The sequence below is a fragment of the Epinephelus fuscoguttatus genome, linkage group LG13 (assembly GCF_011397635.1).
Source record: "Epinephelus fuscoguttatus linkage group LG13, E.fuscoguttatus.final_Chr_v1".
Classification (NCBI taxonomy): domain Eukaryota; kingdom Metazoa; phylum Chordata; class Actinopteri; order Perciformes; family Serranidae; genus Epinephelus; species Epinephelus fuscoguttatus.
This window is the reverse complement of record NC_064764.1, coordinates 24,982,694-25,126,872: the sequence shown is the minus strand read 5'-3', so window position 1 is coordinate 25,126,872 and position 144,179 is coordinate 24,982,694. Positions and strand designations below refer to the sequence as shown.

At 42.8% G+C, this 144,179-nt stretch overlaps 2 protein-coding genes across 2 annotated transcripts; one reads left to right on the top strand and one right to left on the bottom strand.

The window, feature by feature from the left end:
- The first annotated feature begins 9,855 nt into the window (after nucleotides 1–9,855).
- rpe (ribulose-5-phosphate-3-epimerase) lies at nucleotides 9,856–18,438 on the top strand. The gene is made up of 8 exons (XM_049594721.1): nucleotides 9,856–9,957; nucleotides 12,786–12,826; nucleotides 14,866–15,029; nucleotides 15,398–15,477; nucleotides 15,589–15,728; nucleotides 15,819–15,953; nucleotides 17,570–17,656; nucleotides 17,754–18,438. The coding sequence occupies exons 1-8, from the start codon at nucleotides 9,927–9,929 to the stop codon at nucleotides 17,874–17,876; spliced, it is 801 nt and encodes a 266-aa protein (XP_049450678.1). The 5' UTR covers nucleotides 9,856–9,926; the 3' UTR covers nucleotides 17,877–18,438.
- A 9,605-nt stretch (nucleotides 18,439–28,043) lies between these two features.
- On the bottom strand, nucleotides 28,044–119,168 carry igsf3 (immunoglobulin superfamily, member 3). Its single transcript, XM_049595188.1, has 9 exons — nucleotides 118,145–119,168; nucleotides 93,998–94,378; nucleotides 63,576–63,995; nucleotides 58,250–58,636; nucleotides 55,351–55,758; nucleotides 50,403–50,828; nucleotides 38,173–38,583; nucleotides 34,706–35,146; nucleotides 28,044–34,057 (listed from the first exon to the last, which is right to left on the bottom strand). The coding sequence occupies exons 1-9, from the start codon at nucleotides 118,182–118,184 to the stop codon at nucleotides 33,807–33,809; spliced, it is 3,165 nt and encodes a 1,054-aa protein (XP_049451145.1). The 5' UTR covers nucleotides 118,185–119,168; the 3' UTR covers nucleotides 28,044–33,806.
- Nucleotides 119,169–144,179: the final 25,011 nt, after the last annotated feature.

Sequence of the window (144,179 nt, the reverse complement as noted above, 5' to 3'; positions counted from 1 at the left end):
GGTATGTTAAATGTGAGCTAACATGTCTGCTAATTTCCTGTTTATCACCTACTTGTTTATAAGAGGTAGATAATCTTCAAAGTGCACACATAGAGAACTAAATCATGTGTTGGAGTGTTTGTACCGGTCTAGCCTCAAATATTATTCCAGGGAAAGTGATAATTAGGGCTAGATGCTATCCATCACTAAGAAAGCGTGTGGAGCCACAATTAGCCTGAGGTAAACATGTAACATCACATGGCTAATATTAAATTGCTTTCCTGCGAGTTGTCTATGTCCATATCAACAGTACTTACACACTTTTAATTCCAACAGCACATGCTGACATTATGTAGAGTGATGTATAATGTAGGTTACCATGAAACTGCAATTAAACGCCAAATTCTCTATTGCTAGGCGGTGTGGATAAATAAATACATCTTAATTAGACACGGTTTTGGTGCAAAGCAGTTTATTTTCATAGAAATTATATGGATAGAAAACTGTGGGAACAAAGTATAATTCATTCAGATTTACTGGCATGATAGTGTTTGACAAGAAAGACAAAAAAAGTGGTAACTCTATACCTTTGAAGTGGTCATAAAGTCCAAATATGTGTCCATTCCGTGATTATTTATATTCCTTTAGTGAGCAAGGGTCTGCCGTTAAGGCCTATAAGGTAAACTTATGTAAAAGTATTCACTGTGAGCAATAACCTCAGGCTTCAGACTGTTCTGAAAACTGTGTTTCAAATGTTTTTTTCTACTTTAGAGACAAAATGACATCACACTACTGCAAGTGTTTACATTACATACATTGCTACAAGTAGCCACATGCTAATGCCATGGAAACCTGAATCTAGGTGCTTATGTTGTTAATTTCTTCCTGTTTTCAGATAATATTCTTGCTGGAACATGTCAGGTTGTGAAGATTTGGTTTAATAGCTTTTTCAGTGATTACGTTAGGGCAGAAAGTGACACTTTTTCCATTACAGTCATTCCCATGACTGCAATAGAAAAAGGAAATACCAGGATGGGGAAGACCCAGAAACACTGACTAATCGGAGAAGACAGGGTTTTTTGGGAGCAGGGCTTAAAAAACAGACCCTAAAACAGAGTGTTTCAGACAGAGAGTGCACAGTATGAGCAAAATAAAATGTTGTTTAAATATTTAAGCTTGTAAACATGTTATAGTAGAAACCACAATACAGATATGAACCTGAAAGTAAGCAAAATAAGCCTCAGTATTCATCTCTTAAGGACAATTCCAGTCATTTCACTTCAAACAAGGATAAATGTAATGTTAAGGCACTGTATTTTGTTGTGCATTTACAATTTTGACAAGTGACTAATCCTAATTATATGCAATTTTTTAAATGAAAGTACAGTGTTTTCTTTTTGACAGTGTTATTAACATTTTCTCTGCAGCTCACAGATTAAACTATAATTAATATATATATATATCTGTATAAATAATATAAACACAAGCTGTCATTGCAAAAATAAAACTTAATCATAGAGTAACATGGTTACTGTAATTAATGAGTTACCCACGGGACAGGTTATTTGACTCAAGGGAAATCAACCCTGATTAACCACTAACAGTCTTCGTTCTCCAGTGCTAGACCTTACATAACCCAGAGAGGGAACACCCTGTCACAGCCTGAAAAACAACATTGATTTGTAACATTACTGAAACTTCATTGCTGGGTGGATCTCCTCCAAAACTGCCAGTGTTTCTATTTGTCTCTCAGATTGTTTCTGCATTAGCGAGAAAAAGATCTGTCAAGGCTCGTGTAGATTTGTGGTTTGCTTTGTGCTGCACAACTCCCTACCGTGCCTCCATTCCTGTTGATGGAGTAGCTCGTGAAAACTGTTGGCAGAGGGCCCATTGATCCTTGCTCCTCAATTGTGATCCATATTTTCTGTATTCTGTTGTGCTCTCTCAATGCCAGAGGGATCTTTCCTTGCAAAAAAAAATATATAACTACCTACCTCCCTTTTTGGAGCTGCTCAGGCTTCAGTAAAGTAACAGCTAGGGGCCGGGTTAAATGCTCCATTAATCTCTGGAATCTATTAAACTCTTTTATTTGCCTTTCATGGATATCACTATGGATAACACCATAACTCCTAATATATTTTAATGCTGTACATATACACTAACCCAAATTACAGCAGCTTGTAACAATATAGTGGTTTCCTTCCACTCGTTCTTCTGTCATTTGATGAGCACAGCAGCGCCATACAGCAGAGTCCATTATTAGCTGCTATACATGCTGGCTATCTGCCAGGCTCCTCTGGTAAGCCACTCAAAGAGGCCAGCGCCAGCCAAAGCCTCAAGCGTTCCCATGCCAAACAAAAACACATCACTAAAGTCAATATTAGCCTTTTATGCAGCCAACCCGCAGCAGAAAAGGCTGAATACCAGGAGCAAAAATATCTCAAAGGATATCTAAAGGCTGAATGAAAGCACTCAGATAGTAGGAACGCTGCCACAATGAGACCTGGAGTTTGGTGAAGTACTCTCGTAGGTCTGTGAGTCTCCAGGGGGCTGTAACCCATCACACTCCTGCTCTCACTTCCGTCCGTTCTCTGTGTGAGGTTAATTGGACAGTGGGACAACACTTTGTCAGGATGTGTGTGTAAGTCTTTAGAGTCACTCACATGGGCATTTTTTTGTTAATGGAACAAGCACTTTTCCTCTGATAAGAGTGCTCACATGTTTCAGCACAGGGACTGCAGACTCAAAAAAGGATTGTAAAGTTAACATAAGTTATTTTTGACATTTGGAATAACTTTGGATGAACCTGAATGTACAGAGAGTGATATCAGTATAGATTGGTTGATAAGCAGCATGGAGAACACAATACCTTGGTGTATTGTATCACATGCAAGCTGTGGCTTTATTGCCTTACTAAAGTTTGAGGATTTTTGGCACGGTGTGTGCCTCTTGTCTGCTGAATTTCACCCTGTGTGGTTGTTAAACCGTGGCCTCTCTTGCAGAAGATATCTTGATCTCGGTGTGATTAGCTGACTAAATAAAGGTTATGATAAATTGAAACCCACTGCCCTTTCATTTAAAAAACCTGAGATTTAGCGCTGATGACTGAAGTGCTTGAGCATTAGATGCATCGGAAATACCCTGACATTACGTTTGGTGAGTCATCTGCCTTTCTAGGAAAAATAAACCACAACAGTACAAGAAAAAAGAAACATTATCAGCTACTTTAATAGCTAATTTGGGGGGATTTGGGGGGATTTTTCCATCAATCCATCCACCCATTTTAAAGCACGATCCAGGGATGGGTTGCAGGGGCAGCAGGTTGTGCAAGGTACTCCAGATGTCCCTTTCCCAGCAAGTCTTTTCATCTCCTCCTGGGGAATCCTGAGGCATTCCTAGGTAAGATGAGATATGAAATTCTTCCAGCATGTTCATGGTCTGCCCCGGGGCCTCCAACCAGTTGGACATGTCTGGAAAACCTTTAACGGGAGGTGTGCAGGAGGCATCCTGTTCAGATGCCCCAACAACCTTGACTGGCCCCTTTTGATGTGAAGGAGCAACGGCTCTACTTCGAGCTCCCTCTGAATGTCTGAGCTTCTCAACCCATCTCTAAGGCTGAGCCCAACCACTCTACGGATGACACTCATTTCTGCCTCTTGTATCTGCGATCTCATTCTTTTGGTTGCTACCCAAAAGCTGATGACTAAAGGTGAGTGCTGGTACGTAGACGGACTGTTATATCAAGAGCTTTGCCTTCCGGCTCAGCTCCCTCATCACTGCTGATGTCGCACCAAACTGCCTGTCCATCTCATGCTCCATTTCACCTTCACTTGTGAACAAAACCCCAAGATATTTGAATTGCTTTTCTTTGGCGCAGTAACGCTCTCCCAACCCATTGGGGGCAATTCACCATTTTCCAGTCGACAACCATGGCCTCATATTTGGAGTTGCTGACTCCCATCCCCACTGCAACACATCCCAGTGCGTGCTAAAAGTCACGGTCTGATGAAGTCAACAGAAACACATCATCTGCAAAGAACAGAGATGGAATTTTGAGGTCCCTAAACGGGGCACTTTCCACTTTTCTTCCCCAGGCTACACATTGAGATCCTGTCCATGAAAATCAGAAACACAATCAGTGGCAGGGGACAACCCTGGCAGAGGCCAACACTCACTAAAAACATGACTTTGTGCCAAGTATATGGACACAGTTCTCACTTTGGTTATACATGGATCACATGGCTCACACCCCGTATTCTCACAGAATCCCCCACAGGTCTCCCAGGAACTAACTAACTATTCCTTTGGTCTACTAAAAGTTGATTTTGTTTGCCACTGCTTTATTGTGAGGGATTATTTTTCCTTAATTAATTATTAGTTATATGATTTGTAACTACTCAAAATCTAAATGTTAAGCTTGTTTACAGGCAGAGGTTCACTGACTGCTTTCTTCCCCGTAGAGTTGTCCTGGTCAGATCCTAACAGAGGAGTGTTCTACCTCAAAGACCAAAAGAGAGAATGTCATGGAGAGTTAGTGTGTGTCTTAAACTTACATAACTGCATCTGGGTGCATCCCAGAATCCAATGTCCTGCAGTCAAAATCCCTAAACGACTCTTCGGTGAGTACAAGGATGGTGGAGAATTTCTTGATACAGCTCGATTCTTAAGCACTCTCCACGGTCGGTCCGACAGCTGTTTGAAACAGTAGATGGGGTCAGGATTCATACTCCCACACGAATCATGTGATAGTAATATTTCACACTTTTTTTTTTTTTTTTTTTACAATTAAGTTATTTTCTCAAAAAGGCAGTGGACTGAGTAATGCTCTGCAGCTGATGTTTGTTTGTGTTGTATTCTTAGCACCACCAGCATGTCAACTCTTCCCAGCAGATGAGAGATTCCTTGTGATTCATAGTGCAGCCTGCGCACAGATACAGACCAGCCTGCTCTCTGAGGAGTTTGGATAAATACTCTCATTTGTTGCCAGATTTGCTTTGTAATTCTTTAAGACTGTGTTCATAACGTGTGTGTATCGTATAGGTGTGTTTGAATATCAAAGCCAAGAAGCATCACAAAAAATTCAGATTTACCTTGACTGAGACAAGCTGTTTAAAAAAAAATATAGCTTAAAGCGCAAGATACCAAATACAGGAGTTTGAAGGGGGAAAAAAAGCGATGTATTTATAAAAAAATAAAATAAATAAAAATATCTCCGTCTAGTCCCAGAAAGCAATTTCATTAGAGCTGGATTTTCCGTTTTCATAAACCAAACCCCTGCACTCTAAAAGCACATGTTGTGAGGAAATATTAAAGCCTGCTGAGTTGTTTTTCAACAGCCTTCTTGCATCCACAATCTCCAAATATTAAAGATTAAATCAGGTGGATTAGATTTTTTATGAAGTCAGGAGTTAAGCTGTGCTCACATGAACCTACCAGGTGGGCCACTGTTATTAAATCACTGAAATAAATTCCGAATAAATCTGTGTTTTTATTCTTCCATAACCTCATACTGTCATTTTGAATTGCCACCGGCGCCCCTGTGGTCACATTTCTGGCTCTTTGAAGTGACGCTTTGTCCTCCGTGAAGCACTGAATTATGACTGGTGGAAGGGTCCATTTCTCCCTAGAGGGGGTTTCCACAGGCCATTACTGTTCTATGTTGGCCTCTAGTGCACTGAAGTGTGTTGTGGTCAGGGTACCATAAAGCTGAGGTCATGCCAGAGAATACGCACCATGACACAAATTGATTTAATGCTGTTTAATAGTTGACACAAAGCTAATTATCCCAATGACACCAACAGATTTGGACGTGCAGCAAGACAACATCTAACCACAAAAGGAGGCTATTTTTAGGGGACCACCAATTGTTTCGTTTTTATGTACTTCTAATGGTGTGACGTACTGTGTGATATACAACAGACAATAAAAAAAACCCACCCCAAATCCCACAGTCACAGGCCAAGCAGCACAAATAAAGTGCACAGATTTTGTTTTCCTGGTTCAAACGTCTCAGTTTAATGTGGTTAATGATTACAGGTCTGAGGGCCACAGTGGGTCTTTGCAGCTGCTGCAGCATTTCCAGTGAGTGCATCATCATAATAAAAAGCCTTTCTACAACATCCAGCGAGAGTTCACAGATAATTGAATTACACAGTGGATTGGGCCACTACTTCAACCTATAAAGTAGCACTTTACAAGATGTACAGACAGTCCAGCTGTGCTTGTTACTACTAATCCATCTTTCTCCATCTTTATTGATATTCTCAAAGGTGTCATTTACACTGGGGACACTGGGGACATGTCCCACCACTTTCTGAAAAGGTCAATTTTGTCCTCATCACTTTTTAAAGGCAAACTTTCTCAACATGCTCTGAAAAATTGCATAGACCAATAAAGGTTAACTGACAAATGAAAAGAACAAAGAAATGTGCATTGTTCACACGGCCTACTGACTCTAAAATAGCGTAGAAAATGTACAAATGCAGTAAGAAGATAAGAGCGAAGAATTAAAAATTACACAGTTACAAAAAATTCACATAAAATCTGATACATACACTAAGAACCAATCACTGCAACAGTCTGACCCACTAACCTGTACCTATCAGATGCTTAGTACATCACATGGAGTGAGTCCAAAATAAAAGTCTGTTGCCTCAGTCAAGTCACCGGCCAAAACTCCTGCTGCGCATTAAGACTTTTGGAGTGCTGTGTTCACCCACGCAAGGCAGCTGTGTTGATCATCTTGTGCAGTTTTGTAATTTCTTACAGTATCTGCTCAATGTCACATGGAGGACAGAGTATTCTTTGGGGACAGACTTTACTGTCTTTCTCTGCCTCGCCTGATCTGATGCAGATTTACGTACGTGAGCAAGCATACCCCTGTCATTTTTCTCAACAACTCTCCTGGCATGCTGATAAAAGGAGTAACACATGTAGATAAAATGTGTTTAGTTGTCACTGAGGTTGGTTTTAACACTTTTTTAAAAAGGTGTTACAACAATCTCTGCCAGCCACTGTTTAGGTAGCTGTAGTGGTGGTTTGAAATGAGTACGGATGAAATGCCTCACATTTTACCCAAGCAATTCTCTAACCTAATATACCTTATGCTAATTTGAACAGTATCAATACTAATCAAAGTATAGACTTAGTCCCCCAAAAATTATTTTAGATGTAAAAAGCATTATTTTGGTTGTAAACTCTGCACACCTTCTCACACAGCTATGAAATTTCACACGCAAGCTCAGTTAGGAAGTAGTCGTCTATCCTATATCAGCTAATTTGGGAGGATTTTTCCTGCAGTTGTTCCTTAAAGTTGTGGTTTTTAGTTGCACTACCACTTACTTACTTAATGACTCATTCACTGAGATCACGTGGTCCAGTTATGTCCCTCTTATCTCGATTCAATTTAATGTCGCTTTGAAGTAAAAGCACTTAAGTAAGATGAATTAGCTGATCCTGGATAGAAAGCCATGGGATGGATTTCCAAATGTGGATTATTCTGATCCAGATTAATTTTTTTGAACAACTGGGCCCAGAGGTTGATGCAGTTATTAAGATAAATGAATGTATCATAAATGTGAATAGGTTATTTGCACCTTTAAAGAGGTTACTTCCCCAAACAAAAGACACAAAAGAGGAGGGAAGAGTAAATCATGCCTACATGCACGATGACTCAGCAAGGATACCATGAAATGAGAAAAGTTGTTCTACAGAAGAAGAAATATTTGAAATCAATACAGAATGCCTGAGAGCCTTACAGCACTGTTTTCATTACATTTTTATATTTTGAAGTGTTACCTGACTCCTGAATATGTGTTCTCCTTTACAAAAGCTAAAGGAAGACATTTCCACCATAAAGTGGTGCTTAAAAAATCCCCAGAAAGCAGGATGGAGGACCCCCAGACACCAGACACATGTACCTCCCCCTGCTCATTTTGAAATGAAACCTACACCCTTAGTGTTGGCCTACTGGTGCCATTTTGATGTGCTGTTTTTTTCCCAGTCCTGCCATAATTATCTACGCTGACCCCCCTCCATCACAGTACCTAAAATCGCATATGGATGAATTACTGAAGTGTTAGGGGGCCCCCTGGCCTTCACTTGCAAAATGTCACTCAAATAAACAGGTACCGACGAGGAAATGACTCAAAATGACAACAAAGACATACAAAGGAACTACAAAGAGACACAAAATGACCACACAGAGATGCGAAACGACCACAAAGACACGCAATAATAGCCAACATAAACATACACAACGACTAAAAAGACATGCACAACAATGAAAAAAAATAAAGTCCTTGTGTCTGGCTCCTGTGGTAGAGAGGTGGTGGGGCCTCATGCATATCTATGCCCAAGGGCCCATTGTCTCATGATCCGCCCATGAAATCACATATTTTAAAAACCATCAAAAATGTTTTTTTCATCCAAGCCTTTATATTTCCACCACTTTTTAACACAACATGGCGCCTTGGACATCCTGACATCAATCAACGTTTGCGTGTAAGCATCCACACTGAAGGCCTGTGACACCCCACCAGCAGGAAAACAAACTTGATTGGTAGCATGAACCAGAGGGATTTATTTATAATTATCAGAGGGAGGTAGCACCCACCCCACCCTTCCCTTTCCACTTATGGACCCCAACCAGGACGACATAAAGCCCAGGAAGAGAGAGGCTTCAAGGACACATGTTCCACACTGTCCTCCTGGCCTTCACATGAAACTCCTTTATCGCTATCTGTTTGCTCAGGAGGCTAGAGTCAACTGCTGGCGGGAAGTGAGAGGAAGGTTTCAATCAAGATAATACATGAAAAGTTTGGAGTTGTACCAAGTCCTTAATAATCAACTACTGCAGAGGAAAAAGAAAAAAACAGAGCAGGACTATTCCCATTCCTGTTCCTGCCTTCTATACAGCAGAGGTTAAAGGTCACATTAACCTAACTTATCTAAGGTTACAGCTCACATAGGGCTCAATGTACACATCTTGAGGTGCACTTAAAGCACCCGCATGGGAATTCCATCCTATATGGAATCAACACACCATTTCCCCTGCAGATTAGCAGTTGTATAATACAAGAGGATGTTTTTCTGTACGTTGTTTTCAGGCGGTTCTGAAGTGGAACTGAACTCACCATTTATTTACAAGATAATTAATTCGTAGAGGGTAAATGATGCACTTCAAAAGACTGTTAAACAAGTTCAAACATGTATAAGGCACGCTGCTGTGTGGCTGTTAATTAGCCACCTGCAAACAGCTAAATCTAAACCTCTTGGGACACAGTTGAAAGTGCAGATGAAGCCATATGCCAACTTAGTGAAAATGTGCTTATATCTTGTGGGAACACTCTGAAAAATATAATTTAAAAGAATACTCTGAAAGAAAAATAAAAAAGTCACATTAATTAGTGGTTCAACATGCAGAACCTTGTAAAAATGGCAATGCCTGATACATTATGAAAATGAGCGCACACTTGTTTAGAAGACCGTGAATGGAATTGATTAGTCTTCAACTTTTCAACAAGAGACATGTTTTAATTGTCTTCACAGATGACTGAGATGCAGGAACGCATGTAACAAGAAATCTTTCATCCACAAGCTCATTAGGCCATAACATATGTACAGTGCATACACACACTTAAGGATTTTGATTATTCGAATAAATTCTTTAAGTCTCAGCCACCAAACCTAAAGGGGCCCATATACCTCTTGTAAATAACCTTTGTCATGCTCTATTACAGTCATACATTTGCTTTTATTGAGTTGAAGTCATAGACTGTGTAAAAAGGTTGAAGTGTAAAGACGTGCTCTTATTTTGAAAGGTAAAAGCCAGGAAGTGACATTACAAAAGCGGGTGCTCTTATTTTGAAAGGGATTGTTGCCGGAAGTGGGAGAAAAACCGAACAGGTGTTGTGTACAGCGTAAATACAGATTCACAACGACAGTAAATGTGTAGCACCTGGCTCATAAGGGCACAAGGTTTGTCTATATTTTATTTTTTAATGTGTTTGTGTCGCTTCATAATTCTATTTTAATAGTTTTCTATGAGTTTAAATGAGCATGTGTGGGGTGGAAAAATGCTACGTTGCTGTTAGCCCAGTGTGCATAAAGTTAGTTATGACAAGGACCATCAGTTAGAGAAGCATACAGTTAATCAGCTGGGGATGCTATGCCTCTAGTATGATGAGATGATATGAAACAGGCAAGACTTTAAAGGTCCAGTGTGAAGTATATAGGGGGATATATTGGCATAAAATATAATGTAATAATAAGTATGTTTTCGTTAGTGTATATTCGCCTGAAAATAAGAATCACTGTGTTTTCATTACCTTGAAATGAGCTGTTTGTAGTCCTTGGACTCCACCATGTTGCAGCACCATGTTTCTACAGTAGCCCAGGAGGGACAAACCAAACACTGGCTCTATTTAGGGCCTTTCAGGTTTTCCTCATTTTCACATCAGCCAGTGCAGTAAGCAGCCCCTCTAGGATGAGCTGCACAGCTTTGGAGAAACACTGACTTGTAATGTGAAACTGCTTTATTCAGTATTTTTTACAGTTCTTAATCACCAGAAGCCTGTACTAAGAAGCAGGATTTGGAGTTAGCGAGGTAATGTAAAGGTCAACTAAGGGTTCTCAGTACTACCAAGCTGGTTCTCCTTATACTGGGATAAATCACTGTGGTTACTTATGATGAACAGCTAACCTGCTCCAGAGTAAGTTAACTTCAGAATATCGGATCAAAACCTGTCAACACCTTGACCTCTGACCAATCAGATCACTGAGTATCCATGAAGAGAGTAACCTGTGTTGTTATTGGTCAGGAGAATCATGTCATTGTTCCAGGGCTCTATTTCCACTGGTTTTAAAACAGAGCTTCTAATAAACAGAGAGATCGTTTGCATCGCTAAGAACGTGATTTGAACTTGTGCAAAGTTTACTTCAGTCTGCAGCAATTGCTGACGGTGCTGCTACTTTTACACTCTGATTCATCACTGCAGCTCAAAATAACAAGACACCTACATGATGAGAACTACGATAAAACAGATAATATTTTACAAGTAAAATAATCCACATACTGTTAAGTGGCTCCCATTATTATAAATGCTACATTTCAGTCAGACAGAGCTCATCAGTTGTTAATGAGGCTACTTTTCTACCCTTTCCTTCAGTAGTAGAAACAGCCTGGCATTAAGGGTTCATGTGATATGTCCATTATCATATAACTAAACAGCAAAAAATACTCGATACTAATGTCACATATAGCTCAGTGACCCCTCTTAAAGCCGCTAACTTGTACATATTGCTCATTTAAGTCAATCCACAATTTACGGTTGGTGAATTAACTATACAACCGTAATGGCTTTATACATAAGGTGCAGCGACTCAAAATGTCAAAGGTTTTGTCTGAGATTAATGTTATTACTCATAGTCTTCTGATATTGTACATATAGTGTGCCATCAGGCAGCTATGTGAATATATGTGACAGGTCAGCAGTGGTACAACACTGGTTTGTCTGTCTTCTTAAACTGAGAATATGTCAACGTTGAGCAATAGAGAACAGCTTGACAGCATCCTGAAAAGTAGTGCGAGTCACATTCCTGAGCTGCACTAAACCAAAAAAGGTGTCTTTAATGGGGACCTCCTGTAAGCACAGGCCTTTGGTTGACTGAAATGATGTGCTGGGTGTTGGAGCTGTTTACAGTAAAGGTGAAGAATGTGCCTCAGTGTCAGCTGCCGGAGAAAGAATGACCCCTCTTAAAGCCAAAACACCAATGCATCAACCAGGCTGGTGCAGTGCATCAACCTTGAGTACAGCCTCTGTGGAAACATGGACTCTTTCAGCACTCAGAAATGTTTTGTTGTGCTCAAAATATTGTTTCAATTACTTTAGTTAAAAGATAGTTGTTTAATGAGCTGTAGTGAATCTTTCTCGGGCACCTCCATCAACTCTGCTCGCAAGAATCAGAGACACCATGAAGGACTTTACACTGACAGACTTATAAAACTCAGCAGCTATGGCAGAGGTCCACAAAACGACCGTCAAGCCTGAAGCTTTTTTTACTACCTTCCGCAGAGACTCTTGAGGCCCCGCTTCTTTGTGCAGCCAACTTACTCTGACTCAACCCCACTCAAAAATCCCATATATCAACCTCCTGTCTGCCTGAGTGCACCATGCCTCCGATGTTTCCGTCATTGCCGCAGTGAATGCGAAACGTGGGTAAAACTCGTAAATGTCAGATTCTGTTTAGCCAATCTGGGTACATGAGCGTGTGGCTCTTTGTGGGCTGAGCCTCGGCAGAGTGGCTTTTTTAAAAAACCTCTGCCATCTGCTTCTTATAAATCACGACAACGTATACACTCATCTGAAAAATATTCATACCATTTTGTTGGACTGTGCTCAAGATGATGAAGGTGACACACAAATCAGACAAGGAAGAATAACTATAACTAAAGTGCACTAAAGATACTGCGAATGTTATCCCTGAAGAGCTATCATAACACCAAATGTAAGAGATACAATGCCATAAAGTAGTAGAGGATTACATGATATTATGCAGATATTATGAGACATGTGGGACTAATTAAAACTATCATATATTATGTGGAAGCTGCACACACACTTGTGCTCACTAACCATACCTTAGACATCACGTTAAATTTGATGTATCAGGCAAGCAATGACGGGTGAAATAATTAATGTGATAAGTTATGTTGCATGTAATTGGATTATTAAGGATTAAAGTTTTTTATTACTAAATTCTGTCTTACTCAAAATCTATTTGCTTGTTTTTCTGTTTTGGTCAAGCCTCTATCAGGTCACATGGGACATTAAAGGCTTTTCCGATGGTAAGAGTCCTACTAATCTTTTTTATATTTCTGCAAGAGACTTTTTTTTCTTCTGAGGAATAGATTCATCACAGCTCTTTGGCAGACAATAGTAACCCTGCAGGCTAACCTGCTCTCCATCCATCCAGCTGCTTGAATCAATAAAAGCTCTTTTTCTAAAGCCCAGACAACTTCATATTATTAAGTACCTGTGTCCTCCAAGCACCGAGTGTGAAAAATATTTTCTACCACGGGGCTATTAAACTATCTATCTGGCCACACTGACAGAGACGCTACTTATATTATCAGCAGAGGCACAGCAGAATGACGGAGACAGATGGAGGGCTGACAAGAAGTCTGTGAAGTCTCAGAGAAATATTAAAATGTGAAACCAATAACCGGAGACAGAGAGAAAATGGAAGCAGAGAATGTGCTGAATAATTTGAGTTTAGAAAGGGTTTGAAAGGCTACCTTTTGCACCATTTAATAAACTCTGTCCCACATTGCTTCACAGTGTGTCCTAAATAATGCAATACACTAATTACAAAACTGTGTCCCATTTTACAAAACAAATTATCCTTAAAAAAAAGGCTGAAAGGAATCTGTGTTTTAGGCTGTATTCCCAGATTTTTTTGTTATGACTCCTCTGCCATTATTCTTTTTTAAATAAGAAATGCAGTTTGCAGGAATATGTTGCAGCTAATCATTGTATGCAGGGGATAAAAACGTTACAGTACAATAAAAGTCTAATAGGTTCTAACACCGTTTTTGCACAGAGGAGAGGCAAACTGAACGGAGATTTTATTACTATAATCTTCTCCTCAATCAACACCCAGCCATTCAAATTAAATCCGCTGTGACAGGCTGAGATGCAGGGTCATTACCCATATGAGCTTTGCGCCATCTAGCGTGAACAAGTAGGCATTGTTTTATTTTAAAGGCGGAAGTATGAGGCCAGAGTTAGAGTTGTGTGAAGTTACCAACAGGCACATAGACGGAGACCGGAAGTGAGGAAATCTCGTGTTAGTAAATGCAGTTTTGAGGCTGTAGGACTAAAAAAAAAAATTGGAAGTGTTTTCCAAAATTATTAACAAATTTTAATTGAAATGATTTGGTTGACCCAAAAGATAGTAGAAGCTGTTTTTATTGTTTTTTTTTGTCATCCTTAAAAATACGTGCATTGAGGATGGATGATTTTTCTAAATTGTAGACATTATTATTAATAATAATCAAAACGATAATTATAGTTGTTATCATTATGCCATATTTATATTATTTTACTTTAAAGCACTGCTATCATCAACATGACCATGTATAGATAGACAACTGCATGAAAAGACAGTTACATATTTATTAGTATTTTCCAAAGATGATATATTATGAAAGTAATAATCATGATTTATTATTATTATTAATTATATTATTATTATTATTATTATTATTATTATTGTTGTTGTTGTTGTTATATGGTCATTATTCTTGCCATAATTGTTTAATTTAAAATTTTTTTTACAGCAGTTATTGTAACATGTATATAAAGACAACTGCATGAAAAGACAGTTACATGTTTATTAATTTTTCCAAAGACTATAAATTATGAAATAATAATACTAATACTAATAATAATAATGATATATTTTATTATTAATTATATGATTAATATTATTATTCATAATTATTATTATTATCATTGATTTATTGTCATTATTATTGCCATGATTGTTTAATCTAATGTAATTTTTTATTTTATTTTAAAACATTGTTATAACATGACGACCATGTATATAAAGACAACTGCATGAAAAGACAGTCACACATTTATTAATTTATTCTAAATACTATATTACGAAAAATAAATCTTAAAATATCATGACCTCCCGTTGCCTTTATTGTAAACTTGGCATATTTTTAATAGCCACGTTAGCATTTGTATATTTTACGTGACTACACGTTTGTCGTTAGGAATTATATCGTGTTTTGTTGCTGCTTGCGGCTTTTATTTTGAAGGTCTCCAGCGGAAGTTGTACTCTCTGTTGTGGTTAACGTGTGTTACCTTCCAGCTGGCTTCCAAGCTGCATGCGGACAGTAGCAGCAGTGACAGCATGGCTTACAGTGCAAAGATCGGCCCGTCCATCCTGAGCAGCGACCTGTCCTGTCTGGGCAGCGAGTGTTTGCGGATGATGGAGTGCGGAGCGGACTACCTGCACCTGGACGTCATGGACGGGTCAGTTTAACGGTAACACTTAGTGAACACAAGCTAGCATGCTAACGGCTAGCAAGCCTATTGAAGTTCAGTGTGTGGAGGCTAAAGTTGGCTAACACCAACAAGCTAAGCTAGCTTGCCAGAAGTTAAGATGGGGAAGCCGGTGTTTGTGTAACTGGATTTATCTGGCTTAAGTGTCAGTGGGGAGGCTTTTAATACGTAAAGGTGTCAAACGTTAAAATGTCTTCCAAGTCTTAGCAACACACTTCCTCCTTCTGCCTGTTTGTTTAGCAACTGTTTACCTTCCTCTTGTGCAAGATGTTTGTTTGCAGCAAGACGAGATAATTTCATCACAGCTGCAAGTTAAATGTCTTTGTTTCCTCTTTCAGGCACTTTGTCCCCAACCTCACATTTGGACACCCCATGGTAGAGTGCCTGAGGAAGTCAGTAGGCCAGGACCCTTTTTTTGGTGAGTGAAGACCCATCCCTGAACATATGCTACACTTGTGCAGTTATCCTGTTATACTGAATCATGAATGCCTCTGCTGTGTGCAGTAATGAGACAGTGTCTATGTTGCAGACATGCACATGATGGTGTCTCGGCCGGAGCAGTGGGTGAAGCCCATGGCTGCAGCAGGTGCCAACCAGTACACATTCCACATAGAGTCCACCACCAACCCTGGAAACCTCATCAAGGAGATTAGAGAGAGTGGGATGAAGGTGAGGAAGTAATGCCAGCAGTAGCAACACACATATGCTCTGTAGCGACTGTATTTTCTTTTCTCTGTATACTAACACTGAGTTTTGCAGGTGGGTTTGGCCATTAAGCCTGGCACTACTGTTGAAGAGCTCGCTCCCTGGGCTAACCAGATTGACATGGCGCTGGTTATGACTGTCGAACCTGGCTTTGGAGGGCAGAAGTTCATGGAGGACATGATGCCCAAGGTAAGGACAAACTGCAGGAAGAGGAAGAAAACTGTAGGAGCCTTACACTTGACACCAACTAGGCTTCAAAGTTTATCTCACAGTTTGATTCAGTGGTGTTGATGGGGCGTTCGTTTTGTACTCGGAGGTCAGAAGTCGGAAGTGGGAATGACGTCACCTCCGAGTTGACAACATTTTTTGCATTCTAGTTGACAACGGTCGGAATAAAACATGGATGCCTGCAAGAAAACCTTTGTTGCCCTTGCCCTACAGCTTCAAAACCATCATGCACTCCGACTGATGAACGCTGCAGATGAGGCTGACCTAATGTAAAACAAATAAGATAAAATTGCTATAAACAGTACTTTAGCAGAGTGTTTACTCACTATGTATGTGACCGGCAGCCATCTTGAATTCGTAAGTCGGGGTTGATGCAGTTGCTCCGAGTTTCTGAGTTGGAAATCCAATCTCAGGGTGCGTTTGAGTTTAAACTTCCGACTGGGAACCAAGAATTTCCAACATCCGAGTACAAATTGAACGCACCATGAGACATGAGATACACACCAGGGTGTCTGCAGGTCAAAGTCAAATAGTCACAAACAGTTTTATCTCATTTAATTTATCCATCTTTTAATTTCTTTGTGTCAAAATGATTCAATCTCCTCGGTGTTAAAGTTCACATTTCTGATGTTACAAACCCGCCCTGAACCTACACTTTATTTTTACCTCATACTTGCACCTACCTGTTGGCAAACTGTAGTTTAGCTCAACTCACTGGAATAACCACATTCCTTCATAAAACCACATATCTATTACTTACCTTTATACTGTCAAAGCTTCAACAAGGAAAAGATAATCTCTAAAAAAAACAGTCTTAAATTTGGTTAAAGAATATCTTAAATTTTTTATATACCATTAAAGTTAAGTGTCTTCAGTGTAGACACACACTTTTAAAGTTAGATAAATCAAGTATGGCAATATTTTGCTTTTCTGTAATAAACACCATATCACAAACAATGGTAACAGAAGAGCATGGACCAAATGTGCAACGCATTGACAAAAATACAAGAGTTTGTGCACTGTGCAAAAAATTTGTGCCTTGTGTTAACTGGGAACATAACAAGCAGTCTATCACAGTGGTGCAGAAAACATAAACAAGTTGACCTTTGTGAGAAAAAGAAATTACTGGCCGATTCTCTTTGAGCTGCCACAGATCTGTGCTCTATTCATTAAATCTTAAACAGTTGTTGTCGGGGGAGGGAGGTTACGCAAGCACTAGGTGAAGTTTTGACTTTCTCAGTGATGTGAGGCTCAAGTTTCACACAAGTTTCTGCTAAACCACAGAAGCAGACGCAATTTTGTACCAAATAAGGCCGAGTTCAGTTTAAGCGCTCTGTTCTCTGCATGTCTCTTTTTAGCACAAGTCTGTTAGATGTCATTTAAATTTCTGTAACAGCCCTTGTTCACCAAAGCGTTATAATTTTGTCTGACTGGCATCTGAATTTAGTCCAAGATGTTTCTGATATAACCTGCAGCAGTGTGTTTCTTTTTGCAGTCCTGCTATTATTTGAAAAGTGTGTCATAGATAAGGTCGTCTGCAGGTTTCGATCTCTCTTTATTTCTGTGCATGTGTCCAGGTGAGCTGGTTGAGGAGTCAGTTCCCATCATTAGACATCGAAGTCGACGGAGGAGTCGGCCCTGACACCATTCACAAATGTGCAGAGGTAAGGAATACGTACACAAACATCACTGTAGTTAAACACCTTAAATCCAGTTTTGCGAGTTGCTTTGACAGTTAGTGTGTGTTTGTGTTTGCTGCAGGCAGGAGCCAACATGATCGTGTCAGGTAGCGCTGTGATAGGCAGCGACGACCCCCGCTCAGTCATCGCTCTCCTGCGCACTGTGGTGGCCGAAGCAATCCAGAAACGCTCGCTGGACCGCTGAGACGTCCTCTCTGTGACGCCCTCTCTGTGACGCCCTCTCTGTGACGCCCTACCCGCCCGTCCCAGCAACATAGCAGCCAGCGGAACAGACTCAATATGGACATTTCTGGGGTCAAGGTCATGGGTCACGGTGAGAGCAGAAGGCTGATTGCCAAATCCAAATCACTTTGACGTGAGTGAAGCTGCACCGTGCCTCTACAAAAGTTTCAGAACCTCATCCTGTCCTGCCACACTCTCCGAACATTTAACTCGCAGTGAGTCTCATCTCCACACAGCAACAACCCCGTCAAGACTGGAGCTGAGGTCCTGCTGATTTCACATCTGTAAACATTCCTGAATTTTGTTTGACACTGTAACCAACACTACGAGTTAAGTATGAATTAAATGTCTTGTAAGTCATTTTCTGACTTCCATTTGAAATCCTGTCTCATCAGATCTGTTTCGGCTTTTTACTGTTTCGTTGAAATGAACCGTTCACAACCTGCTGCCGCACCAAGCATAAGTAATGGACACTTCTAAATTCCAGAGGATTTGGTTTTGCAGAATAAAAAGACTCCAGTTAATTTAAGTGTGGATTCTTCAGTTTGCCCTTGAGAGTGGTTCATAGCACCAAACTGGGGAAAAAAGACTTGGCAGACCTATTAATTAAACTTACTGCGTTAAACCCAATTCTGGCAAAGGCAGTACACTCTCCTGCAGATTCTTACAGATGTGGTGGTGCACTTACCATTCAGTCTTTTTATATTAGGGGCAAAAAATATATCAATACTAAAATCTATCCTTTGTAATGATAGCTTTTTGAAAGGGAGGCATGAAATATTTTGTGATAATGAAATACATCTGCATGATTTTAAGCATTTCTAAACCATTAAAAACAATCATTAAATTTTTAAAACATAACCGTAAGTGAAACCATATGTAAGTATAAAGTAAACATAATTAATATTTAATCTCCAAGTATATAAAATGCAGTGGTGGAATGTACACCTACTCATTAAACTTAATTACAATTTTTAGGTACTTGTATGAAGCATTTAGTATTTCCATTTTTCAGGGAAAATAGTGTACTTTCACACCATTACATTTATTTGACAGCTGCTACTTAGCAGAATAAGATTGTACATTGCAACTAGTATTTAGAAAATGATGCATTGTTGTATTAAATTACCCTTGGGCTTGAGGCGCCCAGTAGCTCAGTGGGTAGAATGGGCGTCCCACGTCCTGTTGAGTAAAGTCAAAAAAGACCCTGGTTTGGCAGCAGCTCAGTCTGTGGGGATTTGGCTTTGTACCCCTGGAGGGTCACCGGATCAAATCCCTATACAGACCAGGAAAGGAGTGTGAGCTGGCAGCTGGGAAGGTGTCAGTTCACCCCCTTGGCACTTACGACGTATCCTTGAGCAAGGCACCAAACCCCCAAAGTGCTCCAGGGGCGCCATATTATGGATGAATCTGCACTACCCCTCTGCCAAATTGCATGTGTGTGTCGTGTGTAATAAAAGGGATATGCAAAAGTCACATTTAAACTGCCAACTGCCTTGTGTGGTTTGACAAAGAAATTAAATTTAATTAATTAAATTACCCAGCAGTACATAAAGCGTTAAAATTAGCTTCACTTTGACAGAACACGACAGTAAGAGGCTACTTAACACATAATCAGTGATAACACTCCAATAATATAATCTATAACAGAACACTACCAGGGGCTTTTTTTCAGTTTGAATTAATTCTTACTTTTACTTTTAATGTTGAACTTTACGTAAAATATACATACATGCTTTTTTTTTTATACACTAGATGGTGAGTCTGGACAAAAATCCCTTATATCTAGTGGGATTCCATGTCAGTGTAAAAAAATTATATAATTAAATTTTAAGCATATATTCTTTAATTTCTAAGCGTGAACAAACACTTCACACAGCTCCAGATTAGATGCTGTAATCTATAATGCATTCAATTCCGGCGTGTGAACAGCGCCACTAACAGCGCAGCAGAGGATTGACTACAGAATGAGCAGAGACCACTGCAGAGCGAGAAAATCTCTGCTGAGGAAATGCTTTTGGCAGAATTATTTGAAACATAAGTGTGCTGTCTGTAAACAGCACTGTTGCCCTTCTCTCAGAAACTCACCATCTGGCCAATTTAAATAAATGCATTAATAAAAGTTTTTTGTTAATCATGTGAATCGAGTGCAGTTGTGGCGCCACTGACCATTTAATTGGAAAAGAAAGAAACGCAGGTTTGTGAGCAGGATGTGTTTCAGGGACGAGCTACGTGATATTGCTGTAAGTGCCTCATGAGACATATTTTATCGGGATGTTTATTTTATATGTTCCCTGTCATAAATTCATGATTATTTTACTTTGTACAGCCATTAAAAAATGAATAAATGAGATGTTAAAAGGGTAACATTAGTTTTAAAAAAGTCCTAAATGGCTTAAAGATGTAGTGCTCTCAATGTAAGGTTTAGTCTAATGGCTCACATGACTGAAGTCTGGCTAAGGGCATAACTGTGGCATTATGGGTAAGAATCAATGTGCAGTGGAAAGACATATGGCCCTCAAATAACCTTATTCTGCACATGGTCCAAGAGGCGCACACGGTGTATCATGCAGGGCTGTAGTCAACCAAAAAAAATCTTGATCGACTGAAATTTGACCCACTCTGAACCAATTGATTGACTGATGACAAAAAAATAATGTGCACGTCATCACTAGATTAACGAAATTAACCAAATTAACCAAATTAATGAAATTAGCCACTGTTCGTTTTCAGATGAGCACCCAGAGTATTCAGCTGGGAAAAATACTTTGGTGGACTAATGGCCGTATGAAAGTAACCCTAGTGACTGTCTGACCAATGAAACTTTGGTTGGGCAAGAGCATATCGACCAACCAGTCGTCCAAGCAACTTCATTTCACAATGTCTGCTGACGTAAGAGACAGAGAGAGACACACACAAACTAAACCTTCAAAAGACATTTGTATGACGCGTGTCCATTATTTCGTAAGACATTTGTTGAGCCGCTGTGATGCAGAACGCGTTTCCTGTGGACACCCAGAAAGACTAAAGACACGTCTGCAGCATCTCTCATCTCTTTGTGTGCTGAAAGAATTCCTCCTGTCAATGAGAATCACCCATGACATACTTCCAACTGCAAGCAGCTCGCTCTTAATAATGCAGCATATGTCTTGGAGGCAATTCGCAGACCGGTTGAAATATTGATGCCTAAAATCTGTATTTTCACTTCAATGTCATATATAATGGCAGATAATGTCATCATCTTTGTTCATCCCCTCATTGTATACGTGTTGGAGAGGTCCATATAGAGCGTGCGCATGTGACAAGGGAGTTTGAGTATAATGCATGCGTTTGTACATCATGAGGGAATCTCCTGTTACAGATTTGTGTTCTAATAGATGGTGACAGGCGTTTTGTATGCCAGTGTCACTGCCGCCTCGCAAAGACAGGGACACGATTCAGTGTGAGGGAACAGTCAGCACCTACACATGCTCCACACTCCTTAAGCCATGTCGCAGTCTCATTATCGGTTAATTGACAGCTTCTCTCTCCAGATTACCTTGCACTGTTTACACACTCTTTGTTGATTTATGATGAAACTATAAATGCAGACAGAGAAATATGAGCAGCAGCGGTCGCGACAGTGAAAGAGTAAGCGTAGAGGGAACGCTCATACAGCAAGAGACAGACATGTCTCACATGCTGGGCCCTTACTTATACATCAAAGTCACTCATGAGAGACTTTCTGCTCTGGTGCCATGACAACCATATCCACAGGTACCGTCATTTGCGGTTAAAAGCAGTAATAGATTGGGGGTGGCAGGGACAGGGAGTATTGAATGGTCAGGTAACCATCAGCACTTGGCCATTGCTTCTGATCACGTGTGTTAATCGCCTGCACACACACACACACACACACACACACACACACACACACACACACACACACACACACACACACACACACACAGGGAAAGGCAGAAAGATGGAGAGAAAGTGAAAGCAGATATTGAAAGCGCAGAAAAGATTTTACACCAAAAATGAGTCAGCCATCACGTAGAGCTTTTGATCTTCACTGCACTGCCATGAGGGAATGTCTCAGTCCAACTCAACTGCCAGAATAAATGTTGGTATTGTAGACTTCTGCAAACCATGGTTATGTAACATTTGTTATGTCCTGGATATGGTGCAACTTGACGTTTCCTTACATTTCAACAGTGCTGTGGTTAACATGACAATGTTTAGGAACAAAAAAACACTTGATTATGGTCAGAAAAAGATATCTGGGCTTAAAATACCTGGTGCTGGTGACACAGCCACTGCTGGAAATGCTGCCAATGTCTCACTAAAAAACGCACACTTTTAGTGCACAATTGCTGCTGGAAATACTGCTGATGTCTGGCAAAAATACCCAGTTTGGTAGCACAATCATGGCCAGAAATGCTGTAGGTGTCTTGCTAATAAACAATCATTTCTGGTGTCACAGTCGTTGCTGGAAATGCTGCCAATGTCTCACTACAAAAATGCCCGTTTTGGTGGCAAAATCAAAGCTGGAAATGCTGCTGATGTCACACTATAAAACGCCCACTGTCAGTGGTGTAACTATCGCTGGAAATGCTGCAGATGTCTCACTAAAAAAACAACCACTTTTCGTAACACAATCATCACTGGAAATGACGTATGTCTTGCTAGAAAACGACTGATTTTGGTGTCACGATCACTGCTAAAAATGTCACCAATGTCTTGCTTCAAAACACCCAATTTTAGCAGCACAATCATGGCTGGAAATGCTGCTGATGTCTTGCTAAAAAACGTCTGCTGTTGGTGGTATAATCGCAGCTGGAATGCAGCTGATGTCTCACAAAAAAAAAAAAAAAAAAACCCCCAACTTGATTGTCGCTGGAAATGATGCAGATGTCTCTCTAAAAAATGGTTTTGGTGTCACTATAGTGGATAGAAATGCCACCAATGTCCTGCTAAAAACACCTGCTTTTGGTGGCACAATTGCTGCTGGAAATGCCACCTTTGTCTCACTAAAAAACAACCACTTTTGGTAGCACAACTGCAGCTGGATATGCCGCCAATATCTCGCAACAAAAATAGTCGTTTTTAGTGCACAATTGCTGCTGTGAATGCCACCAATGTCTTGCTAAAAATACCCGATTTTATTAGCACAATTATTACTGGAAATGCTGCCAATGCCTCGCTAAAAAAACATCTGCTGTTGGTTGTCTAATTCCCTTGGAAGTGCCCCTGTTGTCTCACTAAAAAAACAACCACTTTTGGTGGCAGGATTGTTGCTGGAAATGATGTAGATGTCTCCCTAAAAAAATGGTTTTGGTGTCACAATCGTAGCTAGAATTGGGGCCGATTTCACATTAAGAAACAACCTGTTTTGTTGTTTATTGGTTTAGAACAGTGGTCTGCAGCTTGCCAGTTGTCTCGCTAAGGTGTCACACCATCCACCATTCCCTCGTCTAGACGACAAACTGGGCTCATATACATGTAATCAGACCTATGTTGCTTTAGAAACATTGACATGATGTGAAATGTACAAATGTATGGTATCCTTGGTTTCCGGAAACATACAGTACCAACATTTTCTTGTGGCGACTGAGCTGTTGAGTCCCACGCAGAGGTGGTATGCAGACTTCAATAGACTGTACAACCACACATGAAGGCGGTCAGATCATCAAAGCGTAGGTCCCTCCAAAGGCCATTTTGATGGTCTGCGGGGCTACTACTCACCTACAGGAGCATACACTGCTGCATGGAGCAGCTGTCTGATAGGTGTAAAATCCACCTCTAGATAATTTACACCTGGGGCTCAAGAATTCTGGTACCAGTATCTTTAACCAGATCCATGATCATGAGGGATAAATCACTGAATAAGGAACCCTTGTATATTACACGCTGTCAAATATTCAACAGGCTCATCCTACGATACTGTTTGAAGTAGCTGTTTGTCCCTGGGGAACATGGTTTTTACATTTCCTTTTTCTCTCTGTCTCTCTTTCTCTCTCTCTCTCCTGCACTTTCTGCTGCCATTCATTTTGTTCCATCTACTCCCTCCTGCTTTCTCGTTGCCTCCGTGACTCACCCCCCCCCCCCCCCCCCCCCTTTCTGGGATCATTATATAGTAGAATTATATCTTTCTACTTCTCTCCTCATCTTGAGCACTAAAGGCACATTAGTGAACTCGCATTGCCTTCTGCTGCTCATTCATAATTACTTGGCTTCCCACAGGAGAACAAGATGCACATCGCTGATTAGCTTGCTGTTGTTACCACCTTTACTTATGCATAAAGACCTCATCTGATTGAGTGTGCATAGTCTTAATAATAATAATTAAAAAAAAAAAACTCGCTTAGAATAATAATACAAAACATCTCTTTGCTTTGCCCTGCAGAAGGTGGGCGACTGCACAGTATATACTGGACCTACGATGGATAACTGAGCTGTGATCACAGAAGAGGGCGCAGTGTGAAATGTCAGCTAACTGCCCTGCTGCTTCTCAGCACCCGTTTACTATACTGCTGTCTAAAATCCCCAAAGGCAACTGTGGTGCTTATAATATGAGCTTATATTTTCCTACAGATGGTAATTATTCATTTGCTTGTGTGGATCACTCACTATATAGCCACAGCGTTGCATGCTTAGCAGCTGAAGGATGGATTCAAGGAAAAGAAAGCCACTACTCCATCCTCTTACACCATATCAAAGCCATGTTTTTAACAATGTGGCTCTAGGGATGTAAATGTTGGGCGGTCCACCACTTGGGTCCAGGCTAAAATATCTCAACATCTGTTGGATGGATTGCAAGTAATTTGTTGCAGAGACATTAAAGCTACAGCTGCTAGCTGAGACTGTTGGTGGCATTAGCTAGAATTAGACAGTGGCATGGCAGCAACTACCAATCACAGCCGAGGATTCCATAAAGCCATGTTCACATTACACAATTTTCACTGCGATTCTGACATCGCAGAAGATCTTGAGAGCCACCTTGGGTCGGAGGTGAGTCGGCAGATAGTCTGCCACGACGAGTCCTCATGTGTGAACAAGCCTACGAGCAAGTCGCCCCCTTGTCTGCGACTGGGACTGGATCTGGATATCTGGCATGCTAGAAAACTGGAGAAGGCTGACACGACTGACAAAGAGCATCAGCCAATGCTTATTTGGGCTTGCTCTCTAAATGTCACCTTTCTCTATATATATCCATCTAATAAGTTATTTAAAAGCATGATAGTCGCTTCTTTTGGGCTCGTTTCCACAGCCCTGGTTGGTTGTTTCTCTCCCAAGATCTGGCAACACTGACAAGCCGACCGGCAAGCAACAACAACAATGGCGGCATCCACAGGATCACAGAGAACGCGTTGTGTTTGGACCTAGGATGATAAAGAATATCCATGCCTTTACGATGTGTTGTCTCCAAGTTTGGTGACATCATTGCGTTATCTGGGGCTCTGTCAGCGAGGGCTCGGTGGAGAAACCTTGTGGTGTGCACACAGAGGTCGTAACGCAGTTGGCGAGACTCCCACTGACAGAAACACACGTTGCCAGGTAAGAACACTCAAAAGATTACGATAGTCTCCGCGACGCAAAATCAGGGTGAAAATCGTGTAATGTGAACTAGGCTGAACTGCCTACAAACCGTCAAACTTGGCAGCTGGATTAAATACGACACTGCATTGCCTATATCTAGCCTCAAATGTTTTCAGTAACATATTTAAGTGTACTATTTATCTGTAAAATGAGAAACTTTGTGAGCTGAAAGCCATGTTGAAAACATTCACTAAAGCTCCCTCTGGTAAACCCACACTTGGATAATGCAAAGTGGAGACAAGCTTTAGTAGGAAAGGTCAAGACAAAATGGCCTTGGCAAAATTTCCCTAATAAATTATACATTTCCGCATGCCCTTCCCACCTATCAGGTATTTAAATGCCCATTTAAATTCTCACTAAAACAAATAAAACAATGAAGGCTCAGAACAGTTAATGAGCTCTGCATTTGAATCTCCAGGCTTTCACAGGGCCTCCGAGAATAGAGAGACTAAATGCAGAGGTCCCAGGGGAGCATTGCCTCAGTTGCAACCTTAGCATCAGTTTACTTCATCGTAGGCAGAGCCAGTGGAAGTACACACACGATTTTAGTGTTTATCAATTATGGATGAAGTGAGAATATTCCGGCGTGCGTGTCAGTTTGTGTGTTGGTACATTTGTGCATGTTTTTAATCCATAATGAATGATGTGGGACCATCAGTGTTTTTGTTGTTTTTATGTCAGGAGGTGTCTTGTGTGTTTTGTGCTCCATGTGAATCATGTGATTCAGTTTCCATGATAATCAACAGCATACTCCTATTTTTTTTTTCAATGAACAGCCTTAACTAACAGGCCCATAATACAGCCATTGATTCTGTTTTTCCCTGCATAATTTACACAGATCACGCTGCCCTCACGATTACCGACTGCTGCTTGTACGTCAATAGCCAATTGCGGTGCCATTTTCAGCAGTACAGGTGGTACATCTGTTCTTCTTCTTTTATTACTCACTTTTATTTCCCCTTCAAACAACAGAGGCAAACCAGTGCTCTGCTCGAGATGTGAATGTTACAGTTCGTGTGCTAAAAAGATTTCTCCCCCAATCTTATTGACTCACAGTTACATTGCAGTGAGTCACGCCACACAAAGCAACGTGGTGTCATACAAAAGTGAGTGCAACAAGCTGTGCACAAGCCTCAGCAGACCAGTCACACTCCACACAAGCTGTTAATTCTGTAACTCCACCTCCCTTATGCCTTCACCCCCAAGAACAGAACATGCCCTGCTTACACTGCTGAGCATTGTGTGTTGGTGAGTCGACATGTTCTTGCATAAGGGCCATTCACACCTGTATGCTGTTAGCCTGTACCGATCTTCATGGATTTTTCTCTCTGTCTTCGTTATGATGCATCCAAGCTCGCCAAAGTGAAAGAAGGAAAAGGCATGTCCTGTCCTTGCATTCTCGTCAGCGCTGCCTCTCTCGCTGGCAATAAATCATAATCTATTTGCCTGACTGCTGCCCTGCTGCTCTGGATCGTTAAGTACTGTCTGCCCATGTGTGCCCTCTGGTGTCTGTACCCGTGTCAGCGAGGACTATGGATTTGTGAGTGTTGCTTACTTTTATGCAAAACAGATCTTCCCTCATAGCTTGAGAAAATGGGAGACGGAGAACAAAAAAAATCAGGGGGAAAGTGGGACAGGAAGATAGCACTCAAAGGGGGATTCAGTACTTTTTGCATCCTGTGAAGTTGTTACAGAGCTGGCTGACAATAACATCAGCAGTATCAGTGTGCCTGCTATCAGCGCTAGCAGCATCAATAGCTCTTTGAATGTGGGGGCTCTTTCAGTCAAGACAGATTGTTTTGTCAAGAGTCGACCAAAAGCTCTTTCAGGGGGAACCTACATGCATCACAACCCAGAAAACAATCCAGTAACTCCACAAGCAAACACCAAACTATGATTTTTCTTCCAGTGAATGCTGTTTTCCCTTTGTGTCACCGTGATTTATGGAATGGGTGGCAGCATTTGTTCTCGGCTTCATTGGGTATGCGTGCATCAATATGAGTTAATATGAATTCATGGAAGGAGAAGGAGTTGGAGAGAAGTTTATGAATGCCATGGACTGATGGAAGTTTACTGCTGGGGAGTTGTGTGTGTTTAAGAGAGAGAGAGAGGAAGAGCAAGCGAGTCCATCCGCATTGGATGAGTTATGAATGGTAGGATGTGATTTGCTGAGGCTGTCAAAAAAGTGCCTGGTTAACTTGCAGAAGGCCCTATAAGCATCATTTATCCTCTGACATGCTGACCCAATCCTTCTCTAACCCCCTGACAAAAACACACACATACACGTACAGACCCAACTGCACATACGGAGTAAATAAACCCTCATGTTGTTGCTGGGCTCAGAGGTCAAAATGCAACGCAGATTCAACCAGACCCTGATGCCTGCAGGGCATTAACCTTGAGTTTACGGTTAAAGCAGAACTACATGGCTGGGAGAGGTGCTGGCAGGATTTTAGTACATGATGGTTGTTGTGAGAAAACGGATCAATATGTTGTTTTAATCTCCAAATACTGCAAAATGCATATGGTTGGAAGGAAAACAGGAAGATGCACTGAATGTATTTTATTGCAATAAACTGACAATAGCAAAGTGCCTTTTTCATGGTCACGATGGCAACTATTTATAACAAATGGAAAAATCAAACCATGGTCATATAAAAATACATCACTGAAAATAAAGCATCACTGGCTGAACTGAAAACATCACCACAAACTATTTTACACCTAAATCTGGAGCCAGCACACAGCCAATACATGCAGCCCTCGAAACGCAGCTACAACACTGTCAGAACATTCGGAGGAATCTTGGGAGGCAGCTAGGGATGGTATTAATATTATTAGTAGAAAAGGAAAGAAAAACACCATTCAGAGTTTGACTGTACACCTCCAGTCATGGCGGCGGCAATGTGACATCACACACCACACGCAACCTGCACCTCCTGACTCAAGTCTAGAAAGATGAAATGAATTTTGCATGAATTTAGTGTGGGATTATGTGATTTACACACTGAAGCTGAAGCAGCTGTTCAGTGGCACCATTTATACAACTTGCATCTCTGGGAATGTTCAAGATTTATAAAAGACAATCATTCAGCCAACAAACACTCTCCTGCAGTTTTTTTTTCCTTTTTTTTTCTTTGCTTATGAAAAACTGAAATCATCTTCCTATTAGAATTTACTGCCAATGCAAATGCAAGTCAATAGCATATGCAGCCATTACTGTCAAATCACACGAGAGCTTTCCAACAGCTCCATCAATTATTTCTGGTGATGCTGGGGCCAGGAAAAGCACAGAATGGCTTTCCTGCAGTTTTGATATACAGTATACATTTATACGTTGACTTGCACTGGCATCACATCAAAAAGCAACAGGAGGCTAAAGAGTGTCTATAATGGAAAAAGAGAGGTAGTCCACACACTGAAAATTGTGATTCAATGAGGCAACATTTCGACCACTGAGGTCTTTGTTAAGCAAACACCCATGTGTAAGAAAAACAGGTGATATATACAAAGGAAACGACAGCTCCAATGAGATCAAAATATTGTCACAAACTCATTTTCCTCATGCACAATCACAGTATTGTACATATGTCTGTCATTGTACATGTGTAAAAAAATGTATTTATACAGTTTCTATGTATTTATACCCTGCATATGCTATTAGCAAGCCTTAGTGTAGTTGCCACTTGAGTTTATGCATATAGTGGATAATATTCCTTATATGTATCATGTGCTCTTGTAACAGTAGTTGGAGATGTCATTTTCTGTTTTTCTCTGGATGTTTGCCTGACAAAGACTTTGATGGTTGAAATGTTGCCTCATTAATAGGGTGGGTATTGTTGAAAAATGACAATACCAGTACCTTTAACATGGCAGAGATACAAATTAAGTACTTCATTTCATAGCAGTCATGTGAATGGAAACATTCAGTAGCGTAAAACACTACCAAACACCACAGGTGTGTAGTATAGCCATACTTTGGAACAGTGGTTCCGATCTGGTCCAGCCACAGGGTCGAGATTTCTCCTTAGTCATTAATTCAAGGTCCACACAGTTTAATATATTCAGTGTCATACTTGAGTTTGGCCGTGCCGTCGAGCTAGTGTCCTGTCTCTGTAGCTGTCCGTTAGTCACTCGCTCTACAACAGGAAAGGGCACTTTGAAATAAAAACCGTATGCCGGAAATTCACTGTACTACTTCTTGTGTTGTTTAAGAATCTTGACACATTCACGAGTCACTTGTGGTCCATTCAGAATGGACCCACGACAAACTTTTGGACCACGACCCACCAGTTGGGAACCACTGCTTTAGAATAGGCTCGGCGGTCGACGCACAGTGCATGCTGGTTAGTTTTGTGCCCGACTTCATCCCGACTTGCTCTGACGTATTACAAAAGTGGACGGCGATAAAACCGCGAGAGCAAGGCGGCCGCAGTTTTTACAGCCAGGCGCTGCAGTTGCTCTCCACCGACTGCACCCCCTGGCTCTCACCTGATCTAACAGCTGATTGGTTTAGATGTTGACTCAACAATATGACGTTTTGGATAAACTATTCATTTTTGTTAGAGATTAAGACTGTATTTGTCTAATTTGAAGGTTTATTTTAATAAATTAATCTATCATAATTAAAACAACTGGAGACTGAAAACAAACTGATATATGGGTTTGATCACTTTTTTTAATGAATTGACATCATTCCAGACAGGATGTGAGTGTGTCTGTGACTTTCTGTACAGACTGAAGGCTGCTGGAAACTGTCAGGAAACTGTCCGACTTCACTGCAGCTTTTTGTCACCGCCCCCTGCTGCGGCCGCCTGCTCTTGTCTACTTTTCAGGCGAGGCGCAGTTCATCTCGAACAAGCCTAAAGTTTAGGTGGCACCACAGATCCCCTTTTCCACCAAGTTAACTCTGCTTCTTGAAACCTTGGAGCTACCTAGTGAGCCAGCTCACGTTTCCACCTGTTTTAAATAGAACTACTGTAATCAAGCATGCGTCATCAACAGAGGGTGTCGCACAATGCACAAGGGAAGTTAACAGTAGTAGCAAGATAGCAGATCGCACCTGCCATCTGTCAACCAGTGAGCTATTACAAATATTTGTTTTTATCTAAAAAACAGGCAGGGACCAGCTATTAATAAAACCACTGCATTATTTTTTATTCTGATGATTTCTTACTTAATGTCTCTATTGTTGCCTTCTCCAACCTCTCTTCCCAATCTATATAATATGACACTGATGTCATCATGGTTAGCACCTCAGATCAAGGAAAACCTTCTTATTTTGGTTTCAACTGGGATCCAACTCTGCAAGTTCTGAACCAATTAATTTTTGGTCAAAATGCTCCGAACGGCTCAAAATCAGGTGTGGGTACTGGAACACAACCTGTTCCATGTTGGTGGAGAAGGGGTTGTAGCTGCAGCAGTGGGCCGATCACATGTCATATTAAATCGAAGAACGTTTTTTCTAGATCTGGGTACAAAAAACAATTGAATGCAGTTCTCATTTGATTGGATGAGTTTCAGTACGACTTGATATTGGTGCATTTCAGTAGATACCTTCAAGTTATCAAGCACAGACACCCAGTTCAGCTCATGAACTATTTGGAAGGTTACAATATCAAGTGTGTGTACTACTTGTCTTTTTCCATTGTGTGCTGCTTTTGTCTGGCACCTTGTTCCCCTTGAAAACACCTGTAAACACATGCTGAATAATGAGTAGACTGGCAGCTAATCAATGGACCTTTTCTTTGAAGACGCTGATTAATCTAGTTGTAGCTGACTTTGCTGCATGTGCATCACATCTAGCTCCTTCCAACTCCCCTGACTTTACAGCACCAGCCCTGTTCCACATGGAATAGGGTGGCCTACTTAAAATGGACTGGTAACCTTGAAAAACAGTGAAGGAAGTTGAAATATCAGACCTCAGTGACTTGTGTCAGTATCAGCTACTGTAAGTACTGTTTCTTTTGGACATAAATCTGTTTAATGAAGTGCTGCATAAAAGCAAAGCATTAAAAAGACAAATATGAGCTATAATATCAAACACAATCTCCACAACACCCATTCTTGAAATAGATTACTTCACAGGTTTCAAAGGGCATCTGGAATTGGCAGTCAAATATCATAGATGACAAGGGACTGGGCTTTGTGTTGACTCTTGGCTCAGGACGTCGGTAGGAGGAGGGGGAGGGGGCACTGCTCTGTCACACAAACACAATGCTCAAAGAGTTCAAAGTTTACAAAACATCAAAATTCCTCCCGCAGTATTGTCATGCAATATACATGTTGACACGATTGAGACAACAATGTCAAGTTTTTCAAGAGTTCTCATGTCCGGTCTGGCAGTGAAAGGGTTAGGCCCAGGTCGGGGTAGAGGATTTCACACCTCTCCTGGCTGTTGCATTCCAGGGAAGGTGACACAGATTCTCAACCCTTCTGCCTTGCATCAGGGGAGCCGAGGATGACGCCTTTCAGCTAGAATCCGTGATTAGAAGACATCTTAACAGTTCGGTTTCAGCTGTCTTTGATCAAACATCCTACCTAGGTGTTACATCACATTTTCACTAAATAAACGCGACTCAAGCAAAAAGCATTAAGTGAATTCGTTTTTGTGACTTGTCGGTTCTGACTACTGTACATGTAGAAGCCACAATAATTTTCATTATAGGTATAGATATACAGTGTTTTGACACTGACCAAACTTGACAATCTGGTATGAAATGCTACAGACTGCAATGCGCAGGACAAATCTAGCATTTCTACATCTACCACATTGCCAACACACAGGCTATTGACATAATCTGCTTGGTGCAGTTGCCTGGCAACACAAGCAGCACAGTTCTTAGAGAATTTCAAAGCAAAAAGAAAAAAAAATCTTACAAAGCTATGCAAAGTAGTAAAAAAACAATAAATAGAAAAATCTTTAAAATAAACACAAAAGTCAAACATTTGTCCCCGCTCATCATTTTGTTTTCTTATAATGTGCAGAGAACATTTGAAGTGTTTTACTACACATCTACACATTAGTAATCTTCAGTGTGGCTCTTAGCAAATCAAAAGTCTTTTTTTTTTTATTCTCATCTGCCTCTTTTGAGCTGATATCTTTTAAAGACTGGACGGAGTGGTCATACTGGGCAACATAAAGAAATGTGCAAGATTTTAATTTCAGTCAATAACCCCCACTGTGTAATTTAAACAGGACAATTCAACTGATTTAACACGAGTGTAAAAATTGCCCTTTTGCCCTCAAGGCCCATAAACCCACAGCAGTAGGTAAGCAGACATATTTACAATCTGCTTCAAAACCAATCAGCTTCGCGACTCTCTTTAAAACTTCAAACATCAGCTGCGGAGAGCAGCGTGGAAATAAGGAGGTCTTGGCACTGAAAAAAAAAATCCTTTATGTGAGAGTACATATATCCTCAGCAGGAGAGCGCTGTTCATTTACTCCCCATCATCACCGACATTCCTCCGTCTCCTTCTCCCCGTCTCTTTTTCGGAGGATAGAGGCAAAGAGCGGAGCAGTCTCTCGCTAAGGCCAGAGTGTCTGGCAGTGTTTAAGTGGTGCATGAGGACCTGTTTCTGTCTGCCAAGGCAAATTCATTGTGGAGGCAGGTGGGCCAACACACATACACACATCCTCACTTAGGACACAGACTTGTGTGTCCTTGCCTTTGTCTCTATGCAGGCTGGCAACCAAGTCATCAGCTACGGAGTCAGTGGGCGCAGAGAATCACTATGGCAACCAACATAGTGGGCCAGGCTGTGGCTGCTCTTGGATCAGTGCGGAGACTTTTTTGGCATCCACTGAGTGCCGGAGTCGGTTATAGAGTTCCTTCTCTTAAATGTTCTTCCCGGATTGGCCGATGATCTCATGTGCGCAGTATTTTTTTTTTACTTTTTTTTTGAAAAATAGACAGATATTCAGAGTAATAAAAATCAAAATGCAGCTATGAGTTTCACAGAAAACAAAAAAAAACGAGAGAGGCTTGTGATACTCTCTTGTCCTTCAATTCGCACTTGCACAATTGACCATGCTGACATGGCACACCCATACTAGTCCCCACACGCAAGCACACACACACGCTTGCACACATACATACATACATACATACATACATACATACATACAGTTGTTAACATAAAACAGGCAGCCACCAGGGTAGGGGTTTTTAAACTGATCAACTGATTGACTAACTCAACACAGCAGTGAACGACAGTAAGGTCTGAAGGTGGAGTCCAGATCTGCTCCCTGGCATTGTGTTGGCTGGATTCGCGATGCGCGTGAGTCAGGAGGGGGGAGCACCCTCGCTTAGTCGACAGAGCCGGGGTGTAGGCTGAGCGCAGGCGGGTCCAGACAGGTGGGAGAGTAACTGAGGTGAGGTTCTTTAATCCACAGGAGGGGGGCGCCGTTTTTACCTTCTTGGCTCTTGCTGTTGTTGCGGCTCTTGTAGCGCACCAGCAGCACGGCGATGAGGAGGATGCCAAAGATGGGGAAGGGGTAAAAGAAGACGAAGTAGAAGAGAGAGTCGTTGGAGCACACCACGGACTGGAGAGTGGACACTGTTGACAGAGAAAGTACAAATCAAACTTTTCGTTAAGTCCTGAAGAAACTAATCTCTGCAAATCCTGAAAAAACTACAGACTGAAATGGACTTTGAAATTGTATTCTGATTTCATGACTCATTTAGCATGCTGAATGTACCTCTTACTGTTATAAATGATTTTCATCCAGTTGTTGACACTGGCGAATGAATCTATTTGACTGCTTTACATCCAAGCACAGCTTTTGACACCATTAATCACTCAGCTTTAATGCTTAACAGTGGGTGGCCATCTCGGCTCGGCTTTTAACTGAGCTTGTTCCTATCTTTAAAATAAATGCTGCCAGTGGGGAAGCCAGATCATCCACAGATGACATATAGAGTACCTGAGAGCTCCTTAATTGGCCCATAATATTCTCTAGTTACATATACTGTAACACAGAGGACCTATTATGATTGGGCAATATGGCACTATATATTGTGAGATGAAAGATCCAAAGAAGCAGCAGTTAATTAAATCTTGTGCTATCTGTGAAGAAGCTCCCTGGTCTTAAATTGCCAGTGTAATAATAGGAAACAGCCATTGATACAAGTACGGTTTTGTCACCGTGTTCATTTCCACCTGCATTCAGAGGAGCTTAAAGGATTTAGTTAATTAAGGACTTACCTTGTTGCATTACATTGACAATTGTGAACCCAGAGTTGTTGGTGGCCAGGCGGTACCACGCATTGCGGGGGTTGAGCAGCCACTCCTCCACATGGCAGTAGTATCGGCCGGCGTCTGATGGCCGTGCTCCTTGTATGGTCAGGCTGTACTGGTCAGAGGTCATCCTCTCAAACTGCAGGCGGGAATTAGGCCCCGGCTCTTCTCTGGGGCTGCAGTTTCCGTTTCCAAAAACAGCGTCGTGGCCGATGGAGAACACGCACTCTCTCTCCTCCTCGCCCAACTGTTCCTCGTCGTCTTCATCGTCGGAGCGCTCCACATACCAGGACACGGAGAAGCGGGAGTCTCGGGACGACTGGGAGGGAATGCTACAGCCCAGTCGGATAGAGGCGGACTCTTCCACTGTCATGTTTGACTCTGATTCCTCCACCTGCAGTCGAACCTCTGCGGAGGCAGGAAGAAAGAGAAGGAGAAACAAATGAGGAGAAAAAGTGGAGATGTATTAAAATGCACAGTATTTGTTGGGCCTAGCAACAGAGCCTCAAATCACAAATTACAATAGGTAGGTCTATATTGCAATCATAGGTTGCAATAATGAGGCTCTTATTCCAGTGAGCTATGCACGAAGTTAAGCATTGTAGCAAAAAAATGTAGCATGGAATATGCACTGGAATACCTTTGTGTTTACACATAGAGTAGACACACAGCAGTAAAATTATCGGCCCGTCTATAGCAGGTGTGATACATGTACAGATGCTGGCACTCTGCTGAGCGAGCCGTCAGATGGCTGACCACAGCCACTTCTCCCATGTTACCAGCATCAAACCTTTTGGTACAGAGCCTTTATCCAGCATGGCTACAAACAACCTCTCTCTAGAGCCATGTTTTATAATGTATAAAAGCCATACATTTTTAAACACACTTCCGCAGCATTTGCAAATAGCCAAACTGCTAGTGCATGCTAAGTTAACTCGCTCATTAGACCTTCCCGCCATCAACCAGTCCCCCAGGAAAGCTGCTCAGCCTTGCAGCAAATTTTTCCCAGTGGCCACTCGCTGCATTGCATTAAAAATAAAATAAAAAAATAAAAAATCCCCTGTGGCCCAAAAAGCATTTTCCCCATGGACCGCCACTGTAAGGGAGATCTCTCTATTTTGAAATTTGATCCACGGAGACTTTAGGCAAAACTTGTAAGACTTTCGTCAAGCCAAGAAAAATGATTGATGAGCTGAGTGGGAACTCGCATGTGGGGCCAGCGGGAGAAACACTACTTCACATATTCAGTGGGCCTCATTCCGCAGAAGTAAACCGACAAGCTAAAACTTTTTTGGCGTATGCTCCAGGCGAGCAAGTCCATTGGAATGAATAGGTGCCATCTTGGTGTCCGGTATCTAGTTATTATTAAAATCTATGCCACCCACTGGCTGCATACGCCAATGTATATCACGTGATACGAGAAATGCAGCACTAGAATTTTAAATTAGTAATACAATGAATTTATTTTGTATAACGTTGGAAGTGTTTTAGGATTTTTATGAACATCTTTAAATATTTTCTTAATTTCATAACTTTTCCAGGAATTTTATGACTGTGGGAATCCTGTTGCTGCAGCTTTTTTCTGTTTGAGCTAGTCAAGATGATTCATCAATTCATGGATAAATGGATCAGAGCAAAATTAATTAACTATCTAGTTCAATGATTGACTACTCGTTAAAGTCCTTTTGTCAAGCAAAAACATTTGCTGCTTAAAACTTCTAAAATGTGAGGTCTTCCTACGTTTTTTTGACTTGTATGATAAACATCTGAACATCTCTGTGTTTTGGACTGTTGATCAGACTAAACAAGTGATTTCAAGATGTCAACTTGGCCTCTGGGAAATTGTGGAAGGCATTTCAGCTTCAATTTAACACTACAAAACGGCAAATAGTTCTGCAAACAGGGACACCAAACTTTTCAATATGTGCCAACAAAAGATAAAAATAAATAAATCCCACAGTGCTGCCCACAGCTATCACCGGTCTTTCAGCTTTCCAGCAAGGTTAGATCCCACCCCACGGCTAACGTGTCTGTCTGTCTGTCTGTCTGTCTGTCTGTCTATCTGTCTGTATGGGTATGCTACAACCCTTCAGGGCTGGTACAATGACCCAGTTTTACTGCAGCTAAAAAAAAAGATGGCAGTGGAGACCTGGCTTGCTTGGGCCCCTCTCACACACAGTTTGGAATGGTCTCCTTGTTAAAGCAAAACGGGAAGCAGAAAGGACAGCAGGAGAGCAGAAAAAACAGGCAAATGCTGGCACTCATCTCCCATCATCTCTCCTCCCGACAGACTGATTTCTGGATGGCTTCCTGAGTGAATGCATTTTTTAGCACCTTAATGAATATCCATGGTGTTTATACAGCATATTCTGTTTGTCGTATGTAGATCTGTATGTATAATTTAGAAACCTATATGGTTATGTATAACCTTGTACCTACCTTCCTCAGTAAATGTTAAATATTAACCAGCCACTGATGAGTTTCCACAAACAACCATATGTTAACTTTTAGCTGAAAATAAAGCATGAAAGAAATCAGAGCCTTACACAATAAAAAGCCTCATATAAGGTGCACATATTCCCAGATCTCTGCATTTGTATGGGCGCTGTAGCTCGATTAATTGTTAGAGCAGCGTCAGCTCCTTCGTCGAGATAAAACACAAGCCTTCTCCTTGCCCCGCTGGCTCGTGACCAGACGTTTTGATCCTCACGTTTTAGTTGGACAGATGCCATATCAGGGATTTCACTCTGCATTATAAACAGCGCACCTGGCGGATGAGACGTCTGAGAAAAGTCACCTTCAGCTGGTGTGTGGAATAGATACACACAAAAAAGGGTATGTCAAGGATGGGTTCATTGGGTTGTTATTATTTATTTGCATTCAGGGGGGCATGGAGTTTGATTGTAAAGGAGGGGAAACAAGTTTATGGTAAGAGAATGTGGGCCAAGGGAATATTCAATCAAGGACAGGAAAGGAAATGAGATGTGTGTGAGTGTACTTAAGATTACTATCATTTAGTAAGATGTCAGGGCTTGGGTGGCAGTCAGTACATCATGGGTGTGAGCGCTCTGGAAGTTTTTGAGTACTGGACAAGAGGATTATGTTCTCCGTCTGAGCCAGGCTCTTCCCTCTGGCGTGGCATATGACAGCTGGCATGACTTCAACCCATTTTTTACCACCTGAGCTCTGCCCAGGGCAGGTGTAAGGTCATCAGAGCGAGACGGCCTTGAGGCCTTGAGCAGAGCATGTGGGAGTGAGAGGCAAGGCGAGGGCAGAGCAATATGAAATGGGGTGGGTCAGGGGGATGTTTAACAATGGTCAACCGCTCTAAAGCAGGACAGCATGTGGGGCTAAAGTGACAGCTGCTGCTTCCCTGCAGTGGGAATAAATAAGCATTTTGCTGAAGACAACAGCAGCTCAGACCGCTTGCTCACCTGGCTGTCTGACCAGAACCTGCGTGAACCCCGATGACTCCCGGGAGAGGCGATACCAGGCTCCATCTGGGTCACTCAGCCACTCTTCCACCAGGCAGTAGTATGTCCCAGAATCGCTGTTCTCTGCCCTGTTCAGCGTCAGCACGTAGAGACGGGGTGACAGCCTCTCAGCTTGCACTCGGCGTCGCAATCTCTCCTCGTCTGCGTAGGCGCCATATTCAAAGGCCCCCGTGCGTTCGATTCTCAGCAGGAGCTCATCAGCTTCTGACCCGGACGCGCGCCTAACATACCACAGCACAGCGTGCTGGGAGTCCTGGCTGGTCTGGGAGCTGATGGAGCAATTGATCCTGACACGACTGTCCTCCAGGTACACCTGAGACTGGTTGGTCTTTTGCACTCGCAGCTTGCTCTCTGCAAAAGAATTAGAAAAGAGAGAGGGGGTTCATGAGGGAAGGAAAAAGAGCAGACAGTCATTCCTTTGGGTGCAGGAGAATGTGAGCACTGGTGACAGGTACACAATGCAATTTCTGTTTTGTGACAGACGACCTGTAGCTGGGTTTATTTCTGGTGCCAGCAGGGCAAGAAAAGATAGTAGTGCGTGGGTGGGTGAAGCAGGTGACAAAGAGAAAGAAAGAAATACGAGGGAAGGGGAAAGGAGGAGGAAATGTCAGGCAAATCAAAGCTGAGGGGATGGGAGGTCTGTTGGTATCAAAGTAGAAATGTAAGATAAGATGCAGAACAGCAGAAGAGACGGGGGTGAAGGAGAAAGGGGGGTGGATTGGGAAGCTGGGCTATGGATATTATTAGGTAACACACAAGACAAAAGCGGGGCAGGGGGTCTGACAGTCTGCCAAAAGTAGGAGGAAGGAGAAAGAAGAAGGAACGCATTTATAAAAAGTCAAACCGGGATGGGAAGAGAGCAGATAGGAGAGGGAGGAGATGATAGAGAGGTGTGACTGAGATGTCACGAAGGAGCTGAGGCTGCCCTGAGTGCTGTGACAGGATTGGTTACAGTGACATCGGTTGTGGGATAGGATTAGCTGCAGGTACATCAGGTGTGACCGTGGCCAGGGCCCCGCTGTCAAATGCTTGGGGGGAGGATTAGTTCGGCACAGAGCATGTAGAAAATACACACTCACACACACACATAGCCCTAACATGAGATGTATAAAAACATAGGATCACAAAGCAAAAAAGAATTCACAACATACAACTCTCGAGCATGACATGAGTATATATTTTTTCATGAATAGTTAAGATTGGTCTCCAACAGTCATAATCTCAGGGGTATTTACCTGCACTCAAACAAACACCACGCCGCTTGAATAAATGTCAAACAATTCCACACGCGTGCATTCCTAGAGGGCATCTCTATCAGCAACATTAACAATCTTTGACCTGAACAATAACAATTTGATTGGTAACACTTTCCAGCTTTGGCACACTGACAGCGAACCAAGAGTTGTTTGTTGGCAGAGCCCAATTTGGGGAAACAAATTCCCTTAATTGATCTCAGCGGCAGACGAGCAACTGCAGAATGTCATTTTGCCACCCTCTTCCCACCAAAATGAGGGAGGAATGCCTATTTTCGGATCAGAGCGCTGCGGTGGTTTGTGAATGCAAACAACAACCAATAAATACGAAGACTCAAATGCGGATTTTAATGCAATTTATTCTTTCTAAATTAGCAAAAAGTGAACATACTTTAGAAATTTCAAGATCCAAAAGCTTTCACCTGTTTCTAATCACATTTTCACCAATGTGGAGATGTGAATGCATAAACTACTACCACTACTGCTATTATTATAAGTCATAGTTCTACTATTATTACACATGTATGATTATTATTAGATACTTATGCACATGAATAAATACATATATTGTTATTAGTCATATTTCTATTATTGTCATAGTTAGGGCGAGGACCTCATTGAGATTTTTATTCCTCTTCCTCCAAATGAATCACATTTTTGAGGGGCTTAACATGCTCAAAAACTCATGAAACTTTGCACACACATCACATCTGGTGAAAAATTTGACATTTGGGGGTCTTGTGCTCGGCTGCCAAAAAATGGCTCAGTAGTGCCCCCTATAAAATTTCAACGAAGCAGCCCCCGAAGCTGGGTTCGCCGACATGTACGAAACTCAGTAGGCACATGCAAGACCCTGAGACGTACAAAAAAGTCTCTTGGAGCCATACTCTAAACCCAACAGGAAGTCAGCCATTTTGAATGTACTGTGCAATTTTTGTGCATTTTTGGCCATTTCCAAGGGTCGTACTTTAACAAACACCTCCGACAGATTTGATCCAATTGGCTTGAAATCTTGTCTGTACCATCTTAAGACCTTGTACATAAAAAGTTGATTAAAGCTTGAGTTTTTGTCAAACCGTGTGACCGTGGAGAGGTGTCAAATTTCCATGTTTTGCCACCAAAGAGGAAGTGGTTTGTAACTCCAGCATTCATGGTCCAATCTGCCCCAAACTTCACTTGTTTCATAAGGCTCCAGGCCTGAAGCAAACTACATGCACATTAGGTGTCATGGTGATTGCGTCACCTACTGGCACCAGGAAGTAAGACTTTTCAGACAGTTGTGTTTTTTTTATTTACAGCAACATGACGTATAATTACTGTTTTCACCACTACCACATGTGAACACAGAAATTAGTACAAAATGTGGAATAAGTCATTCTAACACCTACACTCTATGAAGGATATACCATCTCACTCCTGCATGCAGGGTCTGACTTTCACAGAAATGAACAGTGGCATCAGCCAGCATCCTGCTAGCACCCTCAAGTTGTGTGAAGGTGCGAGGGCCCAATCATTGCTGCTTGCAGCTTTAATTGTAATTGTTATAATTGCTGTGCATGTCTCACTCTTTCTCCCTCTCTCTGTCTTTCTTATGTATCATTTTGCCATATGAATCATCTGTATTGTACTTTAATTATGTTAATCTGTTCTGTACACAACATCTATTGCACATCTGTCCGCCCTGGAAGAGGGATCCCTCCTCAGTTGCTGTTCCTGAGGTTTCGTCCATTTTATTCCCTGTTAAATGGTGTTTTTGGGGGAATTTTTCCTTATCCGCTGTCAAGGTCCAAGGACAGAGGGATGTCATATGTTGTAAAGCCCTCTGAAGCAAATTGTGATTCGTGATATGGTGCTATATGAAAAAATGAATTGAAATAAATAAATCGAATTGAATATATTTGGGCAAGCTTCTTGTTCTGTTGCAGTTTAGACGACAATGGCTTCTTTTGTCAAATGAAAAAGGGTTTTTGTAGTAAAAATGTGTCTATATTCCACATTGTAAGGTATAAAAAAAAAAAGTATTTTCTTGGCACTGGAACAAAAACTCAGTTACTGTATTGGCACAACACATTTCAAACAATATCAAGCCTTGATGGGGAATATGTATTTGTAAAAATTGTTTTTTGATAGATTTACTGACACGAATATGACCCAATATAAAACCCTACATTTAATTTTTCTCTCTACGCTTCTCCTGCATTCCGCATCTCCAATTTCATGTCCCCTCTCAGCTCACGATAAGCTTTGCTATGACTGACTGACTGATTGACTGCCTAGGGTCACAGCCATCTGCCCTGAAAACCTCACCCTCACAGATTGCTGTGCGTGCTCAAATGATCACTGTTGGTGATTCTGCACAGTTGCTCTATACATACAGTACGTACACATTCGGTTGAAATCAAAGGATGCATGGCTGCAAGGCACCACTGGACCACCCTGTTGTGCCACGGCATTTCAAGCTAGCATTTGAAATGAGTCATTATCATTGCCTGGGTACCCACTAGAGACTTGGTAGGAAGCCTGACAATCTCCCCATCCGGAATTACTGCCGAGCCCTGCGGAATCCTGGCAATCTTTTTTTTTTTTCTGTGCAGGAGAATTACCTCCGAACCTCCTGAAGTGGAACCATGCAGGATTGGATTGGCACAGGACAAAGCAATTCTCTGCCGCTCACCATTTGAAGTTTGAATCTGCAGCCAGGAGAAAAACTGGGGGCTGAAAGCCTGTTGCCTTACATCAGTGTTTACAGAAATGCCTTTTCAAAGCTAAAATAGGCTAATTATTCAAGCCCTATTAGGTAGCATCATGAGCTATTACAAGTTATCATAACTTAGCACTGACTCAAGCAGAGACAGACGGACAAATAAAATCGAAGCGCACTGGGGTGGAAGAGAAATAACAGGAAGATAAATATGGTCTGTCTATGTCCCAAAACAACCTTAAAGTCTCCACTCCATCCTGAATCCTTTCGCTGTGCAATGCTCCAGTAAGAGAACAGCGGCTTCACAGACCAGCCTGTCACATCCTCTGACACGTGTCCCTTCCCTCTGAGAGTGAGGTTTCTTCCTTCAGCTACAGCACAGCCATCTTTCCCAGTTACATCAATGCATCTGCTGACACAAGCTGCAGAAAAAAATCTATATGATGTATATAATTTTGTATGTGAGGCACTGATGAGGGCAGATTGAGGGAAGAAGACCCAGCGTAGGGAGCCACTTCAATCATATGTCATTCACAAGCCTGCTCATCATATATGTGCATTCCTTCAGCAGCAGGAGTAGTGCTGTGTTGTTGTCTGTCAGAGAGGCTGTCAATAACTATTTTAAGTGTGATTACATGTTCTCTGCTACTGTATTTCATTAATGAGCCTCAAGGGTGCATCCACAAAGTAAGACAAATCCGTAATTGGAATCACTTGTTCTCACTGATTTGCATTAGTTCATGTGCCAGACAAACCTGGCCTCGGATAGGATCAAAGTGCATTTTATATCTGCAGCCTTCAATCTCTCTTTTTTATGATGGCCAGTTCATTTTCTCCACAGGAAAAAAAAAACAGCAAAGTTGTGTCGCTGTGTAATCAAGAAGAAGAGAAAAACTCATAATCATTTTTTTAAGTTAACCTTGAGCATAATTGTTGACAGCTCCTCATACACGTCACCTGCCTCTGTGGTTTCCAGGGCAACCTTGTCTCCATGAACAACGTGCCATGGTTAAGATAACATTTAAGGACCTTGCTGGTCTTTGTTTTCCTGAAAGAAAAGGCAGACTCAATTAAACAAGGCCAGTGCTTTTTTTGTTTACATCACTAGGCGTGATTAAACAAAATTTAATTAAAAGTCCAATTCTTGCTCTGCGAAATGCGTGAAAAATATTACATTGGGTGGAACGCAGATGTAATGATATGAGCTGCATCCAGGCAGGCTGCCTCTTACCCCCTTAACTATCCCAGCTCCACTGGAGGTACTTGCGTTTCAGCAGTTTGCCGGGCATGTAGTGTCATTACGGCGCACACAAACACACACACAGTTCCACACAGTACAGTCGCTAATTGGCTCATTGAACCCTTGTCTCACCCCCTTCCCATGTGTGCCCAATTTGTCTCGTTTAATAGCTACAGGAACTGCAGAGTTGAGACAAAGCTGTCTTTATTCCTTTTATTTATCGGTGGAGGTAAGTACACAAAGGCTACAAACAGCAGCCCAGTTTTGATAAGGAAGACAGATAACAAAGTGCACCCCAAACCCCAAAAGCTGCGCCACGCAACTGTTGTTTATGAAGCAGAGCAGATGAAAACAAGTTGGAGTCCGCGGGGAGGAGAAGTGTACAGCTACAGTAAAGATGCTACTGTGGAATGTCAGCGTGCACAAACCACAGCTCGCACACAAGACTGAAACAAAATTTTAGGATGACTTCAAAGGAGGTAAGAAACTGCTTGGCCGAATGTTCAGAGGAGGAGAGTACAGCCAGAGATTGTAAATCAAAGAATGTTATCCTTTATTCTTTGTATAAGGAGGAAATTGAATTCATTTTCCATCTCTGTTTCATGCTGCTGCTGCTCCAGGTGAAGTCTTTTAATACAAGACTGGCTCTAAACGTTGGGGTTGAAATGTCCGCCTCATCCCTCTCATTTCCCCTTCATCACAGTCTATGTTTTAACCAATCATCACCTCTTTCCTCCCTTCTGCGTTCCTGTGATCTATGTTTCTCCCGATCACATTCTGTCTAATCGCTTGACACTTACATGAATATTCAGCAGCCTCACCTGTGGGTTCATGAATATTAATGAGGCCTAAATGAAGTGCGAACACTAGAGGTGCTGGCGGGGTCTCTGCCTAACATTTTGGCTCTTTTTAAATATGGTCTAATATGTACTTAATGACCACTGAGCTGACATTCTATCCACTGGTCCATAGATGTAATGCTTCCACTTAGTTAAAGGAGACCAAAGTGGGCAGAAGGCAGAGGAGAGAGACATAAAGAGATGAGAGGGATGAATAAACGCAGAAAGGTAGACACAGGAAAAGGGATGAGTTTTTTTCTAAAAGAAGACAGCATGAGAGAAAAGCAGGAGAGTTAAGGGATATATCACCAAACTGAACGGATATTCACAAGCACCTACCAACAGAGAAGCTGAGGAGTGAGAGAGAGAGAGAGAGAGAGAGAGAGAGAGGGAGAGAGAGAGTGTGCAGAGGGAGGGAAAGAGCCTGGAAAAGATGAGAGAGATGTAAAAGACAGAAAGTGAGAACATGCTCCTGGGGGGATTTCGGAAAGCAGCAGGCAGTCTCTCCGGCTCCACTCCAGAGGACTTATAGTCTTAATGGCTGCCTGCTCCGCCTTTAGCGTTAGCATTAGCACAGCCATGGGCTAATCCATGGCCAGGACCCCAAGCATGTCAGGACTGAGGGCTTTAGACACGCCCTGATCCCCTGCAGAACAGCTTACTTTGGCTTGCTGCTCCTTGCCAACATCTGCAACTACACACACAAACACAGAAACATGCACACAAGATGCCGCACACGCTCCGGCCCGTCTGGACCTCTGTCACAGGGGGCATAGATCAGAGCGGGTTGCTAGTCAGAGGCAATGAAGGATGGGGTTCCCCTGACTGAAAAGTGGCTCCTCTGCTGAGTTGGGAGCCTAATTTCTATGCTAATGACTGCGATGTATCTATGATCCCATTGTGTCAGAGGGATATTACCACTCCTCATTCCTCCCCTTTCCAACTCCCACTACAATATCATTAAGACTGGGCTAATTATGGGGATCTGTGCACGTAACGGCAGCCTTGAACACACCCAGACAGAGCCACACGCACACACACACATGCATTCAACCTCCACCCATGTAATTCCTATTCTCTACCATCAGTGCGAACACACTGATGCACTGACTGCACTTTCCTTTTTCCTGCCTGCCTGTCTAAGAGAGTGATTGCTGGACGCAGGCTGGCCCAACGGGAAAACGGATGCACAAGAGAGGGGTGAGACAGGAGGTCAGGGCAGGGGAACTCTGGGAGATTAATGGCCCAGAAGAAGCTGGCACGGAGGGGAGTGCATAAAGACATATCAGATCGAGCCATGCGCCTGTGTGCGTGCCTGTGTGTGTGTGTGTGTGTGTGTGTGTTTGAAAGGGGGGTCTGCCAATAAGAATAAAACACATTATGCTCATTAAACCACAGAGAACAGTGGTCATTCAGTTAGTGCAGGCTAGAGGCTGGTGTGTGTGTGTGTGTGTGTGTGTGTGTGTGTGTGTGTGTATGTATTCAGGAGGCATCCTCTCCGGCTCTGCTCCTACTATTAGCCACTGATTTACATGGGGAGCAGCAGCACTGTAGCTAGCTCTGAGTTACGACTTCAATTACCGCGGCAGCAGGACACACAAGCGTGTGTGTGCACACACATGCACGCACGCACCCACACACACAAAGGTGCTTAAAAGAGATGGAGAGACACAACACAGAGAATCTCATTGTGTCTTCAGATTGGGCTGAACAAGGAAATGAGGCCTAGATTGGATTGGATTTGACAGAAATATATGCCGGTGTTCTTGCATCTCAAACAGAGTGTGTTAGGGTTTGTCCTTGTGAGGAAGAAGACACAAGGAAGGAGCCTGACCTTGAATGTCTGAAACGGGCATTATTAATCAAAAATCTTTTATGAAATTATTTTCTGTTCCAGTGCATCCCTCAAAGGCTCTTCATTTATCACCCATTATGACCCTGCACGCTCGTGTGTGTGTGTGTGTGTGTGTGTGTGTGTGTGTGTGTGTGACGGACAAAAACACAAGTGATTATTTGTATATGCACGTGCAAACTGTACATAACAGAGTCAAGTTGTTCGTTGTAGACGTACAGGCAGCCCGTGCACAGAGTGCTGCCTCAAGTGAGCTTGAGGGCAAACCCAAACTATATCCTCTGCAGCTGAAAACAGGGCACAGAAAAAGATTTACAACCCTGACACGAACAATACAATACTACGATAAAGCCGCTATTGTGTGCAAACAAGCGCAGCTGCCATATCCTTATTATTTATGAAATACTGACAATGGTGAAGAAGCTATTTGAAGAAAAATGTAAACATAATGGAGAGAATTATGAGGAGGAGGAGGAGGTGGAGAAGGAGGGAGGCAGGGAATTATAAAATATTGAAAAATCACAAGAGTGAGAGAGAAGCTGGGGGCGTGCGTGGAGGGAAACATGCAGCTAAGTGAGAGTGAAGGGGAAAGAAGACATTAAAAGAGACTTATGGGGAGAGTGAGAACAAAATGTAGAAAGACAGAGACGGAGCGGGAGCGAGAAAGGAGGACATGAGGGTGATAGGACGGGCCTTAATGAAGATAGACAACTCCTATCCTTGCCCTGATAAGCAGGAATCTCCAATCACCGCAGTGACGCCAACGCTATCAATAATGGCTGGGTGGCAAGTACTTCACTGGCATGAAAAGAGAGCACATGCGGCATCTGCTAGTGCCAGCCCATATTAAATGGGAAGATACCCTCAAGAACTATCAGAGAGAGAGAGAGACAGAGCACATGAGGCAGGACAAGATAAAGTGGGAGAAAGTAGGAGGCATATATTCTCTAACTCAAAGGCGCAACCACAGGAGAGCAAAACAAGAGAGGAGGATAAGAATAAGCAAAAAAGGCATCCATCCCTGCGTCGTGATGTTTGATCATGTGAGTGAAAGGTAGCCAGGCAAGCGTAGGTGTGCGAGGAGAGATGAGGAGAAACTCTAAGTGGGACACCCCCCCTCCCCTCCATCATCACCATCATCATTCTAGCTCAGCCAATAACCAGACGGTCTTAATATCCCAGTCCTCATGCCAGACATACGCGCACAAATGTGCACATGCACACACTCAAATGATGAGAAAAATGTCTTGAACTCCCAAAACCATCATTAATCTAAACTCTGGTTCCATTAGGGAAGATTCAGCATAATTAGTTTTGCGTGTTTTCAATGTGTGCGTGCGTGTGTGCTTATGTGTGTGTGTATCTTGAAGAAATGAAAAGTGTGGTTTAGTGCGTGTGTAGCTTGAGTTATGAGTAGATGATATTAGATTGTGTTGTAGAGACTGAGGCTTCCCCTGGTGATCTGCCATGCTGAACATGTGTTTGCCATTATTGCGTTTCAGACAGAGACAAAGAGAAAACTCAATCAGGTGAAATCTAATATCACTGCCACTGTATGTGGAAACTGTATACGGTGTGTTTATGTTTTTGCTGTGTGTGTTTGTGGAGGTCCTCCACTGTGAAGGCTAATATTGATTCGTGTTGTACCATAAGATAATTACACTTTTGCTCTGGGAGGTAAACCCCCCCTGTGTGTATGTACTGCATATTTGTGTGTACATGGCGGTATTTGTGCTCCTGTGTGTGCACTCGCTCTCTGCATGAAGTCTGTGGTGGATTAATTCAAGCACAGGGTTGCCCTTACAATGATCATAAAAATATTGTATGTGCATGTGTGTGTGTGTGTGTGTCTGTGTGGAGATATGGTGGTGAACTCCCCTAATATGACCCATGGGACTTGGACACAGGCAGCGTGCTACTAATGCGGTCTGAAATAGGAAGTAGGCCTTGCCCGGGCTGCAGGCACCTCGCTAGTTTGACGGAACGTCACGCCGACCGACCGACTGCCTCTGTGTGGGTTTGGTCCTGCTTTTATCTATATCCAACTTTTCGCTTCTGCTGATCTAAGATGCATGGATGTTGGATCAAGGGTGCTATTTCTGATGCTACTTTTCACTCTCCGCTTTTGAAGTTCTCCAATAATTTAATGAGGAGCGTCACTCCGCATTTGCAAGCCTTCTTATGTGAGGCACGCGTCTGTCTTCTGAATATAAGATGGTGGTGTAATGGGCCGTCGGAAAGTTGAGAGAAACACTCCCACTGTTGTGTTGCTGGGTGTCAGAAGTTAGGTAAGCCTCTGCATATGTGCATGGTAAGCATATGGAAGCTCTCAGAGGAACACCGGAAGAAACACGGATGCAGGAGCATTCATGCAAGAACTTGTACATGCACATAAGTATGTGCGCACATAATGCTGGTGAGGCTGCTCATACATATTGAGCAGGTACCTCTGGAAGCATGACTTAAAGTCTCTCAATTATGAATCTGGTCAGATGCTGTGTTTGCTCACACCTCATTACACACAGTCCCCTTTATCCCACTTCTTTAAGAGAGGAGCCGAACATGCCACTGCCACTCATTTAGCCAGGAGTGGTTAAAATTTAGGAAAACAGAGAGGAGGAAAGCAGATGGGGAGGAGAGGCATGAGGCAGAGAGAGAGAGAGAGAGAGAGAGAGAGAGAGAGAGAGACACGTCCTACATGCTGACAAATGAATCATCAGTCTAAATGAAGGTCTGACTGCACAACTAAAAAAAACCACACAGGAGGTGGAGGAGACGAACGCAGCATGACCGGGATTGAGCCGGGTCTCGGCAACCAATGAGATAAAGGAATTACTCATGCGCCCTCCCCTGTGAGATAGTGCCCTTACACACAGAATGATCGCACGGTTATGGTTACTGATTGGCTTTCAGTTGGCAACTGATCACATCGTCACGGTTACTGATGGCATTACCAAGGTAACTGATCACTTTGTCATGGAGATGCTGCTAGAAAAAGAAGCGGGAGGAGGACTCATTATTTATTTCCTTGCAAAATGTGTGTGTGTGTCCCTTTTTCCAGGTTAAGGATACACAATGTAAACTGCACATGGGGGGGGGTAAATGAGCATTCAGGATGATAAGTCGGTTTCCAAATAAGTCCTGAAGGGCCCGGGGATGCTGGGTGTTCTGCCTGACTGGTTAAGGTCAGAGCACAGTCAGTTAAGAAGGTGTCTCTGAACTGGGAGTGTGTGCGTGTTTACATCGGTTTGCATTCATGTGCGAATCTGAATCAATAGCAGCAAGGAATGAGAGGCTATCTGGCTATACTGCACATGTGACTACATTCCTCTGCCTCACTTTGAAAGTGATATTGATCGCCATGGTCTCTCCCTGTGAACTCAATACAGCATCTTACTTATCCACACCTGAGCATGGGAGGCAAAAGACACAAGCTCGCACATAGGTATTGACGCATTGCTCATGGTCACAAATAAAACGCTACACAAACATCTGGGATTTCAGAAGTTGAAAACCTTCTCCTCATCCTACCTGTGCACCTTGCTCACATACCTCTCGCAAAATCCAACAAATGTGGACCCCATTGCTACTTCAGGTACCATAATGCTTTGCTGGACTGCTTTGAAAGCCAGACTGCAATAGCATTTTTTTTCTCAGTATGCCTCAGGCACATTCACCTAAATAAATGAAGTATCATACTGTTGAGGCACACCAGACTGGGCTAAATTGGGCCAGTGTGTGTTAGTGTGTCTGTGTGTGTTTGTTGTTTGTGTTCAGCCGCTAATTGGGCTGTGTCTGAATGGGTTTTTCTCTGTGCATGCGTGGAGCACAGAGGGCCAATGAGGGCGGTGTAGACAGTTTAATGCCTCCGCTGAGAAAAGAGGTTCAAGGACAGATCACTCACTCTCTTCATCACTTTTTCTCACTCTCTCCGTCTCCGTCCTTTGCGTCCCTCTCTTTTCTACCTCTTTCGCGCCTTTTTTCTCTTTTCTACCCCTTCCTGTGGGATATTTAGCAATCCATTCACTGCGATCCATTAGGAGACTCCACCCTGCCCTGCACGCACACACACACACACACGTCCACACACACTCCAATTAGTGGCTAAACCAGAGACTAAGAGCAATTAGAGCAAGCAGACATCCTCTAAGCTCTGCTGAATTCACTCAATGTGTATGTGTGTGCGAGTGTGTGTCTGAATCTGTGTTTATCCCTGTTTGTGTGCTGGTCTGTGTCTGTTCCAATTAGGTGTGTGTCTGCCTGGCAAGAAGCCATGCAGCTTTACCTGGCTGTAGGACACTGATGCCGAGCAGGTTGGAAGTGCGGTTGGCCACTCTGCTCCAGCTGTTGTCGTAGTTCCTCCTCCACAGCACGGCGGTGCACTGGTACTTGCCCGCCTCGCGACGCCCTGCGCGGGTCACCGACAACCGGAAGTTGGTGTTGGAGTGGGAGCGGTCCACTGTGGTGCGGGTGCCCAACCCAAGCAGCTGCTCCCCCCACTGCAGCGTGCCCTCGCGGGTGAAAGTCACAAGGTCTTTGAACTCTCCCTGATCCTCGTTGCCAGCTTCTGTGCCAGCTGGCATGAAGCGCCAGGTGACGGAGGTGGGGACACGAGGGTTGTGACGAGGTTTCACCAGGCACAAGAGGTCAAAGGAGTCGCCGAATGTAACGGATGGTGTCCGTGACGAAGCAGACACCATGAAGGAAGATTCTAGATGGTGGAGAAAGTGGAAAGAATGTTAGAAAGTGTAAAAAATGTCCTTTAAATGCAACTAATGATAAACCCTCTAAAAACAGAGCACAGCTGATTGCATGTAATAATAGCACAATGCAGCCAAGGTGTGTGATTGAGCCTGTTCTCTGAAAGCTTAGCGAATGATGTGGGGGTTTATAATCGTTTCAAGGAAGGAACCTTCCTTGTAAGCATGGCTACCAAAAGGAACAAAGCCCCCTGCTGGAACAAATACAGACATTATTTCCTTAAAGTGCACCGCCTCACCGGTAAAGCAGTTCTAAATCTCCACAAGCATTTTCCTCTATCATTAAGCGGCTAAAGGCTGCCATTTAGCTTATGCATGTATATGTATGTACCACTCTGCGCTTGTGTCTAACTATGAGTTTGAGTGCTTGACTGTGTGAGCGCGCCTCAAAATTAATGGGTGATGCAACAAAGAAAGCCCAGGGGAGAGATTTCCTCTAAGCGCCGATGTTCGATCTACGCCCAAGTCCTTGCCAAGTCTAAACTATCCTCATTAAACTAAAAACGTTCACCCAACTCCATATGTTATTGCCAAGATACATCCACACTGGAGTGCCAGGGAGTCGAGAGAGAGAGAGAAAGAGAGATAAAGATACCGTGGCCCTTTAACAACCTGGCCCTGCTGTACTTATTTCAGGGCATTTCAGGGCATTGCAGAGAATGCTTGAGGTTGAATATGAGAAAGATGGCGATACACAGAAGAAAAAAAGACCAGGGAGGCAGGATAGAAAGATGCTGATTAAAGAAACAGTGTGAAAGATTTAGGGGGATTTAGTGGCATATAGAGGTGAAGACTGCAGCCGACACTTGCTGTGGTTGGAATTCCCTCAGTGTTTATTGTTCAGACAGTTTTTACGAGGAGCCAGATTATCCGCAGAGGTCTTTTTCTCCCCAAAACAAATGCTCCAATGATTAAACCAGTAAAAACACTGAATAAAGCAGTTTCATGTTACAAATCGGTGTTTCTCCAATGCAGTTTGGTTTGTCAGAGAGGGGCCGCTAGCCCAACACCTGCTCATTTGTGCTCACCATTTTTCTCTGAAAAATCAAGATCCAGATGTTCAGGAGATTTCTACCGGGAGCTGAATTATCTGCAGGAGTCCCTCTGATTAAGGGTGTTTTCACACTTGGTCCTTTTCAGCCCTCTTAATGGACTCAGAACGGTGACTCAGCATTGTCTGCGTGTATGTGAACACTTCAGACTCTTCTGAAGTGAACCAAACTCAGACCACTTCGGTTCGCTTCACGTCTGCAGTGTGGTTGGCAGCCATTTTCCAACTTATAAAACACAAATGTACTGGTAGATAGACAATAAATAAACATATAGTGTGAACAGGAAGAGGACTGAGGCCCCATCGGAGCTGAAGTGGACCAGACAGAGTCTTCTTTCAAATGAACTAACAGTGTGAACACTGTTTTCTGTTAGTCCATTTGTTGGTGCACTTCAAGAGGACTTGAGTTTGGTTTATATAAAAAGGACTATTAGTAAAAACTCCCTGAAACCGGTAAAATCACTGAATAAAGCAGTTTCACGTTGCAGAGGGGCTGATGAATATGGTAGCTGACGCGTAGGAGCGAAAAGGCGAATGAACCCTCTAGAGCTACTGTTTGGTTTTCCATTCTGAGACATGGTTGTGCAACATGGTTATCTCTGTGGACAACAGCCTGCTCCCTTTGTAGTTATATATATGGGTCATTCAAGGATTCAGGATCTTTGTCAGACTAGATAATTTATTTCCTTTAGATTTCGCAGATCGTTCCATTATATTCTTGTCAACAGCCACGTCACTTTCTCTCCCTGTCCCTTACCCTCTCTCCTCCTTTGACAGTCGTCACCCCCAGTGTCCTTCAGGGTGTGTAATCAATGGCTTTCTGTCCGGACTTGGCTACTGCTGGGACAGCTGCCTCGGGACATAATTCTCTAATTGACAATAACTCTCCCTTCTCACTCTATCTCTCATCTCCCTGCGCCCCTCTACCATCCATCCATCCATTCCCCTCACTGTCTGCCTGCCTCTGTGACAGGAAAGAGGATTTCACGCCGATCCATTTGTCCCATACAACTCCGTCTTTTTGTTTGTGTGAATAAACACGAATGCGCTTGTTTCCTTCACTGTACAAAGTGCTTGTGGTTGAGTGGGAGACTACTATACATTGGCTTGTGTGCGCGCCTGTATATAGGCTTCTCACTTGCACACACTTGCTACCCCAGACACCCTGAGGGCCCCTTAAGCCAATCAGATGGAAACAAGACTCTCTGCCAAGCATCTTTGTGTTCACCGTGGCAACAAAAACACAATGCTCCCAGAGGATATCCCTCTCCCATCCCCTCTAGGTCTTGTCAGCTAGCACAGGGGAGTCCATAAGGGAGGAGGCAGTGATCTAAATTAAGGCACAGTGACCATATATAATATCTTAAGCTTCAGCTTGTAGAGCAGTACACTTGGAGGACAGGTCAGTGGAAAGTCCAACCTGAGCTCACAAGAAAAGTGGAGCACACACTTGAGTATCTTAAGTAAGGCAAGACTAGTAGGAGGCAAGAAATGTGAAACACAGGAAAAATAAGTTCTCCATCATCACGGCAGCTTTAGATCCAATAAAACAGAAGTTGGAAGCTAAAGTGAGAAAAACGAGGGCCAAAATCTGAGACGAAGTAAAACACACACATTGACCGTCACACAACAGCGCACATTTAGAAAAATCCTTTGATCAACAAGCATGGAGGAGAGCGAGAGGAGATGTTGAGGAGTGTAACTGAAGAGAGACGAGCGGCTTCGGACTTCTATTCCCTGATTTGCATAATGCGTCCCTTGTTCCTCAAACTAATGTTTCTGTTGTTGCCCGAACTTAACAAATGGCCACTTAAAAACTGACATCTCTTCTCTGCAGCACCACTGTGTGCTGCCGCAGGGAGCTAATCCGTTGGTTGTGTGTGTGTGTGTGTGTGTGTGTGTGTGTGTGTGTGTGTGTGCGTTGAGCCCAGTGCTCCTGGTCTGCCAGCTCCTCACTGCTCCGCTCCAGTGGCTTCCTCAGCCTGTACCGAGGATGTTCAGCTTAACTCAGCACTGACAGAGGAGACCCACAGACTGTGAAACACATTGCCGCTGCATTTCCATTCTAATAATTCTGGCTAATCCATATGGGTGTGTGTGCGTGTGTGAGCGTGTATGTGTGTATCTATGATGGGTGTCACGGAAGCAATGCTCTTGACGTGTGGCAGGTGGTGAGAGAGAGAGTGTGTGTGTGTGCGTCTGTGTGTATGTGCCGTAATAGCTCTTTCCCTTGAGCGCTGAATGAATAAACCATGGTATATTCTACTGTGTGGACTGCATGTTCTGCCCGCGCCGTTCATCAGTCTTTAGCAAATCACAAACCATATGCCTCTCTTTGATTTGGTGTGCATATGCGCTGACACACTGTCGTGTACGTGAATTTACATCTGCCCCGGAGTGTATTTTCAATAGGGGGGCCGCCCTGGATACCTGACATTTCACTTGCGTGCACATCATGATGTGTAAGATAATTAGCTGACAGATAAAGTACATTTTCTGTAGCTAAATCCGAATCTTGCGTGGAAATAATATTACAGCAGGATAAACAGTACAGTCCATTTGATCAAGGATATTTAAACCTGTAACAAGCTCAGCTGCTGCTCATCTTAAACATACAGGCTTAGCATGCACAGGCTGATTACTGCTTACTTACACTGCGTGTGAACCGGTGTTCCTGAGGGATGTACAGATAACATATGCGGCATATTTTTTTTAAGTCAGTTATGGACTATTTAAAGTGAATAAATATGCTATTTTATGTTATCATCAGAAGAGTTATGCTTAGTAGCTCATCTAAACTTTTAGCTGAGGCGACGGCATGCAGTCATAACTTAATTAGTAAACCATATAAACTGTATTTTCCCATTCAAATTTACCAGATTTTTCACACTTTATCCACAACAAATATACTACCGCAAGCACTTGAGCAGAAACTATAAAATAATTTTTGATTGGAAATCTTTTGAAAAGATAAAATAATATTTACACTGTGTCTCAATCTGGCCTGCAGGGTGGGACGGTGCTCTCACACCAACCCCCTTCCCTCAATGTGCCATTGAAGTCGGACCAATTCATTATTTTGCAAGTTACAATTAGTAAGTAAGTAAGTCTCAAGTCTTTGCACTCCAGACCCATGGGTCTGGAGTGCAAAGACTTGAGACTTACTTGTAACTGTAACAGAAAAGTCCAAAGTCAAGTCAAAAGGCTCAAGTCCTAGTAAAGTCACGAGTCACTGGTGTTGAAATCCATGCCAAGTTGGAGGGATTTTTTAATTTTGTCAAGTCAAGTCTGAAGTCATCAAATTTGTGACTTGAGTCTAGCTTGATTCCAAGTCATGTGACTCAAGCCATACCTCTGCTAACTGACTTGGCGGGATCAGAATATAGACCATACTGAGGTTATATTAGGCTGCAGTAACTTACCAACAGTCTTCACAGTGACGGTCTTGGTTGCTGCCCTCTCTCCTATCTTCTCCCAGGTAAGCTCCGGCTCAGTACCACTTTGAAGCCACTCAGTGGCCGTGCAGCGGTACTGACCCTCGTCCTCAGGTAAGGCATTATACAGGGACAGAGAGAATGCGTCGGCACGGACTTTCTCCACACGAATCTCCCCATAACTGGAGCGCTCTCTGTAGGAGGGGCTGTGCCACACGGTGCCGTCGCGATCCACGGAGGCCACCTCCTGTGCCGGTCCAGTCGCCTGCTTGTCTGTCCACTGCCAGACAACAGACAGGGGACCTGTAGTGGAGTGGACCGAGCAGGTCAGCTGGATCACATCGCCCTCTAGGACCTCCGAAGAGTTGCTGGACAATGACACTGTGATGTTGCTCTCTGAAAGGAAAGAGAAGAGACAGAGAGAGAGAGACATGACGGTGAGGACGAGTAGAGATGGGATACATGAAAGGAGTTAGGAAAAAGTTCCTCAAAATCTCAACTCCTCCTCACGCTGAATCCAAGAGACAACAACAATCACACTCTCTGTGTTAAAACATTCAGAGAGTACAGGAGGCCAGGGGCAATAAAACAAATCGCTGAGCCTGTTCCCAGGAGTAGAGTATCTCACAGTCCTGTGCCAGTGCTGTGTGTTTGGATGCCGGTGCACACGTGGGAGGACCATAGTGTGGTTTTGTAGCTGGCCTCGGGCACATCAGAGTGACAGCCAGGGAGAAGGCCCTGGTGATTTTGTGTGTGTGGGTTTAGATTCTCCGTCTGAACCCTGTGTGGCTTGTTGACCAAGTCCACACGGGCACAGGAAAGAAGGCTCAGATCACAGGGCTCAGCTGCACTTCAGAAGAGGAAGAAGATAAAAGTCTTTACTGGCTCTTCTCCTCTGTTTTTCTGCTTTATCTCGACTCTCATCACTTCATCGTCCATCAAACATCATGGAGCTCTAGTTGACCCAAAAGCTGTCTTAGGCCCTGTGGGGCCAATGCTGCTGTCTTTTGGGGATGTGGCTTAAGGTTTCTCACTTCTTTTTTTTTTTTTGATTCTCCCCTCAGGCCAAGCTCTGCTGCTTCCCTCTCAGCTCGCCGGCCCTCCTAATAAGCATGAGCTCTCTGTGAATATGGAATAAACTGGCTTCTTACTTCTATCACGCTCAAATGAACAAAGGGAAAATGCCTTCATCCTTTTCCTCTCTGTCTTTCATTGTAACAGCTTGATAGTTTTTTTTTTCCAACAGCTAAGAACATATTGTATTGTATCACTTTTTTACACTGAGACATGAAGAGAGGATTGTTAGACAGTTACACAAGCAGATACATACATCCTCCTTCCTATAACGCTGTCTGGTTTCTAAACAGTTTGGCTTTTCTTCAACTTTCCTTTTTCCTTCTCTTTGAACTTTATTCTTTTTAATTTCCACATTCCCCCTCACCAGCTCCTTCGTCTTTGTTTTTTGAACTGCAGAATGCACTTCCACTCTCTAAGAGCATATATATATCCTCTCCCTTTTCTCCCTACCCTTGCGCTTGTCCTCTCTATCTGTATGACAGAGATTCAGTGTGGCATGTAAGCTCTCTATCCCTTCCTCATTGCAAAGGTAAACTCATCCATCAGCACTGATTTGCCAGAAGTGTTTACCTCTGTTTTTCCTTTCCTGTCACCTCTGCCTGCCTCGGACTCATCAACTTTAACCCCTGTCGCACCCTATTACCAGCTCTTGCCCAATTCCCCCAATTAGAGTGATGAAGCACATCTTGAAATTGTGTGTGTGTGCGAGATCGAAACTAGGCATGAGAGGACAGTTTGTGCATCAAATACATGCCTGCCTGACCACTTCTGCTGTATTTCATGGAAGTTCTCCTCCAATAACCATGGCCATTATCCTGTGTAAACCCTATAAACATCCTTTATGGGGCATTAAGGTCTTTTGTTAGAAAAACAAAACCTCCCATACAGAGAGACTCCCTGGAGACTGCTGCAGGCTCAGGGCCATTGTTTTGGGCCTATTTAGCAGGGGGTGCCGAGCGGTCAGGATAAGGTAGTGCTGGCTGCTTGAGAGGAGATACTACTCTGTGGTTATTATGTTTTATTATGCTGGTAGCAGCTGGCGCCACACACTGTTGCAGTCCTAAGAGACATGGAGGTACGGAGAGAAGAGGGGATGAAGCAAAATGACCCAGACTGGTGCAGGGGGGCGTTTTCCTGCTGCCAGTGGGATGAAGAAAAATGTCACAGGATTGTGAGCACGGTTTTCAAGGTTTGACTGTAACTTTGCATCAGTCAGACGCAAGCTCGACGTGACCCGACTGGCCAGCTCTGCTTAACCCAGCTGAAGAAGTCTGCCCCAGCAGAACACATTAATTTGGCCTGGGGAACCACTTAGAGAGCCCTGGAGAGCTGGGCGCCTTTCTCTGCTTCTTTTCTTTCTCCACGCTTTAATTTCATGCCTGTTAGCTCAGCCTCCTTGAGTCCGGACTCTTCTGCTCTCCATTATCCAGCTATAGTGTTACCCCCCCCCTCCCCTCATAGCAAAGCCAAGGGAATAGGAAAGACCATAATGCTGCATTACTATCCTTTAGCAATCCACTCAAACAGAAAATACATCAGGAATAAGAGTAGCATCATCCTCTCCCCTCCTGCTCTCAGTTAACAATAGAGGCTGTGCAGCTATCTGTTATAGGCCACCTCGGAGAAAGAAAGAGGGGGAGCCAGAGAGAGAAAGATAGAACGAGAGGCTGAAGAGGAGCACAGCATGACATTCCATGCTGCCTACATGAAGATAAAACTGGTATTATGGGGAGTTCATCGTTCTTAGTGTAATTGACAACTAAGGACAAAACAACTAAGCCAGTGGCCTCGTGAACAGATTATTACTCACTGAGCGGCTGGACTGTGATCTGGACATTGCGGGACCTCTTGCTGCGATCAATAAAGTCTCCCGTGGGCGTCTTCTCTCGCTCTGTCACGCGGCAGATGTATTTCCCAGCATCTTCGGGGCGTAGGTGCTGCAGCTTGAGCAAGTGCACGTTGGCGCTCTCTTTACGCACCGTCATGTGGCCAGCCGCCTCTCGGGCAACATAATCGGGGCCCAGGACAGGCACGGCACTGGGGCCCACCACGGCCACCGGTGAGCTGCTGAAGACCCACGACACCGAGAAGAAGCGCTCTGGGACGTTCTGGGCCTCAATGGTGCAGCGAAGCTCCAGCGGCTCACCGGCCGTGAAGGACCGTCGCTCCGTGCTCACCTGGATGCTGAAGTCCCGATCTGGGTGAAAAAAGATGAAACAGAGGGAACCGTCAAGCTTAAAGGAGGAATATTGAGCAATCAGAAACGTGGTCAAGTGCCTGCCAAAAAGTCATGTTATAACACTCAGTGATACAACTTTGATATATGAAACAAAAAAGAAAATCCCCTTTTGAATGTTGCACATCATTGTGGCTTAGTCGGATAAGAATGTTATCCAACACCAGTAAATGTACAAAACCCTTGAATACAGCACTAGATTTTAAATAAAGCATCAAAATGGGAAGAGCGTACTGTAGCTGCGTAGGTGTGGGGAAGATCTCTTCAAGAAGGTGATATTTGTTGTTTTCCCAAACAACTTTTCTCTGATGTTTAAAACAAGACTGATGTCTAAATGTGGGCTACAATTGAAATGCATAACAGTGCTGCCTTTTCTTAATATCCACTGTCTGTAATGCAGAAACTGCCGGCTGAAAAAATGGGTGGGAGAATGAAGAGATTGAGGGGGTGGGTGGTAAAGGTAGGATGTGAGGTGGTCAGGGAGAGGTAGGGGCAATAAAATATCATCAGTTAGTGTGTGTGTGTGTGAGAGAGAGAGAGAGAGAGAGAGAGAGAGAGAATGAAGCTTGAGGTCACACAGTGCATCGCTCCGAGCTCTGCTCTCTCTCCCCCCTTGGTTTCACCTCTGCAATAAAAAACACATCTAATTAAAATTCTCTTCAGCAGTCTCAAACAGAGTCAGGCGCTCTCCTCCTCCTCCTGCAGTCTAAGTCAGAACAGACAGAGTAAACACTGCTAGCGCTAGCTCCTCCACTTGGCCACATTGCACTTGTCATCTGCGCATGTGCGGCTGTGCTTGTATATGTGTGAGTGTATGTATGTGTGCGTTCGTGTGTGGCTGCCTGTTCAGTTTTATTTGCTGTATTAATTTCCCGATGATGAGCACGGTATGTATCAGAAACTGCTGCTTTGCCTCTCAGTGAGGTGGTAGCCCCGAGCTGTAATTACAAAGACTTTAAACAGACTTCCTGAGAAACACACTCATGTGGAAAAGTTCAAAGCCCGCCGTTGGTATAGAGCTCATTATACACTATGAGCAGGGGGGGGGATATTGTTTTCACATACACAAACATATGTATGCACCCACACACTAAATATTGACACGCACACACACATAGTAACATACAGTCTTGTGAACTGTAATGCCGAGCCACCTTTTAGTTAAAGACAAACAGTGTATTAATCATAGTGGTTCAGCTAGGAATGTGTAACTTGTGTTGAAACATAATCAATCAATCAATAAACAAACATTAAAGCCGCAGCTGTTTTTTTTTTTTTTTGGAAAAACACGTTTTTGTCATATTTAATTAAACTGTCACTACATCCTGACAGTATGAGACGAATGATCTGTGAGAAAATTATGTCCCTCTGCTTCCTCATACTGCATCTAATGGCAGTTGCAAAAATCCACCGTGGCTGAATAAAAACAACGAATCAGAGCCGAGGATTCTCTAACACAGCTGTCAATCATGTCATGTCATGTCAAAACTAGGCATCACTGAGCAAATATAAATCAAGATTCTGTGACTACCTTGCCTACTTCTCACCTCACATGTTTTCAGTAACATAATTAAGTGTACTGTTTAGCTGTTAAATGAGAAAGTTGTGACCCGGCATCCATTTTGAAAATCAGTCAGCAATCTACTACTGTCATGATAGAAGTCCCTTTCACACTGCCTGTTGAAGACGGGAAAGTCACACTGTTATTCCACCTCACCATTCTTTATAAAAAGTACGAGCGCCGAATGGGAGGACTGAATTGTCTCACTTTTAAGTCAGCAGCGGAGGTAATAACAGCGCCGAATCAACGTCTGTATGAAAGGGAAAGCTGACAGGATAGGACTGGTGTGACATTTTGACAATATGTTTTGTATGTGACCCACCGCGGAGAGATTTAAAAGGCTAGTAGCTGTTAGCAGCTAACCCAAAGAGGAAGAACAGCAACTGAAAGTATCTATAAACTGGGGAGACATTAGCTATGTTTCCATCCAAAAGTGATTCGAATCATTGGGAAATGCGCATTAAAAGAAATACGAATCCTGTGTGTTGTTTCCATTAAATGTACGGACTTTGGTGAGAACTACGAACTCGTGCGAGTTTTCCGCAGAACCGGAAATAAAACAAGTCTCGCATTCTTCTTCTTCTACGTTTTCTGGCGGTTGGCAACCAGCTTGTAAATGCATTACTGCCTTCCCGACCCGGAGTGTGGATTTCATCATGGAGAGAGGTGCACTACGTCAGACTTAATTTGAACATAACTGTTTCCATCCCCCGTTTTGCGAATCAACATTTTTTCGAATCAACCAAAACCCGGCTAAATTGAACGTATTTTAGTTTGTGCGAATCAGGGGATTTTAATTCAAATTTTGGCGTTTCCATCATAATTTTCAGATGCAATACTTCTAGATGCACATCTCAACAGACTGATGGAAACATGGCTAATGAGATCTGGGAGCTCTAGCTTCCAAGCTCAACCGCTATATAACAGGGACGGCAAAAAAATAACAAAACAATTCTTCAGAATGTCACCGCTACATGTCACAGCAGAGGCTAGTCACACTTCTTTGCCTAAGGATTGCCAGCATGCTATCTAAAATCACACACTGGGGCTGGCATTACACAACCTTTTTTGTTTTGTAATGTATAAAAAAGCAACACTGGCGTAATAAAGGGTCTTCGTCGCAGCCCTATTGCAGGATCTCTGTGTAAAAAAGGCTATGGTGACAATTTCCGCAAATATGATAAAATGTTCTTTTAAGTAAATAAATGAATAAATAAATACCTAAATAAATAATTTATCATTATATTATTATTCTCGATTTCTGAATCACTGTAATTTGAATATCTTTGAATTTTGTACTCATTAATTAATAAAAACCATTAGGAAAAATTATGAAAATAACCATTACTGGCAGCTGTAGTGCACACATACTGTACATGCACAAAATGGGATAGGGGAGAAGCGTCCACAGATTGCTTGCTGCGCCTACATCAAGGAGAGCAAGACATTGTATAATGGCATTTCAATGGGATTAATTGTGACGAAAAGGAGCAATGCTAAAAGGGCTGTGATCTGTTTTGACAGGAATTAGTCACCACTCAGCATGAAGCTCTATTAAGACCATATTTACAGGAAGAGTTCAGCTGAGAGAATGCAGAGGGATAATAAAAAAAAAACAGCCTCACAGGTCCAGCGTGTGTTAGTGTTTAGAGCCAATTATAAAAAAAGGTACTAAGTGCAAGAGGAAGGTAAGGAGGAAGTGGTTGATGGAGGAATTCTGAGGGAGAAGAAAAAATGCAGTGATGAGACACGACTGCAGAAAATGAGAGGTGATGTGCGAGTGGGGAACAAGGGAGGAGGTGAGAGAAGAGAGAAAGATGGTAAAAACCGAGAGCGAAAGGTACATTAGGATTCTGTCCGTTGCTGCTCTCTCTGATGCTGGCTGTGGGTGATTAGCTAGTGATGGGGCTGTCTTGAGATCCACTCCATCTTTTATAATAGGAGCCTAATGGAGGAGCTGCTCCCTCTCTTTCTAAATTTCTCCCTCGCTCTCCGTCTGTCAAATATGGACATGGACAGGTGCAATATCAAATACACCAGTTCCGCCTAAAGGTATGCAAGTTCTTCCCGCATCTTGCAATAAGTGAGTACACAGAAAGAAATCCAAATGACTCAACACACAAGCTGGAGCACTCACACCCCGAGCTGCACACCCCGAGCCGCACCACTCTGCCGTATTCTCTTTGTCACGTAACAACACCTCCATCTATTATAGATTACAGAGAAGACAGAGAGTGACGAAGGGTGCTGAGAGGGGAGCTCTTTGTGCCTTTTGTCTCCTCCCTGAAGTAGCAGGAACTCATCTGACAAACCTGCTTTACATCTGAGTTTCCACTCTCCTTCTCATCCACCCAGCACTATCTGGGGCACCATCAAGTTGTATTGGTCCAGAGCGGTTCTGGCGCTTAATGGAGAAAGGCAAAACGATTCCACTTTGAAGTGATTTACTGGCATGACACGCTTGCCACTGCGTGCTGCCTTGGTAATTGAGCTAATGTCAAAGCTGTTTATCACCCATCTTTGTGGCCCTTTCTTAGAAGCATACAAAGAGGTGCTTTATGTATGAGGAATACAGAGCAGTGGGTGCCATGGGGTCAAGTCGGGTGGGAGATCAAAAGTACATGTGAAAAGTCGTAAAGCTGTCTTTGTTCCGAGCCCATCAAGTCATGAGTCTGACAGCTTATTAGATCATGATCATATGAGGGCCTCTCCGCTGTCAGCCACCTCAACATACCCCTTATTTCTCCCACATTCTTTCACTGTGCACCCCTTGTTACTTACTCATCCTCATGTCTCCCCACCGCCCCCCCTCTCTGTCTCTTGGTTGGTAATTCCCTTCCTCCCTTCCATTAGACAATCTCCTCCTTCAGAGTTGGCAACCGCACTAAACCAGCACGGTTTCTCCCACTAATGCACTCGAGCACAAACTAAACTGGTGTAATTGTTGGCGAGGAGTGGTTGAAAAAAAACATTTTTGGCTTCTGATCTCTAGGCCACTCATTGCCTGGGAAATTGTATATGTGGAAGCCCTAGGTCTCCCCCCGTCAAACACCCACGCTGCCTGGAGCTAGTTAAATTATTCTTGGATGTGCTTGTAATGTTGCCCATCAAACAGACACAAATACAAAAGTGGGGAGTCTGCGGAGGTTTAGTTAAGCCCTTTTTAGTTAGCTAATGAGCTTAGTGCGAGATACTGATCAGCAATCAGAGGAAGCCGGCCCACATGCGTGCGTGTGCGTCTGTCAGAAGGACAGCAGGGACCTAAGTGTAGAGCAGCATCTTTACCCTCTCTCCCCCCCTCCCTCCTCTTTTTCCACAGAATCTCTTCCCTCTACTCACCAGTGGGCTGAATGCGGAGCTGGGTCTTGTCACTCTGCTTGCGGGTCATGGCAAACCAGCTGCCGTCTGTGTCCTGAATCCACTCAGCAGCCTGGCAGTAAAGCAGGCCTTGGTCCACTGGCTGCAGCTTGTGAATGGTCAGCCTGTAGGCTGTAGCGCTGGTTTTATCCAGCCTGAGGTCTCCTGCCCCCATCCTCTGCCGGTACGGTCCCCCGGAGCGCAGAACAAAGTCCCTTGACAAGGTGACCAGCTCCTGAGGTGCTGCGGCTGCATCCTCTGGGGACCGCAGGTACCAACCCACGGATAAGTGAGTGTGCTGCTGTGTGGTCCGAGACACTTCACAGGTGAGTTGTAGTGTGTCGCCTTCCACCTTGGAGAGAGTCTGGGCTGGAGCCGTCACTGTCAACGAGTCAGCAATGACTGCAAAAATAAAGAAAAGAGTCAGGATGTGGAGGCAGATTGGAACTACTCTGTTTCTAAAAGTGTTGTTTGGTCCCTTAAATACCGTATGAGCCCCCTACATATCTAGAAAAATTTCCAAAATACCATGAAATGTTGGAGAACTGGCCATAACACAGCAGACTATTTTTGTTTACGCCTACTATTATGAAAGTGAAAATAAACAGCGTTGAGCTGCAAGTGATTCAAAATCTGATTTACTCCCCAGTGTGAGGAAAAGGTGTTAATGCAACTGAGCTTTTTGTTCTGGGGGTGACTGCCCTCTATTTCCTCATCCATACATGACTTTCACATGTCATCGTGCGTTGATGGCATTTTCTCTATCTCACACAGCCAGATGCCTCGAGAGACCCCTCTGGCACTTCTTTCAGACTGATCATATCACATTTTGGTTTCGCTACTGCAAACACAACAGCTCCACACTGCCATCTTACAGCCGCACTCCCTCTCATTAAACTTTTTGCGAATATTTTTTTTCTTTCTTTCTCGATCACACACACTAAATATACAAGCAGCGAGTTAAAATTGCTGTAATGAATTCATCCCAGCCCTTCTATCTACAACACAACCGAGAACAGAAGACGGACTTCAAGCCAGATGGTTGAGAACAGCGGAGATGAGAGACGGAGGGGGGGGACAGTCAAGTGCAGGGAAGCAACAGAGACATCAAGATGTGATAATTTCAGAAAGCAGGCTGGAAACGCTCATCGACGGAAATAAACATGTATAGCTTTTAAAAGGAGCTAAGGGAGTATTTTTGGATATGTACCACGCAGGGCGCTGCTGTGTATGAGTGTGTGTGGAAGAGAGAAAGAGGGAGACTGATAAATAGCACTGGACCTCAGATCCCAAAACTTCATGCATTAATGACAACGAAAAGGAAGAAAGGTCGTGAGGTCGTTATTTAAAAAAAAAAAAAAAAAAAAAAAAAGTTCCAGTATGTTGATTATTAGCTCTCTCAGCTGTGTTTGGATGTGTGTGGCTGCCCATGGATGCTATCCTGTTTGCCTCCCTATCATTTATGCAATGCATGACCTCCCTCTGGTTTGAGGTCGCATTGCTTGCTTGTGGATGGTGTAACCACACACACATGTGTATGTGCACATATACACAATAAGTAATAAGAAACTGAGAATGTACAATACATCAGCGCTCACAATGGACAGCAGTCAACCATTTAAGCTAGGCTGGGATAAAATGAATTGAGCAAATAATACAGAGAGAAGCTTTCTTGCATTGCCATGTGGTGACTGTGAGCCCTTCTTAGAAGCCAGAAAATGGAAGTGCTTTGTGTGGGTTTATGCTAGTGGAGTGCTTTGTCAAGATGTTTGGCTATTCAGGCTCTTAAGGGATTGTCATTGTGAAGACTACAAATCAGCATGTCTGAGGTCTCCGTTCTCCTCAAGTCACCTGCTATGACTAAACATGCGGGGAGGAAAAAAAAAAAAAAAGCTAGATTCGTGCGATGATTTCATGTACGTAAGAGCATACTACATGCATCTCTGTGTGTGTGCGCTCATGCGTCTCTGTGGGAAAACATGAGTAAAACTGAGAGATGGGGGATTGCGAGAACAGAGAAACAGACACCACTAATGAAACAAACGGGAGAGGGGGGGGAACAAAGGCAGAGAGATCAGAGAAAAAAGATAGAGGAGGCGGAGAGAAGAAGCTTGACATCTGGTTATTGGAGTTTAACAAGACACTCAAAGAAAGAAACAAGGATAAAACAGAAGTGGCAGGAAAAGAAAGTGAGTAATCAGGTGGGTCAGACACAGTGGCGCTCTAATGACATGCTGCATTGTGAGGGTACATACAGTAAAGTCCAGACACGAACACACCGTCGCCTGGAATAGTTTCAAGCAATCGTGAAAATACTGACAAGGTCTAAGCGAATATGCCCTCGGATCCACTTCTCCATTACCTCGAGTGCTTGATAAACAGTTCAGCAGCAAGGGAGGCAAATGGTAGTCAGGGGCAGCTATAAAACTATTCTGCTGATATATTTGTTTGTTGGTTGTGTGATAAAATGACCAACATGGGAGTCTTAGTAAGCCTGGATTAGCGTTTATATACACATGCTTTATTTACTGCAGGTTTAGGCTGAGCAATCAGCCCCTGCTAATGGTTGCAACTGCAGGTTGATAATTCCTCAATATTATCATTTGCTAACTTTCAGTGGAATCATATTGGGTAGATATGATCTCATGTTATTTTTCTGCGAATGTGTGCAGCTAAAAAAAGTTTGTGAGTAATTAAAAATAAACAAAATTGGTATGTGAACTACTGCACCCATTGTAGTATGTGCCACCCGCCCACCTCCACGTTGGGAGAGAGTTGCTGCCTCAAGGGAGGGAGTTCAAGTATCTTGGGGTCTTGTTCATGACTAAGGGTAGAATGGAAGCATCTACAATGATGCGGGCGCTGTACCGGATTGTCGTGGTTCTATTTACTGGTCCATCTACGTCCCAACCCTCACCTATGGTCATGGCCTCTGGGTAGTGACCAAAAGAATGAGGTAGTGTATACAAGCGGACGCAGTTTCGTCCATGGGGTGGCTGGGCTCAGCCTTAGAGATAGGGTAAGGAGCTCGGACATTCGGAGGGAGCTTGGAGTAGAGCCGCTGCTTCTTCGTGATCAGTTGAGATAAGTCGGGCATCTGAGCCGGATGTCTCCTGGGCACCTCCCATTAGAGGTGTTCCGGGCACGTCCCACTGGTAGGAGGCCCTGGGGCAGACCCAGAACACACTGGAGGGATCACATATGTCATCTGGCCTGGCAACGCCTCGGAGTCCCCCAGGAGGAGCTGGAAAGCATGCTGGGGAAAGGGACGTCTGGGGTGCTTTGCTTGGCCTGCTGCCCCTGCAACCCGGCCCCGGATAAGCAAATGAAAATGGATGGTTGACGGATAAATCGATGGTCACCCGCCATGCCATTTGCCACTTCCTTCTTCAGAGGAAGAAGACGAGCCCAGCCACCAAGGCTTACCGTCACCAAGCTACTGGTCACTAACCTAGTGTGTGTACAGTAACGCTATAATGTTATAACATTCCAGCAGCTGGACGGGTAGTCGACCCACACATCTGATACTAATGGAAGGTCAGTTGCTGCTATTTCAATTGATTGATGTGATATAATGTAAATAAAAGTACCTTTGATAGTTACATGATTATATATCATTTAATAATCATAAGCGAACATTCTGCCTGAGTCACATCAGATGAACTTTAATCAGCAATGAACGATCCATGCTACTTCACAACATCATCAAAGTGCATCTTTTGTTACTGTTTTGATTGAGAAAAGGCAGAAAATTACATGCCGTGCCTTCAAAACTTGTACAGAGAATATTGTCCGCAGTTTCTGTCATCCATTTATTCTATTTACACTGTCAGCCAAAACACTTACAAGATTTGTGGGATGTTCCGCTGTTTGGCAAATGTCATTTTCTGACAATAGGGAATAGTTTAAACCACAGTTAATCATCTTGTTTTTTCAACTTTTGCTCCAGAACTTGTAGATAATCATGATTTGATATTTATGGTGATAATTATCGACATAAACTGATGTGAAAATGTTTACTGTGATAACTTTTGGTCATATCGCCTGGCCCTACTAGTGTGTCAGTGGAATCAAGGTAATTAATAAGTTTGATTATTTTCATATGTGATTCTGCATACAACCGTCATGTTTTGATGTCTATCCATATATTAAAAAAAAATCCTTATTTACTATTGTGGTAAAGATTCTATCCATATCGCCAAGCCCTTTGTTGAAGTATCAATATCTCATTCTGTTCTTCAAGGACCTGGTGTTGCCAAGTCCTCTTACTCTGACTCTCCATTCAACACAAAGTGAACGGCACCCTTACGTAGACATACTGTTACCACAACAACACACCTACGCTACAACCTGCCATTGCCATAGCAACCCTCCCACATGATGTTGGGGCCCTCTGAGAACAGCCGGGAGTTACTATAACAACTGCACCCCCCCCCCCCCCCTCCCTTTCACCCCATAAAACCGACCCCTCTGTGGATCCACCTGGGGAACAGTGTTAAAGCAGCATACTGATTCTTCACGCCCCTCAGCCCGCTTCTTATAGAGATATTTAACACTCTGGCTTCACCTCAAGTCCTCCGGGCCAATCAGATCCCTACACACAGATATGTCTGGGCGACACAACCAATGAGATAGCACCAGCCAATCTCGGTGTTTCCAAGGGTCAGACTGAGGTTGTAAACACACTGAGATCCTCCAATAGCCTCACTGACCTCAATCTGGGGAGGATTAAGAACAGGATGAGATGGCATTCTCTGGCACACACACAAACACACACACGCGCTTATTTTCGTCACTTGTGAGGACACTGTATGGACTCATTCTTCCTTAACCACAACGGCCAAGTGCCTCATTACAACAATTGCATCAGCTTAAGAAGACAAATCTGGGGGTATTCTTTGGGTTTCTTGCAGTAAACAAATCCCACAAAAAGATCAAAACCAACAATGAATTTATCCCATTATGAAGTGTAGCCAAGACCTCATTTGTTGTCCAAAAACCATAACAAACAACTGCACTAGGTTAACATATTTCCTCAATACAATGAATGTGGGCACTGCAGTTTAAGTCACACTCACATACACCATCCTGCGGCAGTAAATCCTCACTGGCGCACTAAATGTGTATCTGCTGGCACTGGAAAATAGTCCCCAGCAGAAGTACTATTTACTCCCGTCTGAATGACGTCAATGAAAAACTACAGTGTCCAGCTTTGTTAGGCTGCATTCACACTAAATCAAGCATTGCGGTGATTAGCCGCAGGGGTCATGCGGCGGTGTAAGAGTGTCACCATCTATAGAAAGCTAATCTCCCCATGGCAGCGACTGAGTATGTGCCTTTGGTAAGTTTGTTTATGTTGTCTTAAAAAATCTGTGAAATTCCTTTTGGATTATCATTATTGTAGTATCTTAACTGCTACAAAAGACACACGTGTGCAAAAAGAAAGTGAGCACTCTCCTTTCTTGGACAGCACACACGAGCTGTTAATACATACTTTGTTATTTCTTTTACTCATTATGATATTTAAGAAAATAAAGAGACTGTATTACTAATTATTGTGGAATGGGGCATCCTTAGGTCTGATTGCATACTTAGGACAACAAAAAAAGTTTATCTTAGGTGCATCGGTACAATGGACAACCAAGAAGGGACGGCAGATACCCGCACATCAATGCAACTCGGCTGGGCAGCCACAAAAAAAAAGGTTCACAGGCTGAGATCAATGCAAAAAAAAGTTAATTTATTCCGAATATCCCTGCACAAAATGAATACATGAATGAATTAAAAAAAAGCAGCAAACGTTTCAGTCCATTCAGAAATGATTATCGTCAAGAACTGAAATGTTTACTGCTGTTTTTTTATTCATTTTTTTAATTATTTTTTGGACTGTGAGCACCCCTCTTTTTGTGCACAGATGTTCTAAACAAATTGGGTAACGTGGGAACATGGGTAACTCCTCAGCTGCCTTTTCCTGGTTGTGTTATCGGCCACCGCAGCATGATGTTGGGTTGAGTTTCTCTACAAGTTAATTTTCTTGTTTTTTCCCTGTGGCCCCCAGCACTACAGCCTAAACACACAACTCACATTCAAATGAATGGGAGGATAAGGGTTTTCGCTGCAACGCTCGATTTGAAATTACGAAGTCTTTTTTAAAACCGAAAGTATATGTGGCCTCGCCTTATGCTTTAACCCTTTGAAACCTGAGCAAATTGGCTTGATTTCTTTTAAAAACATGGGAAGAAGGCAATGAGCAACAAAAAGAGAAATGCCCCCCAAAATAGCAAGAAATTAGTAAAAAGAGAAAATTTAAAGGAAGAAAACTAGGGGGGGGGGGGTTAAAAAAAATTACAAACAAGATATGACCTAGAAAAAGTGCTTAAAATTATAAAAATTCTTGAGTTTTTCCCGAACTTTTTCTTTTTTCCTGAATTTTTAAAATTATTTTCTAAATTTATGTATTTATTTATTTTTTTCAATTTGTGGGACATTTCCTACCAATTTGTTCACCGCCATTTTTCCCATGTTTCTGAAAGAAAGCGCACCAATTTGCTCAGGGTTCAAAGATTTAAATACTTGTAAGAGTAACTAAACTTAACCAAAAACCATGATTTAATTGGAATATATATTACACAAAAGAAAAAAAACATTGGTGGGACCAGCTTTTCGTGCCTACATGGAGGGTCAGTCACCACAATATTAACAGATTGTTTTCCCTACAATGTGATTAATACAAACACAACGCATTCGCCTCGGGTTGATTCTGTGTTAAAAAGAAAAAGCAGTCATTTTGCCAAGCCAAAAGCTGCAGCTGCAACATCTTCCAAGCTCATCCAAGTGTTATCATAGTGTTACCTTAGAGTAAACACTTAGGTAACTGAGATGTTAAAATTAGTTCCTGAGAGCAAATGCCAGATATCATTCACGTCGCTCTGGGTCTTAATAAATGCATTCAATTTCCCTCACTAACCCCAGCAACACTGTAAGAAAAGGGATTGATGGGAATGCCTCCTTTCATTTCATTTTTAACATATTCATAAAACACTTAGCACTGTCATTTCGCCATGGCAAAAAAACAGTCTGTTCAATACAACGCAATGAGCCGCTCTTTATCACCATGAAATAAATAACTGCATTTAATTTAAGAGCTTCGAGGAATTTAAAGTAATTTTCCTCACTTGTATCGCGTTCGTTGAGACTAGAAATCTCAAAGTACTAGTGATTAAAAAATCTCTCACTGATGAATCAGGTAATCTTTTGCATTCTGAGATGGAGGTTCGCATGTGAGGATTTGAAGAAAAATAACATTTCTGTGTTATTCTGCGTTTCTGACTGACACAGAAGCTGTCAATCCTTTATAAATCTTTTAAACTACTCTCTTCCTGCTCTACCTCATCTGCAATTTTTCGCTTTCATCTCTCTCCTTTGCCGATCTTCCCCTACTTTCTCAGCCCTGTGAAGTGAGCGACGGTTGTCATCCCTCAAGCTGGCCTTTTAAGTCCAGTCACACAGGGATAGAAGTGTGGGGGACACGAGGACACAAAAACGGTGGAAAAGAGATTTCGCAAAGACGACACGAGGAGAAAAGGATGATAATTTATGAAGTCTGATCTGTACATTTTTCATGCACCCCAGACCTTTAACATCTCTATGAAGTTTTTGCTGTGACTCTTGAAGTTGAAGGAGCAGAAGAGATCCCTTAAAGAAAAAAGGAACAACGGGAAATCAAATAGCAGTGTTTGTTTGTGCCAACGCTGTTTTCGCATGTGAGTCTTTGTGGGAACATGATTTTTTTTTTAAAGATGGAACAAAAAACAGCAAGAGAGTGAAGATCCAACCAACCGACACTTTGTGCTCTCTGTTGTGGTCTCGTCATGGGAGAAGATGATGACAGGAGGAACTGGAGAGATTCACACTGCCCTCTGGATGTTACCACTGCTACAAATGTTCTGGCTCACATAAACACACGCTCTCTCCTTTCAACCACACAAACAACACATGCATGCACCCACACAGATGCTGCTTCATTGTGCTTGTGCATGTTATGTGTTTAAGAGCCCATTTGAAAGCCTAAGTGTTAAATGCGAGTGTAAAGGCAGCAAGTTTCTGGCTCTGGTGTTTATTTCACTGAAAGTCTGAGGCATAGCTTAGCCTCTGTTGGGAATGTCAAACTTTTGCCACTGGCTGCTGGCCAATCAGAATGAAGGAGTACATGGTCAAAGGTGGGCAACAATAGCAGTATCCATAATGGAGCTTTTCTCTGACATATATTTGAATTTGTTTACGCCTGCTGGCAAAACTGCAACAAACTGTGCGCAGAGGCAGTCAACAGAAACTCCTTTGAGAGCTGGTGTGCTGACCCTACCAGCTTTATTACATGGTCAAAAGTATGTGGACTTTTATACTGCATGTGGCTGTTCCAAATCTTACTTGACAGGCATTAATGTGCTGCCATAACATCATCTACTCTGCTGGGAAAGGCGATCCTCAAGATTCTGGAAACTGGCTGCAGGGATTTGTTCCAATTCAGCCAAAAAAGCATTAGTGAGGTCGGGCACCGGTGTTGAGGGATAAGACCTGGCTTACAGTCAGTGTTACATCCCAAAGATTTTCCATGGGGTTGAGGTTAGGGCTGTGTGCAGGCCAGTCGAGCTCTTCCACACCAAATCTGGAAACCCTCCGGCTGTGTGGAGACAGACTTGAGCTGCTGCTGTAAGGGTGCATATATGGGTGCAGCTCAGGCAAAACAACGCAGGCTCATCCAGCAAAAATAGTTGAACCAGACTCAACTTGTCTGGCGATGAGAAAGATGGTAAACAAGCTAATGGATTCCTGATGGATTACTTTGTTACATGAATAGCTTATGTCTGCTGTTTACCTCGCAATTCTTGTGATGAGACTAAAATAGTTGCCATTGTGACAACTTTCCAGAGTTGTAAAACCATGTTTGTTAGTATTGTGCGGTGTTTTGGTGTTTGATAAACCTTTAAATGCATTCATATGTTACTCCACCTGGATTTCCTGGAGCAGGGGTGTCAAACAAATGAACCCTGGGCCAGAACTGGCCTGTCAAACGGTCCAATCCAGCCCACTGGATAACTTTGCACACCTAATACAGATACACTTGTGAAGGCTAAGAGGATTTAAAAGAATATAAAATTCTGCTTCAGAGGCTTTTCCACCCTGACGAGAATACAGTCCTCTGAAAAAACAATGAAGACATGTTGTTGTGGGTGTATTTTAAGACAGTTGTTTCCAACTGGTGCAGCTGCGGGGTCAAGATTTCTCCTTAAATCATTAGTTCAAGATCCACAAAGTTTAACACATTTAATGTCATACTTGCATTTCGCACCGTTGGGAGAAATTTTCCTCAAGGGCTTTCTATCAGAGAGGGATCTCTTGGTTATGGTTTAGAACATGGTTTAGTTTGTAGTTTGGCTTAAAATGAATGGATTTCTGTCATAAAAGGCTTTCTGGGAGAAAGTCTCCCATGTGTATGGTTGGCCATGTTGTTGAGTGAGTACACTAGATGCGGTCACTGTCAAGTAGCTGTCCATTAGCCACTCACTTTACAGCAGGAAATGGCAATTCAAAATAAAAGCTCTGTGCCGGAATTTTAAGTGTGTTTTCTACAAACTTGCGGCCCGTTCAGAATGAATCCGCAACACACTTTTGGACCATGATCCACCAGTTGGGCACCACTGTTTTAAGATACTGAACACTGCGCAAACTATTGTCAGTCCGCAGCTAAAATACAAAAGAATATATATCAGACTTCTATCTATAACTATACTGGTGGAACCCTACTGCTGCAGCACTGCCAAAGCGTTTGATTTATAAATGGTTTGTGAGGCAGGGGACAACTTAGAGTGCTTTAAGTTGTTGTAGTGATAACAGCATTACCACACAGGAGTGGACTTGAATCGAAAAATGGCCCATGTAATGGCAGTGAGCAGTAGACTGACTGAATGTGGAAAAACAGAGACATAATGTTGAAAGAGCACTTATTTTTTAAAGACATCTCAAGGTGTTCATCATCTGTTTTTAAATCGATGAACATTTTCAGAATTTACTTGGACTCCTTTACACCAAAAAGGGAGAAAAATGGAGGTGCTGTTATTTTTAGGCTATTATGCAATGGTTTTACTGGTCAGGCCCACTTGTTTTTGGGGCAATCCAAACCCTCATAGAAGAATATGAACAGGCTGTCCACTTACTTTTGGCCCTAGAGTGTATGACATCCACAGTGATACTGCCTAGCACTGCAGATGTTCAGCCACAGCTGACATGGTTACCGCTTTCCCGTGTGTAATGACCATAAGTGTCTGTGTTTGTGTGTGTGTGTTGCTGCAAAGCAAATGGCCATTTGGCAAAGCCAGCAGAGTAATTATTGTTAATTACTCTGTGAAACTGAGAGTACTGCTGAGAGGAAAACAGAGCGAGTGGGCGATCTTCAGCTCCACTTCATGTGAGGCCAGCCTCATCACTAAGCAGACGTCACTTACTGACCCAGGATGCCTGAACACATGCGGGCGTATTGGGTCAGGAAGTAATAAAAGGAGAGATAAATACGGAAAATGTGCCTACACCTGCCTTTCTCATACTTATTATCCATTATCCTACCCATTCACATCCTCCACTCCTTTTGTTCTTCTCTGTGAGAGCTGTTGATGAGTCAGAATGAGAGATGGAGTGGTTCAACTGGGAGAGAGGAGGGTAAAGTAGCAGGAAGATGAACAAGGTGAGGATGAAGAGGAAAGGGAAGGAAGAGCAAAGTTGAAGAATAAAGAGGCAGCACTCTTTTGCTTGATGTATCTGACAACAGCAACAGACGCGCGCCAATTGTTCATGATTCCTGCGCAGGAAGTGCAAAACTACTTTAGATAGATTATTAGGATTCTGTTTGTAGCCTATATATAGATAGTGTACTTGTCACTCTTACTTCAATACCCTAAATTCATGCACTCAAATGCACACACACGCACAGTAACACAAATCTGCCGAACAACACAGAGCGAGCGCTTTCTCAGGAGACTGGAAAATCAAGCAGGTCTTCAAACAAAACACCACAAGCAACCAGTAAAGCAAACTCTGATGAACTGAGGTCTATGCACCGTCCCCGAGAGCCTGAACTGATAATAAGGACAGGATACAGAGTGAAACTAGAAAAAAAAAAGGGCAGAGTAAGGATCACGCCCTGGAGCCAGAAATGAGGCATGTGGGAGTCGTCTTTAACAGAGAAGAAAGGGATGAGTGGAAAAAAAAAAAAGACTGGAGTTGAAGTGTGCGGTGTGGGATCTAGGTCCGCAGCAGGGGGTACATCCATAATAGAACACATACACACATGATCAGATGAGCCCGGGCACCTTATTGAGTCTGAGATACAGAAAACCACCCCTTTCATCCGTCTCTGTGTTTTTGCATATTTATATGTTATGTAATACCGTAATTATAAAGGCAGTTGTGGATTGCGCGGACCCAGAGAGACGATTATGTGTTTATTAAGTTCTGATGTCAAAATGTTGTGTTTGTTAATATGACGCTCTGCTGTGAATTTGTGTGTTGCTATGGTGTTGTTATTAGCAGGGCCTGTTGTTTTTTATCTTTCTTTTAATCCACAATGTACGGTACTCAGGGATTTTAAGTTTTTATTTACTCCAACGGCGCCATGTTCTCTTTTGAAGGAAGCTCTATTTACTGTAGTTCATTGTAAACTAGGTTCTGTATTGACCACAGCTTAGGGAGAGCACTTAACTTTACTTTTAAGACCCTTTTACGCTGCCTCTTCAACGCAGGAATTTTACACTGTTATTTCGCTTCGCCATTCCGCAGAAAAATTACAATCATGGAATAGGGAGACAAAGCTGTCTCGCCTGTAAGTCGGCATCGGAGGTAGAGACAGCACCAAAATGATGTCTGTTTAAAAGGGACAGCTGACAGAACAGAACTGTAGGAAATTGAAAAAGTAGCTAATAGCAGTTAGCAGCTAACTCAAAAAGGACAAAAGAACAGCGGCAGAGAATGCCCACAAATTGGGAAACCAATGAGGTCCGGGAGCACTTTACCCTCTGAGCAGAGGATGAAATCAGTCACCATATAACAGGGACAGTAAATGATTGTTAATGCCATTGTTATTGTTTATTAAGTGCTGCGAATGTGTATTTTATATATCACACTATAGGCCGACGTTGTTGTGTTACATGCCATGCCCATTACGCCTCTTTCGCTTCTGCAATGCTGACATGTTGTCTAAAATAACACACTGGAGTGGGATAATTCTGCAGTTGTTTGGTTCTGTGTAAAAATGCAAAGGCGCTATAAAGAAGGGACTTCTTTAATAATAATGCTGACCCCATAATTGAATTCCTGATGTTCAGTTATGGCTTTTGGTTTTAGTGTGCCACCCCAATATTTGCAGTGGTCCCATATGGCCACCCCTATAAAAAAATTTGTGGGGGTGCCACTGGTCACACTCCCTTAGTTACTTTTACGCCTGATTTTTATTCTTGCATGGCACATATGCAGTTGAGAATGGTGGCAGATTTACCCCCCAAATTCCTAATAATTCTTAAAACTATGAATCCTTGATTTCAGAAAAATGAAGACTACAGCCTGCTTGATGTAATGTTGATGTTGTTGGTTTTGGAAAGGCTACAAGAAAGACCCCCCAAAAAAACCTCCTTTAAATGCCATGCACCGCTCTAACTAGAGCCCCATGCACCCTGCTGTGGCATGTGGAGAAAATCCAAAGCTTGACAGGCCTGCCATGCCTGGTGATGGTTGCTAAGCTATGATTGGACAAGTAGGGGTTTAACAAACTGTCAATTATGTTTCATTAATTTTAAAACAATTTTCTTTAGCTGATAGAATTCTAAATAACTTCCAATAATTTCAGTGATTAGATTAAAAAAAGTGAATTATCATCACATTTAAAAAAAAAAAAAAAAAAAAAAAAATCAAAAGTAATTACGACACTTTTTAACTGTAGTTCAAATGGCAATGTTTTGATGGTAGGAGTGTTGATAATGCCTTAGGACATGACTATTTAATGAGAAAACCCAACAAAAACATAACAGCTCATTCATTAGTCTGTATGCGGCTGGCACTGAGGCCTCACTTGCAGTTATCTGTAACTAGCTAATAGCTCTCACTTTGCAGAGCCGTCTGATATTTGACTTTGACACAGCAAAGGTCTTGGCCAGAAGCACAAGTGATTTTCACACCGCTGTTTGGCATAACAAGTACACGTTTCATTTACACATCACATTCATTTGTCGAACAAAAGCAACAGGATCCGAGACTTTTTCACCTCCACATAATTACTGTATCTGCAGAATGTACTGTAGGACCTTGATTACATAAATTCTTAGATCATCAACAGAATGAGTTCCTTTGAATAATTTTTAAGTTAAGAGTAAAAGTTTGGTCTGCAGTGTGGCTCTGATTCCTCTCTAATGCTATTTTCTCTCTGCAGATGAATGCAGCCATGCAGAGGTCAAGATGCTGTTGAGTATTTGAGGGCTGGTGCAGCTTTGATTTCAGTGTTGCAGGTCAACTGGTGCCTCTCATGCCCCTCACATTTCCTGTCTGTGTTCACTGTCGACTGTCGTATAAAATGCCAGAGATGTAAATCTCTTTTTGCAATAACTACTAGCTTAATCGCCATTAAGGGATCAATGCAGAGATGCATCACACAAATAGGGAAAACCAGAGTTTTCTACATTTCAATAATGCTTACCATACACTAGAAGACTTCCAATCAATTTTTTAAAGACTTAAGTCTAACATTGTCTCAAACCGAAAGACTTTTTGAATCACACACTATAAGATTTTATGAAGACTGGGGACCTTGCAGGCTTACTATTTGCAAGACTATAACTAGATCCCTTTTGAGATTATTTCCTATCCTGCTCCTGGTAGAAAATATTACTCCCTTTAAGAGATATGACACATTACCACTTCCTTTGGTGTTGACAGTGTTATTGTCAATTGGGCATCAGTATGATCTATAAAGACGAACTGTATTTGTGTACAACCTTTACATTTTGGATTTTGTAGTCTCAATCTGTCACCAGCCTCTGTTGGTTAGCTGCGCAATTTTAGTGGGAGTAAGAGGCGAACCGATTTAGAGATCAAGAATTCTCACTAAAGTCAGTAAGTGGATCAGATACACACCGAATTAGACACAGACACTTGTTCACTCCTCAATTCCACTAGCTTCTCCTCCTTTTCCACAGTCCAAGAGACCCGAGACTTGACTCAGAGTCCCCTGTATGTTTACGATCTACCCTGTTTGCTGCTTCTTGTTTGGTGCTGGAGAGAGCGCAAGACTATTAACTTATAATAATGGTAAACATGTTTGATTTTGTCTGATTGGCAAGACACAAAAAAGACTGGCTTAAGACAGTTCGGCTTGAGTTTTATGACCGCCTCACACCAAACAATCGAGATCACGTGGGTGCGCACCAACTGGGCTAAGACTCATGCTTTTATTCCGATATTAGAAATATGTCTGTGACAGTGAAATTGCTTGAAAAGTTGTCTTCCTTTCTGAGCCGAGTGTGTGCAGAATAAATGGGCTCCTTATACATAATGAATGCATTAACAGTAGTTTATTATCTGGATCACAGATTGAAGTTTATTCTCAATCATATCGCCCCATAGCGTAAACCACTTGATTCTGAGATAGTAAAAAACAAACTGATGCAAATTAAAACAAATTTGTCCATTATTTGCTTTTTAAATGAGGCTGTATGAGCTGGATGTCTCACACTATCCTACGTCTGATCAAAGAGGCTTCCACACAGTCCTATCATAACACACCACATCCAATCTTCTAAAAATGTGGAGAGAGATAAAACAGAAATAAGGGGGGGGGGGGGGGATATAGGGAAGGGCTCGGAGGATATGAGAGATCTTACAGATGCTGTTATGAGATTTTCAGTTAGGAGCTGTGAGGTCCCCGGCTAATGGAACATCAGTCTGAGTGGGTGTGTGGGTGTAAGTGTGTGTCCTGTGCTATAACACAGAGGTCACAATGACTGAGAGGAAAAAGGACTCTTCATTTAATAAAGGGGTCTCTGAAGCATTCTTCCCCGTCTCCTTACATTCTTCTTCAGGCTCTGTCCCATTTTTCTCCTCACAATTTTCTCCTCACTCGAGCTTCCATCTTCAATCCCCCTCCATTCCACGCCCCCTCTCTCCACCACATTATCTGGTGAGTTTCTTTTTCGTTCGACAAGTTGCTTGTCAGCACCCAATTATCACTTATTCTTGTTTTTCCCAGCCTCCTTCCTCCTCCAGCTCGTCCTCTTCATGACTGTCTTAGAACACAGGCTGACACATTTTATCGAGCAGCTGATCACACTCTAACCAGTCTACATGTCAGTCTGATTATGACCCTATTGCAAGGTTTTTTTTTTTTTATCCTGAGGGGGGTCATAAAACTAGTAAAGGGAGCAACATCTGCTATGTGTGTGAGAGGGAGAGAGAAACAGAGCCAGGCCCCTGTGGCTATTACAGCTCATTATACCTAAAGGTAGGAGAGGCACATCAAAATCAAGCCGTCTCTCTCTCTTGCGCTCTTTCTCTCTTGCACACCCACCCACTAGAGCACCCAAACACACACTGATATTCAAGCCTGAGGGGACAGCTGCTCTCTGACACACACAAAGTAGTATAAGTGACTGAGGTACTCCCCTCTGCTCACCCAAACATGTCTTCCAGAGCCGTGACTCAGCTCTACTGGGTCACTGAATCACACACAGTCCTAAGGGGTGTGCTGCTTATTAACATTATTTTTGTAGAAGAAACAGTGGGTTAATAACGGAGCTTGCTGGCGCAGGATGTGCTGAGCTGCAAAATGCATGAATTCAGAAGACTACTACTTCTAATAATAAAAATAAACAGTAGGGCTGCACCTGACTCAGAATGATGTCAGATGAACCAGACTTAGCTGTTCAATGCCAATATTTGACTGTTCATTCCTTCTATTCCATATAGAGAGTATACACAGAGTTCGGTAGGATGTTAAGGGTGACAGCTGCATTTATGCAATAGAGTAAATGGGTCATTCCTAGCATTCGGTGGCATTTGAGTCCCCATGATATAATGTGGTATATTTTGTGCAAAAATTAGGGATGTCCAATCCGAGGATCAGCACCGATCACGTTATTTTTACCAAATCAGAATCGGTAATAAAAGATCGGAGGAATCAAAACAACAAAAATGGCCAGGTTTTTCATCTATGTTGTTCATCGAGTTGAGACAACAGGTTCAGCGGCCACCGCTTCTCTGTTTATTCCAAGCAACACAGCCACACCTAACGGCGGAACCTCGCCTACCACAGCACAGCACTACGGCAACTCTGGAGGGACAATTTGTTTATAATTCAGAACTTCTTTACATTTTGGGCTGCTGAACCACCGATAAGCTTTTTGGATACTATTTAAATAAAAAAGAAACCTTATGGGACAACTTGGGTGCATTCTTTTTATTTCTTTCTTACTGCTTTGCGGATCAGACTCGGTATCGGACTCGATTTCAAAATAAAGGACTCAGTATCAGACTCGGTTTCAAAATAAAGGACTCGGTATCAGACTCGGTTTCAAAATAAAGGACTCGGTATCGGACTCTGTTTCAAAATAAATGGACTCGGTATCGGACTCGGTTTCAAAATAAAGGACTCGGTATCGGATTGGATGCAAAAAAAAATGTGATTGGGACATCCCCAGAAAAAATGAGCTAATACTTGTTTCTAAAAGCTTGTCTTACATGATCAACCCACTTCTACCACTGAACAGAATGATATGTACATAGGATTAATTAAATGTGAAATAATTACTGGTGAAAATGCCATGTCCCCAATCAAGTTTGCTCGACTTCTATTACAAATATAAGTAATAAAAATCAAATATATAAAACATTTTTCATTATTGTTGTATAGCCTTCTTTATAATATTTCTCACCAAATTTTATTTTTCATTATTTAAACATTTTTAATGCTTAGATTTTTTTTTTTAAACATCCACTTTTTAAAACATTTTTAAACATGTTGTGTCCGAGTCGACTGTCCCCCCCCTGTTACTCTGTTGCAAGTCCCCTGGACACGACCCCTGACTATTCTTCTACTGTCACATGACTCATGTGGCAGACATTTTTGGAGGGGAATGCTTGTCTGATGTGGTAAAGCGTAACATGTCCACCCTGTTACATTTAGTTATGGTGGAAATCAATAACTTTTGGTCATTTTGACAATATGGTTGATAACTATGGTAAGCGTTCATGCAATAGTAAGTTATGCCTCATTTCCGCATAGCTCTGTCTACGTATGCAAGTCAACCACAAGTCCATTCATTGCTATGAGAACCTCTGTGATCTCTGTGAAACCTTTCAGGGGGCAGCCCTAATTAGTAGCATTATGATTTAAATGAAAATAGAGATACTATATGAATGCATCTAAAGCCCCTTTTAATCAGCCCTCAAAGCTCAACAGTTGTTTTTTTGGACTTATACGCATGAGTCCAGGTTTTCTCATCGGACGATACAAGCAGAGAGGGAGAGGGATAACCAAAGGACAAAGTGGGAGGGGAAAAGAAAAGAAAGATGGGCAGCGAGCAAAGGAGTGGGCTTTGTTATTGTAGCAGGAGAATGGTGACGTGGAGTTAAAAGGCTGAATGTTGCGATAAGAGAGGGATCCATGGTGAGGAGAAGCTTTCAAATATGAGACGCTGTTTACACAAAGGTAGAAGAGGAGGATTTAACACTAACTAAGACTCGCGCAAACACACATATGGGCACGCACACACGTGGAATACACAATATGACACAACCTCTCACTGAGGCCCAGCCAGGAAATGAGCCTGAGTGAGTGTGTTGGGAAGATGGAGAGTAAGCGGGAGATTATAAGGCAAGGCGTGAGAGGAGGGGTAGTCTGAAGAGAGGTGGGAGTATGAAAGACAAATCTTCCTAAGAGCATTTGAGAGGAGCTGTGTGCAAAGCTATCGTTGACTGAAATCCTTTAGAGTATCAAAGATTTACTCATCATGCCTAAACACATGAAATATTCCTTCAGCCCCCCTTCTTTCTTTTCCTACATTTCTCTTCTCATCCCCACCAGCTTCAGACCCACTTTCTCCATCGTTTCATCTGTCATACGCTTCCTTTAGCATTTCCCATCTTCCGTCTGCTCCTGTATCCAAATAACATGAATTACAGCAAACACACTGTGCTGAAGAAGAGAGAAATACATACAGACACCGCCCCTGTGTGTGTCTGTTTGCCTTCTCTATCACTGCTGTCCTGGAGGTTGTTAGCACATGTGCAGGGTTTTCCTCCGTCTGCCAACATCAGCACAAACACACACCCCAGAGTCATTACCACTTACACACAAACACAATAGCACACACAAACACACACATGCCTCCACACGATAACCCGACTACCTACTGTACAGCGCACACATGAATGCACACAGGCACACGAACACACCGTGTGCAATCATTCACATGCGCAACACACCTTCCCACTTGCACACTATAAACGGCATTTATCAAGTATATTATGATTCTAATATTACTGGAGGTGCAAGTATTAAAACTAATAAGCTCCATCCCTGTGCTGCACTTACTGTCTCTCCCCCTCTCTTTTTTTCCTCTCTATACCCCTTACAGGAGCTCCCACCATCTCCCTTCATCCCTCCATCCGTCGCCCCAGCCCCAGATGGTAAAGCACTGTGACCAATTAAAGACTTCCCTAAGGATAGAACCAGTTATAGCCCCAGCCATCTGACCATTTCTGTGTGTGTGTCAGTGTGTGTGTGCAGATAAACCTTACAAAACATATCACTGTGTTTTAATCAGTGTACAAAGCCTTGTCTTCTGGCCAGTTCCACACGGCTTCTCCCCTAAAAAGGTACATTGGCGTATGCGTACAGGAATACAGTCCCATCTAAAGCCGACTGTATTGTGCATAAACACAATGACAAGATCTAGAGTGCCACTTCGTCAGAGCTCATTGCAAGGCTGGGGTTGAGTGGAGCTGAGTGTGGCAGCTGGCCAGAGGTGCAGAGTATTAGCAGGTGTGCGTGTGTTGTGTTGGTGTATGAGAAACTGTGTCTTTGAGGCAGAGAGAGAGAAAAACAAATAGAGTGTAGCTAAGGGAGGTGGGCAGCACTCAATCACCAGGCACCCATCCAGCAGGGCAGCAGATGAGGGAGCAACTGTCTGTCTGAGCTGCCAGCACTGAGGGGAATTAGGCATATGCCAACCCCACCCCACCCCTCTCATACACACACACACACTATTCTACCCACATCCCAAGGTGGCCACCCTGGCATGGGGGCACAGGTGGCAACATATGTCCGCTGTCTCACCCTAAGTCAACTGAGAGGGAGGGACTGGTCATGCTCTGTCTGTTTGTGTCTGCACATGTGTGTGTGTCAATACAAAAAGTAGATATATGTGAGTGAGTGTGTGTGTTATTGGACTCTGTACTACAGATTTTAAGATAGCATAACGTCCCTGAGACAGAGCTTGAGGGTCATCAGTTTGCTTACCATGTTGCTGCCTCACCAAAACGAGTTAAGCCTCCCAAGCTTCTCCACTTTTACTTTTCACTTCGACACCAGCACTCAAAAAACAGCCTGCGGCTAGCTCTGCAGCCCACACTCAAATCCATTACATCAGACGTTTTAACTAAACCTCTGTTTCCCATTGCAAATAATGAGGCTGTGATTAGCATGCTAATGAGGTGGGTGCGATGCTAATCTTTAAACTGGTATCAGCAGTCCTAACTGACGGGCCAGTGCTGGGAAAAGGGACGAGGAGGTGGTGACTTCTCTGAAGAGAAGCTGGATGTTGTGAGGAGGAGAAGCAGTGCTGCACGTAACAACAGATCTCTGTGGAATTAAATGGATATCTGTTGAACCCACGATCATAGCTGGGTGTGGTCTGGTGTCATCTATGGATGTGCTCCAAAACCCCTCCTACACAGTGTTGGTTTGAGATGAATGGTCGTGGTTTCCGCTCTAATTTAATTTGGCACACAAAACTTTGGGCAGCAGGTAAACATAATACCAGCAGCAGAGTAAACAATACAAATAGACACATTTTTCTTGTGGCTAAATCCAAATGAAGAAGGTGCTGAAATGTCCCTGCCCACTCAAAGAAGCTGTAAAAAGATAAAGCTCAAGTTTACTGCAGCATTTTCATGATGCGCTGCTGTCTGATTATCAGCCTGTATATATTTAACATCATACTTGCTGTCTCATATGCCTCCTGCTCTTTGTTTAATAGGGTTTCCCCGTCCTTGCCGTCACGTACAATCAGCATGTTGGCACGGCCAAACGGAGTGCAGCTTATGTGCTTGTGACCATAGCCAGCTGCATTGCACAAACACTACATCACTGCCAACCACTAGTTGGCATTGCAAAAAAAAATATTTGCCTGGGTGCAGTTACTATTTAACAATGCCAATTCTCTCCACGCACAGGATACATCACTGAAAAGTGTGGACTTGTCAGCATCTCTAACATATCTATAAGTGCGTGAATAACCCTGACATGAGTGAGGGCATGAGTGCCGATATCTGCGCATGTTCATGTATGAATGTGTGTGAATGGATTCTGAAGGCTGTGTGTGTAGTTGTGTCTGTGTCAAAAGGGGTTATCAGATGTATATCTTGAACCAGGAAAACCTCCTGTCCCACTTGTGCTCAGATAAGGCTTCAAAGCAGCCGCCGACATCAAACAATGCAGCAGCGTGAGTGTCCTGGACCACACTCACAACCATATTAAGTCCTGGAGGCTATTATACTGCAAGCTCCACTCCTTACTAGCACACATTTTAACAACATGAACACAAACACTCGTTAGCACATTCATTTACATCCATATTCATGCTGAGATTCATATTCAAACTGTGGCTGTGTTCTGTTAATCTCACAGAGAAGAGGCAGCAGGCCCCTGAGGGTTAGCGCTTAGCTAAGCTAATCAAATCAACTAGAGGAACAGTGGCGCATCTTTAGCCCATTATATAAACATTAATAAATATATACACTCAGCACACACAAACACATATGCGCACAGAGACACACACACACACACACACACACACACACACACACACACACACGTGTATTTGTTAGCACATTAAATCCTTTCTCATTAGCCTAGCTCAGCAGCGTGGGTGCAGAACTAAATGCAGAGCATCTCTGACATCATTTTCAGAAGGGTACCAACCAAAATTTGCAAGGAAGTGTATGCTTGAATGTGTGTCTGTAGGCTACAAGAGCATTTAGATTCATGTTTAATGGTAACAGCTTCCTAATTAGCCCGCCAAACTGCTTAGCAGCAATTTGGAGCAAGATGCCAGGCTAAAACACTATGTGGCCCCCATGCAGCTTCATCCAGAGGTCTACACAGGTCCACTGGGTTCACAGTATCCAAAACCTGAAACAGGACCTCAGTTGAGCCAGATCTAGGGCTGGTATAGTTTAAAAAAATGATAGCGATACCAAAACCAATAATATAGTTCTTCATTTGATACCTTTTCTTTCTGCTTCACACAGCGCTCAACTTTATTCAAAATCACACTGAAAATCAAAGTTAAAAAAATGAAATCACAGGCTGATCCAGCTTGTGTGAATTTTATCTCAGCAACTCATAATGTGTCTCAGTCATTTTGTAGGGCTCTGAAAGTGCTCCTCGTGTTCCTTCTCACACAAAGGAGCAGATAGCGGTCTTACTGTTGGGTTGTTGTCCTTCTATGGACCTGTACAGCTCTCCTCCTGTAACGGCTGGTCTCCTGGTATCTCTTCAATGCTCTTGAGACTGTGCTGGGAGACACAACAAACCCCCTTGCCAGAGAGAGAGAGAGCAACTGTCTGTGGCCACCACATGTAAAACCATTCCCTTTTTGGGGAGTTGTCTTGCTTTTGCCTCTCCATTGTACCTGATATCACTTTCAATCTCCCATATCGTTGGCCTTTTCCTTCTGAGATTGAGTGTCGTTTGACTGGAGAAGTTGTGATACTACTTGGAGTGATTTTGGTCTATACCTTAAAGGTATCAAGTAGCCTACTGATACCCAGCTGTTGCCAGGTCCAACTTCTCTACAGTGCAAATGGGTAGGGCAGGGTCGGTGATGTTCTGGGGTTCCTGTGTATTTGTGGAGGTCAGATCCATTGGTAGGCTTTCTACAGGTCCTATGAAGACCTGTAGTGTAGCTTTATTACTTCATCCTCTTTGAGTTTGAGAATGTACACAGTTAGTTTGTCCGATATCCAAACTGCTATCAACCTGAATGTGCCTGTTCATGTTTTCATGCTAATGCTAATGTTTCTGATTACCCATCAGAGGACACATTACCTGCTCATACAAACCCTTACATTCACTGCCCCATCTTTGCGTAGTCTTTTGAGGCCCTATGAGGATTAGTGTGAAAAACAAAAAATTCAAACTTGGAATATATTCCTTTTTTCCACCCACATTTAAGGCCAAACCCGCTACAGTTTTCTCCAAATAAACTACATATGTACATACAGTATAGTACAGCTTGCCCTGCAGGACTACAAAGTATCCAGGTGTCTGTTTGCCCCTGTTCAACAGCGCTGCTTTATTCACGGTGCTACATGTTCTATTCAGCAGTTGTATTGTCTACCACAGTGATCCACTGGGTTTTTAAAGCCCTCTTCAGTGATGTTCAGTAGAAAGGATGTCTTCCGATGGGAGCACTACAGCATTGTCTCTCTCAGAGTCAATTATGGGTGCGACATCTGTCCTGACTGACAGCTCGATACACTGTGTGACTGCGACTTTGTTTGTGTTTTTTGTTTAGTGTGTGTGTGTGTGTGTGTGTGTGTGAATGTGTGTATCTCCGTACGGTGGGTCCGAGTGGCAGTAATGTTATTGAGTAGGAAGCCTTGTTCGCTAAAGTAGATGAGATGTGCAAGGAAATGGCAAGCCAGACACAGTGATAAAATCTCTTTCCATTTGGAGTCCTGCCTGGTCCGCAGCTTAGAGCCAGTATGTGCTTACACACGCGCGCACACACGCACACATATACACAAAAGGCAGAGAAGGGAATGTAATAGTAAATGAAACTGAGAGGTGATGGTAAGGCCAAAGAGAGGGGGAGCAGAGAAAGCTGGAAGTGTCACTGCAAGGAGAGACGAGGGAGATAAAATGCTCCAGTCACACACAGGCCTCTGCTCCCAATCAATACCACAGACGTAGAGATACAACTTCCCTTGTCTATTCATCTACACATTCTCTCCTTTATTCAGCTTTTCCTCCAGTACATCTGACTATATCTTTCAACAAAAGTCTTCACCCATAAGTTTGCCTCCTCAAAAAACATCTTCATCTCTTTCCTTCCCATCCCTCCTCCTCTTTCTTTATTCAGTCACCGTTTCCCTGCACAATCTTGTCCTATGTACTTCAATCACCCTCGTGCTTTCTCTTGTGATAAAGCTCAAAGAGCGGCTGTATTGACAAACCCATATACCTGCATGACCAATGCCAGCTGGGGGCCGAGGCAGGGAGACCAGACTGAATCGGCTCTGGGGCTTTGGACTGATGGACCGAGCAGGATTCAGATGATGAGAGAGACTGGAGGAGAAGAAGGATGTGGGGGGCGAAGGGTCCTGGTGTCACCCAGTGTAAAAGATGGAATGCAAGATGACATCTCCACATTCGGTCTATCTCATTAAGTGAAGTGAAGTAGAGGAGTGCAACTTGGCAGCGCCAGCTCCCTCGTGAAAAGAAAGGCAGGGGAGAGACACAAATCAGACACACATACACACACTCACAGCGCTGAGCTCAGCAGAAGCATGATTCAGCCACTCTTACTCTGTATGTATGTTTAGCAGTGCACAGGCTCAGCTATGCTAGGAAAAATCAACACTGTTCTTTGCCCTCTTTGCAAACAATCACAAACAAAACTGCATTTTGACCTTGGGTAGGCACTGCTTCACATATTTCCAGCTTACGTTAGGGCCACAGTTTCATCAGGTGAATGGATTTTCTCCACTAGAAATGCAAGAAAATAAAATGTAGACCATAAATATAATGAGAATGAAAGTGTGACTGGTGGAAATGTGGTATTTTGCCGCGGTTTGTTCTGAAAATGATTTGCCCAATAGTTTCCTTCTTCCTTAATTGAAATTCCTAGGTCTCATCTCCAGCCTCCTTCCGTCTGTCTCTTTCTTTCCCAGTCTCCTCAATTTGTGCTGGCTAATTGCATTTAGAACTTGCACAACGGTTTGTAACTGCATTAACCTTAGGAGTCACATCAGGCAGAGACTATTTAAAACGCACCCCTATAGCGCCAGTTGTATTGTGGGTAATGCCTCGAGGAGGTGTAACCAATCACATTGGAGTCGAGAGGAAGAGCTCATCATTTATTGGTCACACACTCTATTCAGCATCGCCCCACTACCCTTTTCCAATACTGCCACTTCTGTCCCCATTCCTCTCTTTTTCAATTTCCTCATCTCTGCCTTTTCGCGCCATCCATCTCACTTCCTTTTCTTCAAAACCACTCGCTGCCAAACTTAATTTTTTTTTAGTGCCACACATCTAAAGATGAACGCTTTCTTCCTTTTTCTTGTCCAGTGGCAGTGAATAACAGAGAGATGCAAGGATGCTTCTGTTTGAAAATTCACCAAGGCTTTGGTTCTCCAGCTCCATTACTACATTACTACAGCACTGGGAATGTATGACGGCTGCCAAATGCGGAGGCTAGGATTTGTATATCTGCCAGTATGGTGACACCTATGGTGCTTTCTAGGACAGTGAGGGTATATGGGAGCTTCATGAGTAAGAGCAGTGTGATACTTGTCTCAGCGAGGGCTTGTTTTTCTGCTAGCTCTTGGACTCGCTCAAACACAGGCTGGTGCGTAGGATAAGGACAACCATGATGGCCATGTCAGGCTGTTGTCCTTTTCTTCTGCAATCTGATGTGTAGGAGGAAGTCAAACTCACACACAGACACACACATACACATGCACAAACTAGCAGCCAGAAGCACACACTCAAATGCAACAGACTGAGCTTAGTCAATCTCCAAGATCAGAGTAACTATTGTAACCTTTGGCCTCAAACAGCTTTACAACAACAGGTTAAATGCATGCCTCATGCAGTACTTAACCACAGACAGTGAAGCACAAACAACGACGACTGTTCCAGTAAAAAGACACAATGAAAGAGTACGAGAAATAAAAAAAGAAATAAAGTGGTTTCATTTGAAACATATTCATTTACTAAGAGGGACACTCTTATCTCTGCGTGGGTCACACAGTTGGCATGACTGTGGTGCCACTGCAGCTGGTGAAAGGTTAAAGGATAACGCTGGCACCGTGTTATCTTTTGTGATTGCTATAATCAAAAGACAAAAACAAAACAGGAGTCTGGAATTTATCCAAATGTTTCCTGTAAGCACAGCGTACTGTGGCTCATGCCGTGCTGCTTTAGAACTGTCATTCAAAAACATATCAAATACAGAGAAAGTGCCACACTGAGACATTTGTGTGACATTTGAGAGACATGTTCCTTCATTATGATGAACACTTCAAGTCTGGTTTACTCCTCTTAAGATTGTCAGTCTCGTAAAGCAGTGCTGGAGGGTGGGCGATATGGCCCAAGTCTTCCATCACCATAATTTTCTACCTTCTCAGGGTATATACTATCATATTGCCCAACTTACTCACTGTACTTGATATCTTTAAGGTATTGACCAAAATAAAACAGTATCAAGTATCGAAACGTCTCCAGTCAACCTGCATTTGATTCCAGACCATCTCAACTCCCAGCAGCATAGTATAGGTTTCTGCCATCTCCGGAGCCACTTTCCTTGACGAACACTAATTTCAACATGCGCCCGGTTAGCATGAACTAACGCAGCAGTAGCTAATCTCCAACATCGAGTTGTTAAACAGTCCCAACAAACTGGCTGTTGCTGCCGTCTCTGGAGCCGCTTTCCTTGGTCAACGGCCAGTTCAGTGTCTGCCTGGTTAGCACAAGCTAACAGCAGCAGTGGCTAACATTCATTCGCCATCTTATTCACATTATGGGTATCAAATGAAGTGCTCTACTGGTATCATTTCAAAAGGTATTGATACTGGTATCTTAACTTTTAAAACAATACCCAGCACTACTGTCCAACCTATGTGGAACCAAATCCTCAAGCATGTACTGTAGTGTTTGCCTGACCTGAAGCTACTCTCTAGAGAGCCAAAATGCAATGTTGGGCTACACAGACAAGTTAGTTTTAGGGGCTGTTTGTGTTAAATGTTAACATTAAGCTGTTTTTCTGTTCACCTAAGTCTAGTATTCACCCTAATTTTGGCTCTGTTTTTGGTCTCCACCAACTCCTGAGGGAAATTTCTTGCTCTTTATGTGCTAAATGCTTCCTTATGTTCACCAGCTTGTTGCTAACTTTGTCTGTCTGCTGTTTGTTGCCGAGCAGGTAGCATTCAGTGGGATTTAGAGTTTTTTCAACCGCCTGCAGCTGCTGAAAACAGGGTTGATGAGACCTGTGAGACTGAAGCAAAACAGTTCAGCTGTGGGCCTTAAATCCATGTACTGAAATACTCGATGAATTTCTTTAGAGCTGGAGGGAAATGCAGAGTTGGGTAATAATTCTCTGTGGGTTTTGTCACAACAAGATTTTACATCACATGCTGATTAATTCTTAATCTAAAAATATTAGTTATAGACATTTTTAGTATGTGGGCCAATATTTCATTTGCAGGCATCCTTCTTAGCAAGTGAGCCACTCTGTCTTCCCATTCAAAATATTGTAGGAAAATAACACTGGAAATGCCATAACCTTTTCTGTATTAGAAAATAATGATTTTCTTGCATCTCTGTGTCACCCCCTGATTTAGTGGACATAATCCAGTATTTGTGCCATGATGGTCAATTATTCTTCTCACATGTGTGATATTAGTGCACTGCCTAAGGCAGCATTGGCACTTGGGGGCTGAGCCGAGCTACATTTTCACTTGATTAATCTAAGTTTAGTATCACAGAGGGTAAAAAAAGACACACACACACACACTTTTGGTCTGCTCATTTTCTTAAAAAACACAAAAGCTTCCACACAAAGAGAAGCAGGGATCATCTTTCCAGGCAATCAACCACATGCACAGGCAGAATAAGAACAGACAATGCAGCACATGAAAACATAGCGTCACAGTATCAGGGAGAACGCTGTCCAGGTGCACTGCAGAAACCGTTCTTCTCCTCAGGCAACGGCTATTAAGTTCCCTGTTAAAACCTTCCCCTGCTCTTTGTACAGAGAGGTGACTACAGACGAAACACATCCCCGTGAGTAAGCCTTAATGCAGGACTCAGGACAAAGATTACTGCGTGGCCTTCAATCCCTACAATTAACCCAACCACCCCACCGTCAGACAAACACACTCACACAGACACTTCTTTCTGCCCTTCTATCTCGTATCCTTCCTCCCCATACTTCCTCCACGGCACTTCCCTGCTTGTTGTTGTCCTTTGACATCACCCTTGAAACACATATTCTCAAAGGCAGCATCAGCAAAGGTATTTTTTATATATACACAATAGAACAAGAGCAAATTAGAGAAAGAGGCCAGGGCTGATAAATGGAGACAGACAGATGACAGAATGAAAGACAGTAGAATAAGGAATAGAAGGGGGATTGAAAGGGGAGGGGAGTAAGGACAAGGTATTGTTTGCCCACAATGGTCCAAGGAGGCGCGCAGCTGCTGGGGGGATCACAGAGGGGCTCAAGAGCACGGCAAAGAAAAGAGGGAAAAGACCCTGCCACGTACCCCTGACCTCTGAAAACTAGGTTAAGAGGTTAGAGACACAGAAAGGCTCAGATAACAGTCCCTCAACACTTCCGCTCACACGCAGCCCTCTCACATGCATTTCTATAAATACTGTGTGCTATCAGCAGTGTTTTTTTTCCACAGTGCTCTACGCCTGAGCCCTGCCCCACATTCAGGCCATACTGCTCACACTAGAAAAATGCAACTGAGGTCCTAACAACCATGGAACCCATCGGCATCTGACAACAATAAAGCCTCTGGGGGCACCAGCCAGTATTTCAGGAGATTTGATGTAGCCAGAGGATATCTGGGCCAAGACTTCCTCTTATGTGTGCCATTCACTGTTTACAGTTCGATTTGTCACTTGAGACAGGTCCAGACAACATTTTGGCTAATCTCTGTAAACAGATATCTGCATATGAAAGAACATAAATTAGAAAAAAGCTAATAAAAAGCTAAATGGACATAAGATGATAGCCGATTGGAGATTAAATTTCTGTGTTCTGCCTCTTCTGCTCTCCACATGGACTGTTCACCTGCAGGCAACCAAAGGCCAATCAAACATGATTGGTCAATATTACTCAGACTACAAATTGAAACCAGACTGCTTCTGATACAAAAGTCTTGTACCATCGCCAACGGATTCTGCATACAGCACTTCCGCAGATATTTGTTTAGAGATTAGAACCAGATAATAACACTTGTTCAGTGAAAAGCCAAGCCTATTGATCTGCTGAGCGCAGGGTAACCTTTGTTTCTACAGCGTGACCTCACACAGACCCTCAAAGAAAGCATTCCGATATTGGTATTTCTCAGTGCCACTCACTGAATAACTTGGATACAATGGGGACACAAATAACTTGAATTTTCATCCAGCAAGCATTTGGTTTGCACGCCCTGAGAGGAAGGTCAGCCATGTCAGGGATAAAGGCATGAAGTTATGAAGGGAATGGAATCTCCATCTATGACAGCTGTGTGTTCACTGCTGCGGGCCTGTTGGGTAGATCTGTATACATCTTCGGGAGCGAGATTGAGAAGGAGCCTAAGACGGAAACTAATGCTACTGTTTGAAACAGTCACACATCACGCCAACACACCGGGTGCGTTATTGAAACAGCTCTGGGCAAGGGACGAATTCAGTAGGTGTGGGATGGAGGTATGTGAGCTTATGTGAGTGTGTGTGTGTGGGAGTGTGTGATTGAGATTGAGAGAGATAGGAGAGAACTTGGTTTTCCCCGGTCAGAACAGGTGGGACTTCGTGTGAAACTGGAGTGCAACACTTCCTCTCATCACACTCCTTCCAAAGAGTGCGCACAGATTATTGTTATTGATTTCTTGTTTGTGACTGTCAGCGGTCTCACTGTGATACAAATAATGCTTTGGTTTTACTTGGTCTCACAGAACTCTAACGAGACACAACACTCGAAGGCCCCAAGGTGAAAATGTTATTGTAAATTTGTTTGGAATATGCAACATCAAGGCACAATATGACTCAAGGCAGGCAGTGAATTTTATTTAATGGCAAGGCCCTGTTTTATGAAGGGTCCATGTGTCAAAATCTACCTGTCTAATTTTATTGACATAAGCATATATGCTTTGTACACCTAAATAAATGTATGTTTAATCATACTGCACCTTACTAACTGAAGCAAAGCAAACCTAGGGCAGGATAGTATTCCAAAATATGACTCTTGGTTGTTTTTTGGCATTGTTTTTTGGCAAAAGACAATGCCATGTGTAGTGTACCATGTGCACTATGTAGGCTACCTGATGGGTACTTAAAGGCAACAGGATACAAGCAAGATTCACAGAGAGTTTGAGGCAGGCTCTGATTGGCCATCAGGCAATTCTGGCAAATGCCAGATGGGACAGCCCAGCTTGTGGACCGCAAGGCTACAACCAGCAATGTCAGAGATAAAACTGTGGAGGGAGGAATAAAGAAAGACCTGCCGGCTCTGGCCCATTTAAGGTTGGAATGGCCGATCTGATTAGGGTTAACATGGTCACAAAAATGTCAATAGCCTACCTATACCGTAAGGCAGTGTTTCCCAACTGGTCCAGCCACAAAGTCGAGATTTCTCTTTAGTCATTAATTCAAGGTCCATACAGTTTAATACATTCAGCGTCATACTTGGGTCTGACTTTGAGTGTTCCTATACTCTAAATCCTAGGGGTAGCGGGGAGCAATGGGGCCCGTCCAGAGCCAAATCGCCAGGGCCGGATTTTGTTCCCAGTGCAGCCCTTGTATGAAGGGTCAGCTTTGCCTGGAACCTCATAGCAGGTTAATCTCTTCACTGATATAATCACAGCACTACAAACAAGGTGAGTTATAGAACACTGGCACTAGCACTTTGAATTACTTCCACATTTAAACGGTGCTACTGATCAGTAAACAAGTCATTAAACAACAACCTCTGGCTACTGGTGGCTTTGTTTTTTAACACCTTGAGCAGATATACCACTGATACATTCACAGCTATGTGCGGATTATCACTACACGAGCATCTGTGGTAATAACGTGGTTTATCTGTACACACAAGTTGGTTACCTGTACATCCACTGTGTCTTTATGTGTTTGTGTGTGTTTAGAGACTCACCAGTAAGGTTGGTGCGTGCGCTGTAGGATCCCAGGTAATGCCCGTCTGTGTTGGGTGTGTAACACTCAAACAGACCCTGGTCCTTGGCCTGCACTTTGGTGATGTGAAGCACAGACGAGTCGCCACTCAGCCTCTCCACGTAGATCTCTTTACTGTTGACCCTCTGGGCATAAACCGAGTAGGCATAGTTTGGCTGAGCTGTGCTCACGATGCGTATCTCCCTGTCCGGTGCTGATGGCAGGTACATGGACCACTCAAAGTCCTGTTCCACCCCCTCTTTATAGCCCGTCACGTTGCACAAGATGGTCACATGTGAGCCCTCAGTCCGTACCAGCGGTCCACTTTGCACTGTTACCACTCTCTGAGCCACGGCAACACCAGCTACAAATGGAGATGGGCAGAGAGAGATGGAGAGGGGAAAAAAGAAAGAGACAGAGGATGGGGTGGGGGCAGGGAGAGAGGAAAGTAAGAACATGGGTTACAAAACTGCGGTTTAAATATTTAGCATTGGCAGAGTTTATGCACCCCACATCTCCCAGGAAATACTGAAACAGCGTGACATGTGCAGCTAAGCAGCCTGGAGAGTGCATACTGAGGTTGAGGTGTGCAAATGCACACACTGACACACATCTTTTGAACACCACTAACCACTTGAAACATTCACGGCAAGTCTTTTTAACAGCTGTCGTCCGATCACGCTCGCTGCTATTACACGCACTCATGTGTTAACCCATCACCACATGGACAGCACCGCAGCTACACTACACTGGCGGTAAGAGGCAGCCATCTGGGAGTCAGGGGAGAGGTCAGTGTGAGCAGGTAGAACACAAGTCAGCGGGGCGTGTTAAGTGTGTCATGTGCAGAGGATGGGTATTTTTGAAGTGTATATTAAACACTGTTTTGTCTGATGCATCCATTATTAATAATAATCATACAACAAGAAAGCCAACCAGGCAATCTCATTGGTCGACTAGACTTTTAGAACATGATTTGATCACCCTGTTCATAACCTAGAGGTGCATGTCTCCTCATGCCAGTGAGTCAATGACATGGCAATATCTCTTAGAAATAGCCCACATGTTAAGTTTGTGGATGTAGCAGCTAAATGTGTCCATGTTGTTTTTTCAGTGGATATCTATGTTATAACATGATTGAACTGGCAGGGCAGTGTTGTGTGTGAGGTATTTATTAGTTTGGGAAATCCCAGGATCTCTACAAAGCATTAAGGTTATCTGAAGCTGGCTGGCTGATTCAAAAGAGACTATAAATCGTCTCTGTTGTTAGGTCATTACTAAGGGTAGGAATACTTGCTGGAGTAGTTAACTAGGTTCCATTACATCTGAGTATACTGGTAACTGATTGTTTCCAGTTATTAGTCAGTATTGCTGCGGTGCCTCGGCACCAATGCGTCATGCCAATGAAGGTAAATCACACCCTCTCCTGTAATATTGCTTAATCACACCAGCACCAATATGCCAGTATCTGCGTTAATGGTGGCTGAAATGTCACAAAAGAATTCAGTACAAAAAAGGCTGAATATGAGTTCATTTAGATAAAGTGTTACCATCACACTCAAAGGTTTCTCCACCAGCAAGCACTGACAGTTTATTTAAGTAAAATTTTTTCTCACTCTGTACATATTTTGGTCACAATTACTTTAAAGGTCAAGTGTGTAGGATTTAGGGGCATCTGTTGGCAGAAATGGAATATGATATTCATAACTATGTGTTCGTTAGTTTATAATCACCTGAAAATCAGTCGTGTTAGGTCTTCTTTGCCTTATGCCCAGTTCAGACCAAAGACCTGCAATGCGCTGTTCTGCAACGTTCTAAAAACCTGCCAGTTCACACCAATGCAACTAGATGAGATGGTGTATCATCACTATGCAACAACTCTCCGTACTTCTGTTCTAATTTTCAGCTTTTCAGGCTCATTTTGTGGCTGAATACAATTTGTACCTCCTTTAAATATGAATTAGGATAGTGATAGTGAGATACTGGCTGCAGTTGCATTTGTAGCAGTGATGAAACGGTGAAAAACAAACAAAACGAGCATCAGATGGACTGTACTCATAATAAATACACCACTATAATATGAATAACAGTCAGTGAGAATGTGTGTGAGTTGGGTGGCAGAGGCACATACAGCAATCAGCAGCAACGACCCACCGTCCAACAGCAAACAAACATGCCGTCTGCACTCATTGTGACATGACCTGCGGACCTCACTACAAGCCGATTGGCTGTAGAAAAAGGTGACCAGCCTTATATTCTAAAACCAGCCGCAGATGACCAGCTAAGTTGCAGGTGACACCATCAGCCAGCTTGAGTCGAGCTCGGACCGGCCAGTTCACACCGCTGCAACTTGTCTTTGCGACGTTCTAAAACTGTTTCGTCTTGTCGCGAATCATTGGTCTGAACTAGGCTTTAGAATGAGCTGTTTACATCTACATACAGAGTAGGTCCTCTTCCACAGAGCCTGCCATGTTGTTTTTACAGTAGCCCAAAATAGACAAACCAGAGGCTGGCTCTAGATAGGGCCATTCACATTTCCGCGTCAGCCGCAACACTCAAATGTCAATCAAATCTTAGCATTTTTAAGTCCACATTGATACATGTTGTTTTAATTTACACAAATGAAATCCTATTAGGTGCCGTTTAATTAACACTGCAAGAGGTTAGAGCTGCCACCTGAAATAGTTTAAGTGATTTGTCAAATACCTCCCTGTTCTAGGCATGAAATACAAATTCAGTTCAGTCATTTGCTCCCGAAGCATTTTCTTCTCTCTAGATTAGTTTTATGAGGATCTGCTTGTACCAGCACTGTTTAATTTTTCATTTAAGAGGGTCTATCATTTGCATTTTGTAAATAACAACTAAGGCCATAAGAATCTAAGACGGATAGACTTCAAAACATTGTTTCTGTAGATTTTATGTTTAAAGGAATAAATTAGCAATCCTCTATTCTCGTACGTCGTTCTTATTCAAACAAAACCCGCACTTAGTGGAGTGAACTATGATGAGCTGTGTACTGAGCACTGTAGCATCTGAGAGACGACTTAACCATTAAACACCTCATGAAGACTGATTCTGTATGCTGCTTTGTAGCCTATATTTAGGCAGACAGCATATGTGAATCTTGCCTCAACCCCTTGCATTCACACACACACACACACACACACACACAAACCAAACTCACACACACACCGCATTCACCATTCAGGGAACAACTACAAACATCCCTCTCATTGGGGCCGGAGACAACAGAGCACTTACACATACCCCCCAAATCCAGACAGAGCGACAAGCGCGCTGTTTCCTGTCTGCACAAGCAACTGGGGATTGCAGCTGTGTGTGTGTGTGTGTGTGTGTGTGTGTGTGTGTGTGTGTCTGAGAGAGAGAGAGAGAAAAAGAAAGTCTGTAAGATGCTGTGTCTGTGGGCACAATACTTGGCATTAATAATTCACCAGAACAGCTTTTTAACTTCAACATCCTCTCCCCTCTCATAGTAACTTTCTCTTACACTTCCACTACACCCCCACCTTTCATTCACTGTTATTAGTGCGAGTCCATTTACGTCCGCGTATGCGTGTCTATGTACGAGCATGCTTGACTGTGTGTGTGTGTCTGGATCTATGTCTTATATTCCTTCCTGCACTTGGAGGAGCTTCAGGTCTTTTGTCTATCGCTCGCTTTTTGAGACACAATCCATTCATAGGCTGATAAAATATTTACAAATCTATGATTTCCAACTGAGGTGTGTGGCCTCAGTTGGATGAACTCAGTCAGTGGCATACCAAAGAGAAAATTAAACCAAGTAACCACTCCTTACGGCTCGATTTCTCCTGAAGGACCCCCACAGGACTCATCGAGATATAAATCAGGGAACTCTACCAACGAATGCCGCAACTTTAAACTTTAGATAGGTCAACGTTGTTCTTAAAGATACGGGGAATAAACAGTTTATTTTGCCAAGTGGTCCAACTATCTGTAAATAAGCTGCCTCTAAGTTACAGCCGGAAAATCATATCATAGTAGTATCATAGCGACAGTACTAATAACAAACACATTTAAAGAATGTTAAGATTACTGTAATGTCACCGAACCCTAACAGATATGTTCCTATAGGAATATTATAGGAATACTATATGAGGCTTGAAATTATAAACTGAGTCAAATGGAGCTCCAAATGTATTCCTTAAGAATTCTGTGCTTATTAATTTTCCACACGCACACTGCTTACATCATTCATGCAGTGCTGCTGGATAATATGAGGCATACCCTGATGCTGTCTTGACATAAATATAATGGAGATAATCAATAAAAAAGTAAGCACTCAAAGGTTCAATATGCAGTCCTGAAAAAAGAGTTGATTGTTGAGTGTCATTCCCAGGTCGTCAAATACTGACAACCTTGGTTTGAACCACCAACCCACTGCGCTGGTATTTGACCTGGAAATAAGACTCAGCAGCCAACTACAGCCCCTATCACACATGCATTGCAAACCTGAAATTATCTGGACATTACCCACAGGAGCTGTATGTGAGAATGGAAATGTCTGAATCAGTTGTATCAGACATGAAACAGACTTTATCCTGCCAGCTCCTGAGTACAAAGTCTGTGTAATGTCCTACTGAACCCATGTTTGGATAGAGAAAGTAATTGTCTTGAGAATTCACAGCAAGCTAGTGGGAGCGTTTCTATCACGACGCTCATGAAAAACTGGAGGAAAACAAACATCTGAGGCCATACGCATAAACGATGTGAATGCACAATAACCATGCAACTTTTTCCTCACATAAACTGGTATGTGCGCACCTCATGCATTCTTCAGACCAGACATACACATAGTTTTACCTGAGATAGCTGTGTGTGTTATAATAAGGAGGAGATTACATATTAGTTGAGACGGAAAGCATTGTTTTGGGTGGTTTGCCACCTTCGCTGATTATTTTTGCAGCTCACACAGCTTTGTGTAAAATGTCAATCAAAGACGCATTATGAAAATTGATCTTAATTATTCATGAGTGATAAATTTCATCATTATTTTTATTCACCTCCCTGTCAGTGATTGTTTAATCTTATCCTGTGCAGCACTTAGTAAAGTCAGTTTCCACATGAGCGTTATGAATGAATCATTGATCATCCATGTGACATTTAATAATAATAATTGAGATTTTACCATAATGATAGTTTGCAGAAATGTAATTAAGTAGTGCTAAGGATGCTACAAATATCTACAGCCGTGCGTAACGATGGCTGCTCTGGCACTGTTGGAGAACCTCGTCGATGCCAATGTCGATGCGACATTGTTGGTGTATTTCTCATTGACAGGTCTAATGGATGTTGGTAGGGCACAAGTATAGATATGCAAACACATGTTTAAGGGCATTTCTTTTTTTTTTTTTTTTTTTTAAAGATATGTTTTTGGGCATGCAGCAAAGGGCCACAGGCTGGACTCGAAACCGGGCCACTGCGGCAACAGCCTTGTACATGGGGTGCCTGCTCCATCCACTAAGCCACCGATGCCCCGTTTAAGGGCATTTCTACATCCATTTCTGGTGAACTGTGGCTGTGAGAATGTGTCTCACACCTGTGCACCCAGTGGCACAATGATCAAGATTCATAAAACGGAATCAGGCGTATGCGCGGCTTTATAAATCTGACGAAAAGAATGCATACGCACATTTCTGTCATTGTGCGTACACAGTTTTAGTCATCTACACAGACTTGAATGCATTTGGCCCCTGGAGTGAAGAAGAAGGGCTATTTGAACGAAGACGGCGACAAAAATGTTGAACTCCAGAGATGCTGCCGATAAGGGTCGACACCAAAATCATCAGACGAGTTCAAGGAACAGCAGGAGACTCTACTGTTTATGACCAAACTACAAACCAGCTTTGTGACCACAGTGTAATCTGCCTCATGTCCTACTTCCTGTGTGCTCTACCCAGGCTCCACCCCTCACCTAAACAAACAGGCAATCCTGTTGTGTGTTACATAGGAAAGGGAAACTCCAGACTATGTCCGCAACGTGATTCTCCGCACACTGTCCAGAGTTCATATGAGAAAACAGCTCATCTTCCTCCAGAAGTACATACTGCACCTTTAACAAAATCCATATTTCCCCTGAAAAGATCCCTCCTCATATTTCTGTCAGCAGCTCAGATAAAAATGATTTATTTGTTTTTAGACTTCTGGAAAAGTTAGACTTTAAGAGGTTTCGTCTTATCAGCAGCTAATATAGCTGGCACCTTGCCAGTCCTTTACCCACATCTTTGCACATCTCTGTCCACCTGCACATGTTGTCATACCACACTGCTGTAAAACTAAAGGCCATAACCTGCAGAACATTTGGCCGACGGCATTTAAAAGCCAGTTAGCACAGGAAATCCTTCCACATTGAGCAAACACCAAACACCCTGAGCTAAGATTGACAGAAAGCCTATAGTGAAGTGCACTGACTGAATCTGGCTGAGCATATTATGGGATGCATTAGGTAAGAGGCAGCCATCCATTCTGACTCAGACTTTGGTTCCCTGTTTTTCTTCACTGTGATGTCAGTGTGCTAATCTGGCGGCACCCGGTCTACCCACATCCAGCTCAGATCAGGTCAGAGCTGTTCCGCTGCATCACTGCTTCTCATGTTGCAGCTACTCATCCAGAACTGCTGGAAACATATTACTCATACATCCCAAAAAACCATACTACTCATACTGTGTTGGTGCACTAAGAGCTTTCCTCCGCACGTCTGTCTCCTGTCATCCTCCTGAAACAAGCTGCCTCCTTACTTCTGATTACTCTCACTCCCTTCCTGCATGTTTCACCCATCGTCAATCCTTCCCTTCGTCCTGCCCCGCCGCTCTCTCCCTCTCCCTCTCTCTGTATATTCCTGTCTCTTCTCTGTGCCTCGCGGTTCCCTGCATCTTTTCAGGCAGGATTTAAGCAGCTCTGTGAAACTTCAAAGTGCCCATCGCTCTGCAGGCTGTTTAGAAAGGCTGACAATGACATACCAAACCCTGCAGACCTTCAACTGATTGCTCTATTCCACCACCCTTCCACAATAATCCTGCGCCCGCAACCTCCCCCACTTCACTTCACCTCTGGCTGCGCTGCCTCGATCGCCGAGTGCCCATATTTGCTCAACAAGGCCTCGGATTTTCTATTATTAACACTCATCTCCATCCCTGCATACCGCGGATGTCTTTCTACCCCTCTCCTCCTCTCGACCTCACCCACTCCGGCTTCCCTCTCCTGTGTCTCATCTCTCGTCTTTGCTGTCAGTCGCTTCCCACACAGCTTGTTGACTGGACGCAGGAAACATGCGTCCCATGTCAGATAATGGTGAATGACCACGGACAAGCTCTCTAACTGACCTTGATGTTCGTTGGCTGGAGCAATGGGGGCAGATGACTCCAAACACACACACACACACACACACACACACACACACACACACACACAGAAAGCTGCAAAGAGGATTATGCTAAGTGGAAGTGGGGTTAAATACTAATCCAATCATTTGTGGCCAGTGTCTTATTCTCAGTGGAAACAGCAGGGAGGCCACTAGCATTCATGCCTACCACTAACACCATCACTCGTCTATGACACATGATAATTATACACCAAGAAAGGTGTATAATAAAAACGCTGCAGGGTGGAAGTAACATAGAGGACATTCACAGCGGTGTGGAGATGTGCTAATGCGGCGATTCGAGCTGTCCATCACCTCTCCTCACTGTGTTTTCATTCCTAATCACACACACACATACATGTATGTACACAAAAAAAAAACAGTTGACTTGTTGGGATGACCTGCCAGCAAAGGGTGGGCAGATACCTTACCTCAAGTGTCAGGACTACCAAAACTAAGTCACTGATTACTGATAGTAGTGACATGGATCCACCTCCATCATCTATATTTCACCCACTTTTATTTCGAGTAGAGAAAGTGACTCTGAAAACAATGTTTCTTTCTTATCCTCCAACAAGAGCCTGACATCATATCATGTGCACACTTAGTCATGGATGGATTGCTGAATGGGCCTTTTGGCACAGGCACAGGGGCACAGTGTCAGAAGCCCCCCTGACCTTTACTTGTAAAATGCTCAATAAACAGGAACGGACTAGAGAGATACTCAAAATGACTACAAAGACATGAAAAGGAAAATTACAAAGAGACACACAACAGCCGCAAAAGGGTGCAAAACTAACAAACTACAAACACACACATAAACAAAACCATAATGCATAAAGACTACAAATAGATGCAAAACAACAACAAAAGCACTCGACAGTTATAAAGTCTGTGTCCTCCTATGTAGGAGAGGTGGTGGGGCCTTTTGCACATCTGTACCCAGGGGCCCATTGTCTCATTATCCGCCCATGCACTTAGTATACATGCTCTACTTTCCCGCTGCTGCTCTGTGCGTGCAGTCAGGGGTCACCTCGTCAGTTACGAGAACACAAACACACAGTCGCACAGAATGAAAGATGAGCATCATCTGTTAAAACACACACATGTGTTTGAGTAATTAAAAGGGAGTAGTAAAAAAGAAATGCTTTTTGTTTGGCAAATTGTTTGGTGGGAATGAGCACTCACAGGCTGCAAATTAATGACGCATTCACACCATAGATCATGACACATCGCTCTGCCTCATGGAATAGAGGACAGGCCACTTCTAAAGGCCCTGAAATCTATTTTTTTTTCCAATCATCCTCTTGCTTGGAGCGATTATGGTCCTACATAAAACCCAACGTTTTCTGCTGTCGTTAAAACAGTTTTTGTTATTTCACAGGAGAGAGTTCTGTATTTGAGTTTTTCTGTGGGTTCTTTTCACTGGTTTGAAGTCTGCGATGCTCATTTGGTAAAAGGTGATGTCAGGCATTGCAGCAAGATCTACACTGGTGGTTCTCAACCTTTTTCGTGTCAAGGATCCCTAAATACAGTTGAGGAGATAACCATGGAGGAAGTGAAACCTATGACCAGAATATTCGCTCTTATGATTCTGAGGGTGTTTTTCATCGTGCTAACATGTCTCCTTGCTTCCCTTACTCAAGTCTTTTACTACTGTCTTAGCTCCTCCCGGCAAGAATGTGTGAGAGAGATGCAAGGAAGCGACTTTTCGGATACACTTGTGTTTCCTTACACTAAGCGCCTCCAGAAACCTCCTCTCTCTCCTCGCACCTTGTCTCCTCGAGGTGCATTTAAAAAGATTGGAAGATCCTCCTGATGGCTGAGAGGGGGTGAATGATTTCCAGGTCACGGGAGGAGAGCACAATTCAGCATGATGAAAGCACCTCTACTCATACTGGGCTTCTATAGTAATTTAATTAGTGAAAACAAACTAATCCCCATTTTTTCTGGGGACCTCCTTGAACTCCCTCAAGGACCTTTCAGGCTCCCCAGACCCTTGATTGAGAACCAATGATTTACACTGTTAGGAAATTATAAAGCACACCAACACGGTTCTGGTGAAGCAGACTAGCAGAGTTTTTGACTTTTAAACTCTAAATTAATACTTACTAATAATGTTTTCTTTCTGAACTTTAAGTGTTGCTTATCTAGTAATGAATATTTAATGATATGGAGAAATATTTGAAAATGTGAAACCAAATTTTAGGGGCTTTGAAAATAAAACACATCTGTAACTGTATCAATACAGCTGCTAATTCTGGCCCTGGCATTACTTAGTTTCAGATCAAAACCAATTTGTGTGGTATTTCCCACCCCTGATGGTGTGTGAACAGCAAGTCCTTGTCCTCAAACTTTTCCACAAAAACTTTCGGGGAAAGTTGAAGAGCCGGGGAACTAAAGCAACACCAGCCGGTGAAATATGAATTAATTACGAGCATGCTTGCGAGACATTAAAAAAAAAAGGACCTAGTCAATGTCCTATCTCCCCAAGGGAGGTTCAGACTCATCCCACAGATCTAAAATCTTGTGAAGATTCGCAGACAGCGAGGTAGCGATGAGCAAAGAAAGTATCGCATGGTGAGAGGAAAGGAAAAAGAGGAACAAGAAAGAAGCGAAAGAGAAAACGACAGCAGCCTCTGGGGTGCTAGGAACGCCACAAAGATGCCGAGAACTAAGTGAATATACAAGCGCACCGCTGACTTATGTGTTGCACATACGTGTGTGACACAGAGAACTAAACGCTGGAGATAGATGAATAACATGAAGAGTATTTCCCTCTCTGCACTCCTCAGCCCTGGTTAACCATTCTCCAAAATCACTCAGCATTTTTCTCCCTTTAGGCTCCCGAAAGGATTTGACCCTGTTAACATCATTACCAGAGAGAGCACGAGTGCGAGGGAGACAGAGAGATTCCAAGATGAGGGAAAACTGGAGGGAGAAAGATGAAAGCGGCAGAAAGAGGAAACATTTTCATGTAAGGGAAACGTTAACATTTATAAAAGATATGAGCACGGAGCAATATGACTCGTGCCTGAAATCGTGCAACAAAATAAAACCCCGTATGGGCTCCATTATGTTGCACCCTGCAACATTATAATTGCCTTTTCTTTAATTTCCTCTCATCTTCTACATCTAAATTTGACATAAGGCAATGTGTTGCCTGTGCTGACGCAGTGTAAATCCTGACACTGTCCTTGAGCAAGAATGTGAATAGTTGGCTCAGTCATTTTACATGGCACTAGGTAAGCATGTCATCCTAAAGTAAACCATGTAATGGAGTGATGAGAATCTCCACACTTTCTTCCCCACGGCTTTCTCAGATTCTTGGATCTCTGATTGATAGGCTCTAGGCAGTATCAAATATTATAATTCAGGCCTCATTCTCTCGCTTTTTCTGCACTCCTTGTCCTTCCCGTGGTGATAATCATCATCTGCCTCAGAATGTAGAAATCAGTGTAGCAGGGGCTGTCGTTAACAACCTCTGACCCTTCTGCCAGCTTCAAAAACTCTGACAAATCCCATATCCACTGCAGAGTTATTAACTGTGATGTTTTAAAGACAGACAAGGTACACTGCGTGTTTGGTTCAGTGCTGGAGAGAAAGCTAAATGATTTTTAGTGTCCAAGGGAAAACATTCTAGCTGCTGGAAGCCTGTCAGCCGGGAAGCAGGTGTGACACTGTGTATGTGAGTGTCTGACACGGAGAAATACAGCGAGCAAGAGAGACTAAGTGTTCTAACTTCCATTAGAGGGCCAGTAAGCCAGGCCAGCGGGCCGCTCTAACAGCTGACAAACAGTTACAACAACTGCCCATTATATCCACGCAGCTCTAATCAGAGCGAGAACAAGAGAGTGCAGGAGCATTCGGAGAGTGGGAAGATGAAGTGGATATACTGCACGTCACTATTTCATCTTTGTATGGCTCAAGTACAGAGAGCCAGGTGATGTCAGAGGTATATATGCAGGGATTATTAGATGAGAGCAGGTACATGGAGGGAAAAATTCACAGAGGGAGTTTTTAGTAAGCCAGCAGGGTTGAGGACGACTCCCCATACCGTTCACAGCCTTGGAGAGCAGGAAACGTAGCCGGAGGGCAAAGACAGAACCAGACATAAAAACAGACATACATGTATAGTACATGAATGCGCTGCACATTTATGCTCCCGCAGAGACTCCCTCTATCTCTAGCTGGAGCACAAAAAGTTTCCGTGCAAATTCTTTATCTTACATAGCTCTTCTTTTTCTCTTCCTCTCCCAACAGGGACAAAGCTGTTTTTAAACGATTTTAGAAAATACACGTATTCACTTTCTTGCCGGGAGTTATATGAGAAGACGATAACACTCACATGCATGTGTGCTATATGAAATTATACAATCAGCAACTGGTCATCTTAGCTTCGCATAAAGACTGGAGAGAGGGGCAAGTAGCTCTGTCCAAATGTGACAATCAGCCATCGAGCACTTCCACAGGTCATTAATGAAAGTATATTTTACCAAGGGTTTTGAGATTAACTATTTCTAAGCTGTGGGCAATGATAAGACATCAGGAGGTTAGTGCTTGCAGCCAAGAAATGGTTGTGCTACCTTTGGACACAGCCAGGCTAGCAGTTTTCCTCTGTCTCCAGCATAGACAGTATAAAACAATGGACACAGCCACTATGACGTCACCCACTGGTTTGTGGACTCCTGTTTTAAAGCCTTGAGTTTGGCATGTTGACCGCCGCCACAGAGACAGACAACCATCCATGCTCACATTTACACCTACGGACAATTTAGAGTCACCAATTAACCTAACCTGCATGTCTTTGGACTGTGGGAGGAAGCCAGAGTACCCAGAGAGAACATACAAAGTCCACACAGTAGCGCTACCCCACCCCAGGTTCCAACCAGGAACCCTCTTACTGTGAGTCAGCAATGCTTACCACTGTACCACTGTGCTGCCCTACTGTGATAATCCTAATGCAAATTTTCGCTGGCGAAAAACAGGCTTAAGTCCATTAAACAAATGCTAAAAAAATTGAATATCTGACTCCTCAGAGGGTCTTCAAGTACAACCAAATCCTGAACTTTTTTTAGGCCTTTGAGATGTTAAATAACTTTAATGAACGCAATTCACACTGAAATAGCGACATCTATGGCGACACCTACTCTGTGAAAATGGGATTCCACCATGGTTACGTGGTAGCGGCTTGTCAACAGACAGCATCCACCTGTCACTCAAAGTGGCTATGCCCTTAATTATGCATAACTTTAAATCTTAATAACGTTTGACTAGATGAGTTATATAAAGATTTCATAGAGATTTAACATCATGAATGGGATAATTAGCTAGAGGCCAAAACAGTTTTTGGTATCAGGCTGTAAACATATTTATTTCTGCTGTAAAGTTGGGCATTTTAACATGGGGCTCTATGAGGATTGACTCACTTTTGGAGCCAGCTTCAAATAGCCATTTGAGGAACTGCAGTTTTTGGCACTTCTGCACTGGCTTCATCTTCCAGCCCTGGAGACTGCTGCTTGGTTTTCCATCATTTATGCTAAGTTACGCTTGGCGGCTGCTTACTGCACTTATATTTACTATACAGACAATGATTTTAATATGTCTCATGTCAAAACATTCTGCTTTCAAGTCGAATGCCATTCAGGAGGTCAGGTCTATGTAAGACAAGTCTCAGCAGTCAATTCCACATCAGTTTGTCTTAAGTCTCCATTTCTGTGACTTGAATCAATGTCTGCCGATCTTAACTGGGACTCCTGTGTTGTGTCACATCTGGGTCATGCCATGCTCTGCTCTCACTATGCTAACCAGTCCTAATTTATGAGCCCCCCGAGCTACAACAGTCATGACCCCACCTGCGTTGTTGCTTTTAACAGCTGGCGAGACCAGGATGGAAGCCATGGGGGGGGGGGTTAAGGCTAATTTGTGCATCTGTGTTGGTGTGTTTCTGCGCACCGTAGGTGTCTGTTTCCATTACATTGTTAAATGTAGGTAAGCGTACGGGCGATGCTTGCCAAGCAGAAATGGGACTTTTTCCATGTGGGCTGATTCAATTTTTCTCCCATCCGTTTCCGGTGCTGATGTCGATAGTGTCAACAACAAGGAGCAGATAATAATCCATTCTTCTCTGTTGAACAGCTGCCTCTTCATCCTCCCTCCCACACCCTCAGCTGCTTCGCCTTCCTGTTTGACCACAATGGAAATAAGCTTTTGAATTGTATCGTTTCATTCTGAGTGATCATTTGAAACAGATAATCAGCGTGTAGTGATTCCCCTGAGCCTTTTAAATAACATTTTCAAACAATTTCAATCAAAATTCTCACGAGCGACGCCAGACTAAACTTGTTCCCACTGTTTATCAGATGCCACATGTTGCTTTGTGGCTCCGTCCCTGAACATGAAGGTCAGTGAACATTAACAGCATTGCTCTGGAACTTCATTAGAGAATGATTACATGACTCTGATACTTAACTTTGCAGCAGTGCAGCGACAGTCAACAGGGAGAGCCTGTGCCGAGCTTTAACTCAGTTACAACACCATAGTCACATATGGTGCAGCTAAAGCGACATCTTGACGTATAAATATAATTAAAGCCTAAAAATTGTGTGTGTGCTTAAAGACAGTTCCTTGCCAGTCCTATTATGAATAAATAATTCAAAGACAGAGAGGCAGCGAGAAAGATGGTGAAAAATTGCAGTTGCGTAGCAATATCTCTCTTGCCACTCTTATGCCTCCATCCAGAAGGCCACAGTAAAAGAAATGTAGTGTTTTTATATGCAGCAGTATGGTGTTTGAGATCGACTATAATGCCAGGCCTAGTTAAGTCTCACACACACACACACACACACACACACACACACACACACACGCAAAATCAAGATACTACTTGAATGTTATACTACACTGGTAAATGAATACATGAATTTCACTTAACCCAGCATTTACAATGTGAGTAAATCAGTAAATCAACAGCTGCGCATAAAGACAATAAAAGGACTGTATACAGGAAGTAATCATTTTCTCTCCATCACTTTCCTCATAAATGCTGCGGTCAACTTGCTTTTAAAATCTACCACACACACTGAACATTAGCAGTGAATTGACAGAAAAGCAGGTCTCAAACCTGCAGTCTGTGCTTCTCACCAACATTTGGAGAATATCAAATCATGACTTGGAGGTAGGGACAGGTATCAAAAATCAGTACCAGTTGAGAACCGCTCCGAATTGTCTGCTGATCAATCGCAATTGCATGCGTCTGAACTTGTCCATTCTTTTATCAGCGCTGGCATGTTTTTCTGACAGTTGCAGGTAGAAAACAATGGCGGAAAAGAATGATTTTTGCTAAATAATCATCAGTAATGTGGATATAATGACTGGGTGGGTAAAGGAAAATGATAGAACAGCTAGAACAGTCTGCCTTTAAAATCAGGAAAAGACAACACTTACGATATGAGGATATATAAAGTCTAAGAGGATATCTAATCTCATATCACAATATCAATATAATATTGATATATTGCCCTGCCCTGCCCTAAACTCAACCAAGCAGCATGTCTGTTCCGTTATCCTGATATATTAACTTAAGCATCATGCAGGCAGATTTTGCAGATTTTTGTTCTTTAACAAATAAAACCTCAATGAAATCAACTGCTGTACAAATATTCTCTAATTCCATTCCTTCTAGACGATGACAGACTTTTTCTTCACTGTGCTCAAACTCAAGAGATAATAAAACAGTTGACACTGAAAACCTGTTTAGCCTACTTATTTCTCCATGATAAAGAATGTGACCAATAAGCAGAATTGACAATTGCATGGTATCCATAAAATCTTATCCCTACATGGAAGATATCAAAAAGCAATTTAAGTTCAAATGACATGGTTTACATATCATCTGCTACTCTGTGGCCCATGGAGAGCTCGCTAAACATTTACAGTGTGACAGATGGTTACAGTTAGTCTGCATGAATAGATGATGTGGCGGGACCGAGTACAAGCCACATGGAAGTGTTTAGGTTAGCAGTTAAAGGGGCCAATCATCATTTCGTAGAGAATAACACCATTATCCCACCTACTGTTTACTGGGGTTTATAACAGGGTGGGAGGAAAAGGGGTCAAGATGAGGGACAAAGGCAAGTTGTCACAGTGGTTTATTCATATCAGCCCACACACACACACACACACACACACACACACACACACACACACACACTGTATGTTAAGTGCTTCAATCTACTCCCATCGCCAAATCCATTAACTCTATAAGGACACCTGCTACCCCACTAACCTCATCTACCCATCCCCCACTCCTACCCAACCTAAACCCACACACACACACACACACACCCCACCCTGTCTGCATGACAAAGCACTGTGGTCCCAAACGTACCACGAAACAAAACTTTCAGACAGACACAGATTACGCAACAAACAAAAGACACTCAACTCATAATATCCTGTCACGAACAACTGTAACAGCAGCGTCGACTGAATGTTTGCGTTAATTGTTGCAAAAGAATGCGAGGCTATAAAAACACTCAGCTATCTTCGGTCATTATCCATCTTGTGCTTGTGCACAATTAAGCCTGACAGCTGTATCTACTTTATGTACAGCGGTTAGTTTTTGTATGAGTGGCAGCTTGCTATCAGTTCCCACGTTTGCGCATTAAGCTGCAGATTGGAAAGGAAACTAATTAACTATTAATTAGTCTACTTCAAACAGACTTTTTCTGCCATTGTCAGTCATTTTGCCTTTCAGGCAGTAAAAGACATGCGCTTGTAAATTCATGCATTTATGCATAAGCAATTAGACACAAACACACACACATGCATCGCTTTGGTCTTAGGTGTTAAGCGGAAAAGAAGCACATTACCAGAACATAATGGCAAAGTGAGTGAAGTGCTCTTCATCATTGCGTAAGAGGATTTTCAGAAAAGGTGGGGGAACACGCATGTAGACGTTTAGTCATGCACACACACACCTTTAAATGTGCACAGCGAGCTGAGCGTGTGCCACTGAATATGGATCAGCGGTGTGCAGGTGGGGAGCGGTCGTCATAGTTACGCCGCCTGGTGTGTATCCCACCAGCGTGGGATCTGCTCTGGTGGAGGATCAAGCATGGAGCAGGGGAGTGTGGCTGCACCGCAGGACAGCAGCTCAGTGCGCTGTGGGTGCTTGTGTGAGTTACGTGTGTGTGTGTGTGTGTGTGTGGAGGAGTGAAGAGGAATTCTCTCGCAGGCTGGTCATCATCACCCTCAACAAGGAAGAGGGGGGGAGGAGCAGACCAAATCCCAAGGGAAAGGGGGCAGGGTTGTGCTTTTGACAGGGAAAAGAAGGTGCTCTGAAACAGTCCGAGGTAGATGTGGCTGTTAAACACAGATTCTCCCTCTGACAGTGTAAGAATGATGAAAATATCTGGTTTAGATCACCCTTAAGCGTAGTTTCTAATTAGTGTTTTTTGAAGAGGAGGTAGGCTGGGCTGGTATTGTTCGAAAGAAGTGGGGGAGGGAGGTCAGGGGCTATTCACTGGTGGAGGAGGAGGCAGCTGGAGTAGCGTTAGAGTGAAGAGAAGTAGAGATACATGCAAATCAGCTCAAAAGAACACTTCAATGGTTTAACAAACTGAATGGCTAAAGGGTTGTTGTTGGTTTGTTTTCACACAACATGAGATACGATCTCAGGCGTGACCAAGTGCGCAGGCAGAACTGTGTAAGCTCAGCAGGGAGCTGTGATGTGGGTCAGTCCTGACAACAAAACCAGAGGTGCTGCTGCAGAGTCAAAATCTGACACAAAGCAGACGCTGCCTCTGCTCCGGCTTCGGCTCCAGCCACTTTCCTGATTCACTGTGGCAGGCAGGAAGTCTCCCTCAAGAACTTTGCTTCACTTCACACAGTCACTCATCTCCCCATGTGGATTGGAGAGAGACTACAGCTCAGATCTGGGTCACGGGGGAGGATCATCATTAAAAAAACAAGACACTGCATGAGAAGACAAGCTGTGATTATTCACAACTAACGTCAGTTTTGATTTACTGCTCTGCCCGCAATAAAGCCATTTCAATCTTAAAAATTTTTCTTGATCTCTTCTGACAGCTCCATTGGAGGAAAAGTTGCTTTCTTCCTTCACACTAACTTTTCACCTTAGAGAGGACGGAGAGAGGAGGAAACTTCATTACAAGAGGACAGTGGGGTTGTGGTAAAACTGCAGTGGAAGTTGGGTGTGAGTTTCAGTGGCAGACTGTGAAGTCAGTATTACGGGGCCATTACGTGCCCTGTGGGTAGTAGACACCAGTAACCAGTATTTGACTTGCCTTTGGGTGCACCTGATGCAACAAGTCCACAAGCACAATCACAAACCCCTCATCCAGCTCTATTGATCCATGACTAATAGGACATCTCAGTCCTGACACTGACCCACGAATGGCTCACATTTCCATTACCCATCCCTTTAATGAATATTTACTGAAACCTACCACACAGTTGGTGGATGATAGCCAAGCTGACTTGTCTTGTTTCTGCTTTTCTATTGTTTGTTTTCTGTCAGTTGAGTCAACAATGTTATGATATGAAAAAACAATAGCACAAAAGGCGTCTTGTCATGGGTATACACAGAGACGTGGGTCTAGTGCTTATGATGCAAACAAGCGTGCGTGCAACTAGAGAGATGTAGCAGGCACAGAAAATAACAAGGGGAGCAAACAGCACCACAATCAGACAGCTGCACACGCCTGCATCTCCCCTAACAGAGAGAAGTAGGTCCTCTTGTTTCTGGTGGCAACAACAGGCAATAATAATGAGCGACAAAACTTGGGACAATCACACGCATGCACGCCAAACTTTTCCATAGCATATACATAGCGTAACATGCGAACAGCGAGACAGTGAGCTATTGCATTTTTCCCTTACTGTCTAGACTGCACTCTGTGTTGTGTCAGCTGAGGCTTACAAACACATGGAAAGCATTCCCCAGTGGGAGAACAGCTGACTCAAGATGCACAGCGAGAGGACGCGCCGGCTTGACCACACACAAGCTGAAATCCCTGTCATTTTGGGATGGAAGCATGCAGCTGTCCTTCTTATTTGGGACAGAGGAGAGGCTGTGGTGGGCATGAGGGTGTGTCAAAGCAAACTCTGAATGCTGACAAAGGTTGAAATGCCTTTGCGTTGACCTCATCATCCCCATGACCTTAAAAAGTGAGACAGTCCAAAAAAACAATTTGGGATTTTTTTTCAAATACCCATTGCTTTGCTCTTCGGCATCTAGGCAGTTAAAATGGTATGTTATTGTTTGCTAACACGCTGGGCAGTGACAGTGAAAGTTTTCGGCCACGTTTCCACCAAGCAGTACGGCTCAGTTCAGTTCAGTACACTCTTTCTCCGTTTCCACTGTGAAAAGTTGTGGATGGTACCAATGGAATCAATCAATTTTGTTTATAAAGCCCAATATCACAAATCACAATTTGCCTCACAGGGCTTTACAGCATACGACATCCTTCTGTCCTTTGGACCCTCACAGCGGTTCTGTACCGTCCCCATTTTTGGTCCCCCCCTCTGTTGGGGTACCTAGCACACAGATCTGGTACTAAAAGGTGGAGCTGTGAACACTGCAGTCCATCAATTGGTCAATAGCGGACGGTCGCTCTGCTCAGGGCTGAGTGGTGGCTGGTTTTGAGGCTCATGTAACCACTCTTCATACTGTGGAGGGTTTTATTACTGTAACTATAAAATGAAAGGATGCTTTGCTGCCTCTTGCAGCAGCTGCAGTCAGAGAAAAATATAATTTAATTCACTGTGCCGACTGCCGGCGACTTTTAAGGTGGAACATTAACTTGTAATGTTACTCAATGTATGAGTTGATGATGTGAATCAATCAGCACACCTTAAATTTCACTTTAACAACTCTGACCATCACTTTAGTTTTTATATGACATACACTTTTAGTAATGGGTGGATCTTCAAGCATTTATATGTATTAATTTTGACCGGATTATGAGAACTGCATATATTCTAGTCCTCACTCTGAGACAAAAAAGGCGCCGCGGAGCATCGTTCCTGTGGGCTACGGCAACACTAAACCCCCCCAGCTTGCCTGAAAAGGACTAAATGCACAAACTCACTATTTTTAAACATCCCATGGAGAGAGACTCCCACTGCAGCCTGTTGTTTTTTGTTCTGTGGACGATAGACGAGGTGCAGACTTCCATCAGCGAGTGCTGGACGGAGCAGTGAGTGACAACAACCCTGCCCACATAAAAGAGTACTCTTTGCAATGTAAACGCTAGGGTCTAGGTACCATGTCTGAAGGGTTACTCTTGGTTCCAAAAGGTACCATACCGAAAGTCTTTGGTGGAAACAGGACTTTGGATGCCTGCTGCTAACAGTCTAGGACCTGGTCGCTACCTTTTTATAAAGACCCAACTCACCTAAGCACTGTGGGGGTACGCTCTCATAAATGTTCCCAACACATAAAATAAAAAGGAAATAAGAAAATACAGGCAGAAAGCAGAGTCTCTGTGGAAAAATACACCACCGCACACTTTTATGTGATGATTAAGAAGGATTACTGCTGTATGAGTCTCCCCTGCAGAGTATATCCTTAAGCAAACAATGAAGCTTCCCAACATTTTCGTTAAGTTGCATCATAATGTCAAAAAAATAGATGGCAAGAAGTGAGGTTCATACAGTTGTCACTTCCACGTCCCAGATTTCCTCCACTGTTAATTATAGACTTCATTCACATTAACAAATGAACACATTTTAATGAGTAGGTCTGAAATAGAAAATGAGATTCTTCAATCTCTAACCACTTTCAAGCATTTCTGACAATTGTCACAGCACCACACGGACAATCAAATCCTAACTTAAGTGGCTGTAAGTGCTGCCCTTCTTCCACTGCACAAAAGTTTGGGAGAAAAAAGAAAGGCACAATAGTTGTGCCGAAAATGGAAATGAGCTCTTAAGTACCTTCATGTTGTTTGATTGGGCCAATTATGGAGGGCCAGCTTCAAACTCAAAGTTTGATGGCGTTACTTCAACTACTTAAAACTTTTCTCTTTTCAATCAATAGCACTGTAATGAGCCCGGATAACAGGCTATTGTTTCAGCGTCGTTTCTGACTTGAAACCACTGATCAAAAAATAGCATCAAAAGTCAAACTAAAAAGATAAGGATGACTGAAAGGAAACAAGAAAACATCTACCTCACACAAGGAGACAGAGGAGCAACGAAGGAGGAGGAGGAGGAGGATGGAGAAACAAGCCACGTTTAAAAGGATCATACCACTGTTTTTGCAAGTGAAATGTATGTACATTTCAAATAACTGCTGACCTTTTTCCCAAAGTGTTTAAACTTTATGAATCTATTCATCTTGAGTTGCGTATTCCATCACAGTGAACACAAGTCTGCAGCTTATTTTTTCATTCCAGTGTCAGTGAAGTTTCATTACTGCTGTGTTGTAAATGCAGATTAACCAAAGATTAATTTGAAAACACTGCGCTGACTTTGCTCACAGTAATAATAAATAACAAAAAATCAGCGCAGACATAATGTATGATTAAAGTCTGCTGATAATATTTTCATACCCTATAGAAAATAAATGGAAACCAATGGATGGAAATGAAAATAATGTGATAAAAATGCTGCAGCAGGGTTAAAAAAAGATGAATTATAACATGAAGCCACAGCTGTCGGTGTGATTCTGTGTCGTTTAATTGGTTGTGTTATGTTCCCTTTGAATAAGAGGCCACACCCACTGCCACACCCCACTTTTAGCCAACATGTATGAATTATTTATCACATTTTTCCAATCCCTACGGCCAACCATCTGACAAAGGTTTGTGCAAATGCATTCATAACGAGTTCAGATATTGTGTGAACAGGGTGAAAACAGCACCTGTTTCACCGAGTTGGCAGAGATAATCAAGATATATATATATATATATATATATAACATCACATCGTGACAAACGCGTGAATAACTGCAGGTGGCAGAATGTGCATCTTGTCAGGCATAAGCTTTAAGATTTCTCCTCCGTGCAATGTCAAGCTGCTCTGAGACCAGCTCATAAGCAGGACCAGTGGCAGCTCATCTGAACCGGGCAACTGGAGGCTGCTCTCCTGTCAGCCCGGTAAATGGAAACCACTCAGGCATTTCACAGTTAAACCAGCCAGCCTTGCACATATTACATTTCAATTTAGTTATATAAACTGGGACGTTTCAAACACACTCTTACACAAACAGAAGCACACCCCAAAAAAAGCACACTCTGTTTCACCACACAAGGCGCATGACATCTTTCTCACTCTCTGCAGGGGGGGAAGGAAGACATCCTGTTTGTAAAGCTAATAAACATTCGTTCCTTCAGGCAACTCTTTTTATACGCTTTATATCATATACCCCGGTGCCACGAGCATGCGCACGCGCACCCACTCACACCTGGTTGCAAACTCAGCAGCAGAAATAACCCCAATATAAGATTTGCCTGCCAAAAAATTGTGTAAGTGGCACCTCCGGGTTTAACAATGACTGATACAGTCTCCATCTAACACAGCTGTCATCCACCTTTATTTCTTTCTTCCTTCTGAACAAATGCAAGTGCGAGCACGTGTGCCAGCTGACACATGAGGCGAAATCAGACAGCTGATCACAAACAAAAGACAAACACAAGCACATCTCATTTAACATAGATGCTTGTGCATGCACACCAGGAGACATATAAACAATTGCTATGGCAATATATTGCCATACAAACATATTTATACACTGGCACCGTGGTGGATGGATTGCAGAACTCACCTACGATGCACAGGCTCAGGGGCCCAAAGTGCAAAATGGCACTCACATTAACACAAACCGACAAGGAAGAGACTCAAAATGACCATAAAGTGACAGAAAAATACCACAAAGAGATGCAAAGGAACTGCAAAGAGAATAAAATAACAACAAAAACAGGCTAAACGACCAAAGAGAGACAGAAAAATACCTCATAGAGACACATAACAACCACAAGGAAACCCCAAAACACACAAAAAGATACATAACGACTACAAAGAGACACAAAACCTCAACAGAGTCTGTGTTTCTTGTTTTTATGTAGGAAAGGTGGTGGGGCCCTTTGCATATCTGTGCCCAGGGGCCCATTGTCTCATAATCCACCCATGACTGGCGCCAATGTTGCATTAAATCAGCCTTTTGCCAAGTTGATTTGGTGGTTTAGGTGCGTTCAGATGGCACATGGGCGCAATTTGCATCCCATCACAAGGTCCCTGAGCCCAATGTGACGTCTTCAGTGTCTTATTTTGTCTGACCAGCACTCTGGCCTTAAAGATAGTCAGCGTACTATTATAAGAGACTTGATTTGAGGAGCTCGAGCCAGAACATTTTGCCATCCCTGCTTCCAAAACAACTTAAAAATGATCATCAAGACTGTTGCCAATTTCTTTTCTGTCAATCAACTAATTTTTCCAGCTCTGGAGGATTTCTTTGAAGCGTATTACATATAGCAGATCTGCCAGCCTAATATCACTAATAATGCTGGCAACATGTCATAACAGCATGCGAAAGTATCCTGAGTCCTCCTGTGATTTGTGCCAGGGAGCCACACAGACACACCACATAAAACAAAATCTTTCCAAACACCTGACATGTTCTTCAACACCTCAAACTGCTTCCCGTTTAACCATATGATTCATGGCTATTATGTAATCTGAAAAAAAAAACCCTCCGTTCTCCAGCCTACACTGTAGATAAGATCTGTAGTCTAACTGTGTGCAGTCTTCTGTACTGTACACGGAACAATACAGCTCACGTTTTTCGTGGAGAATAATCATTCACAGCCCACTCAATCCCAGTGAAAGTGACTTCTGATGCGCGGAAAGGGGACGTGAGGCAAGGCACAGACTGGTAATCCTCTTGGCCAAGTGGGGGCCTCCAGCGGGGTCACTTCCACTCCCACTCCCGCCCTCCCTCCTCCGTCCCCCCGGCAGCGCTGACAGGCCTCCCCATCCAGGAACAGAAAAGCCATCTGGTGTTTGTTTGGGACAGTTCACAGGCAGGATGCACTGTGTTGTATGAGTGTGTCAGCAATCATGCCTGTGTGAGTGTTTGTGTTGTGTCACCCAGTGTCATCGGCTGTGCATGCCCCAACTCGCTTTTGTCTGTGAAATCCAATAAATTGCAGCTGAAATGTGTGAGAATGGTAGCTTTAACCCCTGGAGGGATGACTTACAAAGCTGGTAGCCTACCTCACACCCACTGGATGACTTCATAGCCTGGAGGTGTTGGTGGTGTGTCATCCAGGTGTGTCTATAATGTGTGTGTAATATATACAGTATGTATGTGTACATTTATGTGTGTGTGTGTAGGTTACCTTCACACAATGGCAGGATGTCTATATGATCAGTTCATGAACACAAGAGGTCAGACTGTATAGGGTTAATCTGTGACTAGAAGTCCAAATATCACATTAACCTAGTTCAGCGCGCGCACACACACACACACACACACACACACACACACACACACACACACACACACACAGCTGTTCACGGGCATCTGTCATTATCGCAGTGATTATCGATGTAGCCTACTTCCACCTGACTCACCATGACTATTAGTTGCTTGCCCAACTATAATGCACATGTGTCACACAGGTGCGCCTCTATGAGCCAGACACAGAGGCACATTAGCGGCACAGATGAAGGCTGAAAGACTGAGAGCTTCCTCAGATGACTTACCAAGCAGCGCACAGGCAAGAAGGAGCGCACCGGTTGCCATTGTGTGTTGCCCCGCAGATCCACTTGTAATATTCCCTTCAGATGAGGAGGGGATGTCTGGTCGGGTTTGACAGTGTGGTTAACCGCTGGTCCTGAATCAGAGAGAGGATCTGCGGATCCCCGAGCGACAAAAGCGGCCGGGATTTGTCTTGAGAGTCAAATCCACAAGCCGGTGCGAGTCCGGCGGTTTGCCACTGTCCGACTCACCTCTCCGGTGTCCTCCTGATTGCAATGAAAAGCCTCGGGGTGTCTCTTTCCCCCCTCACCTATCTCGCTTTTATCGCTGACGACGTGTGCGTATGCCAGGCGCCTAGGCGACCCAACCCACTCTCCGTTTACTACGCATCTGAGACTGCGGAGGCGATTCACACTCGCAGCCTCCTCGGTAAAAGACAAAAGTCCGGCGTGACTGTCTTGCGCGTATTTGGAGACACACACAAAAAAAACCTGATTACAGACAGGAGGCTTAAATGCGCACAGGAGGGATCAGAGAGTGCTGTCCGTGTGGAGTCAGGCTGAAATAAGTCGTTGCTATAATTTTCCTCCCCTTCGCTGATGGGAGAGCAAATCGCAGTCCAAGCAGGCTCTGGCTTTCTCCACGGCAAATCCCGGAGACTATAATCAATCTCCCACTATCGCTCCGCAGAAAGCCCAATGGGCGGGCGCTCTAGATGAAGCAGACAAGGCTTTGTGCTCTGACACAATAAATCTGATTAATCAATGAATACTGGAACTCCAGACACTGGGATCTTAATTGTACCACCAATACACCTGAGCCGGTGTGTCCTCAGTCACAATGCGTAAAAATGTCTCCGACAAGACGACTTAGCAGCTCCAAAAAAAAAAGCTGCTTTACTCATGAGTTCAAACACTACTGCTTAATTATAATCTGTCTGACAAATGCTGTGATCTGGTCCCAGACTGAAACAGTCCACCGCGTTTCTTCTCCCAAGGTTATTCCCCTGCTTCCTGCTTGCCACTTTTGTTTGCCTGTGCAGTTTGAAAACTTAACAGCGTGCTGCCTTGTCTGCCCCCACCCCCCTATCCAAGACCACGCCCCGGCAGCGTGGGACACCGTCCACTGTGGGTGAGGCCACATTTGCATTTTTGAAATTCAAATTCTAGGCCATGATGGTTTGAATGGGTTAAGCCAAGTGGAGGGTAATTAAACCTCCAAAGCTACCAATTTTCCTCAGCTTTTTATTTTGCAGGGTGAAGTTTAACCACCTTTTGAGGGCTGACATGAATCATTATGGCACCAAATCACATTATACTGCATATTAAAGTGTGTAATGATAGGGTCTTTCAAAAGGAAAAGAGGAAACAAACGCTTTTTCTGATACGAGCCTATTCATTTATGGTGTTTACTTGTCTTGTGCTGATCACAAAAGTCACTCTCTCATGCATAATTCAACCCAGCAGTCAGTGTGTTATAGGCAGACATTTTATATCACTCACACCACCTTATTTTCCCCCTACTCCTACTGCCATACGCACAACTGGCAATCAGCATAATGAGGTGCCACTCTGCCTGGGAACTATCAGAACAAACACTTCTTTCCCCCCACCAGCACACAACAATTCACCTTTCAGGGATTGCAAGTTGCAGATTCCATCCCTCTTTGATTCAAATCGTAAGTAGCTAAAGCAAGCATTACTTTGACATATGCTGAGGTTTATTGATTTGCACGACTCTCTTGCTGCAATATTTTGGAGGATCTCAAAATAGACAGGGTGAATGGGAGTTTGCACGGAAACAGAAAGTAGCACGATGAGATAATACTGCTTTGGTGGGGAAGCTATGAAAGAGCATTGCTTTCTGGAAAAGGACAGAAATATAGAACCCCAAAAGCTCAAACTTAGTGAAACCCAAAGCTCCCTTCTTTGTAATACATAAATAAATGAGCAGGCCTTTGCATGCGCATACAAAAAGTAATTGCAATGGACCCATCTGGTATTCTCTTTATCAACTGGGAATTGCAAGTTCCGAACACTGCCTGAATGCAACATGAATAGCGTTTTTTTTTTTTTTTTGGAAGCAGTAAAAATGATTTTTCTCCCTTTGCTGTGCTCGTGGATTTCAGCTCAGATAAAACTTCCTGAACAACCGGTGAAGTGGGTCTAAGCCCAGAGGCACTGAGAAAGATGTTTACAGAGTACAGTACGTTAATAAACCGTAACTTCTCATCTGAATAACAGTTAAGCAAAGTGTTAATGAAAAATGGGCTCTTTTTCATTCCTCCTTCTGTCTTAAACTGTGTCAAGGCATTAAGAGAAAACAGAGACAGCTTTTAGCATGTTTATAAAGAGAAAACAAAGGCTTTAGCAGACACTGCTGCCTACAAAAAGTAAGCCAGAATGGGATTAGACACTGGTATGAAGCATGTGGGCTATTTGCTCATCTTCTCCACAGGTCTATCCAGGTCCACCGCAGCTGAATTAATACAGAGCCGGCTAGGTAGGCCATGTGCATTACACCTGGTCTACATATTGCTGTACCTAAATTTAGCTCAGTTCTCCACAGACTCCTTATTGCATGGGCAAGTGATGGCACAGTTTGCACAGGCAGGCAGTTAAAAAGGCAGCTGTGACGTTATTTGAGCCCAGCATCATGATAGCACTGATGATGAGATCACCTTTGACCCCTCATGCCCGTTTTGGCAACTATCCACAAGTGTATTTGCTTAGAGAAAAAAGGATTCAGAGGAATGTTTGCAAGTATGGTGGGTGCTGGGGATCACAATAGGTCTCCATGGAAACAGAGGCATCTGCATTGTGTGCACTTCATAACAGGGTCCGTCACCTAGAAGATAAAGTGTTGATAGCTACAGCTTTTTTTTCTTCTTTTCTTTAACAATGTCTTTTGTAATTGTTCAGCCCTGTTTCAGACCCTGTTTTTTTATCTCAATATTTCAGCACCCTCACAGCGCTATCTGTTGAGCTAGTGTCAGCAAGGTTACATACAGTAGTACAGCAGGCGCGAGGTTGGATGTAGAGAAAGAGAGATTTGTTCACTTATTTCATCATACACACATTTTCATAGTAAGTCCCAAAAGTATATGAATGATTTATGGAATTTCTCTCACATGAATGTGTCAGTTTTACACAGAGAAGTGTGAAGAGCCAATTCGCACCCAATCACATACGCGTTCAGATGCATACATTAATTCAAACATGCACATACAGATGCGGGTGTCGCTTCAAATTACATGTCAAACGTACATGTGAAACCACACAAACATGGACTCACATGTGAGCCCACTTTGTTGACGAATCCCAGCTGTAAGCTCACAAGGCACACGGGGGATACAATGAGCCCTGTTACACAAATGATCTCTGAAACAAATGAGAAACGTATAAATAAGTAAACAAAAGCTCTTTGTTTTGAAACAGTCAAAAAGCAAGAGAATGAAACACAGAAAAAAAAACTTTTGAAATTCCTTCCGGTCATATTTATTCTAAGAAGCTTCCCGAAGAGGAGTGAGAGAGCAAGGCAGGGAGGGATGGGGAAATAATCCAGATGGGTTAAGATAAACTGAGAAAAGATAAAGTGAAACATTTCATTGTCAAACAAAAGTTGTGTTGCAGTGTGCGCTTCATCTAAATTAAAGTGCATGTGGGGTTATGAGGTAAAAGGGATTGGGCTTTGCTCACGGGGAGAACTATTGTGCAAAGCTCCTTCACAATCTATCAACAAGTATGGACGCATTCGCAGTCCTAACATTTCTCCTAAGCCGAACACGTGTCCCAGGTTATTCTGCTTCTTTCAGACATGCATAGGCCCATGCATGTAGAGCGTATAGTCGTAGGTATCAACCTGGCATATTGTGTGGGTTTTGACAGTCAGCAGACTGACAGACAGCAGGCAGACGGCAACACTCCAGCTGGGACCAACCAGATTCAAGAGTGCCACTCTTCTATCTAGGATTTAATGTAAGCTGAGTCACTGCACAGTCAAAGTAATACACTCCAATTTCTCACGCCACACTTCACATCAGCTCGGAAGATTACACACTGCATTGTCGGATAACCTTTGATTATATACAGCTGACGCTTGTGCACTCAGAGATGTAATTGTGCCTTTATGTTATAAGTGTCACAAAAAAAACCAGCTAAAAATCAGTTATGCAAATTTACAGTCCATGAAACTTCTGTATACATTCATAGCCACAGCCACAGGGGTGTTTTTTTTCACATTGCATTAGCCTGCCAGGAGCAAAAATTGCTACACTTTCCAGCAGATTAATTATTCATCATATAGGCTCTTAATGTAGAGTATTAATGTGAAATTTCTGTCAGCATCTCCTTCCATCCATCACCTCTCATAGCCACTTTCTCTCCCTTTCTTTGTCATTTCTGTGCCACATATTACTCAGATTTCTTTTTTCCCCTCTTTCAACTTGGAAGCTCTGATTGCTGTGATTGTTTTATAATTACATATAACGGCACCTATGCATCTGAATGGGTGTTCACTCTTGTAAGTGCATGCATGTGATTGCACTGTAATCTTTTTCTAATCATTTGTATAAGAGTTGCTTTGCAGTAGACCTACATACATCTTACATGCATATACAATTACCACAGTAACACAGCTTTTGCAGTAATTACTACAGAGTGAAAGGGTCCGCTCTTTTTCTTCTACCTTCACAGATGGCCGTGATGACATTAATGTATGTTTATTTAAATCCCCTTTGTTTTCAAATTACGGCAGAGCTGACGCAGCTACGTGGACAGAGCACCACATGTAATTTTCCTAATCATTAGCTGACAGGTGGTTGCGAGGAATATCCTATATTTATTTCATTGCAAATGATTATGCTGCATGTGGCAATTAAAGGCCTTTGCGTGAAACAAGCACTTGAACATCTGGGCAACAATAGATCCTTATACCCCGGCTTACTGTAGGTATTATTACACTGTGTTACTGCAGGTGTTAATATACAGACGGTGTCAGCAGCCGAGCCACCAGGCCACGCTGAATAACAGAACAACGCAGATACAATTATGAATTGTTTTTTGGCAGCAGTGTGGGTAAAATCCTCCCGTGTCATGAAGAAGGACAGCTGTGTGCACTTGTACTTTCGTTGCATGAGGCAGAACTAATTATCTGGGATCTTCATTAAAAATAATTTTAGTAAGGTTCATGTAATTGTGTTGCATTAATCTCCCTGCTTCTCGCCGTCTGTCTGTCTTTGTCTTTGTCTTTCTGTCTCATCTTGATTATGTGGGTGTTGCCCGACGTGCAAACACAGCTGAATGTCATACATTATTCATTCGTAATGCACTGGACAAAGTGACACACACGCACACACACAATGTATTCTCAGAGAATAGCTCATGATGGCAAGGGCGTCAAGGTGAGCTTTCGACACACTGTGAAGATTGTTCGACTTTACGCCCCAAAACACAAACCACATTACACAACACGCACGCATTTCATCATCATCCCTTGCAGGTACAGGCTTGTCCTTTTTGCTGTTGGGTAACAACAACAAAGCAGATGCTATCTATCAACTGCTGGCTGAAAAACATCATTTGCTTTTCATGGTCACACTTACTGGAGCCTTTGCTTTGTGTATACAGAACAAGGTAACTCTAATTCTCACCACACACCCATGTAAAACTGACATGACTCATGGCAGGAAGAGGAAGTATGTGGGCAAAAAAAGCTGGCTTTTGGAGGCACGGTTACAGTAATACGCCACCAGATTACTGAATCACGGCATTATCCAAGCTGCTCACAAAAGAGGGGCATTGCATGTGTAATTTTATTAATCTTAATGAATACATAATAGTATGTATCACGCCAATGAACATTGATGTCTACTTGTTTTCTCTGATTTTGCTATTTCTTTAAATTAGTTTTTATTAATTTACCTAATAAACCAAGGAATGTGACATTACTGCGCACAGTGCCAGCTCATTTTACTGAGGTGGCAGTTAAGTCTGGGGGAATGACAGGGTAGTTGTGACTTTAATTCAAACAGATGAGGGATTTTAACCAGAAGATCTCAGGATGATTCCAAGGGAAATGTCTGTTATTTCCCCTTTAAACCAACACAATGCAACCACACAGTTATTATCCGACCTGGGTTTACACAATCCAATCGCTCAAATAAATGTCGGTGTTAGGGATGTTCTAACTAATTTCCCTCACGTTTAAATGTGAATTGACCCTTCCCTAAATCCCACCCCTGATTCAGATTGGCCAATCCTAACATAGCATTGGGCCAACTCAGACCAGGATTTCCTTCATTTTCAGGCTGGTTTAGTGGATTTGGAGCTAAATGTTGTGCCTGGGGCACATCTTGTATTAATGATACTCGTTACCTGGAGAGGTTGGAAAAGATATACGTTTCTTCCCTGTTCTAAAACCAAAATCAAACCCTGAAAAGTGTAGGGTTAGCTAGATAGCTACTGAAGATATAGCCTACTGAATGTATACACATGCTGCTTTTGCTTTTTAATGATTATAACAGTGAAAAAAAGGCCGACCCTGCTGTACAGGAACCAGTGAAGGGAAGCAGGGAAACTTTGCTCATATTCAAACAGCTCTGTGTCAACGCAGTGTGTGCAGATGAACGTTGTTTGACTTCCCCTGGAGATCCCTGCCGTCCGGTGGTGGAGGTCCAGGTGCTGGCAGCGGCATGTGGGCAAAGCCAAACACCGTTCATCTGCACACACTGTGATGCCACACAGCTGGTTCAATATCAGCAAAGCTTCCCTTTATATTCATTGTCTTCTGTGGCGATCAGCAGTGATGTGGTGGTTCACTTTTACACTGTGATCTGTAGCCTATAGTTCGGCTTTAGCTTCTAACTATCTTTGTCTGTTTAACCTGTTGTTGCTGCTGAGTCAGTTTGACATCCTGGATATATCCTTCAAACACAGACTGTAGAACCCTCTGTCTGCTTCTCTCTGCAATCACTGTTTCGTCACAAGATATGATAATATTTCTTCAGGGAGTGCAGTTAGTTACAGTGTGGGCTCCATGCTTACTCTGACAGCTTGTTGGACCATCACAAAGGGGCGGGGCTTAATCAACAGTCAATTAAGTTTAAATTTAGAGTAGTCAACTAATCTAACAATAAGGCCTGATTATTACAACAACATTTTAATGGGTGAATGCAATCATGTAAATTTTTTTGGTACAAGTGAGGGAGGGAAGCAGCATTAAATCAACAAGTCGACTAATGGCACACATCCCTAGTTGGCACTGTACATTTCTGCAAAGTGCAAACCAATGAATCTGTTCCATTTATACGTTTCATATGTAGCAAATGTGTTAAAACTTTACATTTCCTGACCTTTCAGTTTTAAATGTCATGTTGTAACAGCACTGTGGTTAATGTGTGTTTAGGTTTAAGCACAAAAGCACTTGTTTAGGGTTAGGAAAAGGTGAAGTTTTGCCCTAAAATACCAGGTTTTGTCACAACAAAGATGTCTGGATATCTTCCAATGTGTCATCAGAAATACCTGTTTTTATTGTTTGCTGGTCTGGAACAGTGGTGTGCTGCTGTCTGCTGCTTGGCAGCCATCTCACTGAGTTGTCACACCATCCACATCCCCTCCTCCTCCTGATGAGAAACTTTGCTCACATACATGCAATCTGAACTACCTCACTTTGATATGATACATATAAAAGTTATAATTGTAACATATCCATGGTTTACAGAAACGTACAATGCCTTTTATTCTGCCAGCTGGGCTGGTTCACAGCCCGCTCCTGACAAATGCTGAACACAGGTCTGACATTGCTTGATGTTGTATGAAAGGTATACCGAACAATAATTATAGGGTTACTGTATGCTTTCATTATTGGATTACTTTAACCTCAAGGGTAGAGTCTGGTGTCAACTTCCAGTCCTCTAAACCATTATTTTCGCTGCTCACTTTAATATTATTATAGGTTGTTGCAGTTGCATTAGATGATCAAAAGAGAGAAAAAATCTAACAAAACAGCAGTGGCCATTAGACTGTTGTCATTAACCCATGAGCAGTCTAATTGGTAAATGGGTCAAACCTGTGTCAGACACGGTGTTTGTGTGTGTGAAAGTGTAGTGAGAAAGGATGGGTTTCGTCTGACAGCAGGGATGTTCAGTAGCAATTACTTCATAGAGAACTGCTTCCTAATTAGTGTCTGTGAGACGAACATTTCGTCTGTCATTTTTAGGAGGTCAGTTTATTTTTCCTCCACTTGCCGAAGTTAATGCTTTAAATGTTTTGCATTCTGTTTTGTTTGTTTGTGTGTTGTCATGAAGAGCTGTTCTTGTTTCTGAGTGCAGTTTGCACTGATATTAAGATTTTAAACAGTAACATGTAATTTTAGTGATCAATTTAGCTACTAATGACTATCATGGGACTGGTGTTGGAAATTAGCTTCAGCTATGTACATGTGTAAAGTGCATCGGACACTGCTACTGCAGCTGTAACTGTCAGTTTTTCTGTACTATTCCCTTACAAATAAACGAATAAACTAAAAGTAAACAGTCATGTGAAGGACATCAGGCTCCTATTTCAACATACAGTGGGGTGCAAGGCATAGAAACATCCTGGACACATCTCCAGTCCATCGCAGGGCTAACAGATGGGAAGAAAAACATTTACACTTGTCTTTGAACTCAGCCAAGGCCAGGAATCTAACATTAGGCTGTACAGTATTCCTTGATCAAAGAAATAATTAGACATGTTGGGGAGTAGCCTACACTGACTGTATTTACTTTCCTAGCTGAGAGGTAGTTATGGAGATTGATACCACTGTCATGCTTCCAAGCTAAATATGAAGCTACAGCCAGCAGGAAATTAGAATTGCTGAGACTGGAAGACTGGTAAAAGAAAACAGTCTGCCTCCCAGCAGCTTCAAAGATGCTAACTAACTAACATGTGATTAGATCCATCCAAAATTAAAATGTAAAAATAAATGAGATATAATTGGTTAATTTGTGAGCTTTACCGCACTACTTGTTTCCACCCATTTCAGTCTTTGCAGGTCTGAGTTATGTGGGAGCCAGCCCCATAAGGAAAAGTCTGAACTCCAATGAAAGCAGTGACATCATACATCTGTGGGGTTTGACAATACATTCCCAACAACCATTCAATCACAAATAATGCATTTTTCAATGTAACTATCATTTATGTTAAACATAAATAAACACGGCTAAATAAACATGTTTTCCGAGAGACCTATGCACCATATTCATATACACTTCGCTACAAAGCCACCGTGGTGCACAATAGCCGAGAATATTGTGTGAACTCGGCCATTTGGGAGCACAGGAGCTGCACATATTCAAACCCATTTGGAAGAAGAAGCCGCTGGTATCAGCCGACATTATCTTAATATTGAATAGAACATCGGTGGAATATAACACAATGGGCCCCTGGGCTCAGACGCATTAAAGGTTCCCCCATCTCCCCTTAGGCAGGTAAACATGCTGTTGTTTCTCCCCACAGAAATGACTCAGGACTCAGTGTATCTAAAGTCCTGTAGAACCCTGTTTTAAAATATGACATAATGGTTTCTTTCTCGTGACATCTTCAAAGTGAATATCGAGGCTGTGTCTTCAGATTTTCTTTTTTGGGACTTTTGGAGCTCTGTTATGTTACGACACTCCTGTAACTTGTGCTTTTCCTAGTGTTTCCTCGTGTTTCCCCTTTCCTGTGTTCCTCTATGTCTTCCTCCCCCTGTTTAATTTTGTCCATGTGCTGGCGTGGGCATGGTCCCCCTCCCTGGGTTCCCTGGTTTCTGGCTCTGCCCACCATACTCACCTGCCTCATCAGCTCATCACCTTGCAGTATTTCTTCTCCGGCTCTTCAACCACTCACTGCCGGATCGTTGTTTAACCAAGTGGTAGATAACCTCACAGCCGACTAAGATATTCTTAGTAACTTATTTGCTTGTGTGTTGTTTCCATGTTCAGGATCATCCCTCTCCTGCTATCCAATTTCACCTGCACACGACGCCAGCTTCATCACGGCCTCCTCCACTTCATCCCACAGACCCGGATCACAGATCACGACCATTCTAATTTCTTGTGGCAATAAAGCTTTTCCTGTGTGCTGCGCTTGGGTTCCCCTTGAATTCATAACATGTTATTGACATGATGACTAAGCAGTTTGACAAGAAATGTTAGTAACAGTGACTTCATGCAGAGGCTCTGGTTTATGGACTCCCCAAAACCCCTCGGCCCCTGTGATACACCCATGGAATAGAACGTAGAAACATAGTTACCCTGCTGCTGACAAAAAGGTGACTGCTGCTGACCTGGTCTACAAGACTGGCTATTTTTTTCACAGTTGTTGCAAGTAGTAGGCTGCTGTGTGTGTTTGCTACAGTGTTGGACCATGTTTTATTTATTTGTTTACATGCACCCCTAACCTCAGTTATTTTAGAGGCCCCTAGAAGGTTCAGGTTATAACTTGAACCCTGAGTCGTAGTGTTAAAATAACTACCTGCTGGCAGTAGGTAGCTTCATACATTACTTAGTGTACTACTGACACCAGAGTGGTATGAGTCATTTCAGCTAATTCACAGCAAGAAAATAAATAAGCATGTTTCCCAAAATGTCAGACCTTTCCATACAAAGCAAAATTGGCAATTTCCTTAAGTTGCATTCAAACACCACAGAGCAGTGTGTAACCTTGGGTTGCAGGGAGTAATGTGTGAAGTCTAATCTGCGAATACTACCGTCCTCATGTCCTTGAGCGAGCAAATCTGAAAAATAACAAAAATTTCAAGGCCATGAACTTGTATAGTTGTGTCTCTGCAACAGCGCTGAGAAAACTATGTGACATCATCACCAGTGGTGAAATCTTAAACGGGACAACTGAGAGCGCCTCCGTCTCCAGGACACCAAGTATTAAATCCCATTAAAGGTCACATTGAGGTATTGATGGCGATTACACACAATAAGTCACACAGTAAAGTTGGTGTACAGGAAGTGACTCAGATAAGGGCCTGTTAATGCAAGGGCTTATTGTAGCGATGGTAATGCCTCTACTTTTCACCTGTAATAATCTATCCATCTGTTCTTCTGCTTTTTATATCCGAGCTCTAACGCGAAAAATGAAATGACAATGGAAGATGATATTCCATTATTTTGATTTAGATCAAGGCAATCTGTGCAGTGATACTTAATCAAAGCATTCAGATGGGAGATGGGAGTTAAAAGATAAAGGTTCCTGAGCCGTTTGTGTGTGTTGTTAAGCAGAGGTAAAGCCCAGGGCTTCTTAAATGATTGGGTCAGTCCGATCTCTTATCTCTGCTGCCTGCCAAACAGAAGAAACATGAGCTGCCTTCCTACCTCGGGCTGAGTCATGCACTTCACTTTCTTAAACAAACACACTTGCATATTCATCCACGAGGACTAGCACACACACACACACACACACACACACACACACACACACACACACACACACACAAGGAGCGCACACACAGCAGTTTAGGACACACATACACCTGCAATGAGAAACACAGCCTCTGATGCAAATGCTATCTCATGCTAGCAGTGCCATGCAAAACACTTTCCCTAACATGCCTTTGAGCCGGCTCTCCTTTTTCATCTCACCAACATTCATGTGGGTTTTTCATGTCCTTCAACACTCATAAACAGAGGTGCATCGTGCTATATCTTGTGACTGACTGTCTTGCTGGAGAAAACTGTGCTATAGAGCGAGAGCAAAATATCAGCATGTGTGGACCTGCAGACGGTCGTGCATGCACACTGCCTAAACAAACTTCCATCCAAGCCCTTCTGACTGCGAGCACTTGTGCAAGAGAGGACCCACAATCCCGCACTGCGAATCATAACATGCAACATTTTGCAAGTCCTGACATTCTCGTCTTGCATCACGAAGGCAGAAATAATTCTTGTGGGTCGGTATTGATTTTTGGGTTCAACCTTTGGCACCAAACGCTGTTGAAGAAAAATAATTACAGTTTGTTATGTTACTGTGGAGGGACTTTCATTAGCCAAAAAATATATTATTTTTTAAATCAATACGATATTTGGAGTCAACGTGTCAGATGGAGTCATGTGATTCAAGCATATTAAATGTTTCAGAGGATATTAGTTTAAGGATTTGTACATGCTACAAGAAGTTCAGGGAATTAATTAAGCTGTGTTGCTGATAGATTTGGCTTGGATTGCATGGCTGATAATAAGTAGCTGCATTCAAAACAATCAAAAGTGGATTAGGCTTTCATATTATTAACATTTTTCCCTTTTTGTTTTTGTTAGAGGAAAATACTGTGCATGCAATCAGTTCTCAACATTGCAAATACACTCATGAATAAGTTAAGTATCTGCAAACATATGCAAAAAGAAAAGAAAAAGACACTGTGGCATGCACACTTGCTTTACTGCAAACCAGTTGTGAGCAGTACACGTGAAGTAAAGATAACGCTGCAGCCGAGCTATCCAAAACGAGTGCTTACTCTCACTTCCCCAGGCTCTGTATCTACGCTCCTCTTGGTCCACATTCTTCAAATGACCGCGAGTGTATGTTTGAGAATGAGAGAGGGGGGGTTGGGAGAATTAGTTTTCCTCCTTCTGAACCAGGCAGGGCTTTTAGCAAAAGAGTTTTAATTGATTTTGAAGTAGTAGCTGTTGGGAATGCCTCTCACCGTTAAAACATGCTTGACACACAGAAATCAAAACAGCTTATTACCACATCAAAGGGGCAACCACCCTCTTGCCATTTGTGTGAACCGAGCCGCCAATTCTGATGACATGGAGCATTTTTTTAATGTTAATTTATGAACTCCCCTTTAGCTGCGTTAGGGTCATCCTATTGAGTACGCTCGGATATGCAACAGCCATTATCCTTTCGGGGGAGGGATTGTAGCTCCGTGCTTATCATATACAGAGAGGCTGAAAAGGGAGCAAATCATAGCAGGAAGCGGAGCAAAAACCAAACCAAATCTCTCCCGACAAAATGTACGATTGAATTTTGCCGGTAAAGTATTGGAATTTGCTCATCCTTGGAGGTGTTTATCTGAGTGATATGTCGCTCACTGTACAGGTTCAGTCATGTGTTCTCTGCAGCTCTGATATCAGACAGTCTCCAGCACAGCGTGAGGCTCAGCTCTGGGATAAAGAAGCTGCTTACCAACAGAAATACCAATTACTGCACACTGCATCATGAAGCCTAATGGGCCTGCTGTGGCAGTGAGACGCTCAGGATGAAAGACTTGTAAGTTCTCTTCCAGTAAAACCTGTATCTCAGCCCTCAGCAGCTTGTTTTAAGACCACTACGAGTACAGCTTTTAGGGACCTAACGCTGACACTAGGTTATGATAAAGCTTTATCATTGTCTAGCTTTCCTTGCTCAGCTCACACACACTGCTAAACGTACTGTATATGGTTCATTAAAAGGACAGCATCTGCTGTTAAATGACCATAAACCAGGATCTAAACTCACATAAGCAACTACTTTTTCACACAGAAAAGCAGGGCTAAGCGTGACAAACATGCTGGCGGGCTACACGCTTGTCTCCTGCTCGAGGTTCACCAGGGGTTTGCCTTTCATGTTAGCTGTGACGGCAGCAGATTTGGCTATCTCTGCTGTAAACAGCTTATTAAATGCGAGGAAAATATTTGTGTTATTAGAGCGTTTAAAAAAAAACCCCAGCAGCGTCTCCAGCAGGCTAAGTTGTAAACTATAAATACCTCAATGGTTGGTATATTCTCCATATTCAACTTTCATTAGTCAGAAAAAAGAGAATTTACAAGATGACAGCGTGTATTTCAGTGTAGGAAAGTGGTTTCCTGGGTGATCTGGTGCTCTTGAGAGATAAATCAGTGTTGAATTACACAGAGCAGGAAACTGCTGCAGAGATGCTCTCTGTGGGAGAAGCTGTCAAACATGCTGCACTCTTGGCCACACCCCAATCAGTGATGTTTTGAATCATCTGCAAAAAAAAAGAAAAAAGAAAAAAAGAAAACCACATGCTTTGACATGTTTGATTGCAGTGTGGCTACACTGTAGACTGATGTAAACATTAAACCAGCAACTGGCTGCCCTATGCGAATCAGTGTGTTTTCTTCCACTTGGATAAAAAGAAAAAAAGTAGTGCTCACAATAAAATATTACAGTACATAGTCACCCTCATCAATGCTAAATCAGTCGAGTCACATGCAATTCAAATGCTGCAAAAATAGGCATATTGTGCCTGTGCCTGCCGGGTAATTTTCTCATTCAAGGTTGCAAACCATAAATGAAGTAAAAAGAGCTGTGTCTGTGATGGCTGTGTCTGTACTCTATGTAATTAGGCAGAGAGTGGCAGATGATGAATAAAAGAAAATGTCGCATAAAAGTATCATGGGACCTCTCATTACCTCCATCATGGCTTTGAATCTGCCTGTGCTTTGGACTAGAGAAAAAAAAAAATCATGTACGTAGACATGGACCAGACCATTTTCATGCCCCGAAGGCCTACTGTGTCACACTGTACGACCCTGATGATGTGCGACAGGCCTGCCTGCCTAAGTGTCACATCAACCAGCTGCTTAGATAGAAAGAGAGAGGGTGCATGACAGATAGAGACACTGACGGATATAGACGTAAAGTCCCTAAGCGTCATATTTCTCCATACACTCACCATGGGCCATGATAGAACAGATACCGGTGTCACAGACAGTGAACTAATAAGCACCATAATTTAGATATAACAGAGATTAATGTCAGTCATAAGAGGTTCATTCACAATTATTTCTTTTCCAGTTTTACTGTTAATACTCTCAAAGTGTTGGTTACCATGGTAGCCGCAGGGCTCTGAAAGGGGGATGGTAATCAGATCTCCTATGTTAGTTAAAATGATTACAGATACATTTAGCATACAGTACACACACGCACACACGTGCACACACACACATTTCTAATTAGAATTGAAGATCATGAAATGTAACAGACTGTATTCATTGTAAAGTAAAACATGACTCATTGAGTGTTGCATTTATGTGAATGCATGTACCTCTCATGGCTATTTGAATGTGACTGTGCATATGTATCATAAGGAAGTGTGTGTGCGTGAGCGTGGCTGCAGATGTATACAAACATGAGTGCTGTAAATGAGCCAGGCCCTTGGTTGAACTGTACAGTGTTTGTCAGCTAATTAGCAACATGAGTTAGTGCGACAGCAGTTGGGGGAGCGCATCACACGCAGAGAAAAGCTGATGGGAGCTGATGGGCGCAGCAGAGCGTCGTTGCTGGTGACTGAGGAAAAGGGGGGGGGGGGGTCTTGACAGCATCTAAACCACTGCTAATGAAGACATCAGCTCACTAGCATAGCTATCTTAGTCACAGGCGAGGCAGCCGTCAAAACTGGCATTATGGCGTGAAGATATTGCTCAGGCGGCGCAGAGGAGCCGTCAGATGCACACACGCCGGTGCAGGGAACAAAAACATTTGTGCCTGTGAACACACAATTATCTCACTCCAGTAGAAGTGCTGGTGTCCTGGTGGCATTGCATAGCTAGTCAAATGTGCAGAACTAAACTAAAGGAAAAAGCAAATACAGTCAGACTGGCTGTGTTTGTCTGATGGATCTGTCTGATTCGAGCTGTACTTCATTTTAGTCTTTCCTACTGTATTTGCCTGCTTTATTTAGGGAACGCAGGCAAATAACAGTAATCCACAAGAGTGGATTAAAGTAGCGAAGGCATCTGAAAGTTTTTAATTGTTTTCATTGCAGGTCGCTCTCATTGTGCTCGTGAAGTCACCACATAAAAATAGAAACTTCTATGTGTTACCATGACAATTTGACAATTTGACAATCTTTACCCAATAAAAATGCTTTTTATTGGGTAAAGAATGTGGATGTCTTTAATGTAAGTTCTGTGTGCTAAAAGAAGGCAAAATGAAGCACCTATGCTTTAGGACTTGGACTTGAACTTGGGGGATGGAAGGTGTTGATTTTTACTCTTCAGTTACGCTGGGAGAACATATTTCAAAAGATCAAAGTCTTGACTATTAAAGTTTGTAATGGGCCAACCTTCCTTCCTTGATTCAATTCTTTTCTGAAATAGCATACAAGATGGATGCCTGGAATAAGTTTTGATGGAAATGGTGTCTTATAGATTTAACAGAAAGTTCTATATTCATAATTTCACAGCAATTTTCAAAGTTGTTAAGAGTTCCCTTAAAGTTAATCAAAATAAAAGTTGTTTTTTTTTTTGTTTTGTTTTTTTTACTCATAATTCTTGTTTAGTTTTGATTTAGTAGGGCTACGGAGTTGACATGTTATGGTTGATAAACGCCCATTAGCAATATCATTTAATAAATTTGTTATAAAATAGAAAGCTTACCAGTACTTGTGTAGCATTCCCTCTTTTTTGGAAACCAGGAAGTGAGACAGAAGTCCTTGTCATGTAGTTAACTCCTTTTATGCCAAATTATATCATGGTCTGGGTACTAATACTTTATTCTGATTGGCTGCAGGGTGTCTGTTAAACTGTTCACTGTTCTAAATCAATGTGCTGGTTACATAATAGTATCAACCCATAGATTTGAATAATAATTACCAGACACCAAGATGGCACCTGTTCATTTCAGTTGTTTGCCTGCCGCATCTTTCTATTCTGCCCTGATGGGCAGAATAGAAAGATTAATAATTGACCTTGTTTGCAGTTCAACGTGTCCTGATGTGTCTTTTACAGCAGTGGCTTCTGGGGAAATGCTTTTTTGGCTGCAATACTGCGATTGACCGCTGAGAAAAATTTGCTGCAAGCCTAAGCTGCTTTCGTGGGGCCTACATTAGCCTGTATCTATATGAGTAAGGGACGCAGTCAAAGCCTCTGATTACAATTAATTTCCAACAGGTACTGTGCAAATTTGCAGGAAAGCCCAATCAGTCTTCTTTCAGCATTGGCAGTATAAAAACAAAATCGGGGAGTGCAGCAAAATGCCGCCTACCTACTTTTGTTTATGCAGAATGTGCCTTTTTCGGGGCAATGGGGGGTGTGAACAAGTAATAAAACGTGTAGCTCAGCATGTGACGTAAACAGTGACATGGGAGAGAAGCTGCGGCTAGTCAGTCCTTCGGCAATTCTCTTGTAGGTTGGCCTGTTTTTCACCTTCCCCGTCACTTGGCGATTAATGGCCTCTTCATTTGCGAGGGCAAGGAGGGCACGCAATTCTTTGTCTCCTCAGTTGCTCATCTTTACAGTGTATGTCAGGTTTGCTTTTCCTCTTGCTACTAGCTGCTCGCTAATTCCTGCTATCAGCTGTTTCCTGTTCATCCACCGGCAGTGGGTCACACATGTGGCATCTGGACAGCTCCTCCCACAAGTCATCAACAGCCCCTCCCATTGCGGAAGGCCGCCTCGGTCTGTGTAAACTAAAAGGGTTCCGCCAATATGACTACCCTACGAGGCGGAAAATTGGGCACCTTGGATCAACTCGCCAATCCGACTCTGTGTGTCTAATTGCTTGCGGCTCGCCGGCAAAACGGCCCAACATTCACGGAAAATCTGGCAGTGTAAAAGGGTCTCAAGTGTTGTCCTCAGTGCCTCTTCCTCTGAACACCACAAGAGGGAGACTGTAACACATGCTGCAGGTACAACACTGCTGCTCTGAACCTAAGCAATCATCTCACATCCCATTCCCTACTCGACTCACTACTTCAGGCCACTGCTGATAGTAACGTCACACATGGTGTGTTGTTTGTTTGTGAAAATCTAGATACTGATTTGCAATCAATTACATACTATCAAATTGTTTTTACTATTTGTCAACCGTACGCAATGTTACAGACTTTGAATCTTGCTAGCATAAGATTAGCTTTCTGGCTAATAGCTGAGACAAAGGGCTCTATGAGCTGAGCGGACTCGACATATCTCCCTGCAAAGTTGCATCTAAGATTCATCCTATTTACTGGAGTAGTGAATGACATTTCCATTTCATAAGAACCATATGGGGTGGTAATGATTGTTTCAGCTATTAGGTAAAACCTCAGGTGTTACCAGGGAAACCGGGTTGTAGCTTGTGGAAAACTAGATTTTAGCAAAAAGCTAAATATACATGACTAAATGACCAAGGTATAAGCAGGATTATGCTTTATGAGGTATCCATTATCTGTTTTTTTAATACTCTTCATGGAAATCCAAAATGCAGCGGAAAATGGTTCATGCGTCCACGTCAGCCATTAAAAACTGATAATGGACCCCTCGTTGGGCATTATCCCTTACTTAAATGATGTTTTTGTAGAAATCTGACAAAGATGATGAAAATCTGGGACACATCTTTTCACCATTAAATAATGTTTTAAAAGAAAGATGATTATAGCAGTACGTTTTTACATTGATGGGTGAAAAATGAATGCAAGAGTAGTAATAATAAACAAGATATTAGGCCTATAGAGTTATGAGTGGCATAGAAGATTTAATTAGGTGATCATACAGACAGGCTGCAAACTAAGCATAGTGTATAGTACCCATCCATTTTCATGTGGTCATCTGGGGCCGAGTCACGGGGCAGCAGGCTAAGCAAGCATTCCAGTCATCCCTCTCCTCAGCAACATTTTCCAGCTCTTCCTGCGGGATCTTGAGGTGTTCCAGGCCACATAATCCCTCCAGCGTGTCCTGGATCTACCTCTGAGCCTTCAACCAGTTGGACCATTCATTTTCCAAACAGCAAACTGTGGCAGCAATCTCATCCTTGGTCTCGGTGTTCTTACAAAATGTGCAAAAACAAGGTGTAGTGTGGTTCAAGTCAAACTGACCATGACATTTCTTCCCTCTCTACCTTCCAGGAAAACATTTTTAATGCGAGACCCTGATGGGCACTGACTGTGAGGAGAGCCTTCAGTGCCAGCGGCTGATATATTAGCTGATTCTCGCAGCTTGCATGGCCTCTGCTGATAGAGTTCCCTGATAGCTGCAGAGCTATATTTGTTGACCGGCTCTGAAATACCAATGAATGAATGTTTTGGAAGTAGCTGACATTTTCCTCCCCTCTTATCCCTCAGCTATGTAAGAGCCCTCTCCACTGCAGCAGCTCTGTCTGTATCAAAATCAGATAACGTCAAACTGTACACACACACACACACACTCACGCACACACAGGAGGAGAGAGAGTTGAACCAGCTTAACTGTTGTTTTTCCCGTTTTCTCACCCAGCAAAGTTCACATCAACAACTTCAGTCAGAAAATCGCAGCTGTGCCAAATTAAAAAGTCTGACATCTCAGACTTCATGCTACTTCTGTCTCCTTGGTGATGCTTGATACGGATTGCCCTTGCCAGCACGTCATCTGCAAGCCAAATAGATGCATGGCAAATCCCACTGTGTTAGTTGTATATGTCATCAGTTATTCACATTGGGCACATGTTGCTGTCAGTGCCTCTTTGATATAAATGCCCAATGATTTATTAAAGAGGATTTCTGAATGATTCCAGCATGAATGATGACAGTTATGATAACGACCAGGAGTAGCTGCTAGGCTCGCACCACAGGAAAGCAGCAGCCGCTAAGTAAAAGCCCCTGCAGTCCTATAAAAACGCATCAACGCTGTGTTTGTTTTATCATTTTTATCAGCTCTGGAAAGTATGTTGAATTTAATCCCAGTACGAAAAATCTATTTCTTGTTTGTCGCTGGGATGGAGATGTCTTTGCTGTCTTGCTAAATGGAGTGGTCTGTGGAGAATAGGAGAGACGGGATGACAAAGGAGAAACGCGCTCAATCAAGAGTCAGTTAGGATTCAGTGTTTTATTCATGTGCCTACCGGCGCAATATTATTTAGAAAAAAAAAAGAAAAAAAAACAACAAGAAAAAGCGGGATTGATTTCAGTTTGACACATGAACTTGTCATCATCATCTCTGTTTTTTGTCTCTCTTCTGTCAAGGGATATGCACAGCACACTGCAAATGTGATTAAAGGCAGCAGCAACAGCACAACGCGTTCACATGTCGCACACAAACATGAAAGACACATGCATACATATCGATGCATTATCATAACAGGAGGCACTCAGATGAAGCAGCTTTGGGGTGTTCATCTGTGCAGTGCCAGTATGTGAGAGTACAGCTGTGGAAGGGAGAAAAAAAAAGGGAGTTTGTTGAGAGCTCCCTTGACAGGGAGCAGAACAGGCTATTACTTCATATTGCACCATTTAAGCTGTTTTTATTTTGGACTCTCCAGCTCCTTCTACCAGCCGACGCTGTCTCAGGGGATAACAATCAGGCCTCAACAAGAAAAGGCAGACAGCTCTTAACAGTTTAGAGAGTTGTATACAGTTTGTGCGTCTATATATTTGTGTGTTGGGGGGGCAAGGATAAATGAGGTAATTCTCTCTTTGCGTTTGCGTCAAGAGACCGTGGCTGTCACTCAGTTTGCTTCGACTTTTTCTCTGCTATCCTGGTGACGATGTGTAGTCTGGAGTGTCACTCTTTCACCTTCACATCCTCTGACACACTTTTCAGCCTCTCCACCTGGATGTCCATCCTTATACACATTTTCCCCTCCATTCTCTCACACACAGAGACAAACACTTCCTCACTAAGCTCTGAGTACCAAGAAGCAGAGAAGGAAACCTACAGTCTTAAAGTCTCTGATTTTCAGATTGTGTGTTGACAAGCACTCTGACTCACCCTATTCAGTGTTAACCTGTTGACTACCACATGTCTCTGTCCTTTTGGGTAACAATAGCTCCCTCTAGTGCTGGCAGATTAAAAGTCTGACGTGGAGAGATGGAGAGAGGGAGAGTAAAAACCATGTAGCTTTTGGTTCAGGCGAGGAACAGAAGGCAGATCTGTCAGGCCTGTGTCTTCTCCTTGTGAGAAAAGGGAATATCAAAGGCAAGACGGGGTCAGGAGAGACTAGAGAGGAGTTGAGGGTATAAGCAAAGAGATTCAGTGAGCTGAGGTGAGAGGAGGCAAAAAGTGCTTCAGAGAAGACTTTCAGATTTCAAGAGAGACGTTACGTAATTCGTGCAGATGGTAGTTTGGAGTGTCTCTCTCCCCTCGCGTCGCCCCTACCTCTGCCAGGACACTTTATCCTCTTGTGCTGGTTACTGTGGGGCTTTTTTTGGTGTTATTGTTGCTGCACACAAACACCACGTAGCACGGTGCATGGCAGACCACGATAGACATTTCTCGCTGAAGACATTATGACTTCTCATGACAGAAAGAATCGAAAGTCAGGTAACATGCTGATGTTTAAGCACATATTAGGTTTACCATACTCATCATTTTACCCTGCATTCATGGTGCCTGGATAATCTGGAAAATGAAAAATCTGTGAACATTTGGTGGGCTGCACGATTAGCCGAGCTGATGTCATATATGCAGAAACATGGCGGATGAATGTAAATGTTCGGTTGATGGTAATAAGCTTACTGCTTCACATACTGCATGTCATTTTTTTTTGCTCACATGTAAATTGTAATATGGTATCAGGTTGTTTCTGGCCATGTAGAGTGACCTACATTAGTTCGAAAAGTTGTTTATCAGCAGTAGTTTTTGGGGATGTACTGGTGCAGCAACAAATTCCTCAACCTCAAACTGTTGTCAATGTGTTTGTTAAGTGCTCTGAGCTATAAAATACAATACAAATACAGTACATCTGCTTTTAAATGTCCATGTTGTCTCCTCAACTCATGAACACACTGAAGACCGAAGAATGACTTTCCAGCTTGCAAAATGGGACCATTAGGAATATGGTTATAGGAATAAGTTAAGTGTGTTTGCATGCTAACATTTGCTATTTAGCACATATGTGAATGTCATTTGTTGCAGGCATTTGGTTCCAAACCAAAGTATTGAACAAAATGAAATTTTGGTTCCAAACAAAAAAGCCAAGTCTTGCACATACTTAGCACCTTTGCATCAATTTATTTAAAAAAGAGTCAACATTTTTAAATACATCAATGCAGAGTGAGAACTGATTTTCTTTTTCTTTGGAACTGGCTATTCAAAGGAAGTGATTCCCTGCATCACAAAGGAGACAAAGCAGAGTCTTAATCATCACATTTACATCAGTCGACACCTTCTATGACCCAACCCTCCAGGGGGGCCTGGGGTGAAATTCTCCCAGAGTCAAAACAGCATTACTGACCATTTGTTTTAAAACAAAAAATCTTTCATAAGGGGTTCTCAAAGTGTGTGCCATTTTAGGGAGTCAGCATATGAGTGCTGCACAGGAAAAGTGCATACACTATGACTTAATAACTTTTTTATGACATTATTATTTATTTTTTTATGACAGTAACACAGTACAATAACTATAACCACTGACAGTGATATGACCTACATAACACTCGTATTACATCCTAGTTTTCCACTTTCTAATACAGTTTAAAGTGAGGCAATAGAGAGACAGTACAGTGACATTGATTGTACCTACCAACAGCAGTCAAGTAGCTTCTGCTGGGGTATGGAAACACCACTTACACAAACATCATGCAGAACTGCAGTACACATACTAGAACCAGTGGTAATAATTATGGCAGTTTTTTAAGTTTACTTAAGATTACATATGCTGATGGTAGTCCCAAATGGCAGTTCATGGTTGCCTTTTGTACAACAGCATTTTTGTGTTGCAATCTACTCCAATTAAAATTTTGACCAGATGATGGCAGTAGATAAACAGTCAAGGGATCACCAAAGGTTTTTGCAGTTCAGTCTGTGGGGAACATGAATGAACAAAGTTGATGTCAAACCAACCAATAGTTGAGACATATTACTCTGTACCAAGATTGTTGACCCCATGGTGGCACTGAAGGAAAAATCAGGGGATCATAAAAAGAGATCCATGCCCAGGGAAATCACGAATGTATGTACATAAGGTTGTAAGGTAAATGTTGAGATATTTCACTCTCCACTGGTGGCACAAAAGAAAAAGTCAAGAGGTCATAAAAGTCATTAGCATTCATCCCATGAGCACCATGCATGTCTGGACCGCAGTACTTGTTCAAATATTTTACAGGAAAAACAAAAACGTCTTTACACGTCTTGGCGGCCAGAGGGAAAGAAGCAGGATCTCTGATGCAGAGGTGAAACGAATACCATTAATTACTGCATTGTGACATTTAGGTGTGTCAATAAACCAGAAAGACAGCATACTCAAAGCCAGGGTCCCGCTACTGGAATGCACCTGGGATTTCCGGGTGCACAAGTCATGCAAACTGAAGTTACTTTTACTTTCAAACTTAGTAACCTTTCACTTAACAGGTGGCTGTTTCTTTAACTCCAGATACTGTTATGATGTTGCACTCCACGTTGTACACCTTTCATAGCCGTGGTTATATGTGCACTTACAATGTCCGTGCTCCTGTAGTTCAAGGAGCTGTAGTTATGGAACAATGGCTACATGGTTTTCATAAATCTAGTCCATTCATGGCACATGAAGGACAGAGCATTAAGCTGATGCCAAATCAGATCTGGAATGAGATCATAGCAAGAGAGATAACCGGCTCAAAGCATCGAGCCACATGCTGGGAAACTGGGAACCAAAATATCTTCTACCACCAATGAGTGGTAGAGGAGGGTTATAAATTTTGCTCTGCGCTTCATGCACTGCATCTAATGTCAAAATAAGAGCTGATGGAACGGCTGTTCATCATGTTAATGTTCAGACTTTATTAGGGCAAACTGCATGACAAGGGAGTTCGAGCATGGATGCTGTTGTGCACTGTAGTTTGTTAAATCTAGCCTTTGCTGCATAGACACGAGCATTGATTTGCCTCCCAAATTCAATGTTTCTTTGTTTGCTCTGACAGGCATTGCCATGGAAACACAAGGGAGTGGAATTACAGTAAAGTTAAGAGGGAGTCTGTGAGAAGGAGCCAGTCCACCAGACTGTGAAGGGCTGCTATAATCCAAGACCAAAGACAGTGCTACATCATCTCTCTGGGGCTGAGACGGCTACAGCCCGCCTTTAAGGTCTTCAGTGTACTTTTAGTGTCTCACATCTTTCAGAAAACCGCTGTTAGTTTTACCTTAACTTGTACATAACTGCTATACACTCATCGGACAAGAGCCTTTCTCTGTATGGGAGTAATCTGATGTCTGTGCCTGTTTCCTCAAAAGTAAAAGCAAGGAATGGATTCTATTCTTGTCTCTTACACAGATGGGGTGTTAAACATTGATAGGGCTGATGCAGGGAGAAAGAGGCAGAGTAGGGGGAGAAGAGAGAAAGAGGCACTACTTTCCTCTCCTTTAGTTTTGATTTGATTACTCTCCAGCATCCAATTTTGTTGAGTAGGAACATCTGTTAAAATGCAGCAACTGCGTTATGGCAGAGATTCAGGATCTGACATGCATCATGGGAAAACATATACAAGTACACAGCGGCCTGTCGGTATGAGGACAGTGAGAATTTTTTTCAGTTGAAGTGCTGACCTTAATCTTTACTTTGGAGGTGCGTGCACCAACAGCTCCATCAGACAAACCATGTAGGCAAGTGTTGCCCTTTTAACAACCCAGCTGCAAGAATAAATGTTGGCATTTGTTTACATTAGTGCATCACTAAGTAGCAGGTGTGTTGAACTTTTACGTTTCCACAGTGTTGCTGTTAATGATGTTAAGCCACAAAAGCTTAAATGGTTATGTCTTTTTCTTAGCTTAAAATACCCAGTTTTGGTTGCACAATTCTGGCACAAAATGCAGCAACATACGCAACAAATCAGTAAAAAATTATCGCTTTATATGGCACTATCCCTGGTGGAAACATGGCAACATGTCACTAAAAAATAAACTGTTTTTGTGGTGCAGGTAACACAGCAATGTCTTGAAAAAAACAACCACTTACATGGCACTGTCCCCAGCAAAGAGGTTGCAAATAAACAGCCTCTTTTTGCAGCAATATCTTGGGGGGGGAAACAGTTGTTTTTCATGGCGTGATCCGAGATGGAAGTACCGCACCAGATCGCTAAAAAACAACCATGTTTGGTGGCTAAAAAGCTGTTGGAAATGCAGCAATGACTTGCTAAAAAATAACCGCTTTTGCTATTTGTTGCTCTCAAACAATGATCTGCAATTTGACAAGCGTCTCACCAAGGTATCACCATCCCCTCCCCCTCCTGATGACAATGTCTGCTCATATACTACATCATTTTACAATGTTTGCATGATACATATGAAACATACAAATGTAACCTGCCTGTGGTTTGCAGACATGTACGATGCCAACGTTGTCCTCTGGTGACTGGGCTGCTTTCAATGCATAATCCCCCAATTTTAAGTGACCAAAAAAATAAATCAGATAATTTCAAATATGTTTAACTGGTTGCAAAGCATTTGCAATCAAGACAGCCTGAAGTCTACAACTCACTGACATTAGGCAACATTAAGACAAGAGATAAGATAGAACTTTACTAATACCGAAGGAAATTCTTTTGCCAGAGGTTGTTAAAAATTACAGCTTAAGAACAGAACAAACAGAAGTAGAGTAATAAAGTATATTAGCAGGAAAAGCAAACACAAGTGCCGAAAAAAATAGCAATAAAAGTAAGATAAATTGGTGATGCTCTACCAGACCTTGCTTGTTTAGGCTGGTTTTATCTCCAGTCTGGTCTTTAAGGATTTAAAGAAATGCTCAGCTGATTGACTTGGCCAATCAAGAACATTCATCAAGCCCAAAATGCTTTGGCTGTGTATTTAGGATCTTGGATCTGCTGCACTGTCCTACATTGTGTGACAATGTATAAGAAGTGAAAATCCTTTCATTGTTCAACAATTATGGATGTGAGAACCATACAACACCCTTAAATGTCACATTTATTCTCATACTAATTGTATAATTTCAAATTCAGTCAAAACAATTAAGAACATTTCCTAGTGCAGAATTCTTGAAGTGAAACCGTGCATCCAGCGTCACATATACATGAAATGTTTGCATTAGCAGATTTCTGCTTCCAATGTACGAAGGTAACCTCTGTGAGAATAGCGTGACTCTGTCTGCCCAAATGCCTGTCACACTCACTTTTCAGCAGATTTGCAGACCACGCAGTCGTCCTTGTGTTCTTACAGAACCACAGAGCACTTCCTGGTTGATT

What these genes read in the sequence shown, in the direction of transcription:
- rpe (XM_049594721.1), top strand. Translation starts at nt 9,927, where the DNA reads ATGTGTAGCACCTGGCTCATAAGGGCACAAG. An exon ending in CATTAAAGGCTTTTCCGATG is followed by an intron (nt 12,827 to 14,865) that starts GTAAGAGTCCTA and finishes GTTACCTTCCAG; the next exon opens with CTGGCTTCCAAGCTGCATGC. An exon ending in CACCTGGACGTCATGGACGG is followed by an intron (nt 15,030 to 15,397) that starts GTCAGTTTAACG and finishes TTCCTCTTTCAG; the next exon opens with GCACTTTGTCCCCAACCTCA.
- igsf3 (XM_049595188.1), bottom strand. Translation starts at nt 118,184, where the DNA reads ATGGCAACCGGTGCGCTCCTTCTTGCCTGTGCGCTGCTTG. An exon ending in GGTTCTGGTCAGACAGCCAG is followed by an intron (nt 35,147 to 38,172) that starts GTGAGCAAGCGG and finishes CTGCCTCCGCAG; the next exon opens with AGGTTCGACTGCAGGTGGAG. An exon ending in TGTCAATGTAATGCAACAAG is followed by an intron (nt 34,058 to 34,705) that starts GTAAGTCCTTAA and finishes CTCTGTCAACAG; the next exon opens with TGTCCACTCTCCAGTCCGTG.